The following is a 121,896-nucleotide window of genomic DNA, read 5'->3' as shown; positions in this document are numbered from 1 at the left end:
ACTCCAGTAGACTGCACTCCAGTAGACTGCACTCCAGCACTCCAGTAGCCTGCACTCCAGTAGCCTGCACTCCAGTAGCCTGCACTCCAGTAGCCTGCACTCCAGTGACTGCACTCAAGTAGCCTGCACTCCAGTAGACTGCACTCCAGTAGCACTCCAGTAGACTGCACTCCAGTAGACTGCACTCCAGTAGCCTGCACTCCAGTAGACTGCACTCCAGTAGACTGCACTCCAGTAGACTGCACTCCAGTAGACTGCACTCCAGTAGCCTGCACTCCAGTAGCCTGCACTCCAGTAGCCTGCACTCCAGTAGCCTGCACTCCAGTAGACTGCACTCAGTAGTGCACTCAAGTAGACTGCACTCCAGTAGACTGCACTCCAGTAGCCTGCACTCCAGTAGCCTGCACTGCACTGCACTCAGTAGCCTGCACTCCAGTAGACTGCACTCCTGCACTCCAGTAGACTGCACTCAGTAGACTGCACTCCAGTAGACTGCACTCCAGTAGACTGCACTCCAGTAGCCTGCACTCAGTAGCCTGCACTCCAGTAGACTGCACTCCAGTAGACTGCACTCAAGTAGACTGCACTGCAGACTGCACTCAGTAGACTGCACTCCAGTAGCCTGCACTCCAGTAGACTGCACTCAAGTAGCCTGCACTCCAGACTGCAGACTGCACTCAGTAGACTGCACTCCAGTAGACTGCACTGTAGTCTGCACTCCAGTAGACTGCACTCAAGTAGCCTGCACTCCAGTAGAATGCACTCCAGCACTCAAGTAGCCTGCACTCCAGTAGCTGCACTCAGTAGACTGCACTCAGTAGACTGCACTCCAGTAGCCTGCACTCCAGTAGCCTGCACTCCAGTAGACTGCACTCAAGTAGCCTGCACTCCAGTAGACTGCACTCCAGTAGACTGCACTCCAGTAGACTGCACTCAAGTAGACTGCACTCCAGTAGACTGCACTCCAGTAGCCTGCACTCCAGTAGACTGCACTCAAGTAGCCTGCACTCCAGTGCAGAGACTGCACTCAAGTAGCACTCAGTGCCTGCACTCCAGTAGCCTGCACTCCAGTAGCCTGCACTCCAGTAGACTGCACTCAAGTAGACTGCACTCCAGTAGACTGCACTCCAGTAGCCTGCACTCCAGTAGCATGCACTCCAGTAGACTGCACTCAAGTAGCCTGCACTCCAGTAGACTGCACTCAAGTAGACTGCACTCCAGTAGACTGCACTCAAGTAGCCTGCACTCCAGTAGCCTGCACTCCAGTAGACTGCACTCAAGTAGACTGCACTCCAGTAGCCTGCACTCCAGTAGCCTGCACTCCAGTAGACTGCACTCAGTAGACTGCACTCCAGTAGCCTGCACTGTAGACTGCACTCCAGTAGACTGCACTCAGTAGACTGCACTCAAGTAGCCTGCACTCCAGTAGACTGCACTCAAGCCTGCACTCCAGTAGACTGCACTCAGTAGCCTGCACTCCAGTAGCCTGCACTCCAGTAGCCTGCACTCCAGTAGCTGCACTCCAGTAGAATGCACTCCAGTAGCCTGCACTCCAGTAGCCTGCACTCCAGTAGCCTGCACTGCACTCACTCCAGTAGCCTGCACTCAGTAGCTGCTGCACTCAGTAGTAGCACTGCACTCCAGTAGACTGCACTCAGTAGCCTGCACTCCTGCACTCCAGTAGCCTGCACTCCAGTAGACTGCACTCCAGTAGACTGCACTCCAGTAGACTGCACTCCAGTAGCCTGCACTCCAGTAGACTGCACTCCAGTAGCCTGCACTCCAGTGCACTCCAGAGCCTGCACTCAAGTAGCCTGCACTCAGTGCACTCAGTAGCCTGCACTCCAGTAGACTGCACTCAGTAGTGCAGCCTGCACTCCAGCAGACTGCTGCACTCAAGTAGACTGCACTCCAGTAGCCTGCACTCCAGTAGCCTGCACTCCAGTAGACTGCACTCCAGTAGACTGCACTCCAGTAGCCTGCACTCCAGTAGACTGCACTCAAGTAGACTGCACTCCAGTAGACTGCACTCCAGTAGCCTGCACTCCAGTAGACTGCACTCAAGTAGCCTGCACTCCAGTAGAATGCACTCCAGTAGAATGCACTCAAGTAGCCTGCACTCCAGTAGCCTGCACTCCAGTAGACTGCACTCAAGTAGACTGCACTACAGTAGACTGCACTCCAGTAGCATGCACTCCAGTAGACTGCACTCCAGTAGACTGCACTCAAGTAGCCTGCACTCCAGTAGACTGCACTCCAGTAGACTGCACTCAAGTAGCCTGCACTCCAGGAGACTGCACTCCAGTAGCCTGCACTCCAGTAGAATGCACTCCAGTAGCCTGCACTCCAGTAGCCTGCACTCCAGCACTCCAGTAGACTGCACTCAAGTAGCCTGCACTCCAGTAGAATGCACTCCAGTAGCCTGCACTCCAGTAGACTGCACTCCAGTAGCCTGCACTCCAGTAGCCTGCACTCCAGTAGACTGCACTCCAGTAGCCTGCACTCCAGTAGACTGCACTCAAGTAGCCTGCACTCCAGTAGACTGCACTCCAGTAGAATGCACTCAAGTAGCCTGCACTCCAGTAGCCTGCACTCCAGTAGACTGCACTCCAGTAGACTGCACTCCAGTAGACTGCACTCCAGTAGACTGCACTCCAGTAGACTGCTGCACCTGCACTCCAGTAGACTGCACTCAAGTAGCCTGCACTCCAGTAGACTGCACTCCAGTAGACTGCACTCAAGTAGCCTGCACTCCAGGAGACCGCACTCCAGTAGCCTGCACTCCAGTAGAATGCACTCCAGTAGCCTGCACTCCAGTAGCCTGCACTCCAGTAGACTGCACTCCAGTAGCCTGCACTCCAGTAGACTGCACTCAAGTAGCCTGCACTCCAGTAGAATGCACTCCAGTAGCCTGCACTCCAGTAGACTGCACTCCAGTAGCCTGCACTCCAGTAGCCTGCACTCCAGTAGACTGCACTCCAGTAGCCTGCACTCCAGTAGACTGCACTCAAGTAGCCTGCACTCCAGTAGAATGCACTCCAGTAGAATGCACTCAAGTAGCCTGCACTCCAGTAGCCTGCACTCCAGTAGACTGCACTCCAGTAGACTGCACTCCAGTAGACTGCACTCAAGTAGCCTGCACTCCAGTAGACTGCACTCAAGTAGCCTGCACTCCAGTAGACTGCACTCAGTAGCCTGCACTCCAGTAAAATGCACTCCAGTAGCCTGCACTCCAGTAGCCTGCACTCCAGTAGACTGCACTCCAGTAGTCTGCACTCCAGTAAACTGCACTCCAGTAGACTGCACATTGTGAATAAGGAACTGACTGACGCTGAATATAGCCTACTTACTTTCTTTTGTTCTTATTATTTCTATTTCTTGTGTGTTTTTGTTTTCTCTTATGTTATTTTTAGTATTATATTGTTATTGATTAGAGCTTGCAAGAAGAAAAGCAGTTCACTGTACTTTTGCATGTGACATTAAAACTTGAGACTTGAAAGGTCTTGGCCACAAACGGCGCAAATTTCAAATGGTGCAAAAGAAGCATCAGTTTTTCTGTACATTTCTTAGGCCTATTTAATCATTCTATTTCATTGCTCCCATTTGACTTTAGTCTTGGTGCACTGCACACACAGCACAACTGACCATTATGCATGAAGTTAAAGATTGTAGCATACAGTAGGTGCAGTGAAATGTGTTGTTTTACAGGGCATTGGGGTCAATAATTTACAATTAATTAATTCAGGGGGTGAATTGCACTCACCTATGACTCATGTTGACATGTCTTTCATAAATAGGTATCATGGTATGAAATCATATGCATGCATTTCACTACATGTTCGTGGGAAAAGTCATGATAAATTGAAGATGATCAAATCTGCCACGGACAAACAGAGGGTAGTGCATACGGCCCAGTACATCACTGGGGCCAAGCTTCCTCCCATCCAGAACCTCTGTACCAGGCGGTGTCAGAGAAATGCCCTAAAAATTGTCAGACTCCAGCTACCCTAGTCATAGACTGTTTTCCCATTGCTACCACACGGCAAGCGGTACTGGAGCGCCAAGTCTAGGTCCAAGAGGCTTCTAAACAGCATCTAACCCCCAAGCCATAAGACTCCTGAACATCTAATCAAATGGCTACCCAGACTATTTGCACTGCCCCCCCATATGCTGCTGCTACTCTGTTATTATCTATGCATAGCCACTTTAATAACTCTACCTACATGTACATATTACCTCAATTACCTCGACTAACCGGTGCCTCCGCACATTGACTCTGTACCGGTACATCCTGTATATAGCTTCGCTATTGTTCTTTTACTGCTGCTCTTTAAATATTTGTAACTTTTCTTTCTTTAGGTATTTTTCTTAAAACTGCATTGTTGGTTAAGGGCTTGTAAGTAAGCATTTCACTGTAAGGTCTACTACACCTGTTGTATTCGGCATGTGACAAATACTTTTTTTCTTTTTTGAAACAACACAAAACGGTTGCAAATACCACATTTATTCAGACTTTGTCCCCAAAAATATTGAAAAACAATATAATCAATAAAAACATAGGCATTGGATAGAATATGGCAAATACTCAAGCTTCTGACGTGTCCATATAGATTGACTTAAATAGCAAGCATTGAGTTGGATTTCTACATGTGATACTGGTAGTTAAAATACATTACACACTTGACTACATTTACTTTATAAAATGTCACTGTACAATAAAGGTTTCCCATGTGGTATATGTATACAATGTATTGTAAAGAAAACCTTTAACTAGACAAATTATAACATAACAAAAAGTAATACACTGATTTCTCTTTATCCAAAAGTTTCTTGTATGTTCAAAAAATGTCCATCTTCATGATCTATGGAACTCAATAAATGAACTAGAATTCATATGTATATCCAATAATAGTTGTGTTTGTGATGCATCTTTAAAATGGGCAAATCGGTGATCTATGACATGCCAAATGTTACAACAAATATTCCTCTCTCAAAGCAGGTTTATCAAATCACAGCTCAAAAGGGACACCTGCTGGTCCATTAAGAAACTGCACCAATGAACATTCCAACTCCTTCACTATTCTCTCATGCACTCTTTCAGGAAGATATTCAAACCCTTTATCTCAACACTACCAATTTAACATTCAAGTCCAAACTTAACATGAAACAAAACATGTTGCTGGGTCAATCCATGAGAAGTAATGCCAAGTGTACCTACACTAATTCACGTGGATGCGGTGCTAGAAAACAATGACTAGCTGTGAAATCCTCAGCAAATGATTAGCAACAGTTGAAGAATTAATCAACATCAGTAACTTCCATGCAAAGGAAAAATGGCATTCATACAAAGAAAAGCGGTCAAATATTTTGCTAAAGTTACAAAAATATCAACATTAATAAATTAATTGTATAACTGCTACTATGTTTTCCCAGTACCCCTCTAATTTTCAAAAGACGTAAAGAAACGATAGTTGAAGTATAGACATCTTTGAGGCTAGAAGAATGGTAGCCCTTGTGTGTTGTCAGTTTGCTCTCGCTCTCTCGTATGCATGTGTATGACGGAGCCATGTGTTCATAGCAGGCTGGCCAGGCTGGTTGTCGGGCCGTTCTGGGCTTGAAACTGCCCAGGTGGTGGGCCGTCCGTCCACTGTCACAGAGGAGATTAGTATTGTTAATTACCCATCTGAGCCAGACAGACAACAGAAACACAGCTAAACAACCTATATTATCTATTTACAATACACAACTTTTACGGCAGTAATAATTCAAGATAAAAAAGTTAAAGATAAATTGATATGTACGCTGATTAGGTTGTGTTCGGGGAGGCTGCAGGCAGCGATGTGGTCCTGGAGAAGCTGCTGGGAGAAGTTCTGGTGCATCTGAGCAGCTTCATGGGCATCTATGGTATTTCCCAGGGCCTTGTTCAGATCTACAGGGACAAGACAAAAACAGTGTGGTCAAGGAAACCTACATCAAATACTTTAAGCTTAGTAGGGAGCATTGAAGCTCAATCCAAAGACAAAAGAAATGCACAGGTAGGGACGTACCTTTTAAAAGGGCAGAGGACCACAGCTGGACAGACATGTCAGGGATCTTGCTGGCCAGCTGCATCGCTGGAACCACCATGTTGTTGCTCTCCTGGAGAAAAACAACAACATATTGTTACGCAAGCTACAGTTTGAGTCAGAAGTTTACCTACACCTTAGTCAAATACATTTAAACTCAGTTTTTCACAATTCCTGACATTTAATCCTTGTAAAAATTCCCTGTCTTTAGGATCACCACTTTATTTTCAGAATGTGAAATGTCAGAATAATAGTAGAGAGAATGATTTAGTTCAGCTTTTATATTTCTTTCATCACATTCCCAGTGGGTCAGAAGTTTACATACACTCAATTAGTATTTGGTAGCATTGCCTTTAAATTGCTTAACTTGGGTCAAATGTTTCAGGTAGCCTTCCACAAGCGTCCCACAATAAGTTGGGTGACTTTTGGCCCATTCCTCCTGACAGAGCTGATGTAACGGAGTCAGGTTTGTAGGCCTCCTCGATGGCACACGCCTTTTCAGTTCTGCCTACAATTTTCTATAGGATTGAGGTCAGGGCTTTGTGATGGCCACTCCACTACCTCGACTTTGTTGTCCTTAAGCCATTTTGCCACAACTTTGGAAGTATGCTTGAGGTCATTGTCCATGCGACCAAGCTTTAACTTCCTTGCTGATGTCTTGAGATGTTGCTTCAATATATCCACATCCTTTTCCTTCCTCACAATGCCATTATTTTGTGAAGTGCACCAGTCCCTCCTGCAGCAAAACACCCCACCAACATAATGCTGTCACCCCCATGCTTCACGGTTGGGATGGTGTTCTTCTGCTTGCAAGGCTCCCCTGTTTCCTCCAAACATAACGATGGTCATTATGGCCAAACAGTTCTATTTTTGTTTCATCAGACCAGAGGACACTTCTCCAAAAAGTACAATCTTTGTCCCCATGTGCAGTTGCAAACCGTAATCTGGCTTTTTTATGTCAGTTTTGGAGCAGTGGCTTCTTCCTTGCTGAGCGGCCTTCAGGTTATGTCAATATAGGACTCATTTGACTGTAGATACTTTTGTACCTGTTTCCTCCAGCATCTTCACAAGGTCCTTTGCTGTTGTTCTGGGATTGATTTGCACTTTTCGCACCAAAGTACATTCATCTCTAGGAGACAGAACACGTCTCCTTCCTGAGCGGCATGATGGCTGCGTGGTCCCATGGTGTTTATACTTGCGTACTATTGTTTGTACAGATGAACGTGGTACCTTCAGGCGTTTAGAAATAGCTCCCAAGACTGAACCAGACTTGTGGAGGTCTACAATTTGTTTTCTGAGGTCTTGGCTGATTTCTTTTGATTTTCCCATGATGTCAAGCAAAGAGGCACTGCGTTTGAAGGGAGACCTTGAAATACATCCACAGATACACCTCCAATTGACTCAAATGATGTCAATTAGCCTATCAGATGCTTCTAAAGCCATTACATAATTTTCTGGACTTTACCAAGCTGTTTAAAGACAGTCAACTTAGTGTATGTAAACTTCTGACCCACTGGAATTGTGATACAGTGAATTATAAGTTAAATAATCTGTCTGTAAACAATTGTTGGAAAAATTACATGCACAAAGTAGCTGTCCTAACTGACTTGCCAAAACTATAGTTTGTTAACAAGAAATTAGTGGAGTGGTTGAAAAACAAGTTAATGACTCCAACCTAAGTGTATGTAAACTTCCGCCTTCAACTGTACATACACAAATACTTTTTTCCGCACACGTTGAATAAAATGTATACTATACAGTAGGCTATTGACCCATACATCATTTTTGTAAAGGGGCAGGGTAGATGTTCCTTGAAAAATATCAATTTGTGACCATTGTGGAGTGATCTTACCCTGTGGTTTCCCAGTACATAGAATATATGGCCTAGCAGAACCAGTGAGCAGGCTGTCAGTCTATTCAGGTCCTCCGCATTGGACATCTTCAGAGTTTCTCTAAGGAACCGTCTGTAATAAGAGTATCATTATGAAATTATGTATTTTCCAATTCCCACAGAAAATTTGAGGACTTATGGGACACTTCTCAGCAACTCCGTAAAAGAGGAGGTGGGGGAGACTCACTTGGCCTCGTTGTAGCGTCCTTGGAAGAAGGACAGGAGTCCTCGGATGTAGAAAGCTGCAGCACGGAGACAGTGAGAGCTGCAACACAACCAAACAAACAAGCCCGTCAGCTTGTAGTCAAATACACCAGCTCAGCAACGGGCGGCATTCTTAGCCGTAAAAAAAAGAAGGTATTTGGCTCTGAGAATGTGTTTGGATTACAAAGCAAAATTGAGCAACCATTAAAATATCTGTGTTATGCAATACGTATTAACACACCTCACAGGAAAGTTGTGATCAGGGTTTATCCTCTCAAGGAGACTGTAGAGCTTTAAAAGAAAACAAGGTTAATACAGTTAACAATACTTTATTTTGAGTAAAAATGAATAGTGTGTGTGCGTGTCTACTAACCTCCTGGTGTCTGTTTCCTTCCCTGATGTAGACGCTGGCCAGGTTTGTCACAATGAACGCCCACAGTTCCTGGTGTGTGGTTAGCTGGAAAAGAAACACCTACAGATGAACTTACTATCCAAAACGTGACAATGTAATACATATTGAACGCATGCAGAGAGAACCCGTATAATAAGCTTAGCGTTACGACTTACGTCACTTACCCGCAAAGCGGCGGTGAACTGTGCCTCTGCGTTGTCCATACAGTTGACAGATATGCAATACAGGCCCTGAAAATTGGAAAAAGTTAAACGAAGGGAGTTTTAGAGTTCCAGTTAGAGAAGTGGGTGGTAAACTGTTATTCAAGATAGTGAATTGAGGGTATGTATTCTGGGTGAAGGTTTCAAATACTTACTAGTAGAGTGTGGAGTTGGGCAGCGTGATTGGTGAATAACCTGGGGGACTGTTGGCACAGTTGGCAGACCTGGGAGATCTGGGATATGGAGAGAGAAAGTCATCATCTCAACTGTCAATGGGCATGAAATTGCCCATCATATATTCCAGTAGCTACTTTGATTGAACTTTTAAACATTCCGCTGTAACTTCGCACAGTGTTTATGTTCAGAGTGAATGAGTAAAACAGAAATAAGATTGGTCCATGGATGCTTCTACATTACCTCTTGTAATGCAGTAGCCTTGTGACCAGTGACTAGCCGACACATGATGATGTGCTCCAGCAGAATGACCTGGAACGTTGAAAGGATGGGACTGCTGTCCAGCACTGAAATAAGGGGGGTGGGACATTTTAGACAACAGTGGGTGTTAAACAGATGATTTTGATAGTGGTACAGAAAAGAGGCAACGCATGTGGGCTTCAAATCACTTACTTTTTAGTTTCTCAAGCTGCATGAGTGCTTTGTCTGTGTATTTCTGTGCCTTCTCCAAATACCCTGCTTGCATGGAGTGCATGACAGTCACCTGGAACATATAGAGAACAAGGTTTTTACCATATACCATGTTGCTTTTACCTATCCAATCCTTTCAGATCTGCACCAGTGTCTGTGGGGGATCAGTCCTCAGGTATCAGATGAGAAGGGAAAATATGGGGCTCACCAGGTAGACGAGAACACACATGTGTTCCTTGGGCAGCCAGTGGAAGAGGTCAGCAGGGTTACTGGGCAGGATCTCATCATCATGGAGTGTAGAGATGGTCTGGATGCACTGCTGCAGTTGCTTAAGACAGGGCTTCACACTCTTCACCTGCAACATAACATGGAGGTGGTCAATACCAGTGAAGCTGTTTCAACTACACTACAAATGAGTGGGAAAGCATATAGGCCATCTTGTCCAGGGGTGCATGACTACAATGTTGGGTGTTATTGCCCTTGTGGACCACAGTTAGTGCATCGGTGGATTTGATCCAGCCTGACAGGCGTCTTTACCTGTCCGGCATCCAGATAGTGTGTGACCTGCAGCACCAGGAAAAATACCCGGAGAGACTCTTTCTGGATGGGGTTTCCCTGCCAGTTCTCCACGATCGTCCCGCACAGCGTGAGCAGAGGGTGCACCTCCCCCAGCTTCCTCTCCATCAGTAGGAGCTGATACAAAGGATAAACAGAACATTATGGTATGGATTCTCTAGTGCAAAATATTAGTTTATACCCATGCTATGAGTGCATTGCATACTTAAGATATCTGTTAATACTTACTAAAACACACATGACAGATACAAAATTCTTTTCATAAAATAATTTGAGACTTACCATTCCTTTACTCAGGAGGAACAGCGCCCTGAGAAACACACATTGCATACTCAGCCGACCGTTGTAAAAATGTTTTCATTAAGTTCACTGGAGGGCATGTTTAACATAACATCTACTGTATCTTGTTTTATGGATGATTAAATGTGGACAGAAAAAGTAAATAGTTCAGCACAGCAAGTTTACAGTACCTGGTGTATTCCGAGCCCACCACTCTGGCATACTCAGCACCGACCCCTAGGAGGTCACAGGCAGACACAAGGTCTTTCTCCAGAGTGTGCAGTTGCTGATAAAAGGAAAAAAATAAGACACATTCAATGCACTGCAATGTAAAGGCTTTACAATCAAACATCCAAAAGAGACAAGTAAATTCAGTCAGTATTTACAGTACATCTGACAGTACAACATACCGCTAGTTGAAACAGCAGGCGACAGTGCCAATAGGGAGTCTGCTGTGAGATCTGGATTGCCTTTCGCAGTAAAGGCTTTGCAGAATCCACCAGATTCTGAAAACAACAAATACAGAATCAAAACTACTCTACCTTACACTTGAATGAAAACATGTTTGTCAAAATGGGTCTCCAGACATTGCAAAAGCAGGAAATGTATTTTAGCTTTATTTACCGGTACCTGCTGACAATAGAGTTCGGACAAAAGACTTGCTGCTTCAAATTTAACATCTTCAAATTGTGGGATCTGAGATATTCTGTTAAGGAAACCCATTAATTGACATTTAATACAGAATTTTACTATCGAGAAATAATGTACCAGATGGAACAGCAAACACAGAACTGAGAAATGTTCTGCAGAATTGCACGACATTGTAATGCTAGTTAATGTAGTGTTGGCGTTGAAACCATAGCATTGAAAAGGATACTTGTTGTGATATTAACCACTGAAAAAATAGAAAAGAGGAGATGTTAGAGACAAAATACAGTACAATGTTGCATGCAGTCAAAGCAAGCAACAGTAGTAGCAACTTCTAACACATTGAACGTGTGAAAGATGCGCAGGCCTACCGGCTAGGCTATCATGCTAGCAAATTATCTTCTGAGTCCAAATACTTATGACTGATACCAGAAAGCCAGGCTCTAACGCTAGTTATCGAACTTATTACTGTTCCCATTTCACTATTCAAGGCCTCGACTAACGCATCTCTGGTTCCATCATCGAGCTTTCCTAAACTCTCCCTCACCGCTTTCTCCAAGTGGCTCCGCGCCAGCTCGCTGTTCTTCGTATGATGATAGAGCACCGAGCCGAGTTGAAGGTGAGTTCTGGCCTCCACCCTTTGCGGGGGTTTAAACTGAAAAACCGCTTGAAGACAATGCACACACAGACGAATTTTGGGTGGACTTGAGGTGCGGAAATGTTCTGCAAAGCCAAGGAGAGCGAGGTACCACGACTCAGGGGCCTCTACGTTGGACGCCATTTTCCCGAAAACAACAACAACAACAAGTACTGATCGCTGTGTCAAAAAAAACTGAGTGCTGTGTCTCCCTCGCGTGATTTCGCGTGGAGTCCAATGTTCGGTTTGAAAATATATATGGGACTTGTAGTCCAAAACAATTGTACGTGCCCTCAAACTGATAAACCATTGAAAGACAATAATCTCGTGCGCGAGCAAACTCCAATAATTTTTGGATAAAAATAGGCCATCACCTTCCTTGTCGCAGTTTGGCAGCTGTCGTTTTCAATCACCTTGGAAAAAAACGTAAACGCTGAGATAGACGGACAAGTTGACTGATGTGTTGACCACAGATATTGACCCAACGACACCAAACAGAGAGATAAATGTGGCGACGGATCTCGGAAGACGACAGAGGAGTTGAACACTGAATGTGAAACATTGCTGAAGATTGTTCAAGATTGGCCGGATTTGCAACAAACACAGGCACAGTAATCAAGATTAAAGGCGAGGAATTCGTATGCGCATTCATTTTGCACTTCTTTATTTTTAGCCCAAGTGGTGTGCGGCAATACTTACTTTTTCACACTTAACGTTTCATTATTTATTTGGATTATTTTGCAGGGATTGGTGAATGTCTCATAATAATAGTAAATCATATATTGTGTTCCTAAAAAGTAAACATGTTACATTTAGTGGGAATATTCTAGAATGCATTGGATAGCCAATTGTGATGTACTGTTTTATTACAGAGGAAATTAAACGGTGTACTGTAGCTAGGTGGTAATTATTTTATGTTACTTTGCAAATAGGGAAGTTGATACATTTAACAGCATATTTATTGAAGGTGACACAGAGCTAATCTATGCATGCAGTGGGAGGATGTTGTTTATCATCATGTTTCTATCTCCTGCAGTGGATTGTCGGGTGTTGACTGACTGTCAGATACTGGGCGTCATCAAGGGCACACATGGCCCATACAGTGCAGGACCACCAGATGGCACAGCCCCAGGCAGCAGTGCTGTCTCTCCCTCCCTCCGGCCAGGCTAAAGTGAGCCCCCCCTCAGCCCCTACATCATGGGTTGTCCCTGATGCAGTAGCCTAACAGCAGCCAGGCAGGCTTACATACCACAGAGCTGTTTATAGCAGGAACATGCAGGCCAAGACCAACCAGCTGAAGGCTGCCAAACATGTTTACCAGAACAGCAAGTAACCTTTGGCTAGTATGGGAGACCCTGGGACATGGGTATGGGGTTAGAGTGGACTAGACTAGATTGCATCTTTTGTCTTTATTTATTGTTAAGTAGTACCAAACGACACTGGCAACATTAGTCATCACTAATTTGGGGCTCCTGAGTGGTGCAGCGGTCTAAGGCACTGCATATCAGTGCTAGAGGCTTCACTACAGACCCTGGTTCGATTCCAGGCTGTATCACAACCGGCCGTGATTGGGAGTCCCGTAGAGCAGTGCATAATTGTCCCAGCGTCGTCCGGGTTAGGGTAGACCGTCATTGTAAATAAGAATTTGTTCTTAACTCTGTAAAAAAGTTGCTGTAATGCAAATTCTTTGGGTGGCCAAGAGCGCAACAAAGAGCAGTACAGAAGTCGGTCAACATAAAAAGCAGTATCTCTCTCTCTCTCTCTCTCTCTCTCGATCTGCCTACCTCTATGGCTGCTCAAGTCAAAACATTCCAACCTACGCATTGCTGCAGACTGCTTGGAGATTCCCAGTGTGGCCTCAAAAGACTTATCTCCCTCTGCATCCTAAACATACCTTATCAGGGATTTTACTGGGTCCACCGTCCAAATAACTTTTACGACCCACACCCTCACACACACAAACACGTTCTGAACCAGCTAAGAGATTATCTCCACCTCCAGTTAGAGGCAAGTAAAGCTGTTTATGTCTGGAGTGCTGTACACTAAAGTAGCCTACATGATATAATGGCGCATTACTGCTCTGCAGATCATATGAAGTGTATACTCATGGAGGAGAGGTTTACTACAGTCTACTGTAAAATGGGTTAGGAATCTGTTGAAAGATAGTTCAAATTACACCCTGGCAGTACTCCAAGAGCATGAGAAACCTATATGTGATACCTTTAGCCCAGGGGTCTCCAACCCTGTTCCTGGAGAGCTACCCTCCTGTAGGTTTTCACTCCAACTGCAGTTGTAACTTGGTTGGTTTATCAACCTATTTTAATTAGTAGAACCAGGTGTGCTAGATTAGGGTTACAGGATGGTAGCTCTCCAGGAACACGGTTGAAGAGCCCTGCTTTAGCCTGTATCTGCAGCCAGTGATCATGACATATTATAGTCCCCATTACTGCTGTAGTGTTTATTTTATTTCACCTTTATTTAACCAGGTAGGCCAGTTGAGAACAAGTTATCATTTACAACTGCGACCTGTGACAAAAACAACAACATAAACAAATGTACAGTCAATAACACAGTTGAAAAATTATATGTACAGTATGTGCAAATGTAGAAGAGTAGTGAGGTAAGGCAATAAATAGGCCATAGAGGTGAAATAATTACAATTTAGCAATTAACACTGGAATGATAGATGTGCAGATGATGATGTGCAAGTAGAGATACTGGGGTGCAAAAGAGCAAGAAGATAAATAACAATATGGGGATGAGGTAGTTGGGTGGGCTATTTACAGATTGGCTGTGTACAGGTACAGTGATCGGTAAGCTGTTCTGACAGCTGATGCTTAAAGTTAGGGAGGGAGATATAAGTCTCCAGCTTCTGTGATTTTTGCAATTTGTTCCAGTCATTGGCAGCAGAGAACTGGAAGGAAAGGCAGCCAAAGGAAGTGTTGGCTTTGGGGATGACCAGCGAAATATACCTGCTGGAGTGTGTGATACGGGTGGTGACCAGTGAGCTGAGATAAGTAGGGGCTTTACCTAGCAAAGATTATAGATTACCTGGAGCCAGTGGGTTTGGCGACAAATATGAAGCGAGGGCCAGTCAACGAGAGCATACAGGTCGCAGTGGTGGGTAGTATATGGGGCTTTGGTGAAAAACGGATGGCACTGTGATAGACCGTATCCAATTTGCTGAGTAGAGTGTTGGAGGCTATTTTGTAAATAACATCGCTGAAGTCATGGATCGGTAGGATAGTCAGTTTTACGTGGGTATGTTTGGCAGCATGAGTGAAGGATGCTTTGTTGTGAAATAGGAAGCCGATTCTAGATTTAACTATGGATTGGAGATGCTTAATGTGAGTCTGGAAGGAGAGTTTACATTCTAGCCAGACACCTAGGTATTTGTAGGTGTCCACATATTCTAAGTCAGAACCGTCCAGAGTAGTGATGCTAGTCGTGAGTTATGGAGTATGTTTATGACTGATATAATTTCAAAGTGAGTTTGTCTTTTGTGTCCTGTGTGAAGTGGAACACTGAGTGTTTCTTTCTGTGTGCAGAGATGGACAGTGTTGGACTCCCTGCTATGTGGAGCATTGGCAGGAGCCGTGGCCAAAACAGTCATAGCTCCTCTGGACAGAACCAAGATCATCTTCCAAGGTAAGGCCATTTCCCTGGAAGACCATGCACTCAAAATATAAAGTAGGGGTTCCTTTCGTAAATATATACTAATTTAATTGTTAGTATCTTTGCCTTAATACTTATTTTCCTCCTTCTCCTACTTTAGTGTCTTCACAAAGATTCTCTGCTAAGGTGAGTTTATTATATAACTCACATTGAAATAATAAAGATGTACTTGATGTACTGTATGTCTTCCCAATTGGCAGAGGCTGGCAGAGCAGGATTTAATGGTGTTATCTCTTAGATGGGAATGTTATTTGGTCACTTGGGTGTGTGTTACTTTTTAATCTGTCTGTCTGAAGCTGGAGGACTCAAAACATTGCTATTTCAAAGGTAATGTCCTGTATATTAAATATTAGAACGCTGAACAGTCACAAATTCTCTCCATGCTGCCATAAGGGTGAATCCTAACTTCCACTTAAATCACATTTTCACATAGTCTCCCATTGACGTCAATGCATGACTAAGTTACAATTTGAAGTTAGTCTACACCTTGGGGAGAATCCTGTCTTGTTTAGTTAATAATAATAAATATAGCTGCAAGCAGTAATTACCTGGGGTCCAAGCCTTTTTCCCCGTTTAGCCCTCTTCTCTTTCTGAAATATTACGGCCTTATTTTACATAATCAAATTCGGTTCAGGCACAACACCAACAATTCCTCACTGTCTAGGGATGTCTATCTGAAAGCTGCATTGGTGAGATTAACCCGGCCCGCCATGGGATGGCATGTATTATACCCCTCTGAGCCATGCTCACCTCATGACAAAAGTCAGGGTTGAACACTATGGAAGAGCATGCATTTGTTGTAGGTTCCAGTCCTGACTCCATTTCTTGCACTTACACAAATCTTATAACATGTAATATATGCCATTTAGCAGGTTGCTTTTATCCAAAGCAACTTAGTCATGCGTGTATACTTTCTTTACATTTGGGTGGTCGTGAGAATTGAACCCACTATCCTGGCGTTGCAAGAGCTCGACCAACTCAGCTACAGAGGACCACCATGTGAATAGTGGACCAGTGCACGCTTCAGGAAATAGTATAGATTATTGAGATGCTTAGCTAGCAGGGAGGTCCAACCCTCCAAGAGCCCAAACATAGACGCATCTTTGGCCCAAACATTACCAGTCTAATGTATTGTACTGTACTGTACTCAAGTTTACTCTACTGATCTTGTTTTTCCCCATTTAAACTGGTCTGGTCATGGTTTCGATACACTGGTCCTTGGTCTGTCTCAGAAAGTCTAGTCTTGTTCTGCGTCTTGATTAGGGATGTACATTTCTGTCAAATTTCCTGCTGACTAACCGACCCTCATTAATCAGTCAACAAACGGTAAAAACAATTCCAAATAGTAAAATTGTGTGACCAACAAAAAATACTATGCATGGATACAAGGAACAGACATTTTTCATTAATGAAAACATGCAACAATAAGCCTATCATCTTAGTCAAAAGGCTATAGCCTATTATGGAACATGCAGCTGCTGTAATGAAGCAGCTAATAAAACATAATTTGCTAAAACAGTTTTAAACCTAATGCCTGCGGAGCTGAAAACACTGTTCTAAACAGCTCACCTAATGCCTGCGGAGCTAAAAACACTGTTCTAAACAGCTCACCTAATGCCTGCGGAGCTGAAAACACTGTTCTAAACAGCTCACCTAATGCCTGCGGAGCTGAAAACACTGTTCTAAACAGCTCACCTAATGCCTGCGGAGCTGAAAACACTGTTCTAAACCGCTCAACCTTCTATGGTTGAATTTTGGCAAGGCTACTTTGAAGCAAGGTAAAACATTCCTCATTATTTGAGGTAAAGTAAAACGTTCAGGTTTCAAACAATTATACTGCCTCAAGGTCACATTGTAAAGTGGTGGGTGACTCTGCTTACCATTGACTATAGCTTATGCACTGGAATGGCGAATGGGAGTTGCGCTTTAATTCCAAATTGAGATTGAGAAATAAAAATAGTAGCTTTTTTAATCGTGGCCATCAAAGTTAACACGCAATTGCATTTAGAATTATAATATTTTGCACAATGACTGGGTTATAAAAAGCATGTTTCACTCCAGTACCAGCTTTTTGAGGAGCTGCTCTGACAGGTGATAGGCCATTCCGCTCCTGAAACTAGGCTGTGTATGCTGTGCGCGTGTGATAAGACGCATGACGACTAACGAAAATACAAAGTCGCCAATTTAATTCCACACAATTATGCAAATGAACCTTTAGACCGATAAGCATGGTCAAATATATTTTTTCGGCGGCTAACGAATTTAATGGTTAACCATTAACATCCTTAGTCCATTCCCTCCAAGAGCGACATAAATTGTCAGGCCCAACCTCACTCAACTTCATTGGCTCACAGCGGCCATGACGTTTAAGATATCAACTTAATTTATAATACATTTACAAATCTTGGCCTATAGATGTTTTACACCAAGTTTTGGAGAAATCGGTTTAGTGGTCTCTGAGGAGATGCTGTTAAAAATGTAAAACCTTTTGAAGTCAAATGTTGTTTGTAGCGCCACCATTTGTGTAACCAGATGTATTCGGCCACCAATTTACACCTCCCACCAAGTTTGTAGGTCTTACCATTTAAGAGCTATAGCTCTCCAAAAATAGGATTTTAAAAAATAAATGTAATATTAATCCTAGCAATTATAATAGGGTTCCATCCCTTTCAGGGCTTGGACCACTAATAATAGTAAAAATAATTTGGTAGGTGCTTATATTTCTCCTATTTCACACACGTACATTTGTGATTTGGAAATGTGTGTTTTTTAGCATATTCCACACAATGAGACACCCTCGGAGAGTGGGTTCAGGATAGAGGTCGACCGATTATGATTTTTCAACGCCGATACCGATTATTGGAGGACCAAAAAAAGCAGATACCGATTAATCAATTTTTTATATTTTTTATTTGTAATAATGACAATTACAACGATACTGAATGAACACTAATTTTAAATTAATACATCAATAAAATCAATTTAGCCTCAAATAAATAAATAATAAATATGGGCTCGAACCAGGAACACAACGACAACAGCCACCCTCGAAGCAGCGTTACCCATGCAGAGCAAGGGGAACAACCACTCCAAGTCTCAGAGCGAGTGACGTTTGAAACGCTATTAGCGGCACCCCGCCATATCACATCGGTTACACCAGCCTTATCTCGGGAGTTGATAGGCTTGAAGTCATAAACAGCGCAATGCTTGATGCACAATGAAGAGCTGCTGGCAAAACGCACAAAAGTGCTGTTTGAATGAATGCTTACGAGCAATGCTGCTGCCTACCACCGCTCAGTCAGATGCTTGTATGCTCAGTCAGATTATATGCAACGCAGGACATGCTAGATAAACTAGTAATATCATCAACCATGTGTAGTTAACTAGTGATTATGATTGATTTGATTGTTTTTTATAAGATAAGTTTATGACCAGACCAGTTTAAATGGCTTACTGCATTCGCGTAACAGGCAGTCAGTCTCCTCGTGGAGTGCAACGAGAGGCAGGTGGTTATATCGTTGGACTAGTTAACTGTAAGTTTGCAAGATTGGTTCCCCGAGCTGACAAGGTGAAAGTCTGTCGTTCTGCCCCTGAACGAGGCAGTTAACCCACCGTTCCTAGGCCGTCATTGAAAATAAGAATGTTCTTAACTGACTTGCCTAGTTAAATAAAGGTGTAATTTTTATTTTTTATTTTTAATCGGCCAAATCGGTGTCCAAAAATACCGATTTCCGATTGTCATGAAAACTTGAAATCGGCCCTAATTAAATCGGCCATTCCGATTAATCTGTCGACCTCTAGTTCAGGACCACAAATGTCTTGTTGAGTTAGTGTTAAGGGTGTTGTGTTGCTGTGTGCCCCCCCCCCCCTCCAGGAAGCCTTTAGACTCCTCTACTGTACATACATGAAAGATGGCTTCCTCAGTCTGTGGAGGGGCAACTCTGCCACCATGGTGCGGGTCATCCCCTACGCTGCCATCCAGTTCTGCTCCCACGACCAGTACAAGAGAATCCTGGGGGGATACTATGGCTTCCAGGGAAAGTGAGTAAAATACCCCTCAGTAAAAATAATTGAGAATACACATATGTATCATGGCGCCGGAGAAGATGGCTCACATTTTACGTGCCCCCTAACCAAATGTGTTTTTTTATTCCTTTTCTTTGAGTTGTTTGTAACTTATTTTTGAACTTATTCTGAACATAATGTTGCTGCTACCACCTCTAATGACTGCAAATAACTTCTGGACATCAGAACAGTGATTACTCACCACGAACTGGCAGAAGCTTTTTTTTCCTTTAACGAGCCCGACGTGAAGGACATGCTGCTTTCCCGGGAACAGGCCCAAATCCCCGTTATTTACGAGAAGTCAGAGCAAAAGAGGACTGAGGTCGGGCTTGCTTCTGAGAATTCGTAGGCAATCGAGTAAACCCCCACTGCCTTCCATTCTTCTAGCTAACATGCAATCATTGAAAAAGAAAATCGATGACCTAGGAGGAAGATTAAACTACCAACGGGACATTAAACTTTAATATCTTATGCTTCACGGAGTCGTGGCTGAACGACAACATTATCAACATACAGCTGTCTGGTTATACACTGTATGGCAGGATAGAACAGCGGCGTCTGGTACAAGGGGGGCGGACTATGTGTATTTGTAAACAACAGCTGGTGCATGATATCTAAAGAGGTCTTGAGGTTTTGCTCACCTGAGGTAGAGTATCTCATGATAAGCTGTAGACCACACTATCTACCTAGAGTTTATCTGTATTTTTGTAGCTGTTTACATACCACCACAGACCGATGCTGGCACTAAGACCACACTCAATGAGCTCTATTCCGCCATAAGCAAACAGGAAAATGCTCATCCAGAAGCGGCGCTGCTATTGGCCGGGGACTTAAATGCAGGGAATTTGAAATCCGTCTTATCAAATTTCTATCGGCATGTTAAATGTGCGGGGAAAAAAACTCTAGACCACCTTTACTCCACACAGAGATGTGTACAAAGCTCTCCCTCACACACCATTTGGCAAATCTGACCATAATTCTGTCCTCCTGATTCCTGCTTACAAGCAAAAATTAAACCAGGAAGCATTAGTGACTCGGTCAAAAAAAAAGTGGTCAGATGAAGCCGATGCTAAACTACAGGACTGTTTTGCTAGCACAGACTGGAATATGTTCTGGGATTCTTCTGATGGCATTGAGGAGTACACCACATCAGTCACTGGCTTCATCAATAAGTGCATCGATGACGTCGCCCCCACAGTGACTGTACGTATATACCCCAACCAGAAGCCATGGATTGTAGGCAACATCCGCACTGAGCTAAAGGCTAGAGCTGGGACTCTAACCCGGAAACTTGTAAGAAATCCCGCTATGCCCTCTGACGAACCATCAAACAGGCAAAGCGTCAATACATGACTGAGATTGAATTGTATTACATCGGCTCTGGCGGTACTTGGATGTGGCAGGGCTTGCAAACCATTACAGACTACAAAGGGAAGCACAGCCGAGAGCTGCCCAGTGGCATGAGCTTACCAGACGAGTTAAACTACTTCTATGCTTGCTTCGAGGCAAATAACACTAAAACATGCATGAGAGCACCAGCTGTTCTGGACGACTGTGTGATAACACTCCGCAGCCGATGTGAGTAAGACCTTTAAACAGGTCAACATTTACAAGACCGCAGGGCCAGATTAATTACCAGGATGTGTACTGCGGGCATGCGCTGACCAACTGGCAAGTGTCTTCACTGACATTTTCAACCTCTCCCTGTCCGAGTCTGTAATACCAACATGTTTCAAGCAGACCACCATGGTCCCTGTGCCCATGAACACTAAGGTAACCTGCCTAAATGACTACCAACCCGTAGCACTCACGTCTGTAAACATGATGTGCTTTGAAAGGCTGGTCATGGCTCACATCAACACCATTGTCCCAAAAACCCTAGACCCACTCCAATTTGCACACCGCCCTAACAGATCCACAGATGAGATGATGCAATCTCTATTGCACTCCACACTGCCTTTTCCCACCAGGACAAAAGGAACACCTATGTAAGAATGCTATTCATTGACTACAGCTCATCGTTCAACACCATAGTGCCCTCAATGCTCATCAATATGCTAAGGACCCTGAGACTAAACATCTCCCTCTGCAACTGGATCCTGGACTTCCTGATGGGCCGCCCCCAGGTGGTAAGGAAAGGTAACAACACATCCGTCACGCTTATCCTCAACCAATGACCCCTCGGGGTGCGTGCTCAGTCCCCTCCTGTACTCCCTGTTCACTCATGACTGCACTGCCAGGCACGATTCTAACACCATCATTAAGTTTGCCGATGACACAACAGTGGTAGGCCTGTTCACCGACAACAACGAGACAGCCTATAGGGAGGAGGTCAGAGACCTGGTTGTGTGGTGCCAGGACAACATCTCCCTCAACGTGATCAAGACAAAGGAGATTATTGTAGACTACAGGAAAAGGAGGACCGAGCACGCACCCATTCTCATTGTCGGGGCTTTAGTGGAGCAGGTTGAGAGCTTCAAGTTCCTTGGTGTCCACATCACCAAGAAACTAACATGGTCCAAGCACACCAAGACAGTTGTGAAGAAGGCACAACAAAACCTATTCCCCCTTAGGAGACTGAAAAGTTTTGGCATGGGTCCTCAGATCCTCAAAAGGTTCTACAGCTGCACCATCGAGAGGATGGCTGCATCACTGCCTGGTATGGCAACTGCTCGGCCTCAGACACTACAGAGGGTAGTGCGAACGGCCCAGTACATCACTGGAACCAACCTTCCTGCCATCCAGGAGCTCTATACCAGGCGGTTTCAGAGGAACGCCAGTGAATCCAGCTACCCTAGTCATAGACTGTTCTTTCTGCTACCGCACGGCAAGCGGTACCGGAGCGCCAAGTCTAGGTCCAAGAGGCTTCTAAACAGCCTCTACCCCCAAACCATAGGACTCTTGAACATCTAATCAAAATGGCTACCCAGACTATTTGTATTGCCCCCCCAACCCCTCTTTAAGCCGCTGCTACTCTGTTGTTGTCTATGCATAGTCACTTTAATAACTATTCCTACATGTTCATATTACCTCAATTACCTCGACTAACCTTAGCCCCCCGCACATTGACTCTGTACCGGTACCCCCTGTATATAGTCTCCCTATTGTTATTTTACTGCTGCTCTTTAATTACTTGTTCCTTTTATTTCTTAATTTTTAAACTACATTGTTGGTTAGGGGCTTGTAAGTAAGCATTTCACCTCTTAAATTCGGCGCATGTGACTAATACAATTTGATTTGTTATTGTAGCACCATTCTGAACTCTGGTGGTCATCATCAGCCTCCAAGGCAACCCTTCAGTGATCTTTCTTGAACAGAACAAACCATTTTCTCTAGTGTGAAAAAAAAAAAAATCATAATAATACAATGATATCCATTGTCGAAACCATAGCTGCACTGTAATTTGATCTGTCTGTTTCAGAGCCCTTACTCCTTTTCCACGTTTCCTGGCAGGGTCGTTGGCTGGCACCACAGCTGCCATGCTCACCTACCCCCTGGACATGGTGCGGGCCAGGATGGCAGTGACACCCAGACAAATGTAGGGCTCTCCAATAACACTCATAAATGTCAGTCTTTGAATGTATAAATATACCTGCACACGGGGCTCTAAAGTGCGACAAAAAATGTGGCCAAATATTTTTCTGTGCGACCAGGAATTTTATTTTGGGAGCGCTGTGTGACTATGAACAAAATCTCCCATAATTGTTGTTTCCAAGTGCCTTAAAGAAACAGGCGAGTGCAGATGGGGTTCTAATGGTTGCACCATTACTACATTAAAACAGCTAGCTTCCTTCTAGCACCATTACTACATTAAAACAGCTAGCTTCCTTCTAGCACCATTACTACATTAAAACAGCTAGCTTCCTTCTAGCACCATTACTACATTAAAACAGCTAGCTTCCTTCTAGCACCATTACTACATTAAAACAGCTAGCTTCCTTCTAGCACCATTACTACATTAAAACAGCTAGCTTCCTTCTAGCACCATTACTACATTAAAACAGCTAGCTTCCTTCTAGCACCATTACTACATTAAAACAGCTAGCTTCCTTCTAGCACCATTACTACATTAAAACAGCTAGCTTCCTTCTAGCCCAACTCAGATCTGACCTATATTACCGCCTCAACATTTTAATATTTCTATAGTGGATTGCATTGACCACATTTTACATTCACAAACCATTTCGTGGGCCATTCTAAAACTACTCAAAACCACACCGTTTCTAAGCCCAAAGGCGCAAAATCATGAAACTCCGGGGACACTTGCGAAACAGACCAAGCAGACTAGGCCAGGGTTTGGGGTTTGAGAAGTCAATGAGAAAAGTGAAAAATTCATCCATAGTTGTTCATTTTCTCAATCTAAAGACACAATCTAGACTCTAGCGAATGTCTTAAGTAGTTAAACATGTTACTCCTCCAACCGTGTCAAAGTGATTTACGTCAAGGAATGACTTTATATTGAGGAGTGCCTTTGATATGACGGCCTGAACAGTTTGGCGCGATACGAAAGTTAGACCCTTCGTTAGCCAACTTCGCCATGACATCGCCTACAAGTGTGATCTGGGATTTATATTGAAGAAGCAGTTTCTGCCTATCTTCATACTGTACTGTCTTTGTCCAAACATTTGGGGTCATAGAAAGAAAGGACAACGGATAGATTCTTCAGGAGATCAATGATCGTCAATAAAAAAACGTACGTTTTTAAGAGACTGTGTACAATTTTCAATGTAATGAATCTCAATAGGAAAATAGTGATTTATACACAATGTAGAAACCTACTATTCCACAAATGACTTTGTCATTTCAATGACAGGTATTCATGTTATTTATTTTAGCTTTTATAATAAACTAATGTTTAAAGGTGTTACACATTAGTTAAAAACAATTGTTTTATTTCCCTGTTTAACTCTCTTGCAGATAAACATGTGCCTTACACAAAACAAAGGTTAAAAGACCGATGCAATCCATGGTTTACTCATGAATTGTCTGAAAAATGACAGGAAAGAAATGTAGCTTGGGTTAAGGACAGATGACTGATTCTACTTCTGATTGGCAGTCCTTCAGACATTTGAGAAATGGATGTCTATCCCTGTTTAAAATAACAAAATCAACATGCTTCTTGAATTGTGTATCTGAGTGGTGGTAATCTAGCCAATTTCTGGAAAGTGGTCAAATCTTTGAAACAAAACTCCACCCCCCCATTTTCCCCAGCAGGTTTTGACAGCCTCTGCAGCCAATCTAGACTAAATAGAAATGTGTGATGCTTTTAATAAGCATTTTGCCTCAGCTTGGCCACCTGTTTGAAAGGATAATCTCTGAAAATATAATGACCTCAAAACAGATTGTAGAGAATGATGCATTAACATGACTAATATACTTTATTTTTTGATGTCTATGATGTACTAATGATGATGTACAGTTGAAGTCAGAAGTTCACATACACCTTATCCAAATACATTTAAACTCAGTTTCACAATTTCTGACATTTAATCCTAGTAAAAATGCCCTGTCTTAGGTCAGTTAGGATCACCACTTTATTTTAATAATGTGAAATGTCAGAATAATAGTAGAGAGAATGATTTAGTTCAGCTTTTATTTCTTTCATCACATTCCCAGTGGGTCATACGTTTACATACACTCAATTAGTATTTGGTAGCATTGCCTTTAAATTGTTTAACTTGGGTCAAACGGTTCAGGTAGCCTTCCACAAGCTTCTCACAACAAGTTGGGTGAATTTTGGCCCATTCCTCCTGACAGAGCTGGTGTAACTGAGTCAGGTTTGTAGACCTCCTTGATCGCACATGTTTTTTCAGTTCTGCCCACAAATGTTCTATAGGTTTGAGGTCAGGGCTTTGTACTGGCCACTCCAATACCTTGACTTTGTTGTCCTTAAGCTATTTTGTCACAACTTTGGAAGTATGCTTGGGGTCATTGTCTATTTGGAAGACCCATTTGCGAAAAAGCTTTAACTTCCTGACTGATGTTTTGAGATGCTGCTTCAATATATCCACATAATTTTCCATCCTCATGAAGCCATCTATTTTGTGAAGTGCACCAGTCCCTCCTGCAGCAAAGCACCCCCACAACATGATGCTGCCACCTCCGTGCTTCACGGTTGGGATGGTGTTCTTCGGCTTGCAAGCCTCCCCCTTTTTCCTCTAAACATAGCGATGGTCATAATGGCCAAACAGTTCTATTTTTGTTTCATCAGACCAGAGGACATTTCTCCAAAAAGTACGATCTTTGTCCCCATGTCCAGTTGCAAACTGTAGTCTGGCTTTTTTATGGCGGTTTTGGAGCAGTGGTTCTTCCTTGCTGAGCAGCCTTTCAGGTTATGTCGATATAGGACTCGTTTTACTGTGGATATAGATACTTTTATACCTGTTTCCTCCAGCATCTTCACAAGATCCTTTGCCGTTTGTCTTGGATTGATTTGCATTTTTTGCACTAAAGTACGTTCATCTCTAGGAGACAGAACGCGTCTCCTTCCTGAGCGGTATGACGGCTGCATGGTCCCATGGTGTTTATACTTGCATACTAATGTTTGTACGGATGAACGTGGTACCTTCAGGGGCTTGGATGAACCAGACTTGTGGAGGTCTACAATTTTTTTCTGAGGTCTTGACTGATTTCTTTTGATTTTCCTGTGATGTCAAGCAAAGAGGCACTGAGTTTGAAGGTAGGCCTTGAAATACATCCACAGGTCCACCTCCAATTGACTCACATGACGTCAATTAGCCTATCAGAAGCTTCTAAAGCCATGACATCATTTTCTGGAATTTTCTAAGCTGTTTAAAGGCACAGTCAACCTAGTGTATGTAAACTTCTGACCCACTGGAATTGTGATACAGTGAATTATAAGTGAAATAATCTGTAAACAATTGTTGGAAAAATTAGAGTTTTAATGACTCCAACCTAAGTGTATGTAATCTTCCGACTTCAACTGTACATCTATGATGTACTAATAAAAATAAAACATAGGGCCTGATTCACTTCAAATCTAATTTTATTGTTCACATACACATATATAGCAAATGTTATTGTGGCTGTAGTGAAATTCTTGTGTTTCTAGCTCCAGCAGTGCAGTAATATCTAACAATACACAACCATACACACATCTAAAAAGTAAAATAATAAGAAATATAGCAATATTAGGACGAGTAATGTCAGAGTCTGGAGTATAAATAATGTGTGTGTACATACAGTACTAGTCAAAAGTTTGGACACAGCTACTCATTCAAGGGGTTTTATTTATTTTTTACAATTTTCTACATTGTAGAATAATAGTGAAGACATAAACTATGATATAACATGTAGTAACCAAAAAAAGTGTTAAACAAATCAAAATATATTTTAGATTCTTCGAAGTAGCCACCCTTTGCCTTTGACAGTTTTGCACACTCTTGGCATTCTCTCAACCAACTTCACCTGGAATGCTTTTCCAACAGGCTTGAAGGTGTTCCCACAAATGCTGAGCACTTGTTGGCTTCTTTTTCTTCACTCTGTGGTCCAACTCATCCCAAACCATCTCAATTGGGTGGAGGTCGGGTGATTGTGGAGGACATGTCACAATGTTTAAAAACATACAGATGAGCTAGTTAAAAAGTTAAGATTTATAGGGGGCTTTTACATTTTTTTTTTTGATCTTGCCTCTTCCTAAATAGCAGGAAGCAGATTGTACAGTCAGTTCTTGATTTTGGTGACACCGTTTACCAGATTGCAACAGCCCCTACTCTTAAACCTTTGGATGCTGTCTACCATAGCACCATTAGTTTCATCACTGGTGACAGTTTGGATACTCACCACTGGGTCCTGTAACAAAAGGTTAGCTCGTCCCCATTAAAGTACCGCAGATCAATTCATTACTCCCTTTCTGTTTCCAAAGCCCTACTACACAAGCTTCCAACTTACCTAACTTCATTGCTAAAGAATGAGCTACCAAACCCGCTTGACCAATTTAAGTCAATCCTCCTTTAGTTTCAGTGCCCTTCATTGTTCGAATAACCTGCAAAATTCCTTGTATCTTGAGTCCCTTTTGCTGCTAGGGCAGTTTAGGACTCTGGTGTTAAAGGAATTCGTGGAGGATTGCACTTTTTGTAATGGTTTATTTGTTGAAAGTGTAGTATTGTACCTTTTTTTGTAGTTTTTTAAATTAATTTTTTATTTGTAATGTTCATTTTCTTGATTGTGAAAATGTTTGTACTCAGGGCACCATTGTGAATGAGACCCTGGTCTCAATTGGGCTCCCCTGTGTAAAAACAAAACAAGTGCTTCAAAAGTAACTATACTTCATATAGGCCCAATAAAGGCTGTATCTCAATCAAATTTTTAAAAAATCTTATTTTCTGGTGCTTCTAACTTTAAGTTGGGTGCACAAGTGCTACCAATGAAAAATGTTCATTTCGAGCCCTGCCTGCACGTGGTTCCCCCTTTCCCCACTTATTGAAAGTTTAACAGGTATATAGGGTAATATAGGTCATGTTTTTATCCTTGGTTAATATCCTACTCTTCTCTTTCTTCCCTACAGGTATAGCAACATTATGCACGTGTTTGTGCGCATTACGCAGGAGGAGGGCATTAAGACCCTGTACAGAGGCTTCTGCCCGACCATCCTGGGAGTGATCCCATACTCAGGAATCACCTTCTTCACATATGAGACCCTCAAGAAACTGCATGCAGGTACAGCCTCCTTTTTCTTTTACAACTGACTTAATTTAATGATTAGCTTTTTGATTAAGGGCTTAATTGGATCTCTTTCTCTCCTTATCCCATTCCTTTCTTCAGAGAGGACTAGGCGGTCCCAGCCATACTCGTACGAGCGTTTGGCATTTGGCGCGTGTGCTGGCCTACTCGGCCAGTCGGCCTCTTACCCACTGGACGTGGTTCGCCGACGCATGCAGACGGCCGGGGTGACGGGCCAACAGTACGGCAGCGTCCTGAACACCATGAAAGCGATCGTGGTGCAGGAGGGTGTGGTGCGTGGACTCTACAAGGGCCTCAGTATGAACTGGATAAAAGGGCCTATCGCTGTGGGGGTCAGCTTCACCACCTTTGACCTCATGCACAACCTCCTGCACAAGATGCACCAGTTGGGATACTTCACACACTGAGCCAGCAGAGGGAGCCAGAGGAAAGGTTCACTGTCGAGACTAGAGTTGTCGTCCGTCGGTCACAGACACAATATGGATCCTCTGCAAGTCAGATAGGGATTGAAAGGGGAGAGTGGATACTGGACAGACAGGAGGAGACAGAAGCTGTCAGTTTATTTAAGCGCACATCCTCTGACACACATTAAGCACGCACAGACCCCCCACTCTCGCTGTTGATGGATGGGATGTTTGTACTAAGGCTACAATAAGTGTCATCAAACAGGGTAGATGTTTGATGAGTTTGCAATATGAGAGGTATGAGAATGTGAATGATTTTACATTTCCAGTCCTGATATTTGTTTGAGATTGTGGTATTATCTCTGGTAAGGGCACTTAATGGGGCTGGAGATTATCAGAGGCGAAGAACTTTACAATCGGTTCATTTTAGTATGGAATTTGATCAACTATGCTCACAATGTTTTCTGTTGAAGATTCACTTCTATTTTCAACCATGCATTGCTGCTTTTTCTTCTTGATTATTTCAAGGCTTGTTGCAGCTGTAATCCGCTGATCTGCTCACTTCTGCATTTAGCATCAACGTTTCATGGAAGAGTCACCTAGTGGGCCTTGCTGCCAGAAAATAGTTTCTTGGTTGCTGGTAGTTGGGAATGTAGTCTTATTCCAAAGAGCTTGTTTCTGTTTTGTTACGGTTAAAAATGTCCAATTTTATGACGTGCCAAGATGGAATGTACTGTCAGGAAAATTATTGGCACCCTTGATAAAGTTGAGCAAATACTGTATAACAAGTACTGAGCTATAATGTATGCTCAAAAATGAGAAAATTCTATTTTATACTAATACAGTTGCTCAGAGAAAGAGATTTTATTTATCAAGTAATATTTTTTTCTCCAAAAAAGATAGGTCAAAATTAGTGCCACACTTGTTTTCAATACATCTCCTTGCGAGGATAACGACACTAAGCCTTTTTCTACAATGTTTGATGAGATTGGAGAACACATTGGGAGGAAAATTGGACCATTCCTCCATACAGAATATTTCCAGATCCTTGATTTCCTTCATCTGCGCTTATGGGCTACCATTTTCAATTAAAACCACAGGTTTTTCCATGCGGTTCAAGTCTAGAAACTGATGGCCATTGCAAAATGTTGATTTGTGTGGTCAATTAACTGGTGTGCGTGGCCAAAGAGCTCAATTGTCATGTCATCTAACAAATGGAGATTGCTAAACGGCATTGGCAGTTGGTTTGGAACCTTTGCTATGGTCAGATGACACTACAATAAAGCCCTAGGCTTCCACAGAATGATGCATATGAAGAGAAAAAAACACCTACTGTTCCATATGGTGGTGGATCTTTGATGTTATTGGGCTAATTTGCTTCCACTGGTTCTGGGGCTCTTGTTAAGGTCAACGGCAGCATGAACTTTACCCAGTACAAGGACATTTTAGCCCAAAACCTGATTGCCTCTTCTAGGATGCTGAAACACATTAAAATCCACAAAGTAATGGTTAATTGACCACAAAAATCAACATCTCAGTCTCCGGACTGGTTTAAATTGAAGAGGGCAGACGAAGGATATCGAGCAAGGAAAGATTCTGTATGGAGGAATAGTCTGAGATCCCTCCCAATGTGTCAATCTCATAAAACATTTTAGAGAAAGGCCCCGTGACATTCTCCTCTGCAGGGCGAGTTTTTAAAACTAGTGATCATTTTTACCCGTCGTTTAAGAAAAGTTTTTTTGTATTGTTATATTTTGTTTATCTGAGCAATTGCATTAGTATAACATTTGTTGGACCTGACCGTCGGTGTGCAATAATGCCCTCACGTTGATGAGACAGAGAGGGTGATCTCATAAATAGTTTATTTTTATTAACAACATGCCTGCAGTCCCTCACACACACTGAATGCCATCTTCCATTTAAACAAACTGAAGCGTTTTTCAGGCAGGAGGCCACAGGTGTGTGCAATCAGCATATTAGCAAGGCTTGCAAGCAGTCAGCTGACAATAAAGGGACATGTCACTCATTCGAACGTTCAAACCAACAGTTAAAGGTTGTGCTGATGAATAAAGATGAGTTTATTGGATTTGCATGTGATAATGGGATTGACAAATTAGCTACGATCCTAGATATATAAACACACAATAAATACATTCATTCATTTTACAGTGAAGGCTACTCCTTCACAGTCAGTAATCATTTCAGCCTGACTGCACAGTTTCACTCTCTGGTGTCTATAAATATAGATTTGTAGTGTCTAACTGGAATCTAATGGATATCATCCATATTTTCCCACTACATGTAGCCTAAGGCATAAATATATAATCAGTATATTTCTAATATTAACTATTATACATATACAGACTATTGTCTGTAGTCTTATTGTGAAGGAAATCCAGTTTGTCATAAATTTGTTTCTATGTTTATTGATACTTTACACAAGAATTTCACTACACCTGCAATAACATCTGCTAAATATGTGTATGTGACCAATAAAATTTGATTTGTTTGACTTGATATTGATGTCTTGAATATATTAATATACTAAAAAATGTACTTCTCGAGATCAGTGTATATGTGAAATAACCATTGATCAACACAAATTATGCTAAAAACACATCCTGTATTAATTACTAAACTTGACATCTAATTGCAATATTTTTTATGAATGATTCATTCATAGCAAATTTTTCCAACCCTGGTCCACGAGTACCCCCAACAGTACACAGTTTTGTTGTAGCCCTTGACAACACTGGCTCCGAAACTCGTTGGATGTGGCAGGGCTTGCAAACCATTACAGACTACAAAGGGAAGGATTACCAGGACGTGTACTCAGGGCATGCGCTGACCAACTGGAAAGTGTCTTCACTGACATGTTCAACCTCTCCCTGTCCGATTCTGTAATACCAACATGTTTTAAGCAGACCACCATGGTCCCTGTGCCCAAGAACACTAAGCAAACCTGCCTAAATGACTACCGAACCGACTAAACATATCCCTCTGCAACTGGATCTTGGACTTCCTGGCGGGCCGCCCCCAGGTGGTAAGGGTAGGTAACAACACATCCGGCACACTGATCCTCAACACAGGGGCCCCTCATGGGTGAGTGCTCAGTCCCCTCCTGTACTCCCTGTTCACTCATAACTGTACTGCCAGGCACGATTCCAACACCATTAAGTTTGCCGATGGTACAACAGTGGTAGGCCTGATCACCGACAACAATTGAGACAACCTATAGGGAGGAGGTCAGAGATCTGGCGGTGTGGTGCCAGGACAACAACCTCTCCCTCAACATGATCAAGACAAAGGAGATGATTGTGGACTACAGGAAAAGGAGGACAGAGCACACACCCATTCTCATCGACGGGGCTGTAGTGGAGCAGGTTGAGAGCTTCAAGTTCCTTGGTGTCCACATCACCAACAAACTAACATGGTCCAAGCACACCATGACAGTTGTGAAGAGGGCACGACAAAACCTATTCCCCTTCAGGAAACTAAAAAGATTTGGCATGGGTCCTCAGATCCTCAAAAGGTTCTATAGCTGCACCTTCGAGAGCATCCTGACTGGTTGCATCACTGCCTGGTACGGCAACTTCTCGGCCTCCGACCGCAAGGCACTAAGCACGTACAGCCCAGTACATCCCTGGGGCCAAGCTTCCTGCCATCCGGGACCTCTATACCAGGATGTCTCAGAGGAAGGCCCTGAAAATGGTCAAAGACTCCAGCCACCCTAGTGCCGCACCGGAGTGCCAAGTCTAGGTCCAAGAGGCTTAACTTCTACCCCCAAGCCAATAAGACTCCTGAACATCCAATCAAATGGATTACCCAGACTATTTGCATTGCCCCCACATCCCCTCTTTTATGCCACTGCTACTCTCTGTTATTATCTATGCATCTACCGACATATACATATTACCTCAAGTACAACTAATCGGTGCCCCCTCACATTGACTCTGTACCTGTACCCCCTGTTTATAGTCTCGCTATTGTTATTTTACTGCTGCTCTTTAATTACTTGTTCCTTTTATTTCTTATTCTTATTCATATTGTAATGAAACAGGCAAGGAGCAGGTCTCGAACCCTCGACCTTCTAGCCCGAGGTCCGGCACGCGATCGACTGTGCCGCAAAAGCATGCTCGTGCGGCAGAGTCCGGGCTTATAAAGTCAGGGTCGTTACACTACTTCCTCCTTTCAAAGAGCGCGTCCTCGCGCTATCTTGCGACTCTACGTCTTTACAGGAACGCGCTCACCGGCCAAGCACACGCACTGTCGTGGATGCAAGGTCCGATCACTTCTGACACCAGTGTAATGAAACAGCCCTTCTAGCCCGAGGTCCGGCGCGCGATCGACTGTGCTTGTAAGTAAGCACTGTAAAGTCTACTACACCTGTTGTATTCGGCACGTTTGACTAATAAAACTTGATTTGATTTAATCACTACCGTGCATGAAATACAGGTATTTTCGTAACACAAAACAATATCTCAATTTGTCCACAAGGTGGAGCCAAGTGTTCAGCAAACTGAAAGCTGTGGCTGAAACGGTACACGGTATGTGCAGAACACCGATACATTTTATTATCTGGTAGACTGGAAGTCAAGTCATAATTTGTTGACCTGAAATAACTGCCCAAATGGAAAATAATATTAAAGTAATTGTAGTTTTTCATTAGAAAATCATTAGAAAGTACCATTGTTCGTTATATGTTGACTTGACCTCTGATTGTGGCATTGGAGCCATAGGCAGTAGGTTGAAGTAAAGTATCACTAGATGGCAGTAGTTAGTTAGTTCAGTCTCTGATCACAACCTGCCTGCCTGCCCTGAATTTGACCTTCACACTGGTCACTGTGGGGTTTTAGTAGGATCATTGTTATTACTAAAATTAGACCTTTATACACGTTTCTACACCCACCAGTGTGCAGTGCAAATCTTTTTTAATTTTTTTGTTGTAAAATTGTATTTTCTAACAATATAAAACATACATAAACAAAAGACAATAAACAGACCCGAACATCAATGACATCACACCTGCTCAGACCCACCTGTTCCTACCCCAACAATACACATCACATATGTCTCGCAACCACACTCCCACTCATCCTTCATCCCCTGGACCTTTCCAGTGCTTGTAGCACAATGCCATATGGCCTCAAATTACGCTATTATGTTTCTCTCTGTATCCTAAATTTGTTCAATATTTAAATAATAGTGCATTTGATTCATCCACTGTCTTAACGATGAAGAATCAATTGAATTACAGTTTTTACCTCAAAGTTTTTTTCAAAATGATTGATGAGAAAAGTATGGGCCAGTCCATTGGGTATGGGCCAGTCCATTGGGTATGGGCCAGTCCATTGGGTATGGGCCAGTCCATTGGGTATGGGCCAGTCCATTGGGTATGGTCCAGTCCATTGGGTATGGGCCAGTCCATTGGGTATGGTCCAGTCCCACCCTCATATGCCAAGTCTTGAAATATGCAAATATATGGATTAAAAGTACATTTACAATGAAAAACTGCAGTGGAGTAAAAAAAGAGAGATTGGGACTATGAGCATTTGGCAACATTTAGTTATTGACACAGACTTTTTCTGTTCAATGTTCTTTACCTTTATAGTACTCTAAATACCCCCAATTCATGTTGATAAGTTCAAAAGGACACAAGATAAAGAAAATTGCTGACCCCTTTCAAACTGATGAGGGTTCTGTACTTTAAAGCCAATTGTCTGAGAATCATCTTTTTGCAGATAGAACCTTATAGTCCCAAGCTCTTGATATCACTATGGCAATGGACCACAGTGGCTGAATAAATATCATGAAAATATCTTACACTTCTTCAAAAGATACATTCTATTTTAATTTTTTTAGAACATCGTAATTGGGCTCAAACCCATTCCAGTCTTTGTAGTTACACAGAAAAACTGCAGTTCAGCCGAGTCATGCATCAGTTCATAGAGACTTTCAACCTTGAGTTCTTTCTTTGATATAAATGTTTTTATTCCCTAAAGCTTTTTACCAAAGCTTAGCAATTATAAGTCAACCTGTGAGGTGTCACGATGTCAGAGCAGAACTGAACTGACGCTGCACTTAAGGGCATAGCTGCCTCACAAGCACAGATAACCATTGCAGATATCTCAATTCATTTTAGAAATATATTTTTTTAACTACATTTAAAACAACAATTGTAGTAGTCCCTTAAATTACCAGGCAAATTCCAGCCAAAAAAAGTATACCTTCACCTTCTGCGTTATCTCGGAATCTTTTATTCAGCAAATGCATTTGCTTCAGTGTGCTTTGGCCACGGGTTTCAAAAGATGAGAGGAGTGGTATTGCCTCAGTCGGTCCACTAAATGGACTGCGCATGTGCTGTGATCCTCAAAGTATGGTTGAGATGATACTGTGGCCAATGTGGAGTGATGGCGCCACCTCACCCCCCTCCAGTTAATGATATACACCAGTGGGTGTAAGCCTGGGTGTCTGCTGCAGCCTGACAGACTGACTGACAGACCGCTTGGCTGGAGAGAGGACCCTGTCTCTATCCCTCCCTGCCTCTCTGCATTCCTACCTCTCTGCCTCCCTACCTCTCTGCCTCCCTACCTCTCTGCCTCCCTGCCTCCCTCCTTCTGCCCTTGACCTTGGCTGTGAATTCTGGGATACCTTGCCACCCTACAGTGAGCAGCCACCCTGGTATCGCCACAATCTAAACAATAGAACCAGGCAATAAAATGGGCGGAGGGGGCCTGGGATTGTGAGAGTGGGGCGGGGACAGGGATGCTTGGTGGAGGCGCGGTTGCCATAGGTACCTGTAACTGTGCCAGAAAGGAGACAGACAAATTTGCATTTATTCAAATCATGCATGAATAATTTGCTATCCAGCCCTGGAACGCAGGCAGCAAACAATGACGGTTCACACATCCGCACCCCGGTTCCCTCTCCCCTCATATCCCATGGCTGTGTGGGAGAGGTGAGGAGGTTATACTGGGAGGTATGCAGGAATAAAAGCTGCTTGGAAATGCATCTGATTTGAATGTGTCAAGACAGAGGAAACATGTCTGGTTAATATCGTTTCCCACAGAATAATACAACGGCTGTGGGTGCCTTTCCAGATGAGGGTGCATTGGGTCCACTGCGCTCCCTTGAAAATACAGTCGGATTTTGACACATGCTACATTACCAGGTATAGACATGTAGGGATACAATGCAAAATGGAGCAATGTGAAACGGCGTATTGTTAACTTTGAGCCTATAACCAGAGCGTAGAGGCTCAGTAGAGGGGTCGAATATGGCTGCCCATCAGTGGAGACAGACAACCCTCTGGCACTGCAAAGGCATGCTGGGTAAAATCCTGTGCAGTCACTTTGATAACCAGACACTGTCAGGTTCAAAAGCAACGGCCACTCCTACAGTAGCTTTCATACATTCCACCGCATTAAAAACGCCTCGAAAAACATTATGGGGAACATAAATAGCCTTGTAAAGGAAGCCAGAAAAAAACTCTAAAACATCAAGGACAGTGAGAAAAAATATCAAATCAAAATGCACAAGACAATAAAGTCTCAGTCAAGAATGTGGGATAAATCCCTTCATTCATACAGGCGATATTCTCAAGTGCTATAAGATGTCGCCTCCCCCACCTCAGCCCCAGCCCACTCTCCCTACCTCAGTCTTGTTAATTCTATAAGATACAGCATATTGCCACTTATCGGCTGGCAGCGTTGTAAAAGCACTGAGGTCACTGCATTACGGAGCTGCTGGGCTCAATACTTCCATTAGAGGGAGTGTTCAGGCTGCACTGGGCTTCACTCAATCAAATACAGCCTCCATACTGCTGTTCCAAGTGCAGGGGAGGGGTCACGCTCACAAATGGAAACTCCCTCACTGGTCTAGAACTAAGCACACATAAATCTAGTTATATACCCCCACTCACTCTCTACATTTTTATTTCTCTCTCTCTCTCTCTTTCTCTCCCTTTTTCTCTCATCTCCCTCTGTCACGCGCACATGCACACACACGCAAACACACGCAAACGCAAACACACACACACACACACACACACACACTTCAATAGGGCTCCTATTCCAAATTCCAACTTAAACTTGAAGCCCTTAGTGGAAGTATGTCTATTTTCATAGTAAGAGTGTGAATACTAATGAAAATACATGTAGTTCTTGAATTGGAATGTTTCATATAAATGACATTTTCCCCATAGAAGACATTTAACATGTAACTACATCTGTTTAATCCTGACATCCACTGGACTAAGAGCAAATGAGTTGCAGCTCCACAGAGCCTTAAGAATGAGAAGAGAAAACAGGAAGCAGAGAGGAGACTGCAGCTGCTCCATATACTTCAATGACACTCCACCAATGGAAAACCAACACTGAGTGGACAAAACATTAGGAACACCTGCTCTTTCATTTACATTACATTTAAGTCATTTAGCAGACGCTCTTATCCAGAGCGACTTACAAATTGGTGCGTTCACCTTAAGACATCCAGTGGAACAGCCACTTTCCATGACACAGACTGACCAGGTGAATCCAGATGAAAGCTATGATCCCTTATTGATGTCACTTGTTAAATCCACTTCAGTCCGGGTAGATGAAGGGGAGGAGACAGGTTAAGGAACGATTTTTAAGCCTTGAGACAATTGAGACATGGATTGTGTATGTGTGCCATTCAGAGGGTGAATGGGCAAGACAAAATATTTAAGTGCCTTTGAACGGGCTACGATAGTAGGTGCCAGGCGCACCGGTTTGAGTGAGACAAGAACTGCAACGCTGCTGGTTGTGTATCAAGAATGGTCCACCACCCAAAGAACATCCGGTCAACTTGACACAACTGTGGGAAGCATTGGTGTCAAAATGGGCCGGCATCTCTATGGAACGCTTTCGACATCTTGTAGAGTCTATGGCCGATGAATTGAGGCTGTTCTGATGGGAAAAGCAAACCAATATTAGGTTGAGGTTTTGAAGGTTTTGAACTCAGAGTAATGAGGAAAACACCCGTGGTTTTTCCCTCCATATTTCTGATTGCGTAAAAAATGTAAAGTCCCGTTTTTAATTCAGTATTGTGCATGAGATAAATAAATACATGGTGGGAAAGAAAATAACGCTTTTATTATATCACAATAAAATGCAACAATTTCATGACGTTCAGATCATTGAGGCTACTGCAGGAGTTGAGGTTAACTTCATGTCACTGCCTTTTCAAAAAGGAGGGGAAAAGAAAACGATAAGAAAAGATGTTGGGGTGCATGGCTAGGGAATGAAAAGTTCAACACATGCTTTAGCTGTGTGGCGGTGGCATAAAGGAAACAGAATGAGTTGAAATGCATTCATTCCCACTCGTACATTTGCTGTTGATGGAGTAGCTTTGCATCTGATCTCACTTCCCTCCTCTCCCTTCCCTCCCAGTCTCTCCTTTACCTGCCAGTCTCTCTCCCTTCCCTGCCAGTCTCTCTCCTTTCCCTCCCAGTCTCTCCCCTTCCCTCCCAGTCTCTCTCCTTTCCCTCCCAGTCTCTCTCCTTTCCCTCCCAGTCTCTCTCCCTTCCCTCCCAGTCTCTCTCCTTTCCCTCCCAGTCTCTCCTTTCCCTGCCAGTCTCTCTCCCTTCCCTGCCAGTCTCTCTCCTTTCCCTCCCAGTCTCTCCCCCTTCCCTCCCAGTCTCTCTCATTTCCCTCCCAGTCTCTCTCCTTTCCCTCCCAGTCTCTCTCCCTTCCCTCCCAGTCTCTCTCCTTTCCCTCCCAGTCTCTCTCCCTTCCCTCCCAGTCTCTCTCCCTCTCTCCTTTCAGTCACTCTCCCCTCCAGACTCTACTCTACTATGAAATGCTGTTGCACCATTGTTTCCCCACATACCCCTGTGTCTCTGTTGACATGCCGTGGACACAGAGTATAGACAGAGGCGGACTCCTCAGCAATGTGTGGGGCTCTGCCCTGCCTACTGCATTAAGACGGGGCTCATTTTAAACAGCCATGTATTTTCCAAGGGGGATGGTCGGTTCGTCGGACAGACTTTGCATGAGAAAAGCCAGGGTCCTGTGAACCTTCTGCTCCCTGCGTCCACATTCAATAGCTTCATGGTTAGCATGACAAACTGCGCCTCCAAGTTCTCAGACTTTCCTGAACACACCCCCATCCCCCACTTCACACTCCTCGAGCCCCTCTTGTCCGTCTCCTGCACCCCACTTGCACCTCCTTGCAGCCTCTGGCTGAGCTTGTTCTTTTCATTAGTTGTCTGGGCCAACAAGTCCATAGAGTTAGGGAGGTGACCCCTGAACTCAGAGCAGTCCCATAGATACAGTAGCTAGTACACAGAATTACCCCCCATGAAAATAGAAATAACAGCACAGGAAATTAAATGTATTCAGTACAACTTCACAATATAAGATTTGGGATTGTAAGAATTTAAACATTTTCAAAATCATGAGCGATAAAATGTATTCAGTAAATTAACTTGTACTATAAAAACATGAAGGAAGGAAGGAACAGAGTTGTTTTCGATGAAAAGCTGTGTCCTGGTCTGGAAACAAAATAGACAGATTTTCTTGCATATGACCACAAATTGATATCAGTGCAATTTACCCTGAAGCTGGCAGTGAGTTGCACACCTTACCTCTATGGCCCTGTACAGTAGCACTGTGAACATTACTGACCCTACAAAACATTATGAACTTTCCATTACAGACTGACTAGGTGAATCCAGGTGAAAGCTATTATCCTTTTTGATATCACTTGTTAAATCCACTTCAAACAGTGTAGATAAAGAAGGTTAAAGAAGGATTTTTATGCCTTGAGACAATTGAGACATGGATTGTGTATGTGTGCCATTCAGAGGGTGAATGGGCAAGTGTTACGTTCCCCAGTTTCTGTGTTGGTGTGGGTTTGTATGTGTGTGCATATTTCAGGAAATGGAATTCTGGATTCCTCAAGCAGCTGATTGGTCGGCCCCATCGATGATTGGAGCTCTGAACCATCCCTCTCGTCAGGGGAAACAGCTGTCTTCAATTACCAACTCCTTCTACAGCTGGATAAAAGCCAGTGTTCCTTGGTCAGGAGGAGAGAGCTTCTTTGATATCCTGTGTTAGTTATTGGTCAGTGAAGGTTTTGTTGAAAGTGTTTTGTAGCTGCTGTTTCTGAGGTATGTGTATGCCAATAGGACTTAGTGGTTTTGATTATTGAAATTGTTCACTTTAATTTAAAAACTGTTTGAATTGTTCTGGGGGGGAATCACCTGGAGTGTTTAGGCAAGAGGCCTGCGGGTATACATAACCCGTAGTATTTACTCTGTCTATGCACACTAGGTAAGACCTGGGTGGACCACCCCATGTATATTGGTTAGTGCACCAGGAGGTGATAAAAGATTAGGGAATGAGTTGGTATGCAGGTAAGGTAGGAGAGAGGACTCTTTATCTTTTACTTTTTTTTGCTTTGGTTCCGTCCAGCCCCTTTTCCCCACCTTACCGTGTTAAGGAATAATAAATTCCCTGTAAACTGTATTTTTCTCTGCCCTTCGTCCTTTCCTCCGACCACGTACCTTTTTCACTCCACGGGGAGTTGAGTTGTAGCAGGGTGTTGCGTTCCCTCCGCCAAGAGACAAGACAAAACATGTAAGTGCTTTTGAACGGGGTATGGTAGTAGATGCCAGGCACACCGGTGTGTGTCAAGAACTACAACCCTGCTGGGATTTTCATGCTCAACAGTTTCCTGTGTGTATCAAGAATGGTCCACCAGCCAACTTGACACAACTGTGGGAGAAATTAGAGTCAAAATAGGCCAGCATCCCTGTGGAAGGCTTTTGACAACTGTGGAGACCATGCCCTGACGAATTGAGCCTGTTCTGAGGTCAAACTAGGGGGAGCAACTAAATATTAAGAAGGTATATTCAACTCAATATGTTTAGTATACGCAGTGTTAATAAATATATACACAATTACTGTGCGAGGCACTTCATTTTGATCCATAATGAGTCCATTGTGTGGTGTTTTTTTTTTAAATAGCAGTTTTGATAAGACTACAAAGGTTTGTACGGATGCCAGTCTGTTTGTCGTAAACATGGAACATTTTGTAGGGAAGGAAATCACTTTTCTGTGAGCATGTATTCACATGAGGAGCACATATCCTGCACTCAAAAGTTGCCATCTAGAACCAAAAAGGGTTCCTTGGCTGTCCACATAGAACCATTTGAAGAACACTTCTGGGTTCTGTGTAGAACCCTTTCTATAGATGGTTTTACATGGAGCCAACGGTTCTCCTATTGGGAAGGCCAAAAAACTATTTTGATTCTCAGTGCACTAAAAACTAAACACATAAATAAAAATACCCTGGCTGGGCAGAATGGGATAACGTCCCCTAAAGAACCAGGGCCTCTCCTCTATTCTGTAATTATAAACATGACAGTGTCATTTTATCTGTGAAACCACAATACACTGTGGCTATTATGCCAACATCTCATGGCTTAAACAGCTACATGGTTGTATAATGTGTCAGTTCAACTTGAAAATTATACAACACCCCCCCCCCCCCCCCCCCACACACACACAAAAAAAAAAAACACTTTACTTTGATATAGATTAAGTACATGTTGTGGTGTTAGTAATTGATAACTGACATCATTGATTGTTACAGTAGAGAGAATGATCTGTTTCCTTACAATGTCATTTTGTAATTTGATTATTCTTTAATTCCTCTGGTTAATTCATTATTCCATATTTATATTCATACAGTTTTAAAGGGATCCTGCAAAAAACATGTTGCTTTATTATACATGTACAGAGATCAGTCATGTGAGCATGTGAGCTAATCCAACCAATCAGAGGCAGGTGTACAAAGAAAATGGAGGCTCAAAATTAGCACCTATTATCCAAACAGAAATACACAGGAAACATGGCATGAACCATATCTAAGGCAACAACATGTGGCAATTGGAAACTGTTAATTCGCTTTTCTGAGATATACACATTTGTATTTGAGGAGCATTATGACATACATTTAGATGTGATGCATTTCCTACTCATAAGCTTCATGAATATACAGTTTGAAAATATTTAATAGTATGTTTATCAGTCAAAATGAAAGGAATTTTCTGTACCTGAGCATTTAGCCTCCTTTTCCCTCCAATAGTCTGAATATAGGATACATTATTCATTTTAATACTCTGAATATAGCATACATTATTCCTTTTAATACTCTGAATATAGCATACATTATTCCTTTTAATACTCTGAATATAGCATACATTATTCCTTTTAAGACTCTGAATATAGCATACATTATTCCTTTTAATACTCTGAATATAGCATACATTATTCCTTTTAATACTCTGAATATAGCATACATTATTCCTTTTAATACTCTGAATATAGCATACATTATTCCTTTTAATACTCTGAATATAGCATACATTATTCCTTTTAATACTCTGAATATAGCATACATTATTCCTTTTAATACTCTGAATATAGCATACATTATTCCTTTTAATACTCTGAATATAGCATACATTATTCCTTTTAATACTCTGAATATAGCATACATTATTCCAATAAAAAAGAGGAATTGCCGTTCATGTTGAATAATATTTATTCTAATCATTGATAGGATCTTCTAATGTTTTATGTTAAAGGAAATTGTTAAATCAAATTCCCTGTGTTATTCTTTTGACTCTTTTATTTGCTGTAACTGGTAATGAATGACATAGGCATGCATTGTATACTGCTCTGTCATTGTAAAGGTCCTTTGTGTCAGTAATGTTTGGGGTTGTTAGGCACCACACTTTGCATACAAACAAACTACCGCTACTAACTGACCAACAGTGCCTCAATTAAAGGACAATGGCCGACCTCAATTAAAGGACAATGGCCGACCTCAATTAAAGGACAATGGCCGACCTCCATCCCTTTGATTAGAGTCTATAGGACTCTGCTTTTACTTTCTTGCAGGGAGGAACTGATTGCTGTCATAGAATGTAATTCTTGTGTCAGTAGCAGCTATAGGATCAGTGCATATGATACACCATAGTAAATGGGAAAATAATGGGGATATTCATTCAAATAGAATACAATATTTGGTTGAGGAGATTTTGTTCACAGGGGTTGTCTGGTCGCACATTTTGTTGTCCAGGTAGGTGAAATTCATAGAAAAAATAGAGAATTATGGAATTTAGATTTTTCCACATTAGGGAGATATGACTCACAATAAATGTTAAAACAACTCAAACATACAGCAATTGTAATCCAGGGACAGACATCAACGTTGGGTCTTTGTGGTATAAGTAATTTGCAGACTTTGCATGGCAAAAACCTCTGGAGTGTTTATTGTAACTGAAATGTACCGTTCATCTGAATATAACTGAACATATGAAATACATTTAAGCCATTTACTGGTCCAACGCTCTTAACTGCTAGGCAACCTGCCATCCCTTACAATAAACAAACAGGCCTATAGGTTTTCTAGAACCATAGTCAAAATATCTTGAATATACTTCAATAAAATAGCCGATTCCCCTTAAAGTTTGCCAACATCAACTTTATCACTAGATGGGAAATAAAACCTGTTGCCAAGAGACCTCAGAACTGTAGTGGATAGTGTTGACCTAGAGTTGAGTTTTAATTCCCTCACCATGTGACGTGATACAGCAAATGCCAAAACAGTGCATTCGGAAAGTATTCAGACCCTTTGACTATTTCCACATTTTGTTACGTTACAGCCTTATTCTAAAATTGATTAAATAGTATTAGGTGCAGAGCCCCTACACACAATACCCCATAATGACAAAGCAAAAACAGTTTTTTAGAAAAGTTTGCAAATTGAATACACATTTATAAAACGGTATTCAGACCCTTTCCTCAGTACTTTGTTGACGCATCTTTGGCAGCGATTACAGCCTTGAGTCTTCTTGGGTATGGCACTACAAAATTGGCACTCCTGTATTTGGGGAGTTTCTCCCATTCTTCTCTGCAGATCCTCTCAAGCTCTGTCAGGTTGGATAAGGATCGTCGATGCACAGAAATGTTCAGGTCTCTCCAGAGATGTTAGATCAGGTTCAAGTCTCGGCTCTGGCTGTGCCACTCAAGGACATTCAGAGATGTGTCCCAAAGGCACTCCTGTGTTGTCTTGGCTGTGTGCTTAGGGTTGATGTCCTGTTGGAAGGTGAACATTTGCCCAGTCTGAGGTCCTAAGCGCTCTGGAGCAAGTTTTCATCAAGGATCTCTCTGTACTTTGCTCCATTCATCTTTCCCTCAATCATGACTAGTCTCCCAGTCCCTGCCGCTGAAAAACATCCCCACAGCATGATGCTGCCACCACCATGCTTCACCGTAAGGATTGTGCCAGGTTGTGCCTAAACGATATCATAACCACCATAGATAAAAGACAGTACTGTGCAGCCATCTTCATCGACCTGGCCAAGGCTTTCAACTCTGTCAATCACCCTATTCTTATCGGCAGACTCAGCAGCCTTGGTTTCTCTAATGACTGCCTTGCCTGGTTCACTAACTACTTCTAAGATAGAGTTCAGTGTGTCAACTCAGAGGGCCTGTTGTCTGGACCACTGGCAGTCTCTATGGGTGTGCCACAGGGTTCAAATCTCGGGCCGACTTTTTTTTCTGTATATATCAATGATGTCGCTCATGCTGCGGGTGATTCCTTGATCCACCTCTACGCAGACGACACTTTTCTGTATACATCTGGCCCTTCTCTGGACACCGTTTTAACAAACCTCCAAACGAGCTTCAACACCATACAACACTCCTTCCGTGGCCTCCAACTGCTCTTAAGTGCTAGTTAAACGAAATGCATGCTCTTCAACCGATCGCTGGCGCACCCGCCCGCCCGACTAGCATCACTACTCTGGACGGTTCTGACTTAGAATATGTAGACAACTATAAATACCTAGGTGTCTAGCTAGACTGTAAACTCTCCTTCCAGACTCACATTAAGCATCTCCAATCCAAAGTTAAGTCTAGAATCGGCTTCCTATTTCGCAACAAAACATCCTTCACTCATGCTGCCAAACGTAACCTCGTAAAACTGATTATCCTACCGATCCTTGATTTGGGCAATGTCATTTACAAAATAGCCTCCAACACTCTACTCACCAAATTGGATGCAGTCTATCACAGTGCCATCCCATTTTGTCACCAAAGCCCCATATACTATGCTCTACAACATCCGCAGAGTACTGACCCTGCCTCACACAGGAAGAGGCGCAGGTCCTAATCCAGGCACTTGTCATCTCCCGTCTGGATTACTGCAACTCGCTGTTGGCTGGGCTCCCTGCTTGTGCCATTAAACCCCTACAACTCATCCAGAACGCCGCAGCCCGTCTGGTGTTCAACCTTCCCAAGTTCTCTCACGTCACCCCGCTCCTCCGCTCTCTCCACTGGCTTCCAGTTGAAGCTCGCATCCGCTACAAGACCATGGTGCTTGCCTACGGAGCTGTGAGGGGAACGGCACCTCAGTACCTCCAGGCTCTGATCAGGCCCTACACCCAAACAAGGGCACTGCGTTCATCCACCTCTGGCCTGCTCGCCTCCCTACCACTGAGGAAGTACAGTTCCCGCTCAGCCCAGTCAAAACTGTTCGCTGCTCTGGCCCCCCAATGGTGGAACAAACTCCCTCACGACGCCAGGACAGCGGAGTCAATCACCACCTTCCGGAGACACCTGAAACCCCACCTCTTTAAGGAATACCTAGGATAGGATAAAGTAATCCTTCTCACCCCCCTTAAAAGATTTAGATGCACTATTGTAAAGTGGCTGTTCCACTGGATGTCTTAAGGTGAACGCACCAATTTGTAAGTCGCTCTGGATAAGAGCGTCTGCTAAATGACTTAAATGTAAATGTAAATGTACTACCCACCACTGCGACCTGTATGCTCTCGTTGGCTGGTCCTCGCTACATATTCGTTGCCAAACCCACTGGCTCCAGGTCATCTATAAGTCTTTGCTAGGTAAAGTTCTGCCTTAGCTCAGCTCACTGGTCACCATAGCAACACCCACCCGTAGCACGTGCTCCAGAAGGTATATTTCACTGGTCATCCCCAAAGCCAACACCTCTTTGGCTCCCTTTCCTTCCAGTTCTCTGCTGCCAATGACTGGAACCAATTGCAAAAATCACTGAAGTTGGACACACATCTCTCTCACTAACTTTAAGCGTCCGCTGTCAGAGCAGCTCAGTCAGATCGCTGCAGCTGTACACAGCCCATCTGTAAATAGCCCATCCAACCAACTACCTACCTCATCCCCATATTTGTTTTTATTTTTCTGCTCTTTTGCACAACAGTATTTCTACTTGCACATCCTCATCTGCACACATATCACTCCAGTGTTAATTGCTAAATTGTAGTTACTTCACCACTATTGGCCTATTTATTGCCTTACCTCTTTATTTCATTTGCACACACTGTATACAGATTTTTATATTGTGTTATTGACTGTACGTTTGTTTATCCCATGTGTAACTGTGTTGTTTTTGTCGCACTGCTTTGCTTTATCTTGGCCAGGTCGCAATTGTAAATGAGAACTTGTTCTCAGCTGGCCTCCCTGGTTAAATAAAGGTGAAATAAAAAATAAAAAAGGTTTCCGCCAGACGTGACGCTTGGCATCCAGAGAATCTTGTTTCTCCTGGTTTGAGAGTCCTTTTGGTGCCTTTTGGCAAACTCCAAGCGTGCTGTCATGTGCCTTTTACTGAGGAGTGACTTCCGTCTGGCCACTCTACCATAAAGCCTGATTGGTGGAGTGCTGCAGAGATGGTTGTCCTTCTGGAAGGTTCTCCCATCTCCACAGAGGAACTCTGGAGCTCTGTCAGAGTGGCCATCAGTTCTTGGTCACCTTCCTGACCAAGGCCCTTCTTCTCCGATTGCTCAGTTTTGCCGAGCAGCCAGCTCTAAGAAGAGTCTTCATGGTTCCAAACGTCTTCCATTTAAGAATGATGGAGGTCCCTGTGTTCTTGGGGACCTTCAGACATTTTTTGTACCCTTCCCCAGATCTGTGCCTCCACACAATCCTGTCTCAGAGCTCTATGGACAATTCCTTTGACCTCACGGCTTGGTTTTTGCTCTGACATGCACTGTCAACTGTGGGACCTTATATAGACAAGTGTGTGCCTTTCCAAATCATGTCCAATCAATTGAATTTACCAAGTTGTAGAAACAAGGATGATCAATGGAAACAGGATGGACCTGAGCTCAAGTTCGAGTCTCGTTGCAAAGGGTCTGAATTCTTGTGTAAATAAGGTATTTCTGCTTTTTCATTTTTATACATTTGCAAAACATTCTAAAAACCTGTTTTCACTTTGTCATTATGGGGTATTGTGTGTAGATTGACGAGGAAAAACATTAATTTGACCTATTTTAGAATAAGGCTGTAACGTAAAACCATTTGGAAAAAGGCAAGAGGTCTAAATACTTTCAGAGTGTTTTTCACATGTTTGGCCTGATGACCCCTTTTCGGCTCTCAGGACAGCGACATTGGTAGTCTGGACAGAGGATAGGGTGAGGTCTGCCCAGTTTGTGTGTGTTTCCACCCAGGGAGCGGGGGGGGGGGGGGGTCACTCCTATAATCTCCAGAGCAGTGTTTACGAAAGTGTCTTGTACGGTTGGGTTTATCCCTGGTGAGAGTGAGGGAATCTGTCCAGCTCAATAAGCATGTATATCAGGCCATCTCACAGCTCACTGGACTCTCCCTGGGTGGGCCCTGGTCAATACCACCACTGCTGACTGGCCGGGCAGAATGGGATAATCTCCTCCTTTCTTTCAGGCCAGGGCCCAGGGCCTCCCCTCCTGGCTTGGCCCTAATTTCAGGTCATTACCAGTCAGGGCGAGGCAGGGGCTAGGCGGGCAGCCCAGTGCAGGGAACAGAGAGCCCATTTCAGCCAGAGCACTGAAGCGCACTGGGGGTTTTGGGGCATCGCATGAACCGGCTGTTGTGGGAAAACAATAGGAGGCGTGATCACCAAAAAACAAGGCCTGTGTGTAGCTCCTTCTTCCGCTCCAGCAGCTTCCTTATACACCCCCTTTACTCTCATACACAGGGACCTAATTGGCACCAAAGACGTTGGCCACTTGGTTTAACTTTCTCCTTTCTGGTCCTTCAGGATAACTCTGAGATGATCTGAATAGCTGTTGCAAATGTTGGACCTCCTGTGTGAAATTACCCATGTTCATATTGTATACCGATGTAGGATCTTAATTTGATCACTCTTTTGTTGATGAGAATTTTCCTGCACTGCTTCTAAAGTTTGTAGTTTCCACTTTGATTTGACCTAACATTACACGTATCAACCCCTACAAAAATGTTGTGTTCAATTATAATCCACATAATGATTTCCTGTTGCTGCAGCATTATTTTCTTGCTGTAGCAAACTGTCTCAAATTAAAATCCTACATCGGTAACTACAATATGCAGTGTATGGTCAATTTCATTTGATTAATTTAAATGGAAAAACAAAAATAAAACTACTGAGGCAGCTTTTCTTTTTTCAATTACGTTCACTTTATTTGTATTTTTTACCACAAGACACTGAAAACATGCAGCAGTCTTTAATTTTTTACATAAAAAATAGTTATTGCGATCAATGATATGAAAATTGTAGGTAAGAGAATGAAGCTGCAGTGCAAACACATACAAAGACTTGAGCAAATCAAGGATTTTACATTTAAAAGCTTTACTCTGAAATAGAAACGGGCAAAGGATCCCTTGGGATCTCAACCAATATCCCCTTAAAATTGGTTTCAAAATATTTCATTAAGACCTAATGAAACTATTCAAAAAAATGTATTACTTTTCAACCACCACTTATAAAAGTCCCTTTCCCTTGTTAAGACTCCTACTTACCTGACCACACAAACACTTGGTGATAATCAATAGTTTGGAGAACTGAATCCTCTTGACTGTGGTGGGGTATTTGTATTGACTTTTATTACAGTGAACGGCTTTAATTCTCTGTGTGTCTGGTTTGGTCTGCACGGGACATGATGCTTGATGCTTCCACTGCATCTCCATTGTAACCTCAGCATCTGAGAAGACACAAGACAACAGAAAAGGCTGATTAGGACAATGAAAGGATCTACAAGGTCTGACAGGTTAAATATGAGGAAGCACTATCTGACCTTAGATCATGTACACGTGTGCAGTGTCAGCCTAGCCCTAGATGGCGCTGTCTTGTGTGGTGTATCTCTGTCTCCTTCCCTCCCCAGCCACGCTGTGTTGTTGTTTACTACCGGTTGGGGGGGATGTGTGTCTGTGTGTTTATTTGCCGTCTGTATCAGCGTTGAGGGTGACCCCTGAGCTTGCAGAGTAGGGCCTGTCTGGGCACACCGGCTGACCCCCAACGCCTGCAGCCTATAGGGGGAGGGCCACCCCCCCAGACCAATATTACCTCTGGGAATAGGATCCAGACACAAACACAATGACCCAAATCCCTGCTCCCAAACACACACACACACTCGTCTTAGACATTGGTCCCTGCATGGTCATAAACTGATGTCACGATAGCTTACGCTGCATAGGAGGATGGAGGGAGGATGCTGAGTCTGGGACAGTCATCTAATTATCATTCTGCTCTATGACGAGACTGCATGTGGGGGTTCTATTTGGGCTCTTAACCTTTGGTATAAATTATCTGATGTAACGCTGATGTAACATCATTGAAACATACTGCCAGATATCTAGTTTCAGTATAAAAATAGTTTTCAGTATAATTACAAAAAGAGACCAGAGGACCAAACAGATACAGGACATCATATCACAAACTCACCAGACCCTGTCGGAGCATCTTTATAAAATAACCAAATAACCAATACGTTCCCCGTAACGAGTAAACGGTCAAGGCACTTACACGGAACTGAGCTGAGCTCAACCCAAAATAGTCCTATGGTGTTAATACCACAAAACGTCCTTTTATTAGCAGAACATCTGTGGGGGTCTGGAGAGGAGAAGAGGCTCTGCCGGTGATTAAAGCCCAACCAGGAGATCCTAGATCCCAGACAGACGTCAACAATAACCTAGCTGGTCTGGTCTGGTGGAGCAGAAGGCCTGGCTGATTTATCAGGGTATTATACAGTGGAGGCTATAGAGGAGACACTGGGGGTGGGGAGGAAGGGGAGATAGGGGGCAGGGGTGACATGGGAGGAAATATGTGGCAGGGGAGGCAGGGGTGTGGGGGTAGGGGAGAGAGGGAGAAGGAAGAGACAGGGGGCAGGGGAGGGAGGAGAGGCAGTGTGGGGGTGTTGGAGGGACCAGCTTGGGAGACAGCCGGTGTGGCGCACCCAACCTGCTGACTGCACAGAGACACCAGCCTAATTTATGCATAGTTTGGCTGAGGGGTGGAGGGTGTCTAGGACCCCCTCAATAAAGACCATAAAGATCATCAAGGACATCAACCACCCGAACCACTGCCTGTTCACCCCGCTATCATCCAGAAGGCGAGGTCAGTACAGGTGCATCAAAGCTGGGACTGAGAGACTGAAAAACAGCTTCTATCTCAAGGCTATCAGACTGTTAAACAGCCACCATTGAGTGGCTGCTGCCAACACACTGTCATTGACACTGACCCAACTCCAGCCACTTTAATAATGGGAATTGATGGGAAATGATGTAAATATATCACTAGCCACTTTAAACAATGCTACCTTATATAATGTTTACTTACCCTACATTATTCATCTCATATGCATACGTATATACTGTACTCTACATCATCGACTGCATCCTTATGTAATACATGTATCACTAGCCACTTTAACTATGCCACTTTGTTTACTTTGTCTACATACTCATCTCATATGTATATACTGTACTCGATACCATCTACTGTATGCTGCTCTGTACCATCACTCACTCATATATCCTTATGTACATATTCTTTATCCCCTTACACTGTGTATAAGACAGTAGTTTTAGAATTGTTAGTTAGATTACTTGTTGGTTATCACTGCATTGTCGGAACTAGAAGCACAAGCATTTCGCTACACTCGCATTAACATCTGCTAACCATGTGTATGTGACAAATACAATTTGATTTGATTTGATTTGAATAGCCCTGGGTGGTGGCTGAGGCTGAGGGTGCATCTATGGAGCTAGAGGGGGTTGGGGTGGAGGTGTATTTTGGGGGGAGATGGGAGAGGGAGAAGGAGAAGGGGGGGGGCTTGCTCGGCTCTATGCTCAATGCAGCCTGTCTATCTGATGTCCCATTAAGGTTTGGGACAGGCCAGGGCTGAAGAGCTGGATGGGGGGGCTTGCTGGGCTCCATGCTCAGTGCAGCCTGTCTGTCTGATGTCCCATTAAGGTTTGGGACAGGCCGGGGTTGAGGGGCTGGAGGGGGGAACGTATTGTTCAACCCCCCCCGTTAGACTGCTGCTCTGCTCTGCCCCATTAGAACAGAAGGCCTGTCTGCTCTGTTGCATACTAATTCTGCATCCCCACAACAGCCATGAATACAAGCTAGTTGCGAGGCTCGCGTGAGAAGAAGGGTGCATTGAGAAAAAGACAGCCGGCTCAGTGAAAAAGGCTCTGCAGATGGAGAGAGTGGCATATGCTGGATGTGTGTGAGTGCAGCTGGGCTGTTGGCCTTGGGCCTGTGGTGTGAGCCTGGTTGTTGCAGTGTGGACGAGGGCTAGATGATGGTTGAGTGTGGTGATGTGGTCAGACAGTTTAACGACTGTTCTCAGCCATGGACATGCCACACAGATAGGGCTGACATATTGCTCCAGATGTACACACAGCATATGACATGTGAAATGTCCACGTAAGTGTGATACATGGTGGGATGCCTCTGAAAGAAAATGTATGGTCCTACAAAAAAAAAAAAAAAAAATGAGACTGGAAAATACTCTGATATACTCTACAGTACACCAATATTATATACACTATATATGCAAAAGTATGTGGACACCCCTTCAAATGAGTGGATTCTGATATTTCAGACATACCAATTGCTGACAAGTGTATAAGATTTTCAACGTGGCACCGTTATAGGATGCCACATTTCCAACAAGCCAGTTGGTCAAATTTATGCCCTGCTATAGCTGTCCCGAGCCAACTGTAAGTGCTGTTATTGTGAAGTGGAAACGTCTAGGAGCAACAACAGCTCAGCCGCGAAGTGGTAGGTCACACAAGCTCACAGAACGGGATGGCCGAGTGCTGAAGCGTGTAACGTGTAAAAATCGTCTGTCCTCGGTTGCAACACTCACTACCAAGTTCCAAACTGCCTATGGAAGCAACGTCAGCACAATAACTGTTCATCGGAAGCATCATGAAATGTGTTTCCATGGCCGAGCAGTCGCACACAAGCCTTAGATCACCATGCGCAATGCCAAGCATTGGCTGGAGTGGTGTAAAGTTCGCCGCCATTGGACTCTGGAGCAGTGGAAATGTGTTCTCTGGAGTGATGAATCACGCTTCAGCACCTGGCAGTCCGACGGCTACCTGCCTGAATGCATAGTGCCAAGTGTAAAGTTTGGTGGAGGAGAAATAATGGCCTGGGGCTGTTTTTCATGGTTCGGGTTGGTTCCAGTGAAGGGAAATCTTAACGCTACAGCAAACAATGACGTTCTAGACGATTCTATGCTTCCAAATTTGTGGCAGCAGTTTGGGTAAGGCCCTTTCCTGTTTCAGCATGAAAATGCCCCAGTTCACAAAGCGAGGTCCATACAGAAATGTTTGTCGAGATCGGTGTGGAAGAACTTGACTGGCCTGCACAGAGCCCTGACCTGAACCCTATCGAACACCTTTGGGATGAATTGGAACACCGACTGCGAGCCAGGCCTAATCCCCCAACATCAGTGCCAATCTCACTAATGCTCTTGTGACTGAATGGAAGAAAGTCCCAGCAGAAATGTTCCAACATCTAGTGAAAATCCTTTCCAGAAGAGTGGAGGCTGTTATAGCAGCAAAGGGGGGACAAACTCCATATTAATGCCCATGACTTTGGAATGAGATGTTCGACGAGCAGGTGTCCACATACTTTTAGTCATGTAGTTTAAGTTGTCTCATTTCAAAATGTTGATTGGTAAATGTATTCAATCCCTCAAGTATCAAAATTCAATTTAGATCAAATCTTACTTCTTTTTTTCATGCATATCAATATTTTCATTGTTAAAACTGTTGTAGCAGCAGAAAGGGCTGTTGTCTGATGACATCATCATGGTAACTACCAGCAGTGGGTTTAGAGGAGCAACATAAAGCCTTTCACTGAGGCTATTCTGAGGCTGCTCCTGGGCTGTGGGAGCTTTGTCTCTGGTCCGGGTAGGCCACAGAGAGCCTGGGAGGAGAGAGGAAATATAGAGAGAGTGAACAAGAGAGTGAAGCAAGGCGGGTAGAGAGAGAGTTTGGGCAGGCCTGACTGACAGAAACCTGGTGAAACCTGGAGTAGTGTGTCCGTCCAGTCCATCCCAACAAAGACGTAAGCCCTCATTAAAAATACATGTCATTGGATCACACTTCGCATGAATCGTGTGATTTTCCCTCCGCCATAAGGGACCATGACTGAGTGGTGAATGGAGGCCAGGGAGAGCTGGGCCAATAGAGCACCATGCTGAGTCCCCATGGGAACCAGCCCCTCACCGAGGGGGGCTCTTTTAACCATTGTTCCTCTCTTAACACAGCTTTTTAAAATGCCTCTTTATGGACTCAGCAAAGCAAACTTCAGCCCATGTCCCCGCAGCCATAGGGAGAAAGTGTCAGAGGGAGAATGAGGGGGGCGGGGGGGGGGGCAGAGGAAAGAGGCAAAAGAGGAGCGTGAAAAAAGAAAGTAAAGTTGTAAGCGAGAAAGTTAGAAAGAAAGTATAAAATATGTTAAGATTATTCTCTTAACCACGATTAAAAACAAACTACTCTCAGTGGACTGCCTCATAGTACACCTTTAGGATTTCCATTTTTCCCACATCTACCTATTGAACATAATAGAAATCATTTCAAATCCCCAGCAGCCACATCGTATAGTACTGGTTCTTAGGTCACGTGGTTGTTTTTCTTGAATATATTTGTAATTTTCATTTTTAATATATTGTATGCAGGGCTCCCTTGTGATAGAGACCTTGGTCTCAATGGGACTCCCTGTGAAAATAAAGGTAACCAAAATATATACAACAATGATCCTCTGATTACCGTGGGGATGAGGTTTACAGTATCTGTGATATCAAACCCAAGACATTCGCCAAGCAGCAGTCACAGTGACTGTCTGTGATACAGTCAGCACTGGCTCATGTCCTCTCAGGACTGTGGAACTCCTACAGTACAGCAGACACTATAGGAACGCCAGCGTCACCCTGCAGTATGTCATCCTTCAGTGGAAACAACAGACCTGTCTCCTATACAATACGGCTGCTGAACGGAGTCTTAGTCAGTCTCACAGGGCAGCCAGGATAACAGTGAAATGAATAACAATGAACTGGCTCACAGTGAAGTTCACAACGGTAGAGATGCTGGGGAGAACAGCAAGCATAGCAGAGAGGGAAAGTGTATGTGTACTGTATGTGAGATGTGTTGATGCACTCAGGAATATCTCAATATGAATACCAAACTGCACTCTAGAGAGGAGCCCCCACAAACATGTATATGCTCACGCCTCCCTCCTCTCCCTCTCCCCGTCTCCCTATGCTCGCCGAGTGAGGACCCCCTGATTTTATCTGTAGCTGTCTGCTGTGTGCCTGATGAAAAAGCAGAGTGACACAGGGTTGCTACGCCAAAGGCCCATTTGCAAATCACAGTCCAATATAAACATAGTGTTTAACAGGGGTTTCTATGCCTTTTTGGCAGGGGTCCACCTCATAGCCGCTAGCATTAACAGCAATCTAACACAAGCCCAGCCAGCTTTAGCCTAGTGTGGAAACACCTTCCCCCCAGCCTCAGCCTGGTCCATGCAGCCAGCCGAGCTGATGGTTTTTGGGCAACACATTAATCTGAATACATTTACATAGAGATTGTGCTACGTTGGCAGAGGCTGGCCACTGCTGAGAATGCAGCATCCAAGTCCTCGTGCAAAAAATCACAATGATTGAAATAGGAAAAAAAAGGTGAGGTGAGGTGAGGATGCAGGCTTTATATTGCAGTGAGGAAGAGGAGGCAGTTGCTGGGGATTGTCAAATAAGCCGGGCTCCCAATGTGCCCATGTTCCCTCTTCGCTAATGACATCAGTGGCAGATGGGGGAGACTGGGGCACAGGCAAGCACAGCTCAGAGACACGATAGCACAGAGACACAGACTGAACAAAGACACTTTTACTGCCTGCGAGGATGACACCAGCTGGGCACTCTGCAGCAAGATAAACTGAGGGACAACATTGGACAAGGAACACGCTGTCACGCCTTGGTCATTGTATTTTGTGTTTTTGTCATATGTTTGGGTAGGCCAGGGTGTGACATGGGTTTATATGTTATGTTTCGTATTGGGGTTTGTATTATTTGGGATTGCGGCTGATTAGGGGTGTGGTATAGGCTTGGCTGCCTGAGGCAATTCTCAATTAGAGTCAGGTGCTTTCGTTGTCTCTGATTGGGAACCGTATTTAGGCAGCCTGAGTTTCGCTTGGTATTTCGTGGGTGTTTGTTCCTGTCTCTGTGTTGTAGTCACCAGATAGGCTGTAATTAGTTTCACGTTCTGTTTGTTGTTTTGTATTCTGAGTTATTTCATGTACCGCATTTCATTCATTAAAGTCATGAGTAACCAACACGCTGCATTTCGGTCCGACTCTCTTTCCACAAATGAAGAACGCCGTTACACACGCATCAATATGAACACACATGTACCCACAGACACAATCAGACCTTCGTCAGCATACAGCATAAGCCCTGAAGAACTCACACACTATCCATCACCTAAAAGTTATATATATATATATATATATATATATACATATATATATATATATATATATGTACACTGCTCAAAAAAATGAAAGGGAACACTAAAATAACACATCCTAGATCTGAATTAATGAAATATTCTTAGTAAATACTTTTTTCTTTACATAGTTGAATGTGCTGACAACAAAATCACACAAAAATGATCAATGGAAATCAAATTTATCAACCCATGGAGGTCTGGATTTGGAGTCACACTCAAAATTAAAGTGGAAAACCACACTACAGGCTGATCCAACTTTGATGTGATGTCCTTAAAACAAGTCAAAATGAGGCTCAGTAGTGTTCATGGCCTCCACGTGCCTGTATGATCTCCCTACAACACCTGGGCATGTTCCTGATGAGGTGGCGGATGGTCTCCTGAGGGATCTCCTCCCAGACCTGGACTAAAGCATCCGCCAACTCCTGGACAGTCTGTGGTGCACTCCACACCATGACTGACCCACCGCCAAACCGGTCATGCTGGAGGATGTTGCAGGCAGCAGAACGTTCTCCACGGCGTCTCCAGACTCTATCACGTCTGTCACATGTGCTCAGTGTGAACCTGCTTTCATCTGTGAAGAGCACAGGGCGCCAGTGGCGAATTTGCCAATCTTGGTGTTCTCTGGCAAATGCCAAATGTCCTGCACGGTGTTGGGCTGTAAGCACAACCCCCACCTGTGGACGTCAGGCCCTCATACCACCCTCATGGAGTCTGTTTCTGACCGTTTGAGCAGACACATGCACATTTGTGGCCTGCTGGAGGTCATTTTGCAGGGCTCTGGCAGTGCTCCTCCTGCTCCTCCTTGCACAAAGGCGGAGGTAGCGGTCCTGCTGCTGGGTTGTTGCCCTCCTACGGCCTCCTCCACGTCTCCTGATGTACTGGCCTGTCTCCTGGTAGCACCTCCATGCTCTGGACACTATGCTGACAGACACAGCAAACCTTTTTGCCACAGCTCGCATTGATGTGCCATCATGGATGAGCTGCACTACCTGAGCCACTTGTGTGGGTTGTAGAGTCCGTCTCATGCTACCACTAGAGTGAAAGCACCGCCAGCATTCAAAAGTGACCAAAACATCAGCCAGGAAGCATAGGAACTGAGAAGTGGTCTGTGGTCACCACCTGCAGAACCACTCCTTTATTGGGGGTGTCTTGCTAATTGCCTATAATTTCCACCTGTTGTCTATTCCATTTGCACAACAGCATGTGCAATTTATTGTCAATCAGTGTTGCTTCCTAAGTGGACAGTTTGATTTCACAGAAGTGTGATTGACTTGGAGTTACATTGTGTTGTTTAAGTGTTCCCTTAATTTTTTTGAGCAGTGTATATATATATATATGTATATATATATATATATATATATATATGTATATATATATATATATATATATATATATATATATATACACACACATGCACACACATCTGACGAGACACAACTGCTTTATCTCTCGCATCGTTGATAAATAAATATAGGCGGCCGCCATCTAGCTTTGCCAGCCAAAAATGGCTGCTACCTCAAGAATAACAACAAGAAGCAGCAGCAGCAACTTCATGTTAGCTGATATGACTGAATATACATCCTTGTGATCTGAACCAATGCCAATACAAGAGGGGCCTATAGGAGTAAATCAGTGGAGGTTGGTGGGAGTAGCTATAGGAGGACAGGCTCATTGCAATGGCTGGAATGGAATAAATGGAACGGAGTCCAACGTGGTTTCCATGCCATTCCATAGAGTCCATTCCAGCTATTACAATGAGCCCGTCCTCCAATAGCTCCTCCCACCAGCCTCCACTGGAGTAAACGGAAAAAACTAGTAGCATATTACCATTTCTTGTGATGTAGTAATCTTATGTTCAAATCTACTTCATTCCAAGGTATACATATTTTCCCCAGCAATTAAATGGGTAAGTATGTTTGTAGAATGGATTAAATATACTTGGCAAGGAAAATAAGTCTCTATTAGAATCAGCAAATTGGACACTGAACCTTACCCAACTCACCTCAGAACATCAACGTAAAGCAATATTATTCACTAATAGTTCTGCTAAGCATTTACCATACAAGAAAACATGCAAACAACAAACGGGTTGCATCTTCTGTTTTGGTATACAGCACAACTTGCCATGCTGGATAAGAAGGACTTGAGAGAGAGAGAGAGGAGGAACGAGGAGAGAGTGAGGAGAGAAAGGGTTCAGCAGGGACGAAGCTCAATGTGTGAGACTGTGTGTGTGTGTCAACCCCAGCTGAGCAGACATTTTGTTGACATGCTGATAGGGATTTAAGCAGTGGGAGGGTGGGTGGCAGACCAAGGTGAGAGAACGACGGGAGAAAGGGAGCTTTGCATGGTGGGGGGGGGGACGACGACGAGAGAGAGGGGCTGACAAACGTGCCGTTACTAAGCTTGATTTCAGCGTGAGTTGAGACGATTAGGGCCGGGGAGAGGAGGAAAGGATAGGGGAGGAGAGGAGGGGGGGAGAGGATGGGGAGGAGAGGAGGGGGGGAGAGGATGGGGGAGGAGAGGAGGGGTACGGTTCCTCCAGAGGAAAGAACAGGGGGACAGGTCTATTGATGAAGTGATGGGTGAGAAGTGGCTCTCTTTCAGTCCGGCTAATAAAGCAGAAGCCTATGTGAATAATGGTATCTACCACAGGGTGGCTAGGTGCTCGTGTCTTCAGTTCCCCGTCAACCACTTTCTCTGACAAACATCTCATGAGATAAAGTCCCTCCTCTTAAAGGGATATAATTGTTTATACTGCTGCAGGGTAGTGATACTATACTGTGTGTATGCACGGTGCTGCACACCTCGTGCACCATTATGCAATGATAGGGTATCTGAACATTTCTAATAAATGCTATTTATTATTTAACCCTTTCTCAGTGATTTACTGCTTCAAATGTCATTTCTCAAATTTCAAAGTGACATTAAACGCAGATTGTCTTACCAACATGGCATAATACAGTAAGTATGTGGTCATTAAGGATCATTACAAAAAAAGAAAAGGTCCCCAAAATAGATCCATACAACTGAATCAAAATTATTTTCACAATACCACCTATTTTCAGATTCAATTATCATATGCTAACCGACATCAGTGTGTGTCTGCTAATGCAGTGATACCGACTAAAACAGCCGCATCCTAATCTGTAGACAACCTCAGTTTGATTGTGGACCAGCCACGTACACCGAGACGGCAAGCCAAAAGGGACATGCTCTGTCTCTGTCTCTACCAGACTGGGGGAGGTGAAGGTCTGGGGGAGGGGGTCCCCGGGAGGCAATAATTAGCAGCTTATAAAATAAGCAAACACATTTGATGCAGCCCCCAAACAGGCCAGTCTGCACAGCAGACGACATCCCTCCTCTGACCTTGACCCTTAGGGTCTTTCTTCACCTGCTCCTGAATGGAAGTCAGTGCAGCTGGGCAGTCTAGCCATTTGCCTGACTGGATTTACCATCCCCATTTTCACCCCGTTCCCACGCTTGGTTACCATCCCCCTTTTCTGGGTTGCTCCGAGCCTAAATGGTCAAATATAATATTGATGTGGCGCATCGTGACTGGCCGTCAGTAGGCTGAGTGTCTTGGTGACCACCATCTCTGCTGCCTCCGAGAGTTTGGAGGTGTAGTGGCTCTATACGTTTCAGCAAAATCATCAAACAGGTTCTTTCTATTTACCAGCAAAAATAAAATATCCTTTCTTTCACACTATTCTTCCCCTTGGCTTTAGGTTTCACCCTCCCATCACACCACCAGAAGTACCAGAAGTACCAATTATTTCAGCTCATTCTCTTTCTCCACAATGCACTCCTCTCAACGTCCCCCTTTCTTCGAAAGAGTATAGAGAGGGAAGTCAGTGGATACTGTTTGTTGAGTTGAGCTTTGTGTGTTCTACGGATGCTGGCTAGTGTTTCGTGGTGGCCCTTTCCTGCAGTCAAATGACCTAGTGGCCTCATGGGTGGATTGTTATTCATATTTTTCATCATTTCATCATTAATAAACATTGTTTCAAAAAACCTGCCAAAAATCCATTGTTTCTATGTCAAACGGTTTTGTTATACTTCAGTCTTCTGTAATGTATATAAAGTGTAATATTGGGATGAAAGCTCAACATTGAACACATTTCAACTCTATATCTGACATGGTACAGGTGTCTTCTTTCTTTTAAGAACGTAACCATGTGTGTGAGGTGTACACGCTGATCTGCGTGTGTTGGGCTGTAAGGTGTGTTTGGTGCTGATCTGCGTGTGTTGGGCTGTAAGGTGTGTTTGGTGCTGATCTCCGTGTGTTGGGCTGTAAGGTGTGTTTGGTGCTGATCTCCGTGTGTTGGGCTGTAAGGTGTGTTTGGTGCTGATCTCCGTGTGTTGGGCTGTAAGGTGTGCTTGGTGTTGATCTCCGTGTGTTGGGCTGTAAGGTGTGTTTGGTGCTGATCTGCGTGTGTTGGGCTGTAAGGTGTGTTTGGTGTTGATCTGCGTGTGTTGGGCTGTAAGGTGTGTTTGGTGTTGATCTGCGTGTGTTGGGCTGTAAGGTGTGTTTGGTGTTGATCTGCGTGTGTTGAGGTGTAAGGTGTATTTGGTGTTGATCTGCGTGTGTTGGGCTGTAAGGTGTGTTTGGTGTTGATCTGCGTGTGTTGGGCTGTAAGGTGTGTTTGGTGCTGATCTGCGTGTGTTGGGCTGTAAGGTGTGTTTGGTGCTGATCTGCGTGTGTTGGGCTGTAAGGTGTGTTTGGTGTTGATCTGCGTGTGTTGGGCTGTAAGGTGTGTTTGGTGCTGATCTCCGTGTGTTGGGCTGTAAGGTGTGTTTGGTGCTGATCTGCGTGTGTTGGGCTGTAAGGTGTGTTTGGTGTTGATCTGCGTGTGTTGGGCTGTAAGGTGTGTTTGGTGCTGATCTGCGTGTGTTGGGCTGTAAGGTGTGTTTGGTGCTGATCTCCGTGTGTTGGGCTGTAAGGTGTGTTTGGTGCTGATCTGCGTGTGTTGGGCTGTAAGGTGTGTTTGGTGCTGATCTGCGTGTGTTGGGCTGTAAGGTGTGTTTGGTGCTGATCTCCGTGTGTTGGGCTGTAAGGTGTGTTTGGTGCTGATCTGCGTGTGTTGGGCTGTAAGGTGTGTTTGGTGCTGATCTGCGTGTGTTGGGCTGTAAGGTGTGTTTGGTGCTGATCTGCGTGTGTTGGGCTGTAAGGTGTGTTTGGTGCTGATCTCCGTGTGTTGGGCTGTAAGGTGTGTTTGGTGTTGATCTGCGTGTGTTGGGCTGTAAGGTGTGTTTGGTGCTGATCTGCGTGTGTTGGGCTGTAAGGTGTGTTTGGTGCTGATCTCCGTGTGTTGGGCTGTAAGGTGTGTTTGGTGTTGATCTGCGTGTGTTGGGCTGTAAGGTGTGTTTGGTGCTGATCTGCGTGTGTTGGGCTGTAAGGTGTGTTTGGTGCTGATCTGCGTGTGTTGGGCTGTAAGGTGTGTTTGGTGTTGATCTGCGTGTGTTGGGCTGTAAGGTGTGTTTGGTGTTGATCTGCGTGTGTTGGGCTGTAAGGTGTGTTTGGTGTTGATCTACGTGTGTTGGGCTGTAAGGTGTGTTTGGTGCTGATCTGTGTGTGTTGGGCTGTAAGGTGTGTTTGGTGTTGATCTGCGTGTGTTGGGCTGTAAGGTGTGTTTGGTGCTGATCTGCGTGTGTTGGGCTGTAAAGGTGTGTTTGGTGCTGATCTGCGTGTGTTGGGCTGTAAGGTGTGTTTGGTGCTGATCTGCGTGTGTTGGGTTGTAAGGTGTGTTTGGTGGTGATCTGCGTGTGTTAAGCTGTGGTGTGTGTATGTTTGGTGCTGATCGGTGTGTGTTAAGCTGGGGTGTGTGTATGTTTGGTGCTGATCTGCGTGTGTTAAGCTGTGGTGTGTGTATGTTTGGTGCTGATCTGTGTGTGTTAAGCTGTGGTGTGTGTATGTTTGGTGCTGATCGGTGTGTGTTGGGCTGTAAGGTGTGTTTGGTGTTGATCTCCGTGTGTTGGGCTGTAAGGTGTGTTTGGTGCTGATCTGCGTGTGTTGGGCTGTAAGGTGTGTTTGGTGCTGATCTGCGTGTGTTGGGCTGTAAGGTGTGTTTGGTGTTGATCTGCGTGTGTTGGGCTGTAAGGTGTGTTTGGTGCTGATCTGCGTGTGTTGGGCTGTAAGGTGTGTTTGGTGCTGATCTGCGTGTGTTGGGCTGTAAGGTGTGTTTGGTGCTGATCTGCGTGTGTTGGGCTGTAAGGTGTGTTTGGTGCTGATCTGCGTGTGTTAAGCTGTGGTGTGTGTATGTTTGGTGCTGATCGGTGTGTGTTAAGCTGGGGTGTGTGTATGTTTGGTGCTGATCTGCGTGTGTTAAGCTGTGGTGTGTGTATGTTTGGTGCTGATCTGTGTGTGTTAAGCTGTGGTGTGTGTATGTTTGGTGCTGATCGGTGTGTGTTAAGCTGTGGTGTGTGTATGTTTGGTGCTGATCAGTGTGTGTTGTGTTGCGGGGTTGAGAACACCGCCTCAGCCCCTCACATTTTCATTATGGTCCAAATCGCAGGCCTGTACTTGAGCTTGGCCTCTGCCAGCCAAGCCACCAGTTTAATCACACATAGAGCACTCCATTTTAATTTCCCTCTCATAACCCCCCATCACACACACACACACACACACATTCCACTCCCCACTGCTTCATAATTCTGCCCTCAGAGCTGTCTGTGTGGCTGAGTGTTTGGGCCCTTTGAAATGACATAATCAGTGACTTGGATAAATGCCTGCCTGTTTTCCCTCTGCTGCCTGTAATCAGAAGCCAGCCAGCTCTCCGTACTGGAGCGTTGAAGCAGTGCTGTGTTACTAAAGCAACTCTTGGAAGTTGTTCACTAGTTTCTCTGATGCCTGAGGAGTGATGTCTACAATGATACTGATTAAGAGACTGTTCTCATGGAAGTGCTCCTAGTCCTTCACTAATGGCTGAGGACTGGTCTCCACAATTACAAATGCGGGCCATTTTGTTTGAGGTTAATAAATGTGCCAGCTCAATGATACAATAGCTCCCTCAGGTACATGATCACAAAACACTTCAAAATATCAGATTATTATCATGAGGATACAGGCTTAGAATAAACATACACTAGAACTAGAATTGTCAATTATATAGTAATAAAAATTAAGATATTCAGTAGGTCTCAAAAGGGGAAAATAAATCACAAGTAAATCCTACATTTCATAGCAGCTTTTTAATAATATAATAATAATGATAATAAAATAAATGAAAATAACCTTGATAACTTACAAGTAATTGAATGTATGCTTTTATTTCTGCTTTTAATTTTTTTTATGAAAACCTATCGCAAATCAGCACAGATGTGTCTTTCCAAATGCCTGGGATGAAAGCATGAAAAAAAAACATCCTATTTATCTCATTTCATCATTGATGTTTGAAAAGAACTAAACACAAAATGTATGCAAATGAATTATTTTCCATTTGAATTAGAAAGTAGGGCAATGTACAACAACAACAAAAAGAAATGCTAAGCAGGTCTAGGAGAATTGAACAACGGCTATAAATGCTTTCAGCAACTATTACTTCTGTGGGTGGAACACATTCAATCAATATCTAAGCAAATAAAAGCAGTGGGTATTCACAGTGAGGGAAGCTTCATGAGACGAGGCTGGATGGACACACATGAAGCATGTGCCCACTAACACCACCACCACTAAGCCCTACCAGTGAAATGGTCTACAGTTCAAATCCTACACAATAACTCAAACTAGGAATACCATTCTAGAAGCATAGAAAGAGAATGACTCTGGTTCTGTGGCTAGAACGGTTTGTCCTATAGATATTGTATATGGTTTATGTTTGAAGTGACAGTATGCTTCAATCAGCTAAATGTCTTCATACTTCTTCTGCCTGATATGCTGATTGAAATGAATACATCCAATCACCACTATTTCTAGCTGTTAAAAAATAAATACATTTTTTACAAATGTATGGGTAGACATTTCTGTATTTAATGTATGCTTATTCTGGGAATTAGCAGCACCAAGATACAAAACTAGTATTATACCACCTCACTCAATTCATACCTTGATTAAATAAAACATCTACAGCTTGAGCTGCCAACCTCCTTTTGGGTTAGAATTACCATGCCATGCCTTGGTCATGGAAGAGTACAAAGCCAAATAAGAAGTGAAAGAGAGAGAGAGAGAGAGAGAGAGTGTGTGTGTGTGTGTGTGTGTGTGTGTGTGTGTGTGTGTAGTGTGTGTGTGTATTTGTGTGTGTGTGTATTTGTGTGTGTGTGTGTGTGTGTGTGTGTGTGTGTGTGTGTGTGTGTGTGTGTGTGTGTGTGTGTGTGTGTGTGTGTGTGTGTGTGTGTGTGTGTGTGTGTGTGTGTGTGTGTGTGTGTGTGGTCTGCCCTCCTATCTGTAAGGATGGTAAGGAATGGAGGGGGTTAATGTCTGTATGTGTAATGATAGAGGTGTGTGCTCCTTCAACTTTGCCAACTAACGGTCTGCACACACACACACTGCATTGTTGAGAACGAACCTGCAAGTAAGCATTTCGTTGGACGGTATATACCATGTGTATCCCATACAACTAATAAAACTTGAACCCCCCACCCCCCACCCACACAAACTGTATCCTCCCTCCCTCCTGTCTGTACCAGCTCCAGCTCTAGCAGGACGTACTGTACCCAGCCTCCCTTCCTCCTTGTACTGCCTGCACCAGCTCCAGGTCTAGCAAGATGTACTGTACCCAGCCTCCGTCCCTCCTCTCTTTGTGCTGAATTATGCATAATTGCAGTGGTGTACTTACACACATGGCTATGGGCATCATTACCATAAAAGCTTTCTCTTTTGGGGGGGGCAGAGCTAGGGGTACGGGTGTTTTTGTGTTTTCAAGTAAGAGCGTGAATGTCCAGATGCAATCCCAAATGGCAGTTGATTTGTGTGTGTGTGTGTGTGTGTGTTGAGAGGGGGTCTATGCCTTGGGGTTTGGTGGGCTTGCGTGTATGTCTGAATGTCATTTTTGTCTGGCGTTGCTGAAAACATATGGGCTCCCCAGCTGTTCTCAATATGCAAATGAGGGACCAGCACACACCCACTGACCCAGACACACTATTCTCTCTCTTACTCCCCTCTTTAAGGACCTACTGTCCCCCAATCCTGACACCACCCACCCCAAACAAATCCTACCCCCTCCTGTCAGACCCCCACCCCCATAGCCTGCCGTCTCAGCTGCTCAGAACACCATTAACCTGGCTGCCATTTTACCCACAAAGGAGATGGGATACAGTAGCCTGGGTGTCGGGCTAGCGTTTGAGCTTTCTAACTAGCCTGGGCAAAGCTAAGTTAACCACTAAGCGCTCTCCTCCCCACAGAGTCTGAGCTGATTAGACAGGCAGCTTGATTAAACCGACCTGATAAAGAGGGAGATAGAGGGATGAGACTGCTTTGAATAAGTAAACGTGCATATAGCCTAGTGAGGCTAGCTTCTTATCCCTGTGGTGTCACCCATATTTAATACACTGCCAGTGCACAAGTCACTCTCCCTTGATGGGTACTACGTCCTTTATTAACTGTAATATGACAACTAGGCGACAAACCCTCAAAACACGTCAGAGGAAAACAACACAATACATTTTCAAGGTGCTGCCACAATGACATGGGAAATGTTAATGAACATGAATTTTCTGGGATTTCACACAATGAATTGCATCATCCATCTTGCTTGCCTTAGTTATACAGTATAGTAGTGTACAGTATCTAGTGTTATTCTATATGATTATGTACAACAATGGATCCTCTCTGCCCTCACTCTGGATTGTCAAACATATTTCACTCTCATACACTGCATTGTGGTCTGATCGTGAAATGGTCGTGAAATGGCCGAATGCTAACCAGTGTTTTCTGGAGTGATTCAATTGCTGTGAGTTATGAGAGCGAGAGTAAAAATGATTTGATTACTTTGGCTTCAGTTCCGTGTCGTGGTTCCCCCATGGAGACGAGCCTGTGTGTGTGTGTGTGTGTGTGTGTGTGTGTGTGTGTGTGTGTGTGTGTGTGTGTGTGTGTGTGTGTGTGTGTGTGTGTGTGTGTGTGTGTGTGTGGGGTGTGGGTGTGGGTGTGTGGGTGTGGGTGTGTGTGTGCATGGTGGGGCTGCTGGTGTGTACTATGTTCCCCCCTCTGCTCAGCGCACACACACACACACACACACACACACACACACACACACACACACACACACACACACACAGAGAAACACATCAAAGGGCTTTAGAGCAGATGATAGCATATTTCCAGGACACAGATCATTCACAGAGGACTCAGTGCAGTAATTAGCTTTGACAGGTGAAAATGTCTGTGAAAGGCTGAGATTGTAACAGTGCAACCGTCCAGTGTAAAACACCAGAGCAACAGTACATCCATCCCGACTAACACCACATTAAGACCAAAAAGCACAAATATATTGCCTCATCCACGTTTAGCGTGCCGCCCGCTGTTTCCCTCCTGATACCCCTGATCCCCAGTGCTTTGACAAGGCATAATAAAAGGAGTATGAAGCGGCAGCATTGTGCGGGGGAACACAGTGCTGCATGCTGAGCGCTGTGTGAAGGGCGTACACTGCTGGGTCCCACGGTGCAGCAGCGCACCAGGCCCTATAGCGGGGAGTGCTGTGCATGCTAATGAGGCCATTATGTGGTGGAGATGGGCCGGCCAGGCGTGTACTCCCCTCCTCTTATTGCCTTTACAGTGGGGATTTAACAGTATGTTAGGAGGCTACCTAACGGCAGCCAGTCACCAATGTCACATATGGCACAATGTGCAGACAGACAGACAGACAGACAGACAGACAGACAGACAGACAGACAGACAGACAGACAGACAGACAGACAGACAGACTGCCACCCCATATTTCACTCATACCAAAACCAGCAACAGTAACGTTATCAAGGCCTTGCATAAAGAAAGATGGGGTGAAAGAGAAACAAAGAGAGGAAGCTCAACCAACCAGCGACATTTGTTTTGTAATTCTCCTGAGCGCCTTCATTAACGCAGCGGCTTGCGTTGTTTCTCTGAACACTCTGTGTTAGTTATTTAGGAGAACAAGTCAGAGGGGGTTAAGACTCAAGCGTATGCAAATGCAATTAGGGCCATTTCATACCCGTTAAGCAGATGGCGGGCGTTAAAAGCAGTCCGCAGTCGCCATCTTGGCTGAGCAGACAGCTGGCAGACAACGGCAGCCATTTTGTAGGTACGCGGCACGGCGTTGCCAGGCTGAGACACAGCGTGGCGCCTGTCTCTCTGTGCCAGCAGATTGACGTGGGACTCTTAATACTAATCTGTAAGCCACGCAACTACTCCACAATTCAATTACAGCATTATCACACCCTAGGGCATTATGTTTGCTGAAGGTAAGCAGCAAAAATAAAAGAGAATTGTCTGTGCTACATTGCTGTGTATACTGTATATTACTCAATAGCGATTATACAACGGGTGGTTTGGAATTCCCATTGCTAGAGCCTATCCTGCCCATGATATACTCGACAACATAAAAAGTTCCAACATTTATGTTGTTACCTAGCAACACACTACTACTCCGACTACTACTTTTACAGATCCACTGTCTCATCTGCCCAGCCATGCAATTTATAAAACTTGATCTCCACTGTAAAAAGCATCTAGACATTATCTCAGGATTTGCAACATTGTTGTAATATTTCAAATTAGATATCTACTCTGTCCCATAGTAATGAACGTATTCCGCATCTTTTCTCAGCAAGTCGAAATCACGAATCAGCATCATTTCATGGATATATACAAAGAAATGTCAATACAAAAACAGGTCAAACTAAATGAAATGCAGCTAGTTTTCGGTCTTTCCAGCTTCAGTCTGAAGTGATTGTGTTAGCTGTGTGGTTGGCTAGCTAGCAAGGGTGGAAGACAGACCCTCCATAGCAACCATTTTTGTATGCTACAATGTTCAACTAACGCTTGGGTACAGGGCAGTCAATACTTTACAGGGCTCCCGAGTGGCGCAGCGGTCTAAGGCACTGCACCTCAGTGCTAGAGGCGTCACTACAGACACCCTGGTTGGATTCCTGGCTGAACCACAACCGGCTGTGATTGGGAGTCCCATAGGGTGGCGCACAATTGTCCGGGGTAGGCCTCTCATGTATTATTGCTTAACTGTAGCCTGTCTTTGACGGTTTTATTTGTTTAAGACGATGAATAGTCCTCACACATTTCACACACCATTTGAATATACACCCAGCAATTGTCACATGACTTTGTCACGTCTGTGTAAAAGGCTCAAACAACAGAACAGCGAAGCTGGAGGCCTGCTTACCAAGTGAAGTCTGCAACATTGTGTTGTTTGTAGATCTCTCTGTGTAAAGGTATTCCTGTTTCAGGTCCAAACTATCTCTGTCCCCTTTGTCCTCTCCAGCCCAGAAGTTTTCAATCCCTTTCTTCTCCAAAAGAAAAAGGCACTTAAAGTCATTCTTATTTAATCAAATGTTTCCTATTTCTATGTATCTAAAGATAGGGCTTCTTGTATAGAAGGTCTTTTCAAAGCTCCTTGTGGGGAGAGAATTGTTCAAATATGGAGGAGAAAAGTCACATGAAATAGTGGATACTGTTTAGGCCAGTGATCAGGCCCACTGTTCAGACCACTGTTCAGGCACTATATGCTCACCGTCCTTTTCATCTCTCACTCAGGACTCGTTCACTCCTGAATATAGTTCCACTGTACAGTGAATGGGTTATCAGGCACTACTATATAACCATCAGACAGTGAACTGTACTGTATCAAAACCAGCACCTCTTCCATCTCCATACAGATCAATAACCTCTGCCACCTCCTCTGATAGTAACCTGAGGGGTGAGGAAGAAAACTGGAGGCGAAAAAAGATTTTCTCTGAATCTGCAGACGAGAGAAAAAAGTTCAAATTGTCCTTTTATCCTGGTTCATCAGATGTGTAGAGCATAGTGACTGTACAGTACATGCTTGGAGGGGGACTGACGAGAGAGCCCTGTTCAATTCAATATAAGAACTCTCGCTCAAACAGTCAGGTGGAATGAGTAAGAATGAGTAATCAGCGAAAAAATAAATAAAAGAGCTTTGACGTCCGTTTTTTATTCTCTCTCTTTCTCGCTGGCAAAGTTTTATCAAATGGTCTTGGACCAGGAAAGCCCCTACGGCGGAACCACACATACAGACATGCTTACACACACACAGATAGAGAGAAAGCGGGTGGTTGAGGGTTAGGATCTGACTGATGTGCTCCATACAGTGGCTGGTTCTGGTCCTGCTACTAGAGGAGGAGGAGAGCGAGAGCTGGCAGCGCTGGGTCCCTGGGCTCTAGGGCCGGGGGCAGTGATGGGCGAACTCTGCTAGCCTCTCTCCTCCATATTGATTTGCTGCTCCGCTTTTCTGAGGAGCATCTTGCTAGCGGGGATGAGAGCCTGCCTCGCCTCCCCTTGCCTCGGCTCGCCTGCCCACTCTGCCGCTGCCTGGCTGGCCCCAGCCGGCTCCCTGAGAACCCGGCACGGAGCAGAGGGCCACGGGAAGAGAGGAGCCAGAGAGCCCATGGCCATCGACAGCTGGGTTCACCTGCTCCCTGGTTCATCATTCACTGCTTCCAAACAGGCATCAATCCTATCCTCTCGTTCTCTTCCTATTTTTCTCTCTGTTTCTCCTCCTCCTCCTGCAAACAACAAGAGACAGGGAGAAAGAGAAAGAGTTGAGCTTAACTTGCAGCATTTTGCCCACAGTATACAGATGTCAATCCTGTGCTTTGATCAGGGAGGTCGGGGGGGAGGTTTGGCATCCTCTCAGTTTGTGATGTGAACTTCATCACCCCCTGAGTAAAGAAAAGCTGAAATGGGAGAATGTTGAGTTAAGTGTGTCAGGCAGGAAGAAACTGCCTGCCAAGTGTACTCTGAGCTATTACTCTGACGATTTCCCCTTTCCCTCCACACAGTAGCCAGTGACAGCATTTGGCTGATGATGCCCTTCACACAGTAGCCAGTGACAGCATTTGGCTGATGATGCCCCTTCACACAGTAGCCAGTGACAGCATTTGGCTGATGATGACCCTCCACACAGTAGCCAGTGACAGCATTTGGCTGATGATGCCCCTCCACACAGTAGCCAGTGACAGCATTTGGCTGATGATGCCCCTCCACACAGTAGCCAGTGACAGCATTTGGCTGATGATGCCCCTCCACACAGTAGCCAGTGACAGCATTTGGCTGATGATGCCCCTCCACACAGTAGCCAGTGACAGCATTTGGCTGATGATGCCCCTCCACACAGTAGCCAGTGACAGCATTTGGCTGATGATGCCCCTCCACACAGTAGCCAGTGACAGCATTTGGCTGATGATGCCCCTCCACACAGTAGCCAGTGACAGCATTTGGCTGATGATGCTCCTCCACACAGTAGCCAGTGATAGCATTTGGCTGATGATGCCCCTCCACACAGCAGCCAGTGACAGCATTTGGCTGATGATGCCCCTCCACACAGTAGCCAGTGACAGCATTTGGCTGATGATGCCCCTCCACACAGTAGCCAGTGACAGCATTTGGCTGATGATGCCCCTCCACACAGTAGCCAGTGACAGCATTTGGCTGATGATGCTCCTCCACACAGTAGCTAGTGACAGCATTTGGCTGATGATGCCCCTCCACACAGTAGCCAGTGACAGCATTTGGCTGATGATGCCCCTCCACACAGTAGCCAGTGACAGACAGCATTTGGCTGATGATGCTCCTCCACACAGTAGCCAGTGACAGACAGCATTTGGCTGATGATGCCCCTCCACACAGTAGCCAGTGACAGACAGCATTTGGCTGATGATGCTCCTCCACACAGTAGCCAGTGACAGACAGCATTTGGCTGATGATGCCCCTCCACACAGTAGCCAGTGACAGACAGCATTTGGCTGATGATGCTCCTCCACACAGTAGCCAGTGACAGCATTTGGCTGATGATGCCCCTCCACACAGTAGCCAGTGACAGCATTTGGCTGATGATGCTCCTCCACACAGTAGCCAGTGACAGCATTTGGCTGATGATGCCCCTCCACACAGTAGCCAGTGACAGCATTTGGCTGATGATGCCCCTCCACACAGTAGCCAGTGACAGCATTTGGCTGATGATGCTCCTCCACACAGCAGCCAGTGACAGCATTTGGCTGATGATGCCCCTCCACACAGTAGCCAGTGACAGCATTTGGCTGATGATGCCCCTCCACACAGTAGCCAGTGACAGCATTTGGCTGATGATGCTCCTCCACACAGTAGCCAGTGACAGCATTTGGCTGATGATGCCCCTCCACACAGTAGCCAGTGACAGCATTTGGCTGATGATGCCCCTCCACACAGCAGCCAGTGACAGCATTTGGCTGATGATGCCCCTCCACACAGTAGCCAGTGACAGCATTTGGCTGATGATGCCCCTCCACACAGCAGCCAGTGACAGCATTTGGCTGATGATGCCCCTCCACACAGCAGCCAGTGACAGCATTTGGCTGATGATGGCCCTCCACACAGCAGCCAGTGACAGCATTTGGCTGATGATGCCCCTCCACACAGCAGCCAGTGACAGCATTTGGCTGATGATTTCCCTCCACAGCAGCCAGTGACAGCATTTGGCTGATGATTTCCCTCCACAGCAGCCAGTGACAGCATTTGGCTGATGATGCCCCTCCACAGCAGCCAGTGACAGCATTTGGCTGATGATTTCCCTCCACAGTAGCCAGTGACAGCATTTGGCTGATGATGCTCCTCCACACAGTAGCCAGTGACAGACAGCATTTGGCTGATGATGCCCCTCCACACAGTAGCCAGTGACAGCATTTGGCTGATGATGCCCCTCCACACAGCAGCCAGTGACAGCATTTGGCTGATGATGCCCCTCCACACAGTAGCCAGTGACAGCATTTGGCTGATGATGCCCCTCCACACAGTAGCCAGTGACAGCATTTGGCTGATGATGCCCCTCCACACAGTAGCCAGTGACAGCATTTGGCTGATGATGCCCCTCCACACAGTAGCCAGTGACAGCATTTGGCTGATGATTTCCCTCCACAGCAGCCAGACAGCATTTGGGCCTATTATAAAAATCACCATAGCGCTGGTGGAATTCATAAAAATGATCCTCAACAAAATACAGTCTTTACCAATAACAACCTACAGTATATCCCCAACCACAAAGGTCCACCAAGTTTGGGGTATTTTGATATTGCCCCCCAAATAACAAAAACTGTGCAATAGAGACAGGAAACCTCTGCTTCACGGCCTTAGCTATTTGGCACATATTGAATGTGGAAGAATGTGAGGGTGTTTGCCAGTGTCATTCTAAACTTTGTTAAAAAAACACGTGCTTTTTGTATTGTCTAAAATTATTCAAATGGTTTCAGCGCCCTCTTATTATGTTAATGGCAGTAGGGAACATTTCTTTATGGACTCTCGGCTCCATTGTGTCCTGCAACTGTGAAAGACCATGGTCAAACCGAACCCCCTCCACCCCATACCTCCATCACACCACTACCACGACACAACCTACAGGCCTCCTCTCTCCTCCTCACCCCACCTCTACTGTGACAAAAAATAGTTATTTTTAAAGTCCACAGGCTTAATTCCACACTGAGAAAATAAAGAAATACACTTTTGGAGACTCGCTGGGCGTTTGGAAGTTGGGAGTTGGCCGTTGAGGGGAGAGAAAGGGGGACATAGAGGGGACTGAGCTGTTGGGACAAGAAGAGGGGGTGTGTTAGGGGTACGAATAGGGGGAGACCGGGGGAGAGGTGCATGTCTCAGACACAATAATACTATTCATTGGGCTCAGACATGGGTGTTAACTCCCCTCTCCCAGGACACAATGGGGCTCCCCGACATTCAGACAGCCTTGGTGATATTGTTAGTTCAGGGCTGCATTCCCCCGGCCGCGGGATGAAGCGGACGCATTGTGCCGGGCCGGCAGGATGGATGGAGGGAGGCTTGAGAGGCAAAGAAAGAAAGAACAGGGCGTTTGTCTATCTGTCAGCTCTGAAGGAGAGGGCAGAGGCAGAGGGGAGGGGTACATGGGGAATGGGTGGGTACAGGGGGAGCTTTCGCCCCATGGCATTGGACTTGTGTTTAGAAATCATGCTATAAATATTATTGAAGCAGCCAAGTGCAGAACTAAAGACCCGTGGAAAGAAGGGGGTGGGGAAACAGAAGGAACATAGTGATGAAGGCATGACGCTTTTTCCTAAGAAAGTGGGCTTTGACATGTGGTTTGCATATCGCTATAGTGTTTAGACACATTTTGTTACCGCCTTGCCTTGGTAGAGGGAGACCGAATGAGAGAGAGGGAGTGAGACTAAGAAGGGGGTAGAGAGAGGGAGTGAGACTAAGAAGGGGGTAGAGAGAGAGGGAGTGAGAGAAAGAAGGGGATAGAGAGAGAGGGAGTGAGAGAAAGAAGGGGGTAGAGAGAGAGGGAGACTAAAAAGGGGGTAGAGAGAGAGGGAGTGAGAGAAAGAAGGGGATAGAGAGAGAGGGAGTGAGACTAAGAAGGGGTAGAGAGAGAGGGAGTGAGAGAAAGAAGGGGATAGAGAGAGGGGAGTGAGAGAAAGAAGGGGATAGAGAGAGAGCGAGTGAGAGAGAGAAAGAAGGGGATAGAGAGAGAGGAGTGAGAGAAAGAAGGGGATAGAGAGAGAGGGAGTGAGAGAAAGAAGGGGATAGAGAGAGAGGGAGTGAGAGAAAGAAGGGGGTAGAGAGAGAGGGAGTGAGAGAAAGAAGGGGATAGAGAGAGAGTGAGTGAGAGAAAGAAGGGGATAGAGAGAGAGGGAGTGAGAGAGAGAAAGAAGGGGATAGAGAGAGAGGGAGTGAGAGAAAGAAGGGGGTAGAGAGAGAGGGAGTGAGAGAGAGAAAGAAGGGGATAGAGAGAGGGAGTGAGAGAAAGAAGGGGGTAGAGAGAGAGGGAGTGAGAGAAAGAAAGAAGAGGATAGAGAGAGAGGGAGTGAGAGAAAGAAAGAAGAGGATAGAGAGAGAGGGAGTGAGAGAGAGAAAGAAGGGGATAGAGAGAGAGGGAGTGAGAGAAAGAAAAAAGGGGATAGAGAGAGAGACGTGAAATGTAGCTGCAGCGGTTGCCGCGTGTTTTGACACAGGGCTGAGGTGACGATGTCCAACGTCCAACTACCGCGAGACATACTTGCCTCCAGCTCCGTAGATACCCAACGTTTCCTCCCCAATCCACGGCTACTATACGAACCCAGAACTGAGACAATACCAAGAGAGTGGAGAGGAGTGATAGTGACAGGTGATAGTGACAGGAGACGACAGTGACAGGAGTGACAGTGACAGGTGTGTATGAGAGTGTAATAGCAGCACAGTGGGCATGGCAGAGAGAGCGCTGTGACTAGGAGATCCCGTTTAAAGAAACATGAAACAGATACACACTTTGCTAGCCTCGCTATGATAACACACACACACACACACACACACACACACACACACACACACACACACACACACAGAATATGAGAGTGAAAGCGGAAGAGGCTCAGGAGTGAATGATGAGATATGTCATGTGCATATGACACATCTTTCTGTCAATGCTCATGTTTTTTGAAGATACCATTGTGTTTGAGTAACCAAATCACTGAGGATTCAAATAGCAGGTAGGGAAACAATGACAATGCATTTATATGAGGTCAATCGGAAAGATCAAAAATCAACCTTTGATTCAAAACCTCAGAATTCCAAGAGACGGAATCACGAAGGATGGCAGTGTGTGAATGCGTGGTAGGAGTGATGTCACTATAAAAAGGGACATGGATCGTAATGCGCATGCGGACACACACACTGGATATCTGCACACTATATATATCCAGCTTTTATGAACAGTACTTTGTTTGTTTCCCCTCTGGTAAACTCTGACCAGTGGTTCCCATGGCAACCTTGCCTCCTCTCTCCCTGAGTGTGTGTGTGTGTGTGTGTGTGTGTGTGTGTGTGTGTGTGTGTGTGTGTGTGTGTGTGTGTGTGTGTGAGAGAGAGAGAGAGAGAGAGAGAGGGAGAGATGAACAGGGGATTGTGTAAGGCTAGCAGGGAGTGGGGGCTGTTCCGCAAGAGCGTAAGAGCTAAGTATCTCAGATGAACTGTGTAAATGTACATGTGTGTGTATTTACATACCAATGCACAGCCTACATCAAAATGAAGGTGAACATGTATAAGTGTTTCTTCCTCATTACTACAGAACTGCTATTACTAATACTACTTGTGACACAAGCTCACATGATTAGTAAATTCTTGTAATAATCATTTTTTTATGTTGCTATTTCAAACATGAATATATGCTTGAGCCTAAAGGATAATCCCTGGAAAGCTCCTTATTCCACCATCACTAGTGCCTGGAACTTACATCCAAACGCAGCCACACAATGTACAATGCCACCTCCATGGGTATCTCAGTCAGTGAGTAGATAAACAGGCCTTTGATGAGACAGCGACCACTCTCAGGGTGTTATTTGTGGCTGGGGATCTCAAATAGAACACTACTTTTGACCAGAGTCTAAACTCAGGCCTGGTCTGGGGGCCAGGGGGTTTGATGAGGAGGTGTTGGGCCAGGCCAGGCCAGGCCAGGCATTGCAGGGTTGGGCTCTTGTTAGGGGGGCCAATGCCCTTCAGTGGTGAAGGGGGACCAGGTCTTTGTCCCGGTGGAGGGGATTACACCGGCGGGACAGCCCAGACAATGTCTCCCCTCCTGGGAGGGCTGGGTCAACCCGCTCCCCACCAATGACGGGGGCAGTCAACTGCTCACTGACTCAATTAAACACAGAGAGAGAGAGAGAGAGAGAGAGAGAGAGAGAGAGAGAGAGAGAGAGAGAGAGAGAGAGGAGGAAAGGAAGAGAAGGAGGATAAGAACGGAGGAGAGAGAATGAGAGAGAGGGATGAGCAGCATGGGGTGATACTTAACGAGGGGTAGAGGGTAACAGAGAGGGGAGAGGGGAGGAGAGGATGGAGGGGTTTTAGTTGGAGATTAGGGAGGAGTAGATGAAAGGATCAGGTGTGAGGGACGGCAGGAGGGAAAAGAGGAGTGAAGGGTGAGAGAGACCAGTGGCTCAAAGAACAAGAGGACAAATAAAGGAGTGGAGAGAGAAAAGAGGGGAATGGTGAGCTAGGTGAGGATGACCCTGAAGGTACTGGAGGTAAAGTGTGTGAGCCGAAGGCCTTTCTTCATGCACTTCAAAATCAAAGTCCTCTCATTATGCCAACGCACACCCGCCCATTCAAATCCAATGACAAATGCACCAGATAATTCCATTAGGGGGTACTTTTATAGAGGATATTTAGGGGACAGTTAAGGAATCCAGGTAACATAGCACAACAAGGGCACAGACAGATATGGCTCTGCAACACTTAACAGGGATTTGGCAGCCCAGTTGATTGAACATGCCAAATCCCATTTGTCAGAGGGGTGCACGCGTTTGTATCGACACGCTGTAACCTTGTGGCTCCACAGAAAGAGACCTCAGGTGTGTGTGCTGCTAGCAGGCACACAGGCAGGCAGGAGAGGATGGGTGGGTGTGGGTTCCTTCTCTCTCTCCTACCCTCTTTTTCTCTGCCGGCCGCAGTGGAGGGAGCCCCCCCTCCTCCCTACATCCCCAGTGGTAGGGCTGCCAGACAGGAGTGCTCAGCAGCTCTCCGACCGTTATTGATCCTGAGAGCGAGCGGACCGGGGAGCTCCTCTCTCGCTCTCCACAACTTTTCCCTGCTCTCCCCTCACTTCATTTATCAAAGTTAAGGAACTCTTCTAAAAAAAGGAAGAGGTGGTCGCCAGGATCTTATCTGACTTCATGAAAGAAATCACCCCTGGGCACTCCAGAAAAAGAGGAGGATGCTCTTATCGGTAGAGAGTAGATACCCTCCATACAAGCACCATGCAATCACAGCCAGACAGCCAACCCACCAATCAGCTGACCAAGCCAGTCAGAGGCAGTAGAAATAGAAATAGCAGGTCCAGGAGCACCACATGAAGTGATGGAGTGACGGGGGGGGGGGAAGAATCCTAGAACATGTATTACTGTACCTGTTCCTGCCAGTCCAAATCTGCAGTGAAATAACACTGTAGGGAAAATGAATGACCAGGATATCAGATGCGTGAGTTACCACAGGAAACATTATTCGCAGCCCCATGCTTTTAGGCTTCAGTTCGACATGTGTTTCAACCAATAAGAGGCTAGAATGCGGTGTCCCTTCTCTGAAAGGACTGGAAGTGGTTCTACAGTGGAGTACATCTCTGGCTCCATTGTTGCTGCTTCTCTCTGCACATAAAAGGCCGGGGGAGCCCAGGCAACAGGAAACTGCACTCCTGGCTGAGTCCTGCCGCCTCTCGCCAAATGAACAGGCTATACGTTCCTGCCTCTTTGTGCTGGGTAATTGCCACAATGCATTTTCTCGTCCAGCTAATTAAGTGAGTCGCTCCTATGTCTTGTTCCTCTCCAGCACCATTTGAGTGAGAGGAAAAGGGGCTGGGAGAGGGTCGTCAGGACTGGTGTCTGTGTCCCTCTGGTTGTTTACAGGGACAATAGCGGCCTGTTGTCTCAGCAATCAGGGGACGTGTGGAAGAAAAAAAGAGGGTAAACCGGACAGGGTGGAGGGGGGAGCGGATTGACTGACACTAGGGAGTCTACTGGCATTTTTTTTCTTCATTTTTTTATTTCACCTTTATTTAACCAGGTAGGCTAGTTGAGAACAAGTTCTCATTTGCAACTGCGACCTGGCCAAGATAAAGCATAGCAGTGTGAACAGACAACACAGAGTTACACATGGAATAAACAATTAACAAGTCAATAACACAGTAGAAAAAAAAAAAATGGGCAGTCTATATACAATGTGTGCAAAAGGCATGAGGAGGTAGGCGAATAATACAATTTTGCAGATTAACACTGGGGTGATAAATGATCAGATGGTCATGTACAGGTAGAGATATTGGTGTGCAAAAGAGCAGAAAAGTAAATAAATAAATAAAAAAACAGTATAAAAACAGTATGGGAATGAGGTAGGTGAAAATGGGTGGGCTATTTACCAATAGACTATGTACAGCTGCAGCGATCGGTTAGCTGCTCGGATAGCTGATGTTTGAAGTTGGTGAGGGAGATAAAAGTCTCCAACTTCAGCGATTTTTGCAGTTCGTTCCAGTCACAGGCAGCAGAGTACTGGAACGAAAGGCGGCCAAATGAGGTGTTGGCTTTAGGGATGATCAGTGAGATACACCTGCTGGAGCGTGTGCTTTGTTTAATGTTGGAGGACTGAGATTTTAGAAAATGATAGGAGTCAGTATATACCTTGAAAACAGTCAAATCAGACCGCTTTACAATCAGATCTGCGCAACATTGATTTTCATACCATTCAATTACAGCTATTTGTTTAACTAGTCGAGTCAAGAAACTGACGTCACTAAATGTGCTCTTAACACAATACAGGCCTTTATTATAACACAGGAAAGAGGTGGTCTTTTTTTCAGTTGCTCACACCATTCAATATCCGTGCTTGGTGATCAGTGAGTCTGTGAGTAACACAACTAGCCTAGGTTATTGGGGACATAGATCAGCAGTCTAATTTAAATTCCACTTTCTAGGAGAGTTGCTATGTGTGTTTCCCCATCGCCCCCTCTCTTTCCATTGTCTAAAGGGCTGCAGCAGTCTTTCACCCCTTAGACCAGGGCTGGACTGTCTGTCTGAGTCTCTACTCCACTCCAGGGCTAGCCGCTAGACACATGCACCCCTCGATCCTCCAGCCTCCCTAGGCCCCCAGCCCAATCTGAGCCCTTTTCCTTCCCACAGTCAAGTTCCTGCCAAGGCCTTGACAGACAGGGTGACATCACAACCGAGAGGCAGGCAGGGGGTCGCCTCAGCACCCTGGACAACACAATACAGGGCATCTGGCGGGGAGGGGGAGGGGGGGGGCAGCACAAAGCATTTACATCCCCCAGAATATGATTATAGTTTATAATGGAGGTTGAGACATAAATGTGAGAGCTAAAGAAATAGGAGCAAAACAGATTAGGAATCAGATAATGATTCAGTGGTGGTAACTGTAGGGGTATAGGAGAGGATGCCAGTCTGTCAAGACTACAGAGGATAAAGAACCAGTTTTGGTGAGGTTTAGTACTGATGCAAAATCAACAGAAAAATAACAACAGATGATTATTATCAAAAGTTATGAAGAAACGGAGCAAAAGTGTCTTCATTTTTTTGTTTCATATCCGATACGAATTGCATCTCTCACTTCTAACGTATTGACCAATTGACGGTCATTGGACGATGAGGAGAGCAGGTGTCTTGGTGTGTCCTATTTCAGGGCTGTATGCGTCTGTGTGTCTACTCACAGACAGCTTGTTAATTTGGAGAATCTAAGACTGTTGGTCTAGAACTAGACAATGGCTCCAATGTGATAGAAATTAGTGTCAGGGTGCACTCTGTACCCCCCTTCTCTGTCTGCTGGTGTCTGTGTGTGTGCGTATGAGTGTGTATCTGCTCTGTGTGCACACATAAACTAAATGAGCTGTGTGTATGCATTGTATAAGTACACAGGCCCAGTGTATATATTAGCAATGTGACTTGACCCTGGCTGCCTGAGCCAATGTTTTGCGATGCACTGGGCGTGGGAAAAAGGGGAGACCTCTTTTCACAGATGCTCTGGCCGTTGCATTGAACCAATGGAGGCCTGGACACCCTGCGCCCCCCCGCCCACCCACCCCTTTCCTATTCAGTCCGCAGCCTGCTGCCTTTTCAGAGAATAGGCACCAGGCTCCCCCTCTTCCTAAACCCCCCTTAATAAATGCACCTCACCATTCAGCCCCACGGTTTGTATAGAAATGCTGCCAGAGGCCTACTCGGCGTGTAGAGCATGCCGTTTTCCAGCTGAGAGAGAGAGAAAAAACAATGTTCTACATCTCCCTCAGCCACTGGGAAAGCTAGAGCTCCTTGACCCTGCCCAGCTCTTCACATCCACACCCACCGCCAGCCACTCAGTTTTGATACTTCTCCTTACTGTCATTAGCCATCATTTTCTTTGAAGAGAACAGAACTCTCTCTCTCCCATTCTCCCTCACTCTCTCCCTCCCTCAGCAGCAGCCAACCCTGCTGCAGATAGACTTTAATTTATGTTAACATACGCCACTACTCCCCATATAGTCGCCTGCTACCCCACCCTCGCTTCACTCCATTCACTGAATTCATTTGAAGAGATTTATTTCCTATCAAGCCGTATAATGTGGAGGGTATAATTTAAATCAACTTTTAAGAACAGCCCAGCAGAGCAGTTTATGCAACAAATATGTAAAGCTTGGGAACATCTTCTGCAAACAGCGGGCTTTCAAGCGGATGTTAACTTTGAGAACCATGGGTATTTGAGATTAGCTGCTATTGCTAAAACTCAGCTCAATCTCCTTCTACCCATAACACATGCAATATTTGTTTTGGATACCATCATGAATGTATGTCTGAATAACAGTAACAAAATAGGACAAACTACTTTATCTTAAATAGTGTAATTGTGGCATTCCAGGTTAACAACATGTGAGTACTATTTCAGGTTGCAGTTAGAGATTGCTGGTGGGCATATCAGACTGTCTCTATACCTGCTGATGGTCTAACCGTGTTGAGGAAGTCAAGTAAGTGCTCTGAGTGAGAGGGCTTGTTCCACAGAACCAGAAAGGACTCCATCTCCTCTGTCCAACATGCCATGACGTTGTAGAGCATGGCTGAATTGGGTTGGGGGTGGAGGGATGGAGAGGAGGAGAGGGGGGCTGAAAGAGGAGATATGGTTCGCTGGATCTGAGGCACTGTAAATGAGAGGATTACCGCTTCCCTCCTGGAGCTTATCCATAAACATAAGAGAGAGTGGTTGGGTGTGGAAACGCTGCTATGTGTAAAATCACAAATCCTTGGCCTACTCCTCTTCCTACGTACAATTGTAACAAAGACACATATGGAGACATGTGCCGTAAAGGCTATATAAGGCAAGTAGAGTGATGTGCACGTGTACTTGCATGGCTGTACGCTAGCTAGCTAATTGTAGCTATATCAATGCACATTGTCTCTACTTCAAATGTACTGAAGTTTTGCCCACGCTTTTAGCCCCCAGGCATCTTTTAAACCAAAGCAGGTCTTCATCGATCTATCTATTTTGCAAATATGATATTGACTCCATATGCTATGACACGGGCAGTTCCATTGAGTTGCGGAAGCGGAGCGAGGTTGAGAGGTGGTCGGATAGTATGGATGGTAGCCCACAGGCTCTGAAAACGTTCCTCTGATCTTCTGTGTCTGATTCTAAAATGCAAGTCTTTCTATGGGCAATGCTGATATAGAACCCAGACCCATGTCATAGAATGTGACTAGGGCCTGGAGGAAAAACGCATTTCTCTTTCCTCTGATGAAGAACTGCACTTCTCTGTGGACGAGCTCCATCTCTCCTGCCTCTGTCTACTCTGTTCTCTCCAGGAGGGTTAGCTGTGCTCAGTGGCTCCCTGCCATTTACTGACCTGTTAGCTGTTAGCATGCTGTGGCAAATCTCAGGGCTATCACTCAAAACTAGGAAGTGAACAGGGGAAAAGTACATAGAGTGACTCACATAAGTAGCTGGTCCTATTTCTATCCATCCACTGGTGCATGGAGCGTAGTATAAAATATAATCTTTGTAGTACATTTCAAGGGCAAAGGTCAACATATTTTCCTCTAACAAAATGTGCCTCACAAGGACTATCACTTCAAGTCAAGATATTAGCAATTATAAGTGTATATGACAGCTGAGCAGCCAGGTAAAGTGTAAAATAATTAAGTGTTGTCTAATATGATACTGAATATTCAATAACACCACACAAAAAGCCTCACAGTGATCTGCTGAGGGAATTCATTACTTTCGTTTTCACCAATGAAACATCTCATGACTTTTACAATCACAGTGGAAAAACATACACACTACTCCATCCCATCCTGGAGCGACTCCAACGCTACTCACAGAGGCTGAGCCCAGCGTGGGAGAGAGAGAGGCAGCCACAGAATTTGATGTGCTGAAAAAAGTACTCATTTCTTTTTCAATCTGTGTTTCACAATGCATGTGTGCCTGGAGAATTGCTGCTAAAGTTCACATGGGGAGGGAGGTGACTGAACCCCCGTCTTGCAAAAAAAACTCACCAGAGTAAAAACAGAGAGAGAGAGAGAGAGAGAGAGAGAGAGAGGAGAGAAAGAAAAGAAAGAAGGAATAAAATAAGTGCCATTGAACTCTGACTTGAGATTGTGCTGTTAGGGACAGAGAGAGGGAGAGGGGGTGTGTGTGTTTGGGAGAGGGGGGGGGCAGAAGTGGGTTAGGGAGAGGGTTTTAGGGGGAGGCATGGCTTTGGCTGAGGGGAGGAGGGGGCAGTGGGGGAATTACAGGGGTGAGGGACTTAGCCACACTAGCAGCCTTTTCCACATGAGCACACCTTGCACACACACTCTGCCAAGGTCCCCCAAGTATCTTAAAGGGATAAGGAGCATGGACAAAGGAATTAAAATATAGATTACACAACCAGGCCACCCTACGCCTCATCTGCCAAAACTCAAGAATCAAACAAATTGGATGAGACATTTTAAAGAAGGGGTAAAAGTGAGAGAGGGTGGAGGAATGAGAGTGTAAAAAACCACACTCACAAAGTTGCCAGGGCTAAATGGATGAGGACCTGGCATACAGTGCTTTCAGAAAGTATTCACACCACTTGACTTTTTCCACATTTTGTCATGTTACAGCCTGAATTCAAAAATGATTAAATTTAGATTTTTTTTTGTCACTGGCCTACACACACTACCCCAAGTAGAATTCTATTTTAGAAATGTTAATAAATGAAGAAAAAATGAAAAAATGAAATGTCTTGAGTCAATAAGTATTCAACACCTTAGCAAGCCTAAATATGTTCAGGAGTAAAAAAAAAAGTGCTTAACAAGTCAGAAAATAAGTTGCATGGACTAACTATTTGTGCAATAATAGTGTTTAACATGATTTTTGAATGACTAATTAATCTCTGTACCCCACCTATACAATTTTCTGTAAGGTCCCACAGTCAAGAAGTGAATTTCAAACACAGATTCAACCACAAAGACCAAGGAGATTTTCCAATGCCTCACAAAGAAGGGCACCTACTGGTAGATAGGTAATTTTAAAAAACAGACATCCATTATTCCTTTGAGCGTGGTGAAGTTATTAATGACACTTTGGATGGTGTATCAATACATCCAGTCATTACAGAGATACAGGCGTCCTTCCTAACTCAGTTGCCGGAGAGGAAGGAAACCACTCCGGGATTTCACCATGTGGTCAATGGTAACTTTAAAACAGTTATAGTTTAGTGGCTGTGACAGGAGAAAACTGAGGATGGATCAACAACATTGTAGTTACTCCACAATATTAACCTAATTGACAGAGTGAAAAGAAAGAAGCCTGTACATAATAAAAATATTCCAAAACATGCATCCTGTTAGTAACAAGGCACTAAAGTAATACTAGGAGATGATTTCACCTTTCAGCAGGTCAATAAACTAAAACACCAGATCAAATCTACACTGGAGTTGCTTACCGAGAAGACAGTGAATGTTCCTGAGTGGCCGAGTTACAGTTATGACTTAAATCTGCTTGAAAATATATGGCAAGACCTGAAAATGGTTGTTTAGCAATGATCAACAAACAATTTGACAGAGTTTGAAGAATTTTGAAAAGGTTCAATGGGCAAATGTTGCACAATCCAGGTGTGGAAAGCTCTTAAATTTTACCCAGAAAGACTCACTGCTGTAAACACTGTCAAAGGTGATTCTAACATGTATTGACTCAGGGAGTTGAATACTCGTCTAATCAAGATATAGTGTTTTATATTTCATTAATGTTTTACAAATATTATACTTTTTCTTCCACTTTGACATTACACAGTATTTTGTGTAGATCGTTGACAGAAAAATTTAACAATTAAAGGGCTGTGAATATTTTCTGAAGGCAGTGTAAATATTGTTAATATGACTAAAATCATGGGAAATTGATGATGGCCAAACAAAAGTTATCCAAGACTAAATTAATCTGTAATCAGACAACAAAAATCAAGATTTCTCTTTTATTGTGAAGTTTCCGAGCCGAGATCGACCTCAGACTCTGGCCTAACTTAAACAATTGAATTTATGTCAGGAGTTAGCTGTTGGTCTACAGTCTTCAACATCTTCTGCCTCACTGGGTCTAAGAAGCATAATGTCTGGTGTGTTTCAACTCTGCTGGCATTACAATTTGGTAATTTTCCAAATCCTACATACTATTTTTTTTAATGTGTCCATACAGTATTTGTTAAGACTAGCAAGTAAAAGTGTTGTTATTGTTTCTAAGAGACATTTTCTGACAGTGTGAAATGTTCCCACATGAATGAGAAGTACAGGGCCTCTTCAGAATATAAACTGTTCACCCCCCTCCCCCTCAAAAAATAAAAATAAAACTCATTATGCATGCTAAGATAGCATTGTGGCTACTATTAGGACTCTCACCTGTTCTCCTTGTCCAGGCCCACACAGCTACTGATCTCTCTCACTCAAATGATTTCTCTGCGTTTTTATGTTTTTCTGGCTTCAGAAGATGATATATCTGTCCAAGCAAGGTCCTGCATCCTGCAAACACAGAAAATTCAGTTGAGATGGTGATGCATGTAGTCAAATTTCTGCAGTAGTTGTTTTTGTATGACACAGCAGGCATGTTTTCAGGTCTTGAGGTGTCTGAATAAGGGGTATATTGTTTAGCAGTACTGGAGAGAGACCTTAGGGATTACACACGTATAATATAATGTCTCTGATGCCACACACACACACACACTACAAAACAATAAATGACTTAATGACACTGAGCCTTCAGTCATCAGATGACCTAGCTCTTGAACATGGACTCCATGAGTAGCTATTAGAAGACATCTTGAATAAATAATGTTTAATTACAGATGTTTCCATGTCAATATAGCCTCAATTGTACATACAGGACCAGTAATTATCTCCACTGCGTTGGTATAATGCAACCTAGTTATTATCAAATGTAATATACTATTTGTTCATTTGATAATAATAATAATGTGTACATTATTCTCAGAACAAAATAATAAAACATATTGAACGTTTAGAGAACAAGTCGCCTACTGAGATGTATGTGAAATTATAAGATTGTCTTCCAAGACACAAGTATTCACTTGTTGGACCCTTTACACTTACAGCCTCTGAAATATTAGACAAAATCAAATGTAGGCTACATCAAGTAACCAAATGCATATGCCATGGTTAGGTAACAACGAAAGTATCCGTTCGATGTAGTCCTACATTTCATGGAAACAATGGTAACTTAGGCTATCTGTCGCAAAAATATCTACCGTCCTATATGCACATCGACTTTTCAAGTTAAAACATTACAATCGAACCATAATGCAGGCTACCGCAATATTGTAGTGGAGGAAACAAGAAATGCCACATCTTCGACAGAGATGGAAATAGCGTTGAAAGTATAACAAGCAAAAAAAGATTTAATGAGAATAAATGCTGAAATATTGGCTATTTGCTTGAGTGAATTATAAACTATTTTCTCAGAACAACAGAATATTTGGGGAAATTTAAAAAGTAATCCACAACATTTGAACACTAAGCAACATCAAATGTAAACGGTATTACAGGCATATTCAGTGTGTTCTTTATCAGATAATGGATACCAGGATACTTCTCAATAGCCAATAGAAAAAGTATTCCCTTCAAACTAGCCATGATCAATTAAACTCTGAGAACTGATGCAACATAACGAGGAGTTTGTGCTGCTTTAAAATTGAATTCAAGCTGACCCGCGTGTTTCAAACTTTAGGCTACTTCACCCCCATCACAGTCACGCGTTTAATTATGTCGAGAGCACGCTCGCCCACACTGTGCAACACACAACACATTCAATTTCGATAGGCATACTAAAATGGATGCTTACATTTACAGGTTCTTGTTTATTCAGAAAGATGCATGTTATAGTCTTATATTGTTGTATGCTACTGCAGGTCAGGTGTTCTACACGTTTTCGTGATAACCCAGGCCTAGAATTGGCCGAAGTGACATCAATTGTTCCATACTAGTAAAAATATTCTAATAACCTTTTCGATTTTATACAGTAAAATAAAATGTAGTAGCAGGTCTATGTAATGTGTGAAACATGGTTTAAGGTTTAAGGGCCTCATGACAATTTGCATTTGAGTTGAGGCACTAGGCTTTCAAGTTGGCCCTGTCATAGATATTTAAAAAATGGTCATCTTCAACCTTTCCATTGGACACAAGGTCCGCACACACAAGCTATGCACAGAGACACACACTGTTAGTTTCTATTGTTAATACAACATAAAATGCTGAAAGATAACAATGCATCCAGCTTTCAAAAAATGTGGCACCATCCTTAGCATTGCCAGTGGAACAGCATATCAGCCTTTCATTTTTTCCATTTTGTTGCATGGGTCAGAGGCTGTTGCTAAGCTACCAAACTCTGAATTCATAAGTTCATAGAGAAAAGCAATAGGTCATTTGCTTGCTTCTTGAGGTGAAAATAAAAACAAACATCAATTTGTAAATTCATGATGGCACCAATGTGAACCTGTGGCTGATGTCAATCAACAATGCAGACAATTAAAAAGGGGTATAATAATGATAATAATTAATAATTAAATAAAAAATTAAATAACTTCCTATGAGTAAACTTAACAGTACAAGGGTTTGAGGATAAACAAAATATAATGGACTCATTTCAGGGAATTCAGTTATTAGACAATTTTACCGAGTTTTTGCTTACATTCATCCTCTGACAGCTCATCGGTTGGTGATTACAGACAATAGGTAGTGTTTAAAAACAATTCAACAATTGGTATATTGAATATGCACATTGGATCCTTTTTGTATACCATGGGGAGAGAATAAATAAACCAGAACAATATAGGATTTATTTGCTACACAGAACTATGATCCGGACATTGTTATGCAAACAATTAAGCACTATGGGTGCATCCACAAACCCTTGAACATCCACCATCCACCCACCCTCACCAGCTAAAGAGTCCAGTATAGTATCATGTATGATGACACTATAGGCCTACTGATAGTATCTACTGTATAGGTCTGTTTTTTCAAGATGGCGACATGGCTTTACATCCTAATGTAAACCTAAAACAATTGTCCCACACTGTAAATATGATATCTACCTTGTTCAAATACGCCAAACAATAAGAAAATAAACGCTGGCGGAGTATACAATGTATTGAGCATACATTCAGACAGTCATCATATCTGCAAAAGGTAAACACACAGCAAGATACTGGACGTGGCCCCACCAAATGCATTGTGTTATCAGTGTCCTGTAAAGGCTGCATACCAAACGTAGGCTAATAGACAAATTCCTCATCTACAACAGAGGTTAGAAATACACCTCATGTATACACGACCATCTTCCCCCCTCCTTTCTGATTGGTCTCCAGCTATGTGTCTGGAACCCTCTCATCTACTCTCATATCTCTTTGTTTCTCCAGTATAATCAAATGCAGCATGGATTTAGGGGAGTACAAATGTATTTTCATCTAGATTTCATCTCGGCTGCTTATGCCAGGTGCCGAGACAGAGACAAGCCTCCATCTGCTGGGGGCCCTGGTGGCAGCCACTCAGACATACAAGACCATACAGACACATATTCATGTGGGGAAACTTCTAGCCATGCTCTCAGGCACACCACACACTGCATTTCAATCTCAAAGGAGCCCTGCCTAGATCCCTCATTTATTAGGCCTCAGCACTACATGAATTTCACTATGATTTGTCTGTGGGTGGTGCGGTGTGGGTTGTTTAGGCCTTAAATCACAGACTACTAAGGTGTCTGGGCTGGAACCAGGAAGGAAGCCGCATTAAACTGATAAGATGTAAATATGGTATTAAATGTAGAGGTGATTCAACGTACATGAGTTGGGTTGCGTCCAGAGAGGTATGCCGCTGAATGATTTATCATAAACGTATAGACACTGGAATAGATGGTTTATCTTAGTACCATTGGTAATGTGTAAATAGTGACCTATTTTCAAATGTGTAATATTACAAGACAAAGAACAACTGAATTTAAACCGCCCAAATTGGCATGATGTCCCATCAGCCTGCAATTTCAAAAAATAGACCAGAGCTTACATTGCCTATATTTTGGGTGACTTTGCTCATACCTGAAACAGTGCACAACGAACATACCAAAGCAGCAAAATCCATAAATCAGTATCCTAGAGCTAAACATAGTGAACACAAGAGTAACCTGTATCACACAGCCACATGTCAGAGTTAAACTTGAAGTGTTCCATGTAGAAAATATCATTCAAATCTGGGCCTACATCCTCAATGAACAACCCACAGCCTGATCAACAAAGGCCTGTAAAAGAGCCTGGAGTATCCTAGGTTACTCCCCAGCTATAACCACTGGGCCAAGCCCTGGGTTTACTGCAACAGGATGGGCCAGGCAGGTAGGCCTAGCTATAACCCTCTACTGTGGTGCAGTCTCCCCTCCTCTCCTCTCCACCCCTGTACATGGCGACTAGGAGTGAATGAACGGCAGCCAAGGTAGCTAGCTTGTTTCAAATTCAACAGGCCAATGTAAATCCCATCTCACGACCAGGGAGTGCATGGGACTGGACTGGAGCATCAGTGAGATCGATGACGGACACTTGTCCATCCAAAAGAGGTTGACATAAATACGCCCTGCAATCGGGTCATCTCTCACCATCCAGCCAACCCTGGCCCTGGCGGCATTATCTGGCACTCACAATCACCTCCCATTCACTCAGCGGTCAACGTTGGGAGTCCGGAGAGCACTCACAACCTACCTGTCAATTATACACATTCCTCTGTGTATTTACTGCCATGCAAGCCTCACTGTTATGGCCATCCTTAATCAGATCAACAGCTTTCAGTGACAGTAACCAGCCTGTAAACAGTATATTGCCAAAGCAAAAGACACACAACTCAAAGTACAGTGAGTTAGCCAATGATAACGGTTGCTTTACCTTTATACGGTCATATTAACACATGTTTATGTGCCGCCCTTCCTCACCACCCTTCCTAGAGCATTCGGATTGGACCGCCCTGCATCTTGGTTTTAGTAGACCTACTTATGGGTCAGCATCATCATAATGTGTAGAAGAATGCATGTTTCCTTGTCTGTACCCATCTGTAGGCTACATGGAGGGCTAGATGTTATCTCTGGAAGCAGGGCACACAGAAAACTGACATTTTGTTTTCTCCTCTGAGGGTCTGAGAGCCTTTTCTAATGAGAGCATCATACACAAGGCCACGGTTATGATGGTACAAACATCTTCACATTGTTCCTTCAGCCCAAATGAACATAGGCCTACCAGTTATTAGACTATACAGAATAATGCTGGTAATGACAATGTTTGGCAAGATGCAAACCAGCCTAATCCAACAGCAATGCAGCAGCAACACTGCCTCAGTGACCTCATTCCTGTGGGTTGAAATTAGAAGCAACTCTTTAATATGTCTAGGCATTCCACTGTGGCCCCTTATCATCAACTTTAAGACAGAAAATAAAAAGGGCATGCAGTCAGATTGCTCTCTGATCTGAGAGGCACAGCTGCTTGCCAACATACTGTAGCTACAGGCCAGCCATATGTGCATTAGGTCTGATTGTTATATTCCGATTGTTATAGTCTACTGCTCAGCAGGGCACGTGACTCACTAGACAGGACCAATCGGTTGAAACTGTTCTCTTTTACCGTTTCTTCTCACCCCCGGGTCATACACCGAACCCCAATTACATAATTAATGAAGTACACATCATGCAAAATCACTTCAATTAATCATCATTAGGCAACAGTATCCGCATATATAGATTCCGGGTACCACTGTCGCGACCACCCCTCATCTCCGATAGAAACGATTATGCGATTCTGTCCAATGTCTCCCCATACATTTCCTGGGAATGCCATTCCAGGCTATTAATCCGATTTGAGGCAACATTTATTACATCTTTACCCCCCCTGGAACAGCGGCGTTTTCTGGTGCTTTCAGCGGGCACAGCCTGCTTTTAGTTCCAGGGCTCGGTGCCTTTCTCCGACATCCCCCGGTCCAGATTCGCTTCGCTCCATTGGTGGTTCCTGAAGTCTGCAGAATTAGTTTATACATTCGGTTCTCTAGCTTTATGATATCACATAAACTCATACAGCTAGATAACCAAAGAGAGAAACTAACCCACGTCTCTTAAAGGGACCGCCGCGTGCCCGTTGCTGCTTCAGTGCTTCTGTTGTGGTCACATGGAGCCATTACATTCGCTTGTATGCAGACGCGAGCTCTCGCTATCAAACACGCTCTGTCGCACGCACGCACACAGACACACACACACACACACACTTGCATGCGCGCGTGCGAATGTAATAGGTTACGCTATAAGGCCCGGTTTCAAGAGCTTGCTTATATATACCCGAATGTATTATTTATGACTGTAATATTACAATGTGTTCAATAGGCTGAAATGAGCGTGGTGGACATTGTACACAATATCATCATGCGTAAACTAGCAGTCATCAGAGAAAAAGCCATGCTTCCCTACATGCACATGCTCCCAAAACTACCATCCCAAATTCAATTAGTTGTTCTTAATCATCTAGGCCTAGTACAGTATAGCCCCGCCTACAAGTCCTTCACACAGCAAAGGCTTAACTTTGAACTCACAAATGCCAAGCCATATCAACACGGACCATATCAACAGTACCAAGTCTGCAACAGAAACGTCATGGATAGGTAAAGGCCAGAAAGGCTTCTACATTATCCCTTAAATATCACAATGCAACCCAAACAACCACAGTCGTTTTAAATGCCAGCTCCAATCGACCAGTTCATACCATAGACTAGCTTCGATGTTGAGTAAATGACTAGAGAAAAGGATCTAACATGACAAACTATAAAAGCATGAGCTGCAGCTTGCTGTAAGGACTACAAGTAAATGTCAACAACACACTTGACAGAGAGCAGCTTCAGTTCACCTTTAAATGAACTGCATTAAAAGCACATGCTCTTGACAATTTGATCTTGAATGGATATTGAATTAAATGGAAAAGAGGACATGAATAGTAGGCTATATTCAGGCATTGGCCCTGGATTCAATCAAATTCAAATAAATAAATGGAAACTTCTTGATAATATCTGAAAGTATCCGCCGACTAATAGAAATACTTTGTTCTATATGATGAAAGAGCAAAAGTCTATTGATTTCTACACATAGCATCCACGAGTCTTTATACTGTACAGACTGTCCTTCATTTCCAACACTGTTTTGCTGATGATTCGTTTAAGAACACAAGGCCACTTCTGACGTCACAACAATATAGGCAAGGCATATGCATTATTAAAAAAAAAAATGTAATACTCACATTCAAATAATGATACAACCCTCTGTTCTAGGGATTCATCTTTAGTAATCAAATGGCACACTAAAGGCTATATATAGGCCTGCATAAACATTCCATGATGGCTCACATAGGCAAACAAGCAAATTCTGAATTCCCATTCAACTCCTGATACGAAGCCATTCTGTCAGTAGAGTGAGAGCCACGGATCCACAAATGCTCAAAAGATGTTCCATACATTTCCGGTACATTCATCAAACAAAGCTTGTACGCACACCATCCCCGGGAGCACTATGGAAGTACACCGGTCATAACACGTTATCGAGAAATTCACCACAAAACCAGGAGAGGAGAAAGAGACGCAACTGTCATGGTCAGAGGCACCGGGAGCTTGGCTGGGGCAGGGAGAAACTCTCACAGGCCACGGGGGTCACACGGCCAATAGAAAAGTGATGTCACCAGCATTAGGTATGCTTATTGACACACATGGTTGAGAAACCCTGGGACACTGTGGTGAACACGGCCGTGACCAAGCGCTCTGCAATAGCCTCAGATTCCAAAATAGCATAACACCAGAGCCTCCCTCTCTGGTTCACAGTGCATAGACATCAGTGAAAAAAGAACTACTCTCTCTTTTGATGTATTGCAGCTCACTGAATAAAGCCGGCTTAAAATCCATTCCACTATCAAAAGAACATTGGATATCATAATGCACAAAACTTCATTCCCCTCAACAACAACAACAACAAATATGAATCTTATAAACTAGGCCAGTATGTAGCTCATTTTGTCATATAAAACGCCAATGCCATTATTGTACAATGCAGGGAGAGAATACTTAGGCCTATCTGATCGAGGTCAACACGCAATCTTACTTTCATCTGATTATTCGAGGTAGAAACAGGCCAGTCACTCCAATCTCAGATTATCATGAAAAGCCATTGACAACGAGTTGCCATTCAATAACATTCTAGGCCAATATGACACTTTCCACTATGGAGGTCACCATACTTCTTTGACACACCCATTCTTGTTGAATATGAATACGAAATCAGTAGCATATATATATATATATGTTGCTGGAGTTAGGCTATGCTCACCAGAAAGCATGTAATGTGCATTGTATTGCATCATGTTACAGAGTTGAAGACATAGACCCGATAAAACAACGGATTAATAAGTGTAATAAAGATTGAAAAGATTAATCGTTTCTTAATCATTCATCATCATTATTTAATCATGTGAAACATAATTTTACCAACTTTGGAGTATTTGGTGCCAAATTAACATAAATTCTCTTTTTGAATAATAACCTAATCACTAGTCCAGTTACTGCTCTTTTAGCCTAATGATTATGTGCTTTATATAAATCCTCAAACACAGTTCGCTCTTAAATCAGTGAAAAGAAATTGCTGTATTCATACTATCATTCCTATCATTGCAGTCAAAATGATAGGCTAGTTATATGAAATAGTGTTTTTATCTGAATTCCTCAACTCATGAATTTAAGGACATGGCTAAGAATAAACTAAACCAATTAGACCTTGATATATTTTGAGAAGTCTGTCATTTCGTTTGTGAGGGATCATTTTATAGTAGGCCTAACTGAGCATCTACATAACTAGATGTTAATATCTACAACACACAAATGACAGTCTCCACACACACACACACACACACACACACACACACACACACACACACACACACACACACACACACCTTAAAGTTATGAAATAAATATTGGTGTATCAATGACGTGAAAGTGCAATACTAAAACAGTAGGCTACAGGCAACCAATGGACGATGTTTGATTCTGCTGAGACATCCCCTATTCTTCATGAGAAAATGGAATCTCCCACATGCGAAATGTAAAACCGAGACCAGACAATGGAATGAACCATTTCACTGAATCAAAATTACAAAGCATTATAACGAGTCTCTCATACATGGCACATGTCTGACTCTACTGTAGGCCTACAACCATGTTTCATTCATGTGAATAATAGCGCGTATTTAAAAAGTATCAATCGGTTTTCATATTTTGAGGCTACCCCTCAGCGTATAGGCCAAATACCCACTATTGATATTAGGCCTACACATTAACTTGAATTTCAAACCTCGAAACCGTCTCATGCATGACCGTAATGAAAACACAGACCATACCTAGTTATGTATAGCCTAAAACTACAGTACAGCATGACAATGTGAATGCTGTGTGAAATTTCATCACGTACAGTTCGTTACAAAGCTTTATGCATTACTCTTACACAAACCAAAATTCGATTCGTTGTTCACGCATTCGAAAAGGTATATGCTCTATAATGTAGCCTTCTTGGCTACTCCTTCAATAACACCCAAACTTGAATTATATTTTATACACGGGTGAGAATGATTCATATGCTGTTACGAATATATAGGCTTTGAAGCTACTTTGTACTAACGTCAAATGAACTGTTTTCAGAAATCTATCATTTCAATATTATAGGGGCACCAACAATGGAAGAAATTACTTGGTTTGCCAATATTATGATTATTATAATATAAACTTATTAGGCTAGTTGATTTTTACAGAAACAGACCAAACCAGTCTATGACAAAGTTATAACAATGTTTTCTTTCAAGGGATATAACCACTGTCATCAATCCATACTTAATCATTTATCTTCGTTTCATAATTGGAAGGTTAAAAGATCATTATAGTCAACGTATCATATAGGCATTTCAAGTAATAGCCTTTAACATGATTTAGGGTACAATTCTTGGATTTTTCACAAGGATGTGTTATTAGCCAAAATATTTTCTCATAGGTCAAAATATAGCATATTTCTCCAGTCGTCATAATAGGCCCTAATGTTTTTTGATAGCCATTGGAAACAGTTAGCAATCTAGGCTACTATGGAGAACTTCAAGATAACAGTTAATCATTTAAATATTCACAAAAACATCAATAAATATATAAAATACCTTTACATGTAATGCATGGTGTGAAATTAACTGAAGTTACTGCATTATTACCTATAAAAAACACCACACACAAGGTTAATAATTTACAGTAGAAATTGGTACTGAGATTTCTGTCAAACAAAAAAATATTGTATTTTGTGCATGGTCATTACGGGCTACAGTAGCATATAAACCCTTATCACTAATGTATCAGAAGACCAATTCCCCGTTAACAGGAGCTGGGCACAGCCCGCCCTAGACCTTACCGCGTCTCCTCATACAAAGCGAATATTCACGACATCTATTTATTCTGTTAATCTACCACCGCACAGATTAAAATGACTGACAGGTGCTGAGCTAGCCAATGAGAGCTCGCGCTCTTGGCCTATGATTATTTAGCGGTCTGGTTAAATTGGATATGTGTAGGGGTAGATGTGTTGCTGTTCTGGGACTGCAATCAATATATGTACAATATTAACCAAAGACACAAGGCAACCCAGCTATAGATGAGATCGTTGAAGACTTTGATTTTGTTGAAGACATAAGCAAGTAGATCGAAGCATGTTCAGCAGTGATGACAGGCCTATAAATTACTTTTCTACAACAACAATCATATTTAATTTGAGTAACATGTAAACCTCAATACCTGACATTATAGGTGAACTTATGGCCAATGGGAGACTACATTTACATAATTTAGCAGACGAAGAGCAAATAAGGTTAAGTGCCTTGCTCAAGGGCACACCGGAAGATTTTTCACCTAGTCGGCTCCGGGATTCGGTAGCCCATAGCTGAGAAATTGACAAATTTGTTTTCTTGAAATGTTTTGAGACGGTCATTTATGCATGTCGCCTGATTTAGGCATTCTAAACCAGTATAAAGCAACATTTGCACCTGTAAATGTCAGATATAGTATAAATTAGCATTATGACAATAGATTCATATTTCATCTTTGTTTTTGTCTTACCTTCCTAACTTTGTACAGGTGACGGTCTGTAAGGCCTATATCTGGGCACAGTTAACAGTATATTTTTTTAAGTACTGTTTTTGAATACTTCCAGGCCCTCCTCTTTCCATGGTGCAAAACCACCTCATAATTCAGCGTTAGGTGAATTCATTATGGACCATCAAAGGACCAGGCACGCCCCCTTCCTGCGTCATGTCCTGTTTTATAGGCTTCCATGATAGGTGCACTGTCCACATGGCATAGCCTATACTGTATGGCTGGACGCAGGTTTCTGGTAGCCTGTACATTTATAGAGGAAAATATTTTCGTCAGTGCCTTACCTTTGAACTATTATTTGACTAATGTGTATGTCATCTCCACATAGTAGGCCTAAATAATAGAGGTAGCCTAGGCTAAGTTGATAAAGGTTGCATACATTTTACAATGATTAATAGTATTCTACACCATATTGTTAAATCAATAATGTTATGATAACATCTGTAAATGTACAATGTAAATAGTTATAATATTGTGTACTATTCATATTGCTCATTGGTCATGGCAAAGTAGCCCATTTCCGATGTCTTTTTATCATTTAATAACCGGCTCCTCCTAACAATAATTAAAATGTAGTTATAAAATAATAATATGGCTTTGATGGGCTAGCTATAGAAACTATAAAATCAGCCGTTAGAATGAAAGCGTCTATAGGCCCTCAAACGAATCAGCCTCTGTTACTTGTAGGCTGCTGTTGCTGATAGCTGCTTTGACTTGAATGTACGAATAGTCCACTATCGTATAAATCCACCCCTTACATCGTTGTCATGTATACAATGCTAACACAGGTCTAGAGATAGATTGGGACTTTGCAAAGTTGTATATACCAATACTCGCATTGCTTCACAAGGATTTGTAGCCTAACATGAACTGATTAGGCTACCAAAAGGCATGGCCTACAACTGACTTTATGCCATACGGTAGCCTATATTGAGAACAAAATAACCATTTACTTAACATTATTCACACCCTTTAACTTTCACCCCACATCGATAAAATAAGATAAGTGGTATAGCTATGGCTAATGGCAATATTACCATTTACCATAGGTGCAGAAAATCCAACATGACTTATGTCTCTTCTATTCTTCTGAAATGAATGAACGCTACAGATCACAGCTAAAGCAATGGTAGCCTACTAGTTTAAAACGGACACATTTACCGCAAAGAAATTGCATAGAAATAATTTACCTTGCTTGTATGAAAGTCTTTCTCAGATTTCAGCACCTGTTGCCTGTTGAATATATGCATAAAATACAATGTCAACTATATATATATATATATATATATATATATATATATACCTTCCTAACTTTCCTATATATATATATAAAGTTGATGTTACACATAAACAGGTGTACTTATACAAGAAAACATTGTTAATATCAGAACAAAATCTATTCAGATGGTGCACAGTCCAAAATGCACCGAAGATGACATATAGGTAGGCCTATTTCAGCAGCTGATTTTAAACGAAAAGAGCACAACTATTTTGTGATGGAAAATTGGCAGCATTGTACATGCTTAGTCTACTTATACATATTTTCGGGCTTTGGATATGAAAATGACAGTAACATGCATCCCTTTACCCAGTGGGTGAAGGGAGAGAGAGGGGAGAGGAGAGAGTACACACACACGCAAACCTGCTACCACTCAATTGCAAAACCTTTGCCCATTTATAACGCAATTAAGCTTTTTGATCCACCAATAAAGTTCAGAAAAAAAAACAAATCCAGGCAGCTAGACTAAGAGAAATAATATAGGCCTACCATCACATAACAAAAAATGTAAGCTGAACTCTATTTCAACTGGTCACAATGTCATAAAAAAATATAAACCGAGAATATCTATAGATAGTATTTTTCTCGGTTCTCTTGAGGCTTGGAAAAATAAAGTTTATCTAAAATAATACAAGTATTTTGTGTGTTGCCAAGATTCTCTTGGCTCTATTGTTGTCCGCTGCAAAGGCTGATTAATTAATTTCACACTGTAGCTCCAGAGAAGATTTTCCCACAAACAAGTGACCGAGAAAAATGGAGCCCCAAAGAAAGTCAACATCAAGTTCAACAACGTGCTGGCGCTCATTAGCATGACAATGGTGTCTGGGAGCACAGAAGTCTTCTTAACAAGAGGGTCTGGCGTCAAGACACTCCACCTCCCAGACCCCAGAACATTTTCCCAGGCTCTCCTAACAATCGCACAACTGTTTGCTTTAAACGCCAGCGCTGGGGCCACTCGGTTCACCCCATCATTACTCCGCGGACTGCACAATGGACGATTCCGTTAAGACATGACATATTAACGCCGACATACTGCTAATGTTTTCTTACTTTTCAATGGAGGTAAAAATGTGTAGGCTATATAATTTCAAACCACTTCAATAAATAATTTTAAAAAATGAACAATAAATGCAAGTGGATTATAATGCTGTTATTCTGCTATTAGGACAAATATTATTATTATAGACTACTTTTGTAATAAGTAAAACAATAAAAAAAAGCACAAAAAAAAGCAGGAGGCCTACCTAAGCAATTCCAAAGTACCACCAAAATTGACGTTTTTTAAGATCTTATAACCAACTCGAGTAGGCTTGACACCCGTTGCTATAATAATAATTGTCATGCATACTTACATACCGTAAATCCAATAAAATAGGCGTTACTGATGTCCACATTGAATTTCAGTTAGGCTATAGAATTTTTGATGATAGAAAAACTCGAGTTCTGCAGCAGCAGTGTAGAGTTTGCTACAGCTATACGAGTTTGAACTGAGCCAGCGAGAAATAAACCCGGAGCTATCTTGCATAGATACACTTTGAAAGAGACCAAAGGTATGTACTGAGTCAATCCAATCCGGAGCAGTTTACTACAAACACTGGCATTAGTCTACTTTTGCTTGAGTGGCCTGAGACAAGAAAACTGGCCAAACGACTCTAATTTGTGCAAGTGTCCAGACTGCCAGTTAGTCCCGCACCACATGTCATTGGCCTCGTCACGAGCCCGCCTGGCGTGGACGTGTCCAGAAACCCAAACAGTTCTGCTCCTCTATTCATTGTCCATTGTGAATTGATGTCTATTGTTCCAAATCTGTGTGAATTCTCCTTTACCCTTTTTAGTTACGCCCATAATCTTTTTCTGAATCACTCGCTAGACAAGAGACAGAGATATATGTAGGCTAGTGTGGAGGCAGAAGTAGAGAGATCTATAGAAGGGATCCAACACGACTTAGATCCATGAGCAGAGAAATAGAATGCTTGAAAGCTTTTTCCCATCACTCGCCAAGACGCAATACACCCAAATGCCAGCCAGCTACATCTCCAAGTGAATCTTAACTTTTACCCATCAAATGTTTCCTTTTTTCCCACTTAACATTGGCTACAATTACAACTCCATCATCCAACTCCACATTATTTTAAGTCGACTCTCTTGCAATCCTCGCAGAAAGGCTGGATGGCACAGTTCTAAAAATTGCTGGCCTACATTTCGGCACCATCGCATCAGCGGAGAGGGACCCGTCACTGCAACCACGGGTCCCCGTGCTGCGCCTTGTTGCTTGAAGTAACACTTGCGTCAACTGCCTGCCTAGTCACTGAGTCAAAACGCGAGAGAGTGAATACGCGCCAAGCCTTTAGTCCCGTTCAGAAATAACAAGGAACATGCAAGCGCAATTATTAGAGGTGGATAAGACACCGTTTCAGCCGAGCAAATGAGCGAAGCACTGACTACAGCCTCCTCTTGTCGAGGACCACTATGAGAAAGGATGATTTCCTCTGGGTTCTGTATAGGTTCTGGGTCACGTTGCCTTACGTGGGTCTCGGTGGCTACGTCTCCATCCTCAGACCGCGCACAACCGTGTGCTGTTGAATAGTGTTTTCTCATGCGACCACAGAGTTAACGCTTGTAACAAATGAGCAGGTACTTCATTCGAAAACACGACGGATAGCCTGATTGCAGGTGGATTCCGCGTTGAGTTGAAAGATACGTGCAAGTCCAAGCGCCTCGTATTTCACTACGTGAGTGAATACGTGCTTACGTCAGGAACCGGGATCGTTACCCTCCTTAGACTATTCAATGGTACCGTGAGAGATTTCAGTAGGTAGTGTATAGCTATGGTTGATATTTTGGCAAATAACGTGTCTTAGTTGGAAGAGCATGGCACTTGCAACGCCAAGGTTGTGAGTTCGATTCCCACGGGGGACCAGTACGAAAACACATGAAGATGTATGTAAATCACTACTGTAAATCGCTCTGGATCAGAGCGTCTGCTAAACTGTAAATGTAATACATTTTGAGAGCGAGATATCTGTTTCACTTAATGTGCCCCTACATTTATTTACACTACAAACTATGATAGGCTTATACACATGTTATTTTTTCAGTTGTGTGTGTGTGTGTGTGTGTGTGTGTGTGTGTGTGTGTGTGTGTGTGTGTGTGTGTGTGTGTGTGTGTGTGTGTGTGTGTGTGTGTGCAACAAGTTGATCAAGCTTTCCTCAACATATTTGATTGGGTTCTCCTCATATTTGATCATGGCATTGATCATGATTTCAATTGATGTACGAAGACTACATCCTATTGTGGTTCTGAAATTTCTCTTAATTTACGTCTGTTGAATATCTGAATATAATAGGCATCACATTGATCAATTAGGCCATGGTAATAACAAATGACAACCTTTGCAAGTTTTGAAGGCATCAGACAAAAAAAGCTTCTGGTGAAATGAATGACGGAATATGCCTATAGACACCTGCACGAGAGTAGTTCAGCATTGCCCATGTTTAGCATGAATTTATTTAGATGATATAAAAATGAATATCAAAGCGTTTCGTTTGATTGACTGTCTTTAACAGTCTTTTTCGCAGCACATCTGACCAGATATAGTTTTGGTCGACGCAAAGAAAAGCAGTAAAAGTATAATAATAATGATGTCATAGCCTACATCTTTCGATTCAATCTGAAGTAAAAACTTACATCTTTGCTGCAACTCAATGTCCCTTTGAGAAACAATTTGATTTTGATAATAACCATAATCTTTAACGATCAATGTCAAGGGCAGCAGAACTCGTTTGAATGAGCTGGCCCCTAACTTGGGCCTCTACATTTTGTAACGGTTCTCAGTGTATACAAGGAACCAATTGGACAAAGTATATAGGATCATTTTATTAACAGACGTAAATCCACAGATTAATTTAGCTAATTATCAGCAAGCTATAACTTGGAGGTAAATGGAACTCATTCATGTAATCTATAGTTTATCCATGAAAGATACTGAATAACTCGTTTTTTTGTTGGTCAGGAATGCCAGACAGCCTACACTTCACACAACCGCAACGCTTGAAATAACCTAAATAGCCTACATATCAAACATATTAGGATTTATTATTATTGGGGCGGCAGGGTAGCCTAGTGGTTATAGCGTTGGATTAGTAGCCGGAAGGTTGCAAGTTCAAACCCCCGAGCTGACAAGGTACAAATCTACCGTCATTGAAAATAACAACTTGTTCTTAACTGACTTGCCTAGTTAAATAAATGTATAATTTTAACAACGTATTTTTATTGAATTATATGTGTAATATTTAGTATAAACCTGATTTGAACTGTACATTTATACAAACTGAAAATGCAGCATTTCACCTAATTCATGGCATCGCGTGGTAGCAGACTTAATTTATCTCACTGTAAAAATCAGTTACAAGCCTATCTATGCCTTGCAAAGGCAGATTTTTGGCGTTAATAGCTCCTATTGACTACTAGACATTGATAAAGGAGTGTGAATACAAGCCTATAAAATAAGCCTACATGACCGTTTTTGAGACTCACGAATTTCAGCATGTATCTGAGTAGGCTATGTCTAAACTGGCCATTTTGTTTAAATCCTAAACCACCCCAAGATAAAGGATTCAAGCAAGGACTGAAGCAACTGTAGAAACAGCGACGCCCATCGGACGAAAGTACTAGTCCATGGAATGCACGAAATCTGATTAATATTTATGAATAACCTATTATACAAAATGAAATGGCTATTGGTCACACTTTCATTACATTGTAAGGAAAGTATCATTATTAGTCGTAGCAATTAGTAGTATATTTGTAGCCGTCTATAAACAGACGAGACACATCCTTTTGAATATTTTTACGAGATATAGACCTAATCACATTTGGTAATATATTTAATTGCACTCAATTAAACGTTTTCTTAAATAATAATGTGGATGACATAAAATAGATACAAGAATAATCATAAATGACATGTTTAAAAAGGTATGCTGGAAGAAAACTCCAGGTGACATGATGTTAATAACCCAAGAGAACAATTAAAACGTAATTTGATTATCCTCGGTATTTTAAATATAAAGAAAATAAAACTGGAGTCATGCTGTGTTATTGAAAAATCCCCATAAGAACATATACAGCTAGAAGATCACAACGCCTGAAAAACCTGTAGCCTACTGGACCCGACCACAATCAAATTCTATCAAGACAGTTGGTGACGAGATCTATGCATTTATCGAAAGTGAATCAAACAAAGCTAACAACCGATAATTGAATGTCAATCTTGGAAATGGGAAATTGTGGTTGCCTAACATTAACTATATGATTCTGCATTGACTTTTATTTAACATAGTGAATAATTATTTGAACTATTGTATCAATTTTATGCTAACATAGATTTCAAATCTGAGGGGTGTATTATTAATATGCTTATAAAGCGTTGTTGTTTTCATGTTTCAACCTGGGCATAAGAGCAGAGCAATATTACTTTTCGCTGAAAAAGGGTGTGGTAAAACCTATGAGAGCCACATACATTAGACACGTGCTGCCCAACTACAGAAAAAAGAGGTTCACTATTGCCATTCAAATTAAAGGTGCATTTAGAGTGAGACTCCGTTTTAAATGTGATCTGTGTGGAACACCTTATCCAGTAATTGCATTTCTATTTATCAAAGAACACTCTCATGTTACATATTTTCCAATTAAGTGAAACATACAGGAGTATATGATCAATCTAATATAATATATTTATAATTATCTGAACTATCAATAATCTATCAATAATCTATCAATGGGACATATAATCTCACACCAAAAGTTCCTTCAAGGCTAGACTCAAAAGAATCTTGATGGGACATATAATCTCACAGGAAAAGTTCCTTCAGGGCTAAACTCAAAAGAATCTTGATGGGACATATAATCTCACAGGAAAAGTTCCTTCAGGGCTAAACTCAAAAGAGTCTTGATGGGACATATAATCTCACAGGAAAAGTTCCTTCAGGGCTAAACTCAAAATAATCTTGTTTATGAGCATACAATTCGTAGGATTGATTGGACAGAGGAGCAGGATTCACTAAGATCAATCAGAAAAATATAGTAACAAAAAGCCCTATTGCCTGATTGGACAATGTAACATATTGCAGTGTGTATATAATGTATTTGTGCCTCAGAGATAATGTGATTGTGCTCGTTGCAGTGTCTTTATGCAGTATACATCTCTATGCTTTTGAAAGAGTCATATGTTATCTATGTAAACAAAGTCAAAACATCTTGGTAATCACGTGTTGAAAGGAAATTCAGTGGACCACTCTAATAGCATCTTCTTACTGTATCGGGCTATTGCCACCCTATCCTACCACCACCATGATTAAATAACAATTTCATGACAGTTTGGAGTTTTGAAATATGTGACGTATTGTACAGTATTAAACTCATATATCTGTAATATATCTGTAACAGCAGCAATTCCTGTTGAGTAACTGGATTTCTGTTGGATGATGCTATTGGTGGAATACCTCTGGTGTACCTTAACCGACTGCAGATGAATGGTCTGTATATGGTTTGCTATAAATATCCCAAATGTACACTACGTGTATTTCAGCATATTATTATGACAGAGACTCCTTTAATTAATATGCAGTAGCTTAATTCAGGGTCATACACAGTGTTTCTCGGTAGTCTTAAACAAATCTACTTTGAAACAAAAGTATACACCTCACACACATGGCTATGGGCTTTTAAAAAAGGAAGACACCTGTACCATGTCAAATATATAGTTGAAATGTATTCAATTTTAAGTTTGCATCCCAATATTAGACTTTATATACATTACAGAAGACTGAAATATAACAAAACAGTTTGACATAGAAACAATGGATTTTCTGTTGTTTTTTTAAAAAGTTGATATTTATGAAATTATGAAAAATATGAATAACGTTCCACCCATTAGGCCACTAGGTAATTTGACTGCAGGAAATGGCTACTTGGAGTTGAATTTAATAAACAATGATTGTATCTTGTCTCCCTCTGATGAGGAGAAAGAGAACGACAAAACATCATTTAACTGCCACACTGCAGTATTAGACTATAAATGACTATTATCATATAATTTCCTTCCATCATATATGCATGTTTTAATTATCTTATAATTTGAGCATATAAACTGCTATATGTAAATGTTATAATTGAATGCATAATAGTAGAATCGAAGGCAATATCGTCCAACCTGACACAGTGAGTTATACAAACACAAACATCCCATTTTAAATTATGCAAAAGCATGCACACGATTAGTCCCATACATTTGTGTCTATCAATCCCCTCTCAGCGGTGAGTTGATCAGTCATTGATAGACAGAATTTCAAATCAACCCTCAAATCAATACACAGAATTACTTAATTATAGACACAGAATGACAAAATTGCCATAATATTCTGCATGTAACATAATCCATAAATCAATTTTTTTTTAAATGTATTCTACCAGATATAACCGCATAACACCACTGAATCACTAGAGTCAGGTTCAATGGTCCCACTTTTGAGAACTACAATAGCCATACTTCAAAGGGCTTGACCTCACATAAGGGTATTAAGGAGTCTCATGGGTCATGCATCAAGTCAAAGAGAGACCAAATATTTGAGGGCACCGTAGCCCGCTAACCCTACACCAATTAGTACTAACTGCCTATAGCCTATAAAGAGCTATTTTGATGACAGGGCTCAGTTTAAAATCTAAATTAGCTTCAGAATATTATCAAAAGATTAACTGCTGGGTGAAATTAGTCTAGGAAACCGCCTCATAGCTATGCTCACAAATGCATGACCTATAGAATCAGCCATTATCAACTGAAAATATCCCTGCATGCTATTCAGGGAGAAGACATTTGGAAGGTATTCCCAGAGAAATGCCAGAGTTCAAGAGTGTAACATCAGTCAAACAATCTACAGAGCATGGCATGCAGAGGGAACAGCACGTGCCCCTTCAATCCACTTAAGATTCATACACACATTAGATGTAGCTAAGTTTGATTTACACCATATTCATTGTTATGCAACGTCCTATAAACCAGAAAACAAAACCTGCATAGATGGCACCCATGACTACTACTGCCAGGGTCTAGGTCTAGTAACCTTTACTATTCACCCTTTTCTACCCTGATGCAGCTACCCCCCACCTAAACAGTTGAGTAAGGAGAACCTGAGCCAAATCTAACATCAACACTCATTATGCCAGCAACACAAGTGAGTCAGTGTAGCAGTTATTGCACCGACGCCATGCCCTGTGACCTGCAATGTACAGTATACTATCAGCAGACATTTCCAATTGACTTAACGCAGAGGCTCTCGGAGGGATAACGCCCACCTGTATCATCAATACATATATAATCAACATCATCAATGGAGGGAGGTCTAGAGGCAAGTTTGATACGGGAGCAATCACATTCACTTTGGGCCAATTCTGGATTCTGTCTACACAATTCTGACATCAGAAACAATAAATCACGAGATGAAAAGACATGGCATATGTCAACGTGAATATATCCATGACACATCAATAAATACGTGTAATGTAATAAACAGCCTCAACTTGCGCAGCTCTGAACTTGAGCTGGCCTACCATTTCACAATAATTCCACGTGAATGATAACAAATGGAAATAGGCTAATAATCTTAACTTGATAGGTAAGGTACAACCTCTACGTTTGTCTCCCCACAGCAATGATACATATGAAATATGGAATTCCTTTTATATGCATAACATAAAATGTGTGAAGGAAATGTACATTCAGAATAATTACATTATCTAGCTAGTAGCATTACGCACGACTCAACATTATACCCCTGGAATGTAATTAATGTAGCGTACATTGTTAAATTGCAAAATGTTTACTCTGAAATTATAAGCAATAATCCACAGATGGTAGTCGATGCATAATGAATAATACAAAAAAATGTCTGTGAAATGAAGGTTGTAAAGTAGCCTGCGTTGAGGCCTATATCCGCTAGAAGAAGAATACAGTTGATAAACTTACAGTGTGTGTCCTGGAGAGTTCCTGCAGAGAGGGAGATGCTTATTCGTTCCCTGCCATGAGAAAAAAGACTGGGTTCTATCTGCCTCCCCTCTTTAATTACAAGCGGGATGAATTTTATGCTAATGAGGACAACTCGCGCAGCATAAAGGAAGGGAGCAAGGGCCAAATTCGCCTCTCCTTTCCCATGCAATTCCGACGGTCAAGTTCAAGCGCAGAGACTTGTGCAGACAATTATCATTCAAAACACGTATGTGTATAGGAACATAGCCTATGTGCAAAATTCGTTGGGGGAGGTAGTCCTCAAAATGTTTCTTTACCATTTAGGCATTTTGGTAGAGCCAGCCATTTTGCTATAATTACATACCCCCCTTGTGGAATATGAAGATGAAATCAAGGTCAAGATCTCGAAAATAATCAATAGCCAGATTTAAAACCATAAAGTCAATGAAATAGCTTAAACATGACATTGAACAGATTTGGCTCAATTTCTTTTTCTAATGATCAGTGAACATTTGAATTCAGAGGGAGGCCTACATTCTGATAACATGTCGCAAACATATAGAGTAGGTAAGTGTTAGGAAATACAATTAAATTGAACTGCTTCACTTTCTCAATGTATTATTTATTCCCATCACATTCCCTCTTGAAAATAACAAGTGCACATCATTCAAAGTTCATACATCTGGCCAATCCAGCTCCATTTCATGTTTTGTCGAGGTACAGTACAACAAAAACAACCACCATATGGTACCTCTAAAATTCCCATTTAGTTTCCCTGTCTCAACATACAGTAGGCCTATAAAATGGTCCGTAAAGGGAACGGTAGGGTAACAGTAGAGAAGAGTATCAGAGGTATATGAAGCACAAGAAGATTTAGGATATATACCTTCACAGAAAATGGCTTGGAAATAACATTTAAACCTTTAAAAAACGAATCATGTCTAAATGGTCATTTAGATGTAAAAAAAAAAAAACTATGTATATAAATGTACGTCCTGATAATATATCATAGTCCTATGTACAGTAGTTCCAATTACTCAGAACACAGCCGTTCATGTTGAGACACACACAAACACAAACACGCGTGCGCTACAAAAGATTACCTGCCAGATGCGATGAACACCGAGAAGCACTCACAGCACAACATAATTACCGCTGTACATTTAAGTAATTATGCGTGTACATGTGCACTCATTCATGTAGTCAAAATCCTGAATCAGTATGAGGACAAGCTATAGCAAACGTGCCTCAGAGTCATGCCAATCCAATTTGGCTTGGCTCAGCCGAATTAGCTGCATTTATGTAGCCTAAATCCCTAATCAGGACCACTATGGGAAGATGTGAATGTGAATATACGTGGTCATTTGATGGTTTCATTTAATTTCTCACTGTTCAGGATGATGAAATACTTGCATCCTATTGCAGATGTGGCCCTTTGGACCTCGTTGTTGTGTAATAAAGAAGGGAGAAAGAGCAGGATAACACTCACGTGTACACAACGCTGATGCTATTCCTTTCTTCCAAGCAGTCTGAATCAAATGAAGTGGATGGATGGCCATCCAGGATAACCAAAGCTATATACCTCCATTTGAATATGACTAATTGCCTGAACATGCAGAAATGTCAATACATTCCAATGTTATTAGGCCTAGTTAGACTGAGGGTGGCCCACATCAGTTAGACACAAAATGCTATCACAACTGAGACTGTAGCTTGACTTCCTCTCTTCAATTGCACGTTTAAGCAGAATTATACATTTGTATTTTGCTATTGACTAAATGACTGAAGACACCAGTCTGCCAATGAGTGAAGAAGGCACCAACAGGAAAGAGAGAATCTATGATCTGTTAAAGTGTGATATGATAGGACAGGCTTGATTTGGAGGCAAACACTTTCATGTGCTGCTTGCCACATGTCACCCTCACTGTGCTAGTCAGATGCCAACTGGTTAATCAATCCTCTTTGAAAAGCCATATATTGTGGCACCACCATATCTGGCACCTCAGAGCATTTTGATTCTGTTCAATTCAGTACAGTACAGATGATGAATGGGAGTGTTATAGGGGTGGGCTGTGCACTGTGCGCAGTGTCTCTACTTTTTCTGCATTGTAGCCTACTCCCTGTCCCTCCCTCCCTCCCTCCCTCCCTGCCCAAGACTCCCCCCTGAGATATGGCAGTGTCTGAAATGTCATAGTCATGAATCTCACACCTCTTTTAAATCCCTCTGACAAATCAGTCCCAGTCTCCTCAGTTTCCATAGCTATCCCTGCGCCATGCACATGCAGAGTGGATGAGGCAGCCTGTGAGTGGAGAGAAAGGTGCAGGAGGTGGGAGGGTCCACTGACAGGGCCACCGCTGCCACATTTGCATGTATTCAAATAAAGCATGAATAACATGCATGCAGCAAACAAAGACGGGCCAATGAGAAGGCCTCTTTCCCGCCAGCCCACAAGCCCACTGTATTCACAGCCGCACCCTGGGACGGAGACAGGGAAGTGGTGTGAGAGCAGAGCGGCCCCTGAGTGATGCAGGAGGGAGACACTTGTGGCCCCCAGAATATTAGCATTCAATTTGTGCCCATTTCCCAGTAATGTCTGGACAGAGATGGTTAATATGTCTGAGGAGTTACAATTTGTATCAAAGATGATAGTGAAGGTGTTTTTCAAGGTGCCATTTTTCTTGCATACTGAAATGTGTCTATTAGAAAGATGTTCAACATCCAACCATGGAAGACATTGGGACACAATTCAAAGACACATCAACCTCCTGCTCAAATCTTTGAAACACATAGGCCTACATTGCAGATTAAGATTTTACTTACACAGTATGGACAATGCAGTTCTTTATACAGCAGCACACATGTACAGGTCTGTAGACCAGATACCCGCTTTCTCCACTGATTGTACAACACTACAGTCAACTGTCACACGCAATTTTGCACCACATTTTCAAGAGGAAATTGTTTGCATTTTCACTGGGTAGCCCTTTCGTCTTGATTTACAGGCAAAGACGTAGGCCCGTTGGTGCACACTTGCTTAAGCGAGATGTTACCATCTTCCACAATGCTTCTTTTGTTGTCGTTCACCATTCTGATAGAAATCACATGCTCTTGTGCACAAGCTCTGTGGGCAAAACATCCAACACAAATTCAGCAAGACGGGTGCTGCCAATTAGCAAAAAGTGGAAATTGTATCAGCTTTTTAAAAGATCCTCACAAACAAGTGGACACACATGCTAAACTCAGATTTGAATGCAATGAATGGCTTTTTAGCAAAAGATCTGAGAGGTTCTGCTCTGTATGCTCCAGTGGAGGAATACAGGAGACTGCTTTATAGAGGATGATCTGTCATTTCTATGCATGGCCTGGACCTGTGTGTGTGTGTGTGTGTGTGTGTGTGTGGGCCATGCTTTATCAGCCGATCAAGCAAACCACACTGCGGAAGGTTAGAGGCACGTACAAACGTCCTTGTTGCCAAACTATTCCCCCAGCAGTGGCTTAGCAAGACAGCTCAGGCTCAGACATTATCTTTAAAATCTGTAACATCTGATCAAATCACGCATTCTATGCCACTATATTTCTATATAAAATAAAATTAAAACATAAATGAAATGAATTAAGGTTTGTCTGAAACAGGCTACAGTAAAACACATTCAGCCTTTTTACACTGCATTGTTCTTAGCTCCCAGGCTATCTTAGCTCCAGGCTAAGACTGGCCCTGGGCTAGCTTAACTTGTACTTGTGTTCACACAAGCATTTGTTAACCCAGGGCTAACGGACAAGCCCAACACGTGACCAACGTTACGTTCTACATAGAGTCCTGCATGGGCATTGGATTTAAGCCCTACCCATACAAATGACGTTCAGGCCCTGCTCGAACTGAAATCCGTTAGTTAGAAAATGGGTTTGTGCAATCCCCAGATACTTGGGATGTCCCTACCCTAAATCCTAACAGCTAACCTTACCCTAACCTGTTTAGAGTGTTGGGCTAGTAACCAAAAGGTTGCTGGTTCGAATAACCTAGCCGACAAGGTATAAAAACTGTTCACGTGCCGTTGAGCAAGGCACTTAAACCTCATTTGTGCAAGGGGCGTATGTGGTGTATGTGACAAATATAAATAAACATATTCTACCCCAACTGTAACCCTTACCTTAACCATTTTACGTTTCAACTTCAATATGGTGACATCAAAGTTGGACATCCCAAGGATCCCGAATCTCTGTTTGCCCCCCACTCCGGAGCAGGGCCAGCTAGCCCTGGACTAACATAGGTGTTAGCCCACTTTAGAATGTGCAAGTGTGAACACTTGCTTTTCCCAGGGCTAAAATCTCCCTTAGAAGGCTCTTCGCCCTGGGATAAGGTGTGAATGCAAATGCTGCGATGACACATTATTTGTCACAGGATGGCTCCAGGGCTACAGTGCTTTCACAGAGACCTAACTTTATTGACTGAGTCCACAAGAACGACCAAAACCAGTGACAAACAAAACATTCTGATTGAAAGAAAGAACTGTTAGCAACTGCAATCAAACATGAATTGCAATACAAAAGACAGCTGCAAGACAATCGCCTTAAAGAGCGACTGCATGTGTTTTTCTGGGGGGTGTGGTAGTTACTGATGTTTATCCCCCATGAGACACCATTAGAACAAAGTTAGTATAACTTCCTCAAGATAGTCAGAATTAATCTAAGATAACTCAAGAAATCTGTAATTAATTATGACATTTTTGCATAGGAGATTTTAGTCTCACAATTCTAGCCAAGGTGCATTATTTTGCATGTAAAATAATGTATGATGTGTTGTCGAATGTAAACAATCCCATGGTCAGATAACATGAAAATAGAGCTCTTTGGTCACATACCAGTGGTGAGTTTGGCATCAAAAAACAGAAGTATATGCAGAAAAATACCTCATACCTACGGTAAAATATGGCGGTGCATCTTTGATGTTATGGGGCCATTTTGCTTTCACTGGTCTTGTAAACCTTGTTAAAGTGAACGGCATCATGAACTTTACCAAGTACTATGATATTTTAGCCAAAATCCTGCTTGCCTCTGCCAGGAGGCTGACACTTGGCCACAAGTGGATCTTCCAGCAAGAAGATAACCCAAGCACACATTAAAATCCACAAAGAAATAGTTAATTGACCACAAAAATCTATATTTTGCAACGGCCATCTCAGTCTCCAGACTTGAACCCCATTGAAAACCTTTGGTTTGAATTGAAGAGGTCCGTCCATAAGAGCAGACGAAGGATATCATGGATCTGGACGGATTCTGTATGGAGGAATGATCTAAGATCTCTCCCAATGTGTTCTCCAATCTCATAAAACCTTTTAGAAAAGGCTCAGTGTCGTTATGAAAGGTAGGGTGCTGTGGTACTGGAGTACTAAACATTTGCCTGACGACTCAAACTGAATTATTCCGCTGCTCTAATTCGCTACAAACTTCAGTCTAAGACTGCCATTGTTGAAGTTGTTTGTGGTGACTTCAAAATGAGGGGTGTTGTACAAAACAAAGTAATCAGTGATTGGCTCATCTCTAACCAATCAGAGTATCAAAGCCAATGCTCAAAATGCCACTTTACCCACGTGTGTTCTGGCTCTGGCCCAACCCATCGGTTTCTGGGACCAATCAGAACGGTTAGAATGTGTTTGCGTTTAAAAACTCTTTGGGTAGAGTACTCAGATCCAGACTCATTGTGCAGAAGAAACTAACGTCCGTTGGCGTGGCGTAGCGTTTGGTCGGAGCAAAGAGTTCGGGTAGCCAGGCACACTGAAAACATGGGTGCTAATAATTTTAATTACTTGTTGAACAAAATCTATTTCTCTGAGCAATTGTATTATAATACATTTTTTTAGCATAGAATCCAGCTCAGTATTTGTATTATTTATTTTATAAAGTATTTTTTGTTCGTCTTTATCAAGGGTTCCAATCATTGCGGACCTGACTGTATCATTTCTCTCCCTCATGAGGAGGGAGGATAATGTTCACAGAAGTAACAAGTAACTGTAGACCAGCCAATTATTGAGTGTGTTTTCAATGATAACAATTTGGTTTATGATTTATTAAAGTGATTAAAACATGTCATTCTGTTACCAAATCGGTAACAGAACGAACCAAAAATCTAAAACCAAAAACAGAATGACTGCAACTGAACTGGCTACAATGGGAATTCATTGTAATCACAAACCAGAGTTGGGTCACCTGCTACTGTCCTTCCTTCCACTGACATACTGGTACTGTATGTTCAGCTCATAACTGTTTTCTTTCTCTTTCTGTAGCGTGGTGGTCAAAACAAAAGGTATGAAAACATTCTTTCTCTCTCCTTTTAATGTCACCGCTCCTGGCTCTTACTTACACCTACCCATGAGCCCCCTCTCTTTCCATTTACTGTAATCAGCCCTCTCACCCACTGAACACCGACCGACACCGGACATCCATGGATGTTGAAAGTAGTTTAAATTTGGTCAGTCCAAATCTGAACCAATCATAGATGTCTGTTTCAAAAGCTTGGACAGCGCAGTGCAGTATAGTATAGGAGTATAGGTCAATACAATACAGTACAGAACTGCACAGTAGAGTTGAAATAAAATCAAATAAATTCAAATTTGATTTGTCACATGCGCCGAATACAACAGTGAAATGCTTACTTACAAGCCCTTAACAATGCTTTAAGAAGTTAAGAAAAAAACAAAATTCAGTGTTAAGTAAAAAAAAATTGAAAAGTAAAAAATAGAAAATAACAGGGGGTACCGGTACAGAGACTATGTGCGGTGCCAGGTAATTGAGGTAATTGAGGTAATATGTACATGTAGGTAGAGTTAAGGTGACTATGCATAGATTATAAACAGAGAGCAGCAGCAGCGTAAAAGAGGGGTCTGGGTAATCCTTTGATTAGCTATTCAGGAGTCTTATGGCTTGGAGGTAGACGCTGTTAAGAAGTCTTTTGGACCTCGACTTGGCGCTCCGGGTACAGTTGCCGTGCGGTAGCAGAGAGAACAGTGTATGATTCCTCTGAAACCGCCTGGTAAAGAGGTCCTGGATGGCAGGAAGCTTGGCCCCAGTGATGGACTGGGCCATACACACTACCCTCTGTAGTGCCTTGTGTTCAGTTGCCATACCATGCAGTGATGCAACCAGTCAAGATGGCATTTAACATGCTGATGGAAATAAGGTAAAACTGATTTGAGTTTCCCTGCATTAAAGTCCCCAGCCACTAGGAGCGCCGCCTCTGGATGAGCGTTTTCCTGTTTGCTTATGGCTGTATACTGCTCATCGAGTGTGGTCTTAGTGCCAGCGTTGGACTGCGGTGGTATATAGACAGCTACAAAAAATATAGATGTAAACTCTCTTGGTAAATAGTGTGGTCTACAGCTTATCATGAGATACTCTACCTCAGGCGAGCAAAACCTCCAGACTTCCTTAGATTTCATGCACCAGCTGTTGCATAGGCCGCCGCTCCTTGTCTTACCAGAGGCCACTGTTCTATCCTGCCGTTAAAGCTTAATATCCACCAGCTGTATGTTAATCATGATGTCCAAACTGCGCAGTTCAACCACGACTCGGTGAAACATAAGATATTACAGTTTTTAATGTCCCGTTGGTAGGACATACGTGCTTGTAGTTCGTCTATTTTTGTTATCAATTGATTGTATGTTTGCTAACAGGACCGATGGTAAAGGTAGATTACCCTCCCGGCGATGGATCCTTACAAGGCACCCGGACCGTCGTCCACGATACCTCCGTCTTTTCCTCCTGCGAATGATGGGGATGAGGGCCTTGTGTCTGGAGTAAATTCTTCCCATCCAACTCGTTGAAGAAGAAGAATTCCTCCAGTATGGGGTGAGTAATCGCTGCTCTGATATCAAGAAGCTCTTTTTGGTAATAAGACATGGTGACAGAAACAATAAGTTACAAACAATGCAAAAAAACATACACAATAGCACAATTGGTCATCTCCTTCTGCGCCATTATCATCTGATTAGTTTAGTACAGTAAAGTACAATAGAGCACACTAGAGTATATTATAATTTACTGTACTCTACTGAACTATACTCTACTGAACTATACTCAACTGAACTATACTCTACTTTATTGAACTGAACTATATTCTACTCAATTGAACTGTTCTCTATTCGACTGAACTATACTGAATACTCATGCCAAGGACGTCATTTCCGGTCACAACTTGCAGGCTTGTTTTCGAGTTGCTGTGCGTTTTGTTGCCAACCTATTTTGCTACCTGACAACTTTACGGTTTTCACTTTTTAATTACCGTTCATATATTTATTTATTTTTTCCTCAACTTTTTCACTCCGGACGCTTTATCTGGACACGATTCGTCAGGACCTCCAACAGCCGAAGCTAAGTAGTAACATTAACATGATGCCTTCTAATTGCAGCCGCTGTGCTCGCCTTACGGCGAGGATAGCTGTACTGCAAGCCCAGCTTCAGACGCAATCGTTAGGCAAGGGTAATTTTAGTGTAGGAAAGGATGAAACAGCGTCTGTGCCACCAGTAAGTACAGATAGTAGTATAAATCCCCTGGCACAGTCCCCGCAGCCGGACAATTTTCTCACGGTTTCTGGAAGGAAATGCTGTAGGAACGCTCAACCGGTGTCGCTCATTCAGCCGACAGAAACTTTCAACCGGTTTTCCCCATTAAGCAGCGGGTCGGTGTCAGAGGCCGAGTCTTCTCTGGTCTCTACTCCTCCCGTTACGGGGTCTGAGACGCCGAAGCTTCCCACCATTAGCTCTGACAAATTGAAAACTCTAGTCATTGGCGACTCCATTACCCGCAGTATTAGACTTAAAGCGAATCATCCAGCGATCATACACTGTTTACCCGGGGCAGGGCTACCGACGTTAAGGCTAATCTGAAGATGGTGCTGGCTAAAGCTAAAACTGGCGAGTGTATAGAGATATTGTTATCCACGTCGGCACCAACGATGTTAGGATGAAACAGTCAGAGATCACCAAGCGCAACATAGCTTCTGCGTGCATATCAGCTAGAAAGATGTGTCGGCATCGAGTAATTGTCTCTGGCCCCCTCCCAGTTAGGGGAGTGATGAGCTCTACAGCAGAGTCTCACAACTCAATCGCTGGTTGAAAACTGTTTTCTGCCCCTCCCAAAAGATAGAATTTGTAGATAATTGGCCCTCTTTCTGGGACTCACCCACAAACAGGACCAAGCCTGACCTGCTGAGGAGTGACGGACTCCATCCTAGCTGGAGGGGTGCTCTCATCTTATCTACCAACATAGACAGGGCTCTAACTCCTCTAGCTCCACAATGAAATAGGGTGCAGGCCAGGCAGCAGGCTATTAGCCAGCCTGCCAGCATAGTGGAGTCTGCCACTAGCATAGTCAGTGTAGTCAGCTCAGCTATCACCATTGAGACCGTGTCTGTGCCTCGACCTAGGTTGGGCAAAACTAAACATGGCGGTGTTCGCCTTAGCAATCTCACTAGGATAAAGACAACCTCCATTCCTGTCATTACTGAAAGAGATCATGATACCTCACTTCTCAAAATAGGGCTACTTAATGTTAGATCCCTTACTTCAAAGGCAATTATAGTCAATGAACTAATCACTGATCATAATCTTGATGTGATTGGCCTGACTGAAACATGGCTTAAGCCTGATGAATTTACTGTGTTAAATGAGGCCTCACCTCCTGGCTACACTAGTGACCATATCCCCCGTGCATCCCGCAAAGGCGGAGGTGTTGCTAACATTTACGATAGCAAATTTCAATTTACAAAAAAAAAAATGACGTTTTCGTATTTTGAGCTTCTAGTCATGAAATCTATGCAGCCTACTCAATCACTTTTTATAGCTACTGTTTACAGGCCTCCTGGGCCATATACAGCGTTTCTCACTGAGTTCCCTGAATTCCTATCGGACCTTGTAGTCATTGCAGATAATATTCTAATCTTTGGTGACTTTAATATTCACATGGAAAAGTCCACAGACCCACTCCAAAAGGCTTTCGGAGCCATCATCGACTCAGTGGGTTTTGTCCAACATGTCTCTGGACCCACTCACTGTCACAGTCATACGCTGGACCTAGTTTTGTCCCATGGAATAAATGTTGTGGATCTTAATGTTTTTCCTCATAATCCTGGACTATCGGACCACCATTTTATTACGTTTGCAATTGCAACAAATAATCTGCTCAGACCCCAACCAAGGAACATCAAAAGTCGTGCTATAAATTCACAGACAACACAAAGATTCCTTGATGCCCTTCCAGACTCCCTCTGCCTACCCAAGGACGCCAGAGGACAAAAATCCGTTAACCACCTAACTGAGTATCTCAATTTAACCTTGCGCAATACCCTAGATGCAGTTGCACCCCTAAAAACTAAAAAAATGTCTCATAAGAAACTAGCTCCCTGGTACACAGAAAATACCCGAGCTCTGAAGCAAGCTTCCAGAAAATTGGAACGGAAATGGCGCCACACCAAACTGGAAGTCTTCCGACTAGCTTGGAAGGACGGTACCGTGCAGTACCGAAGAGCCCTTACTGCTGCTCGATCATCCTATTTTTCTAACTTAATTGAGGAAAATAAGAACAATCCGAAATTCCTTTTTGATACTGTCGCAAAGCTAACTAAAAGCAGCATTCCCCAAGAGAGGATGACTTTCACTTTAGCAGTGATAAATTCATGAACTTCTTTGAGGAAAAGATTATGATTATTAGAAAGCAAATTACGGACTCCTCTTTAAACCTGCGTATTCCTCCAAACCTCAGTTGTCCTGAGTCTGCACAACTCTGCCAGGACCTAGGATCAAGAGAGACGCTCAAGTCTTTTAGTACTATATCTCTTGACACAATGATGAAAATAATCATGGCCTCTAAACCTTCAAGCTGCATACTGGACCCTATTCCAACTAAACTACTGAAAGAGCTACTTCCTGTGCTTGGCCCTCCTATGTTGAACATAATAAACGGCTCTCTATCCACTGGATGTGTACCAAACTCACTAAAAGTGGCAGTAATAAAGCCTCTCTTGAAAAAGCCAAACCTTGACCCAGAAAATATAAAAACTATCGGCCTATATCGAATCTTCCATTCCTCTCAAAAATTTTAGAGAAGGCTGTTGCGCAGCAACTCACTGCCTTCCTGAAGACAAACAATGTATATGAAATGCTTCAGTCTGGTTTTAGACCCCATCATAGCACTGAGACGGCACTTGTGAAGGTGGTAAATGACATTTTAATGGCAACGGACCGAGGCTCTGCATCTGTCCTCGTGCTCCTAGACCTTAGTGCTGCTTTTGATACCATCGATCACCACATTCTTTTGGAGAGATTGGAAACCCAAATTGGTCTACACGGACATGTTCTGGCCTGGTTTAGATCTTATCTGTCGGAAAGATATCAGTTTGTCTCTGTGAATGGTTTGTCCTCTGACAAATCAACTGTAAATTTCGGTGTTCCTCAAGGTTCTGTTTTAGGACCACTATTGTTTTCACTATATATTTTACCTCTTGGGGATGTTATTCGAAAACATAATGTAAACTTTCACTGCTATGCGGATGACACACAGCTGTACATTTCAATGAAACATGGTGAAGCCCCAAAATTGCCCTCGCTAGAAGCATGTGTTTCAGACATAAGGAAGTGGATGGCTGCAAACTTTCTACTATTAAACTCGGACAAAACAGAGATGCTTGTTCTAGGTCCCAAGAAACAAAGAGATCTTCTGTTGAATCTGACAATTAATCTTAATGGTTGTACAGTCGTCTCAAATAAAACTGTGAAGGACCTCGGCGTTACTCTGGACCCTGATCTCTCTTTTGAAGAACATATCAAGACCATTTCGAGGACAGCTTTTTTCCATCTACGTAACATTGCAAAAATCAGAAACTTTCTGTCCAAAAATGATGCAGAAAAATTAATCCATGCTTTTGTCACTTCTAGGTTAGACTACTGCAATGCTCTATTTTCCGGCTACCCGGATAAAGCACTAAATAAACTTCAGTTAGTGCTGAATACGGCTGCTAGAATCCTGACTAGAACCAAAAAATTTGATCATATTACTCCAGTGCTAGCCTCTCTACACTGGCTTCCTGTCAAAGCAAGGGCTGATTTCAAGGTTTTACTGCTAACCTACAAAGCATTACATGGGCTTGCTCCTACCTATCTCTCTGATTTGGTCCTGCCGTACATACCTACACGTACGCTACGGTCACAAGACGAGGCCTCCTAATTGTCCCTAGAATTTCTAAGCAAACAGCTGGAGGCAGGGCTTTCTCCTATAGAGCTCCATTTTTATGGAACGGTCTGCCTACCCATGTCAGAGACGCAAACTCGGTCTCAACCTTTAAGTCTTTACTGAAGACTCATCTCTTCAGTGGGTCATATGATTGAGTGTAGTCTGGCCCAGGAGTGGGAAGGTGAACGGAAAGGCTCTGGAGCAACGAACCGCCCTTGCTGTCTCTGCCTGGCCGATTCCCCTCTTTCCACTGGGATTCTCTGCCTCTACCCTGTTACGGGGCTGAGTCACTGGCTTACTGGGGCTCTCTCATGCCGTCCCTGGGGGGGGTGCGTCACCTGGGTGGGTTGATTCACTGTTGTGGTCGGCCTGTCTGGGTTGGCGCCCCCCTTGGGTTGTGCCGTGGCGGAGATCTTTGTGGGCTATACTCGGCCTTGTCTCAGGATGGTAAGTTGGTGGTTGAAGATATCCCTCTAGTGGTGTGGGGGCTGTGCTTTGGCAAAGTGGGTGGGGTTATATCCTTCCTGTTTGGCCCTGTCCGGGGTGTCCTCGGATGGGGCCACAGTGTCTCCTGACCCCTCCTGTCTCAGCCTCCAGTATTTATGCTGCATTAGTTTATGTGTCGGGGGCTAGGGTCAGTTTGTTATATCTGGAGTACTTCTCCTGTCCTATTCGGTGTCCTGTGTGAATCTAAGTGTGCGTTCTCTAATTCTCTCCTTCTCTCTTTCTTTCTCTCTCTCGGAGGACCTGAGCCCTAGGACCATGCCCCAGGACTACCTGACATGATGACTCCTTGCTGTCCCCAGTCCACCTGGCCATGCTGCTGCTCCAGTTTCAACTGGCCTGGGCCCTAGGACCATGTCCCAGGACTACCTGACATGATGACTCCTTGCTGTCCCCAGTCCACCTGGCCATGCTGCTGCTCCAGTTTCAACTGTTCTGCCTTACTATTATTCAACCATGCTGGTCATTTATGAACATTTGAACATCTTGGCCACGTTCTGTTATAATCTCCACCCGGCACAGCCAGAAGAGGACTGGCCACCCCACATATGCTCTCTCTAATTCTCTCTTTCTTTCTCTCTCTCGGAGGACCTGAGCCCTAGGACCGTGCCCCAGGACTACCTGACATGATGACTCCTTGCTGTCCCCAGTCCACCTGACTGTGCTGCTGCTCCAGTTTCAACTGTTCTGCCTTATTATTATTCGACCATGCTGGTCATTTATGAACATTTGAACATCTTGGTCATGTTCTGTTATAATCTCTACCCGGCACAGCCAGAAGAGGACTGGCCACCCCACATAGCCTGGTTCCTCTCTAGGTTTCTTCCTAGGTTTTGGCCTTTCTAGGGAGTTTTTCCTAGCCACCGTGCTTTTACACCTGCATTGTTTGCTGTTTGGGGTTTTAGGCTGGGTTTCTGTACAGCACTTTGAGATATCAGCTGATGTACGAAGGGCTATATAAATAAATTTGATTTGAATTGAACTATACTCTACTCTACTGAACTCTACTCTACTGAACTCCGCTCTACTTTACGGTGATGTACTGTGATGTCCAAACTTATGAAACATAGACATCTATGATTGGTACAGACATGATGCGGTCTGGACCAACCAAATGTGGTCTTGTTTGTACAGATCAGGGATCCATGATCATGTTACCATCATTTTGTTTCCGAGTGTTAATCCACTTTACTTACTTTAGTTCAATAACAGAAATAGAAGAAAAAAATCTAACTCAAGGTGACATATTGTATCATAGTTGACACTCCATTCTTTCTGCAGACATCTTTGAATCTTAATTCGGAGTGTATATTTAAGAAATATTTAAGATATTGGAAAACGTGGTCACATAAAAGACTGGGTGATTTTTACCTCATTCTGTTATTAAATCTGCATTGTTCTTCAAGTAAATGTGTTTTTGTAAAATTTTCTGTGGAAATTGTTAGTAGTTCATGTGCATAGAGGTTCATGGTTTGTTTAACTTTGCAATGAACAGTCTTTATTTGGCATACTTGTGAGAAAAAAAATCGGCATCTTTTCATGTTACCATGGAATTGCCCATCATATTTATCTCCAGACGTAGGACCCATCGTGTTCAAAGCATGCAACAGGGAGATTATCATTAGGGAGATCCTATAAGCGAGGCATTCAGGGTTTTAAGGAGACATGGGGTGGAACTAAGTCAGGGATAAAACTGCACAGACAAAGAACGTGATAATTAGACATGAACAGAGAGATAGAAAGACACATAGGCAGAAAGACAGACCGACATAACTTAAGAATAAAACAGTTATTATTCAACATGATTTACCACCCATCATCCAAATGTAACATCTAATAAAACTACAGGTTCTAGGCCCATTGATAGGCAAACAGTCAGGAGGCAGATATAAAAATAACTATTAAAATGTATTAAAATATATAATAGTTTTGGTTTCCTTGTAAATCTGTAAACTGTACAAAACATGGGCGAGCTGCAGTATACAGGGTGTTCTCTAGCTACACTTTGTAATGGTAATATGCAGTATACAGGGTGTTCTCTAGCTACACTTTGTAATGGTAATATGTGAATGCTTCCATACAGCCGTTACACCTTACTATAAAGTGTAGCAAGGAATTGTTCAACAAACCTGCAACTGGACACGGACATTTTTCAAATACACTTTTTTCCTGAATCAAGAATGAGGAAAATATCGGCAAGAACAGGTTAGTTGAAAATGTCCTTGAAACACTTTACAGTAGCTAAGGAACAGATGGAACAACGAGACAGATATTTCACCAGAAGTATAAATGTGAAGCATACGGTTGGCGTTTCCACTCACTACCAAATATGGTAATGAGAGAAAGCCCAGTGGCCGGCAGTGGGAGAAGATAGAAGGAGATGGATTTTGGCCGACATTCTGCACATTTACTCATCAATTAAACATTTGATCTCAATACAGTTTTCTGCTCCCAAAACTATAATCTGTTACAAACAGAGTGGACTAGGTTTTGTAGACTTTACCCCTTGCTAAAGTGTCTTAATATTGCCTTGTTTAGCAGGACTGAAAAGGCGAATTTAGTTATTGCATACGCACACTTCACAGAGTAGGCGTTCCCCAACGGAAATATGCACCGTACATGATTCAGACAACATCTTGGTGTCATTATACTCCTTATACTGTGCTCTAACTTCTTTGACCAAGAAGGAGAGTGATGGAGTGCTGCATCAGATGACCTGGCCTCCACAATCCCCCAACCTCAACCAAATTGAGATGGTTTGGGATGAGTCGGACTGCAGAGTGAAGGAAAAGCAGCCAACAAGTGCTCAACATATGTGGGAACTCCTTCAAGATGATTGAAAAGCATTACAGGTGAAGCTGGTTGAGAGAATGCCAAGAGTGTGCAAAGTTGTCATCAAGGCAAAGGTTGGCTACTTTGAAGAATCTCTAATCTCAAATATATTTAGATTTATTTAACACTTTTTTGGTTACTTCATGATTCCATATGTGTTATTTCATAGTTTTGACTTCTTCACTATTATTCTACAATGTAGAAAAGAGTAAAAAATAAAGAAAAACCCTTGAATGAGTAGGTGTTCTAAAACTTTTGACCGGTAATGTATGGAGTATGTCTAGATTCTGAAATACAACATTTTCCATTCTTTTATTCAACATTAAAACATGTGTATATGTATATATCAAAACTACCCTTTCTGATTTTGCTTATTTTTAGACAAATTGTTTGTAACAATATAGTCTTCAAACAAATCACATTTCCAGAGTGGGCTCTCTGGTACTTTTAATGATATGACACATTTTATACATAGAAATGGACATTATAGACAATGAATCACAGTCCTCCTTTAGGATTGCGCATCCAGCAAATCACGAGCAGAGGGAGTTCCCTTTGAATCCATGTATCAGTCACTGTTGGCGGTGCTCTTAAAATGTATCATAACCTTAGAATTAGCATAAAGCCATCTCTGGAAATGTAATGTACTTGTAGAGTATATTGTTCCAAACAATATGTCTTAAAATAAACAAACTCAAAAAGGGTATTTCTGAGATATTAATATGAATTTTTATTTTATTTTTAATAAATTAATTTGAAAATGTGTATTTCAGAATATAGACAAACTCCATATGTTGGAGCACACTATGACACCAAGATTTTTAGATTCTCCCACAATAATAAGCCCAGTGTGATTGGCTTGAACAGCTGTTCATGTATGCTACATGTACTTAGCTTTATGATACAGTATCTCTAAAAAAATATTTTTATCAGTGGTGTAAAGTATTTAAGTAAAAATACTTTAAAGTACTACTTATTTAGTCTTTTAGGGTATCTGTACTTTACTATTTATATTTTTTTACAACTTTTAGTTTTACTCCACTACATTCCTAATGAAAATGATGTACTTTTTACACAAAACATTTTCCCTGACACCCACAAGTGCACATTACATTTTGACTGCTTAGCAGGACAGGAAAATGGTCCAATTCAAGCACTTATCAAGAGAACATCCCTGGTCACCCGTACTGCCTCTGATCTGACGGACTCACTAAACAGAGAACATCCCTGGTCACCCGTACTGCCTCTGATCTGACGGACTCACTAAACAGAGAACATCCCTGGTCACCCGTACTGCCTCTGATCTGACGGAGTCACTAAACACACATGCTCCGTTTGTAAATGATGTCCGAGTGTTAGTGTCCCCCTGGCTATATGTAAATAAAAATAAGAAAAAGGTGCCGTCTGGTTTCCTTAGTATAACACATTTGAAATAATTTACACTTTGATACTTAA

At 43.1% G+C, this 121,896-nt stretch overlaps 2 protein-coding genes and 1 long non-coding RNA gene across 7 annotated transcripts; 1 reads left to right on the top strand and 2 right to left on the bottom strand.

The window, feature by feature from the left end:
• Positions 1-4,488: 4,488 nt before the first annotated feature.
• LOC115108273 (MAU2 chromatid cohesion factor homolog) lies at positions 4,489-11,835 on the bottom strand. Of its 4 annotated transcripts, none has more exons than XM_029632410.2 (19): positions 11,468-11,835; positions 11,150-11,167; positions 10,897-10,968; positions 10,683-10,778; positions 10,464-10,558; positions 10,276-10,303; positions 9,955-10,110; positions 9,626-9,772; positions 9,400-9,490; positions 9,190-9,293; positions 8,928-9,005; positions 8,728-8,802; positions 8,534-8,617; positions 8,402-8,451; positions 8,144-8,221; positions 7,918-8,029; positions 6,048-6,138; positions 5,802-5,929; positions 4,489-5,647 (listed from the first exon to the last, which is right to left on the bottom strand). In XM_029632410.2, exons 1-19 carry the CDS (start codon positions 11,699-11,701, stop codon positions 5,573-5,575), a joined length of 1,812 nt encoding a protein of 603 aa, XP_029488270.1. In that variant the 5' UTR covers positions 11,702-11,835; the 3' UTR covers positions 4,489-5,572. The 4 variants fall into 4 exon arrangements, with proteins under 4 accessions (XP_029488270.1, XP_029488272.1, XP_029488271.1 ...); XM_029632412.2 differs by having other exon boundaries at positions 8,737-8,802; XM_029632411.2 differs by having other exon boundaries at positions 10,903-10,968.
• Positions 11,836-11,869: 34 nt separating this feature from the next.
• LOC115108274 (mitochondrial coenzyme A transporter SLC25A42-like) lies at positions 11,870-30,921 on the top strand. 2 transcript variants are annotated; one of them, XM_029632416.2, is made up of 8 exons: positions 11,870-12,195; positions 12,594-12,728; positions 15,106-15,205; positions 15,333-15,358; positions 19,107-19,273; positions 22,719-22,835; positions 27,825-27,976; positions 28,082-30,921. In XM_029632416.2, exons 2-8 carry the CDS (start codon positions 12,648-12,650, stop codon positions 28,405-28,407), a joined length of 969 nt encoding a protein of 322 aa, XP_029488276.1. In that variant the 5' UTR covers positions 11,870-12,195; positions 12,594-12,647; the 3' UTR covers positions 28,408-30,921. The 2 variants fall into 2 exon arrangements, with proteins under 2 accessions (XP_029488276.1, XP_029488274.1); XM_029632414.2 differs by having other exon boundaries at positions 11,871-12,184.
• A 16,966-nt stretch (positions 30,922-47,887) lies between these two features.
• On the bottom strand, positions 47,888-84,851 carry LOC115108272 (uncharacterized). Its single transcript, XR_003860327.2, has 3 exons — positions 83,739-84,851; positions 67,538-68,897; positions 47,888-48,412 (listed from the first exon to the last, which is right to left on the bottom strand). It is a non-coding gene; the product is annotated as an uncharacterized LOC115108272 (long non-coding RNA).
• Between the last annotated feature and the right edge of the window lie 37,045 nt (positions 84,852-121,896).

The sequence above is a fragment of the Oncorhynchus nerka genome, linkage group LG24 (assembly GCF_034236695.1).
Source record: "Oncorhynchus nerka isolate Pitt River linkage group LG24, Oner_Uvic_2.0, whole genome shotgun sequence".
In the NCBI taxonomy this organism is placed as follows: domain Eukaryota; kingdom Metazoa; phylum Chordata; class Actinopteri; order Salmoniformes; family Salmonidae; genus Oncorhynchus; species Oncorhynchus nerka.
This window is presented reverse-complemented; position numbering and strand designations above follow the sequence as displayed.

Excerpts from the sequence above, each read along its gene's own strand:
- LOC115108273 (XM_029632410.2), bottom strand. The coding sequence starts at position 11,701 with ATGGCGTCCAACGTAGAGGCCCCTGAGTCGTGGTACCTCGCTCTCCTT. Across the intron at positions 10,779-10,896 it reads TCTATTGTCAGCAGGTACCG|AATCTGGTGGATTCTGCAAA; the intron begins GTAAATAAAGCT and ends TGTTGTTTTCAG. Across the intron at positions 8,803-8,927 it reads CCCAACTCCACACTCTACTA|GGCCTGTATTGCATATCTGT; the intron begins GTAAGTATTTGA and ends TCCAATTTTCAG.
- LOC115108274 (XM_029632416.2), top strand. The coding sequence starts at position 12,648 with ATGGCCCATACAGTGCAGGACCACCAGATGGCACAGCCCCAGGCAGCA. Across the intron at positions 15,359-19,106 it reads CACAAAGATTCTCTGCTAAG|GAAGCCTTTAGACTCCTCTA; the intron begins GTGAGTTTATTA and ends CCCCCCCTCCAG. Across the intron at positions 27,977-28,081 it reads CCTCAAGAAACTGCATGCAG|AGAGGACTAGGCGGTCCCAG; the intron begins GTACAGCCTCCT and ends TCCTTTCTTCAG.